This window comes from Centroberyx affinis, unplaced genomic scaffold (assembly GCF_046629955.1).
Source record: "Centroberyx affinis isolate AG114_WGS23_722 - 3 ecotype Tasmania unplaced genomic scaffold, CSIRO-AGI_Caff_v1 ptg006044l_1, whole genome shotgun sequence".
In the NCBI taxonomy this organism is placed as follows: Eukaryota; Metazoa; Chordata; class Actinopteri; order Beryciformes; family Berycidae; genus Centroberyx; species Centroberyx affinis.
Window position 1 is genome coordinate 1,252 of NW_027283071.1, and position 144,179 is coordinate 145,430.

General features: G+C 44.7%; 3 protein-coding genes across 4 annotated transcripts; 2 read left to right on the forward strand and 1 right to left on the reverse strand.

Moving 5' to 3' along the window:
• The first annotated feature begins 24,551 nt into the window (after window positions 1–24,551).
• Window positions 24,552–95,285, forward strand: col16a1 (collagen, type XVI, alpha 1). 2 transcript variants are annotated; one of them, XM_071512051.1, is made up of 71 exons: window positions 24,552–24,784; window positions 30,355–30,470; window positions 45,040–45,108; window positions 45,209–45,326; window positions 52,320–52,443; window positions 54,441–54,722; window positions 55,694–55,774; window positions 57,190–57,258; window positions 60,238–60,270; window positions 63,113–63,148; window positions 63,274–63,324; window positions 63,882–63,914; window positions 64,075–64,119; window positions 64,908–64,946; window positions 65,229–65,291; window positions 66,341–66,385; window positions 66,489–66,584; window positions 66,948–66,986; window positions 67,274–67,318; window positions 67,432–67,467; window positions 67,587–67,709; window positions 68,530–68,565; window positions 69,074–69,109; window positions 69,354–69,482; window positions 69,949–69,993; window positions 70,356–70,391; window positions 70,479–70,532; window positions 70,712–70,762; window positions 70,844–70,987; window positions 72,244–72,279; window positions 72,971–73,078; window positions 73,794–73,916; window positions 74,022–74,075; window positions 74,194–74,235; window positions 74,774–74,809; window positions 74,892–74,945; window positions 75,057–75,125; window positions 75,254–75,307; window positions 75,732–75,758; window positions 76,894–76,950; window positions 77,385–77,432; window positions 77,605–77,676; window positions 78,721–78,774; window positions 82,753–82,809; window positions 82,952–83,071; window positions 83,518–83,559; window positions 83,672–83,746; window positions 83,861–83,905; window positions 84,672–84,716; window positions 85,863–85,916; window positions 86,008–86,061; window positions 86,218–86,271; window positions 86,372–86,416; window positions 86,547–86,600; window positions 86,751–86,786; window positions 86,878–86,940; window positions 87,082–87,153; window positions 87,267–87,320; window positions 87,457–87,501; window positions 88,833–88,877; window positions 89,374–89,427; window positions 89,586–89,639; window positions 89,748–89,798; window positions 90,292–90,381; window positions 90,546–90,581; window positions 90,685–90,729; window positions 91,991–92,185; window positions 92,411–92,474; window positions 92,688–92,864; window positions 92,987–93,064; window positions 93,421–95,285. In XM_071512051.1, the coding sequence occupies exons 2-71, from the start codon at window positions 30,395–30,397 to the stop codon at window positions 93,612–93,614; spliced, it is 4,866 nt and encodes a 1,621-aa protein (XP_071368152.1). In that variant the 5' UTR covers window positions 24,552–24,784; window positions 30,355–30,394; the 3' UTR covers window positions 93,615–95,285. The 2 variants fall into 2 exon arrangements, with proteins under 2 accessions (XP_071368152.1, XP_071368153.1); XM_071512052.1 differs by lacking the exons at window positions 24,552–24,784; window positions 30,355–30,470; window positions 45,040–45,108; ... (2 more) ...; window positions 54,441–54,722; window positions 63,113–63,148 and having other exon boundaries at window positions 55,697–55,774.
• A 219-nt stretch (window positions 95,286–95,504) lies between these two features.
• Window positions 95,505–111,873, reverse strand: col9a2 (procollagen, type IX, alpha 2). Its single transcript, XM_071512050.1, has 32 exons — window positions 111,657–111,873; window positions 109,903–109,977; window positions 108,579–108,614; window positions 108,410–108,472; window positions 107,367–107,420; window positions 106,822–106,857; window positions 105,867–105,890; window positions 105,624–105,677; window positions 105,460–105,513; window positions 104,083–104,133; window positions 103,937–103,993; window positions 103,747–103,800; window positions 102,778–102,831; window positions 102,545–102,598; window positions 102,005–102,058; window positions 101,849–101,902; window positions 101,627–101,680; window positions 101,482–101,535; window positions 101,342–101,395; window positions 100,527–100,571; window positions 100,380–100,433; window positions 100,202–100,255; window positions 100,062–100,115; window positions 99,874–99,945; window positions 99,428–99,463; window positions 99,233–99,277; window positions 98,792–98,824; window positions 98,438–98,584; window positions 98,196–98,250; window positions 97,834–98,022; window positions 97,656–97,733; window positions 95,505–97,005 (listed from the first exon to the last, which is right to left on the reverse strand). Exons 1-32 carry the CDS (start codon window positions 111,726–111,728, stop codon window positions 96,800–96,802), a joined length of 2,076 nt encoding a protein of 691 aa, XP_071368151.1. The 5' UTR covers window positions 111,729–111,873; the 3' UTR covers window positions 95,505–96,799.
• A 22,147-nt stretch (window positions 111,874–134,020) lies between these two features.
• LOC139638031 (angiopoietin-2-like) lies at window positions 134,021–143,419 on the forward strand (the record flags this gene model as incomplete). Its single annotated transcript, XM_071512053.1, has 5 exons — window positions 134,021–134,341; window positions 138,738–138,893; window positions 139,544–139,665; window positions 142,411–142,643; window positions 143,295–143,419. Coding segments are annotated over exons 1-5 (957 nt in total), but the record flags the coding sequence as incomplete, so codon positions are not given.
• Between the last annotated feature and the right edge of the window lie 760 nt (window positions 143,420–144,179).

Below are 144,179 nucleotides of genomic sequence, written 5' to 3' on the forward strand. Positions count from 1 at the left end.
ACACAGGGGGTTAGCCCAATGAAGTGAGGTATGCATAAAAAAAAGGCCAGCCACTTTGATGTGTCCTGGCATGATAGAATGAGAAATCAATCTGTAAGCATCAATGTTCTGCATTAATCTGTAATGTTCATAATGTTACACATAAATGCACACGCTCTCTGTCTCTCTCTAGTTGTCACAAGTACAAGAATGTGAAATTGTGCAGTTCAGTTTTCAAATTTGCTTCATTTAGCTTCCGTTCGGTGTCATAGAGTTACATCACAACACACTAGAGAGTTACATATCACCATAAATATGCATTGTGATCTGTGCTGAAATAAATATGAGAACGCTCATGCACTTAACGGATGGACCATGCTGTGCATCATTAGTTTGCACCCTCTAAGAAAAGCCATCATCACAAAAACATGAGGTTATGAATGTTGTAACAAGTAAACACACATGCACACGGGCAAGCTCACACACACACACACAGACACAAACACATGCATGCACACAAGCATCCCACACAGAGCAGAAACACTGGAGCCTCCAGAAGGCTTTGCCCTGCAGAAACAGAAGATAAGAAAAAGAGAGGGATTCTGGGATTCCCTTTTCTCAATCATTTTCAACCCAGGCCTCATTTTCCTAGCTTTTGTCATCATGCCGATCAATTCTAATCAAAATTTTGTCAATTGCTTCACTGTGTAGCTCTATGTATCTCTCAGTTTGCAGGAAGCGCTGCTCTCCAATGCAATCAAACAGGGCAAAGGGAAACTCAAACAGTCAAATCCCAAAAGCGATTAAAACATGCCCTTTGAACACAAGAACACTTAGCCTGCAGTTCCACATCTTTAAATAGCTGTGATTGAACAATTATCATATGGCATTTCAGTTATAACAGTCTATTTGATACTTTTTGCCATTGCTCACACACTTCCTTGTTTACTCCTTGTTCACATCACATCAGAAGATGTTGTTGATGCACTTCCGCAATTTGGGCAAAAAATACACACTTGTAATTACTTGGGATGCACCGATATATCAGCAGACTATTGGTATCGGCCAATATCAACTTTAAAAAGCAATATTGGTATTGGCCAGTATTATTCAAAAAACCATATCGGTGCATCTCTAGTAATTACCACTCGGAGGTTGACATAGTGGACTAGTGGACTGTTTACGTTTATGGTAATTCTGACATGAACGTGGCATCAGAGTACTTGAAGTACTGCATTATACTGGAGTTTCAGGCCATGTATTATCACTGTTTGAGTTTCCCTTTGCCCTGTTGGACTGTATTGCAGAGCAGCACTCCCTGCAGACTGAGAGGTACAGTATGTACTGTAGCTCTACAGTGAAGTAATTGACAAAATTTTGATCACAATCGATTGGCACGATGGTAAAAAGCAGGATAAGGCCCAGGTTGAAGATAACCAGAATTATCCTTTAATTAAAGCCAAACTAAGTGGCAGTTGCCCTCTGGGTAGTGGTGTGTGTGTGTGTGTGTGTGTGTGTGTTTGTGGAAGGCTGGGGATGAGGTACTCTGATGAATAATGTATCAGTGTTCAAACTCTATGCCACATCCCCTAACCCACTCCCCACCGACACCACACACACACACACACACACACACACACACAGCCATAGACCAATCTCTCTTGCCCACTCTCCGTCTATCTCCCTCACCTCCTCTCTCCATCTTCGTTTAAGCCGCATGTCTCTTCCTGTCTTTCTGCTACAACACTGATTCCCCCTCCTCATCTTAGGCTCTCCCTCTCCCCTCCGCCTCTCCCTATCCGCTCCTCCCTTCCTCCCTCTATCCCTCTATCCCAATCTCCATCTCTCACCCTGCACTCTCTCCTCCCTGCCCCGCTCCCAGGACCGTTTCATCTCTCTCATCTCCAGTACTCTCCGCACTCATCTCAGCCGCTCACTCACGGCTATGCTCTGCCCGTGTCTCCCTTTCCCTTTCCATCCATCTTCCTCTCTGTCTCTCTTCCTGCTTTTTATTCACATTTTCATCGCTTGTGCTCTCTCTATCTCTTTCTCCTTCTCTCTGTCTCTCACACACGCTACTGTATAAATCTTTTTCTCTCTCTGTGTTCCCATTGTTGACTTTTTTTTGTGTCTTTTTTTATACTGCTATCCCAAAGGTAGGGTGCATTCACTGGTTTATTTCTTTTACTCTTTCTCCTTTATCTCTCTCTTTTGCTCTCTCTCTCTCTTCCATCTCTTTTGATTTTCGTCCTCCTTTGAAACCTTAGAACCCCGTTGAACCTTGCAGCTATGGGGGAAAACCGCACAAATTTGCATTTCTGTGTTTGTGTGTGTGTGTGTGTGTGGGTGTGCACGAGCCTATGAACTTACTCTATAAAATATGATCTTAGATTCGTCAATCATTTATGAGGCCAGATGTTTTTGAAGTTTGTCAAAACAAGGAAGGAATTCAGATACCACTTCCATGCCGGACTTCTAAAATATTCATTTGGCGTGTTCCTCATCAATTTTTTCCCCTATTAATTTTCAGGAATTTTTGTTTTGCTTTTCTTTTTTATTTGTTTCCGTTTTCTTTTTTTCTTGCTGTTGTGTCTCTAAACTTAGAACTTGATGCTTGATGCTGAGGTTCATTGAACAGTTGACTGGAAGGGCCTGAAGTTGATGAAAGAAAAAAAAAAGCTCAATTAAATAATTGAATGAATAACCAAATAGATATATAAATAAATACATAAAAATGACACATTGTGTGAAAGCCCAATTTGGAATGGATGAACATGCCATCTGACATATTACAGTGAGAGAAATTCTTTCCAAGGCCTGTAGCCAAAGTCGGATCACCTCTCATCATGAATAGATTTGCTCTGTGGGGTGAAATTCATCAACTCCCACAGTAACACCCAAATCCTTACTTTCAGTTTCTTGCAGAATCATTGTGGTATTGCAGGGTGCGTTGCCAAAAACAAAACTGTTGAAGTAGTCTTTCTCTTTATCCTGCTGGTTGTGTGGCGGAATGTTCCTAAAATGCTGCAGCTTTGTGCATCGAAACTTTGATGTTGAATTGCACACGATGATCCCTATTTTCGATGACGGATCCGAGCTAAAACTGTGATCGTCCCATTTGTTGCAACATATACTCTCAGTCTCTGTGGGCCTGACTGTGCATATAGATAACATGCCCACACTGGCCCAATGCGGGCCCAATCCAGGCAACAGAAATCGTGTAAATAGGGGAAAGAAATTGAGTGAGCTAGCATGATGGTCGGACTGAACCGCAATGGACTCCTGTTGGTTTTGTGCAGTCTGCCCTCACAATAGGTGTTAAGGAGGCAGGCCATTTGGGCCCAGAGCATGGCACACTGCGTTCTGCGCACGGTGGGTATTGAGCGGGCTGCCCTTTTGGGACCACTGCATAACAAACTGTGGCCCCAGCAGCCCACCCACAGCCAGCATGGGGCCAATAGTGTGCTGTTTGCTAGGTCAGCAGTGCATTGTGCTTTATACAAAAATGGCTGAAGTGTGCACCTTACTTGCCAACCCTCCCAGTTTTCCCAGGAGACTCCAGATTTTCATGCCCCTCTCCCGGTGTTCTCCTGTGGTGTCATTTCTCCCGTTTCTCCCATATCCCATAGTTTCAAAATCTGCCCAATCTGCCCATTTACTATATTTGTTGAAATAGTAACAAAATATTTAGGCCCTATACTATCACTGCTCTTTCGACAATGGTCAATAAAATATGTTACACCAAAAATTTAGTCTCTATGGTTATGTTACTAGCGCATGGGTGGTTGGAGCCAAACGCGTATTCCGCAAAAAAGAAATGGAGAGTTTGAAGATGCAGTTTTTGTACTGTAGTTTCATTGCTATTTTATACATATAAAGTCATGAGAATGCAGGTCTCTGAATCCTAAAATATTCTGGGGGAGGATCCCTGCATCTCCTGCTTTGTTTTGAAAATCTCTCAATTTCTGGACTCTCAAGGTTGGTAAGCGGCATATGCTGTGGACTGAAAATGCTGGTAACCCAATATGGTTTTGGACAGTGACATTCCTTGCTTCCATTTTGCTGCATTCCTGTTAGTGCTGACCGATAAATCGTATTTTCATCGTCATTGCGATATGAACATGCGCGAAAGACACTGAAACATGATGAATAAGAAAAATCATTTTATTTACACGCGCACATGCATTCACACTCAGCATGCGAACATTTGACCTATCAGATGGAGCCCTGGATACATGGGCCATGCATTCACACCATTTGGCCAATCAGATGAAGCCCCAGCTAGCCGTCAGCTACCCTCAGATTAATCGGTGTCAATTTGGTGGCGACTGCGATGGCTGAGGAAGGAGAGAAGAGCGAGGAAAATGTGGTTGACGAAGACCTTGTGGTGAAAAAGAACAGCACTTCTGCTATTTGGAATTATTTTGGATTCAGGAGAGCCGACGTGTTACAAACACACAATTCAACAATTCAAAACTAGCCAAACCACAAAACCACAAACGTCTTTAATTATTTAAGTTGTTTTCCCCCAGATATTTTTTATTTCAAGAAATGTTTTTGTTGAGTTTAGAAGAAAATATTTTAAAGGGAGCAGGGGAAATTAAACTTTAATTTCTTAGAGTTATAATGTCTTATTTAAATGTTCTGTTTGATTGGTTGGGTATTCATGTGCAATTTGTTCAATAAAAGCATGTTCAAAATCATTTATTTCATTTCTTTATTCAGTGGGCATATGCCATTCAATGTTTGGGGTCTATGTTAGCAGTGTACCTATTAAAGCAGAAAGACATAGGAACTGTATAGCTAATATCCACACTTCAATATTTGTTAATTTATCGCAAGTCATATCGTCATCGCAATATTGAACAATGTTATCACACATCACAGATTTTCCTCATATCGTGCAGGCCTAATTCCTGTAACAAAAAGGGCCCCTTGAGAGGGGGAAGGCATGGAGCCAAACACAAAGAGCCATCCCTTAAAAGTTGCAGTTTTCAAAATCACTGCACTAGGAATTATGACGCATTTTTGACATCGCAAATTCTGAAAACCAGGGGAAAACAAAAATATCCAAGCAGAGTTGGTATTTTCAATCGGAAGCGCAGACACTCCTCTTTTTGCCAATATGGACCGACACAATTAGATGTATGTTGATTTGCTGTGTTGCCTTCCTTTAAGCATCCCCTGACTGACAGACTAACTGACACAGATGGTCTGTGCCGAGTGACAACCACAACGTTGTCAGAATGGGAATACAATTTTGACACTCAATAGTGGATTAAATGACTTGCTAAAATGGATATTTTTGCAGTGCTCTTGTGACTGGTATTGCTACAAATGCTGGGTTAGGCTTAAATCCAACAATTGGCAGTTTAGGCTAAAACCTATACCCCCGTGGCATTTTCCGGTTTGAGGGAAATGGATCGGTGCCATTGGTCATCACGGTGAAAGCTATTCCAAGGCGCTCGGATGGAGCTCCAGGGTGAAACAACAGCACATATTTCCCCCCACCTGTCCCTGTTCTCTCTGAGAGACAGGCAATATGGTAATGAGGGGAATGAATAGTGAGTCTCTGGGTAGACTTTCCTCCTGCCTGTGTGTGTGTGCGTGTGTGTGTGTGTGTGTGTGTGTGTGTGTGTGTGTGTGTGTCCAGCTGCTCTCTTGGCCACCGTGGCCATTACTGAGCAGTACCAAGCAGCAGAGCATGACACACACCAGCTGGATCTGCACACACCTCCACTGAGAGAGGAAGGCTGTGCCAATGAGAAAAGGGAGAGAAAGAGAGACAGAGAGAGAGAGAGAGAGAGAGAGATAGGAGGGACAATGAGGGACAGAGGTGCCAGAGCCAAGGAGAGGAGAGGAGAGGAGAGATTCATCCTCAAGGTAAGATGTAACAGATTTACCAGTGTGCGAATGACACCGACAAAGTCACTTGCACTAGCAACCCCCTACTTGTCTCCCCCAACACACACACACACACACACACACACACACAAATATATTATCCTGACCTCAATGTCAGAGTGGGTGTGTGCATGCATGTGTGACAAATTGTGTGTGTGTGTATGTGTGTGTAGGAAAATCTCCACTATGTATCATATTGTCATGGTGGCCGTCAGAACAGTCATAAATACAACTCAGAACTGTGACATTAGTGAATGTCCAGCTGTGTGTGTGTGAGTGTGTGTGTGTGTGCGTGCATGTGTGAGTGCCATGGTATGCGTCTCCTGGACATATTGAGGCTGCCAACTCTATCTGCAAGGCATTTTCTCTCACTCACAACTCCCCTTTCTCTCTCTCTCTCTCTCCCTCCCTCTCCCTCTCTCTCTCTCACTCTCATTCCACCATTCACAGGCACCACTGCCAGTGATGAAGAAAAACATTATGCATGGATGGGGGGGGGGGGGGGCAAAAAGATTATTCATATACCACAAAATGAATGTATTTTCTCTGCTTCCTTCATTCCCTGCCCTCCTCTACGGCCCTCTTCCATCTCTCCCTGTTCCCTCATTTGGTATTCTTCGGTCCAGCCACATTATCCCTTCTCCCTCTCCATCCTTCTCTCTCCTCCTTGCCGCTGTCTGGCCGGCTGACATGGAACGATAGAGCATTCTGTCATGGTGTTTGGAACACACTGTGCATCACTTGTCAGCCGAGGGACGACAATGGCTGGCACGGAGCGGGGAGTGCACAGGCAGAGCGAGAGGTTCTACTTCAACCTACTTCCGTCGTCGCCTCAATCCCATTACAGGCAGACTAGACTGGACTTTTTGGCCGGAGGTCAATGAGAGTGCCTCGCAGTCTCAATGAACTCATCCTTGTGGTTTTGTTTTGTTTTGGAGAGGCCAGGGGTGTCGACTCACGACAGCCTAAGCTATTGCAAAGTCCTTGTATCTAATATCATTTGCCACCAAAACTTCCAAAATCCGCTTATACCGACTAATTCTGTGGAGGAGCGGAGCAGTGGCTCACAAGATATTGTTATTTGGTCAATGTGATAAATTATTAAACCTAGGTCACCAAGCTATTACAGCTAAGAGGGAACACTGATCCTGCACGCTCCCCCAATGCGAATTGTTTTCAGATATGGCTTCCAAATACAATTTCTGGGGATTTTCGTTTGATCTTTGTTCTGCTTTATAATAACTATTTTGATAGTTATGCTCTCCTCAAGTGCTGTTCGAAGTATCATAATTGCGAGTTGAGTGCACATGAACAACGCAACAAAGTTATAAATATGACAGGGAAATTCATAATTTTCCATCATACCAGAGTTGCTGCGACGTGATGTTTACATGGAAGCCGTGTTTTCTATTTTCACTCTTTCATTGACACACTGTTAATTAAACATAAATTACAATTTCTTGATGCACATTTTCTCATCTTCATGTTGCTGCTGCAGTGCTGTGTCACATGATCTGTAAAATAAAACGTCACCAAAAACTAATTTTGTTACAGGGTCCATTGTGTTATTGTTTACAACCAAAAGCACTTGAACTCAGAAGTTGGGTCTTATGAGGAGCACTTGAAGCATAAACTCCAGGATTGCGTGGAGCTAGCTCACGTGGCTAGTGGCTAAATTTAAGCCGCTGACTCTCCCCTGGCTCCACTCCTTCCCTTGTTTTAGCAAAACACATCTGCCCCTCCTTCTGTCTCCTCGCTCCCCTTTTTTAATTTATTTTCTCAGCTCCTATTCACCTATTTACCTCTTTCGATAAGTAGCGGCTAGTGGTGGCTAATGCTAGTGCCAGTCAGGAGTGGCCTATTTAGGGCAGCTAATTCATCATGGCCTGAGAGCTTACATACGGTAGGTATAATTACCCCCCAACGCAAACAAGACCCTCTCAGTCCCCGTGATTTATGGTCGTGTCAAGGGAGAGGAGACGTGGAAACAAGGAGATAGGCAGGAGGGGAGGAAGAGAAGGGAGTGAGGGAGGGAGGTGAACGTAGCACCGTAGGTGGAAATGAAGGAGAGGATTTGCTTCGAAGATAGGCGAGGGCACACTGGGGCACAGGGAAAACAAATGAAACAGCCATGTAGTGATGTGGATCAAGAAATCCTCGGGTTACACAATATTAATACTACCGCTGCATGTCAAAGTCAAGGATTTCTCCTGCTCACTACCTTTTTTCATTTGTTACCCTCCAAACGCCCCCTCACCTATTTACAAAGAAACCCCCTGTACCTCTCTTCAAGGCTTTCCGCCATTCATTTCAGAGGAATCCTCATATCCAGTTTGACTCAGAGACTCTGGGCTTGTACTGTTGCTGGTGGGTCGATGTAGCCCCATTGTTTTTCCAGACCCCCCCTCCTGTGGTGCTTATTTTAAAATGCATCACTGGCCTGTTTCCACTATGGTGGTTGTATTGTGTGTCTGAAGGCCGACGAGATGGCTATACAAGTGAGAATGGGGGGGAAAAAAAAAAAAGAGAGAGCGAGAGATGGAGGAGAGCAGAGTAACAATGAAAGATTTATGACAGGCATTGAGAACAGACGGCGGTTTTACCAGCCTATTATCAACCAAATCGCCCCAACTGAGATGCAGCATCTATTCTGTTCTGTAGCCTCACGCTCTCTCTCTCTTTCAAGATCAATGCCCACCAACACCACACACAACCTGTCTTTCTCCAACCTTGCCTATTACCATTCACTCCTCTGTCTCTCCTTTAGCCTTCCTTCACCTCTCACCACTCCTCCCGCCTTCCCTCTCATCTCTTTGACTTTGCATCCCTTGTTCAACTGACCTCCCTGCCTCACTCGCTCTTGCGTATTCTTGTCTCTCTGCTTTATTGCTCTCATTCCCTCCTCTCTCTCTCTCTCCTCGCCCTCTTTCCCTCCCTCCCTCCGTAGCCGCAAGAGTCTTTTCTGTCTACTTTGCTTACGCCGTCTGTTTTCCCCCCAGAGCCTGCCTGTATATCTGCCTGCTCTCCGCAACCCATGAGGGCTCTTAATCAATGGCAGTTCACCCTACCTCCCTCCCTTTCCTCCCTCGCTCCTCTGCCACCTCCTCCTCCGCTCCAGTCGTTCGCCCCACTTCACCCCCCCCCCCGCGCGCCTCCCTTCCCTTTTTTTTTTTTACCCCCCTCTCCCTGTGAGAAAAGCGAGGCACCTAGGGGTGAACAGGTTAATGTTCTGGCAGTTTGAGATACGCTTGTGACATTTCAATCCGGCATCTGTTTTTATCGCAGCTGATTTAAGAAGTGCGGGGGCCGGGTGGGGGTGGGGGTGGTGGGGTGACGGAGGGACGAAGGGAGGGATGGAGAGAGGGAGGAGGAGGGAGCCCACGGGACGGTGCAGCTACCCAGAGACTGTGGACTGTGTGTGTGTGTGTGTGAGTGTGAGAGACGCAGCAGGGGCTACAAACCTGCAGTTGCAGATTAGTTAATAAATGGATGCATATGGTCATGTCGCCCCCAAGTGGCGGGCAGTGGAACTTATGGAGCAGGGACAAAACTGCGGCAGTGCAACAGACAAAATGACAGCATGTGCATTTCTGTGGTTTAATAAGCCCTTCAAAGTGTGGACTTACGGAGTTTATCAAAATTGCTTTCACTCTACAAACACAATTGGAATAGCACATTAAATTTGAAATCATGTGGGCGGTGCAAGATGATCTGAGAGTTGGCCGTGACCTTTGGAAGAACAAAAGAAAAGCCGCAGCAGACGAGAAAGTTGGATGAAGAGAGATGATTACGGGAGAGAATGAAGTCGAGAATGTCAGGTGAAAACGAGGTGAGATAAATAGCAGGCGGCAGAGCGAGAGGCGAAGTGAGGACAGTGGTATACAGCTGAGACAGAGAGAGAGAGAGAGAGAGAGAGAGAGAGAGAGAAGGAGGGAATGCACACTAGAGACACAAGATAATACAGAGACCCCATGCAAGTTTTGAGAGAGCGAAGCAGACAGAGAACGTTTAAAACCCGATAAAGAAATTGAAACAGAACTCCAGAGGATTTGACTGAAAAGTAATAGACCAGGGAAGGAAAGGAGAGGGAGAGAGAGAGAGAGAGAGAGAGAGGATGACTGGTGCGATAAAGCCAGAAATGCAGACTTCCAATGAGCAAAAAGAGAGGAATAGGGGGGGGTTTGGGAGTGAGAAAATAAGAGAGAGGGGGGGAGCAGATATGACAGAATAAGTAAGTGAATTAGGAGACATTGGGCTCCTAGATGAGGCTGCGGGGGGTTGAGGGAGGAGGGAGGGAGGGGGAGAAGGGATGGATGGCGGGATTGCTACGCCACACTGCCAGCCGGCACTTTTTTTTTTCTCCCTGAGTTTTATTTGATATGAATTCAATAAGCGCCCGCCCGATCTCCGTGCCCCGGGTGTAATTACCGGCAGAACAGCGGGGGCATTGTGAGCTTCGCCACCGTCTAAACGCTCCCCTGCTCGCTTCCAGGTCAGCACTGATCTTGTCTGAGAATGTCAATTATCGTCTTAAACGCCGTCTGAGGAGCAAGAGAAGGAGAGAGAGTGAGAGAGACGGCGAGAGAGGAGAGAGAGAGAGAGAGAGAGAGAGGGGGGGGGGGGGGGGATTGTGGGTGAAAACTATGAAAAATGGTGAGTCAGGGGAGAAAAATTAGCCCAGACGGCGCAGCTTCAAGAAAGGAGGAGGAAGAGATTGAAGGAAGGGGGTGTATGCTGGAATACTAATGGGCTCCTCTTTATTGTTTAATGGCTGTGAGATAGAAGGCATTAGGACAAGGTATACCCTGTGCCACTTCACTTCACAGTGGTGTTAACGTCCCGCTGTCTTCGGCCTAGTGGAAGAGGCGCGGCAGAGTTCAGTCGAGGCCACAGAACTTCACTGTTTGTCATGGTAATTTTGCTAGTACAGCATAAAATGGTGACTATGGAATTTAAGGGTTAGTTGGGTGACAACGCCAGTCTGGGCATTAAGGTCGTAAAGTGTGTCACACTTGCTTGAGAACTGTGCAGATGTGTCTGTTAGCAAACTGTCAAAACTCAACTGAAAGCTGATATTAGCGACAAGGTTAACGTAGCACTTCTCTTGCTAGCTCTTCTACTCAAAATCAGCATATTAGCAAACCTAGCTGGTAAGCATCATCAATTTACCTTAATATAGCCCCTTAAATGCTATAAACTAATATAGCTTGAGTGGAGAAGAAAAGTTGCCATTCACTAACTTCAAACAGCTAGCGGACATCAGCTGAAACACCACTTCCATAACTGCACAGCTCAGTGACTTGCCGTAAGTCAGTTTATATGAAAGCTAGCCCAACGGCACACGTAAAAATGGCCGCCGCTCCGACCATCCAGGAATGTTGATTTGAATGAGAAAGACGGTTCTATCCATTCAAGTTCTGTAGTCAAGGTCCTCGACTGAGATGGGTGGAAACTTGAAAACTTCTTTTTGGGAGTTTTTCCGTGTGCAATAGGGTCTGAGGCTGGTGGTGTTACTAACGGATAGATTTCTGTCCATTGGGCTGTTTTGGAACGTCAACGCTATTTAAAAAAAAACGCCTCTGATTTGCGGTGACGAATCCGTCCGTCAGTGTGGCCGCAGCCTTAGACTATGTAGAATAGGTAGACTGTTTGTCTTGCTAAAATCTGCTCTTGTCTGTCTTGTGCCTTTCGCTATGAATGTCCTATATCATTTTGTTCACCACAGATTTTTGATGAGTTGGACCTAATTCGGCTCATTCTCTGTAAAGTCCTCTGAGACATGCTTGTGATAAAGGGCTATATAAATAAACAATCTTGAACTTGAACTTGAGTCTATATGCTGGGCATTCAACTCTGCACGAAGGAATGCTGAGTGGCCATGGATCCTTTGCAGTCCCTATTCTAGCTCCTTGTCCATTCGCATTGCTAAAGTCATTCAGAAGTCATCATTTGGACACTCATTCAGTCATTTTCTCCCACTGTGCCACAGCCCTGAAGAGGTAGATTCAGGTCAGTAAGTCAGATGTAAGACACTTCACTCCTGTGTGCTATCAAAGCAACCTTTTGTTTGCAGCAGGCAAGTTATGCCTGTTATTGAGCAGTATCTAATGAATAAAAGGAAGTAAAAGGTCTATTAATGTGAAAATGTAGCTTTCACTATGATTCTTCACGCTTTTTAGCCTGGGATTCTCAGAGAAGTCCCACAATGTCCCACAGTGTCTTCAAACATGAATGTACCGGGGGTTTGTACATAATCTGCACTTGTTCATTTCCATCCATCCATCTCCACTTCACCTTCAGCCATAGATTTTGCATTCAGACAGTGACCTTGATTTGTGAGTCTCCAACTATTTCTCTGTAATGAATTCCTGAATCCATCCATCCATCCATCCATCCATCCACTCTTTCCCACCCCACACTCAGTGATTTTCTTGTCCAGTCACTCAGTGATTTTCTTGTCCAGTCATACAAATTTCATAATTTGGCCATTCATTTTTGATCAATTAATCTTCTATTCGTCCAGGTTTACTACCCCATCATTTCCTAAAGGTTTTCATTCAGACAGCAATACCTGCCAAGCTTGATTTTCCAACTTTTTCCAACTATCTCTATCAAAGGCCAGGTTCACACTTAATGCATTGAATGAAGTTAATTGATTTCAAAAGACAGAATCCATTACCGCTCCATCAATCCATTGCAGATGCGTTGTGTTGTGATTATTCTACCTAAAACGCTGTTTTGTTCTGTATTTGGCTAGCTTATGATGAAAACATTTTGTCAGTCAATGGAAGACGTTCTGAAATCAGAGCTGCAATGTTATTATTATGTTGTTATTTCAACAACAGTTATTTCACTATGTTTGAGCGACAAGATCCTTGAGTAGCATTCTGCACATAGTTGGCAGCAATACAAATGCATTATGGATCCTGGTGTAATGTATCTCCATCCATCCGTCCATCTATCCGTCCATCAATCAGTGCATCCATCCATCTAGCCATGTATCCACTCATTCATCCTCCACTTCCTTCCCTCACCCCCTGAGCCCCCCCTCTCCCCTCGGTGGGTGCCGGAGGGAGTGGTCCGCCCTTGATCTGCTCTCAGAACAAACAGCCTGGTAAACATCATGAAACATTTAGAGGAGGCAGAGCAGCTCTCTCTCTAATTCACACTGGCAACCCGGAGATGCACAAAAACAGCTGCTCCCAAAGCACGCCCCTTCAGAGGGGGTTTAGTGAGCGTGTGCATGTATGCGTGTTGGCCTTTACACATGTGGGCGTTAGTGTGTTTTATCGGTGTGCACGATGTGTGTGGGTGTGAGTGGGTGTGTGTGTATGTGCATTTGTGTCTGTGGGAAAGAGCAATGGGTGGGTATGCGTGGGTATGATGAAGAGTGTGTGTATGTGTGTGAAAGCGCCTTTCCATTCTTCCTGGGGAAGTAATACGTCTAGTACATTGCCAAGGGCTTTTGCTCTGTGGAAATCTCCCAGCGTACTGTAGAATAAGTTGGCGTATCTGGGTAGATTAACATTTTTGGCAAGTGCCTCGTAGCGAGGGAGGGAGAACAAATGAACGGATTAGAGTCGCAACTCGCTCAGCTGGAGGTCTGAGTCACTGCCTCGTAGAACAGAACAAAACACTCTTCCCTGCGTCTTTCTACCCCTGGTACAGGAGATTGTCTTGTGCACAACATTTATGGTTATTTGTAAAGCTGGATTGCCTCAGCGGTTGGGTAGATGGAACAAAGCCGCCTTGAGATCTCACCTGGATGTAAACACGGCAACTCAAATTTGGGGTCTCCCCTCAGGACACAGACCTTTATGTCCTGTCAAAGTTTCCTGTCACAAGGGCCCGAGAAAACCATTTAAAGCCTGTAGTTGTATAATTTCAAACATGTGTGGCTGTCAGTCCAAAAATAAGTTTCTGTTGTTTTCTCCTCAAATCAATAAGCTGATTACCTGGAAATACAAGTCCTCTGTCTGACAGCAGTGGCCAAGTTTGCATCTTAGCCGACGGAGAGTTTCTCTGCTCTTTCCTATCCTTTCACTGTGAAATATCCATTGAAATCAATGAATAATGAATTAAGGCGTGCGGCCTCTTACTCCCTTTAATAAAATGTAGCAAGCGGAACAGATTATTCAGTAATGTCACGCATAATTAGCTGTGCAGCCTACAACACCTTCATGCAGTAATCTTTCGAGGCCTGACCTGCATTCTGTTTCTTTTCTACTCCCGATCTCTCGTGCCTCACTCATCTCTCTGTCTCTCTTTCTCTGTCACAGATCTTCCCTCTGTATTTCTCTCTCTTTCTCTGTCTCTCTTTCTGTCTTCTCTCCTGTTTAGGTTGTTTGGATTTCATGCTGAGATCATAAACCAAGAAAAGCCCTTCAAGTGCGTGGCCCCAGAAACACATACATACATTCTCACACACATACACAGACTCAGATGGAGACAACAAATAACTGTGAGTGGGTGTGTGCTTGCAATGATAATAGACCCCCCATGTGGCTCAGACTCCCATGTGGCAGGCAAATTATTTACTCTGTAAATTTGTGAAAGCATAGGCTACACATCAGGGCTGCTAAAATCTCTTTTCAAATCATTGGAAAATAGTGAAAACTCCTCATTGAAATAGGGCAAGTATGAAAAAGCGGACTCACATTTCGTATCGGTAGACTACCGCAGCACTGCTGTGTGGGCTCCAGTGTAAGCCACAGCAAGGGCAACTACTTACACTGCGATCAATGCTACTGGGCCCTGTTGGGAGGGAATCGATCAGCTTAGGATTTGATGTGGAACAAAGTATCTCTCTCTCTCTCTCTGGCTGTCTTTCTCTCTCCATTTCCTCTCTCTCTCTCTGTTCTCCGTCTCGCGCTGGCATTGATCTCGAGGCTGTGATAGCGAGCAGATCTTCTCCGTGGGGATGAAGAGGTTAACGCTAAGCCCCCTGAGATCCTTAATAATCAGGGCGATATGAGAGATGAACGGTGGCAGCGAATAACAGGTCTTTAAGTTAGCCGGATCTGGCCCGGCACACCCACACACACACAGACACAATTAGACATGCGGTCGCTTTGTCGAGAAAAAGCTTCTGTTTGCCACCGATGCTGTGAAGTGAAGGCTGAAAGTTGAAAATATTGCCTATACCGGCCTCGCTGCTTCAAGGGTTTGGACTGAGGCTGGCTTCCCCGCAGCGGAGCCTAACTAATCTAAACTAATTGCAAGGAGCACTCATGCATAAGGGAGAGAGAGAGAGAGAGAGACAGAGAGAGAGAGAGAGAGAGAGAGAGAATATGCAGTTCAGACAGGTGCTAAATGAAAGGCAACATCTCCTGCTCTTGCTGCCGCTTGGCTATGCTTGATAGAAGACAGAGAAGAATTTCATCCACTTTCTTCGATGCTCAGCGCAGATCAACCAAGTGATGCTTGACCCATACATTTTGATTAGAGTAAAATATACAAGAACTAAAGCATAACATGGAAAGGGGCTTTTGGCGTGGGAGAAATTAGGTGAAACTGACAGATTAGCGAAAGTTGAAGTCCTCACAGCCATCTGATGCTTTGCATGATAACATGCTAACAAGCTCCCAAACAAACCTGTAATGATCTATCAGTATGTTAGAAGTTTTAGAGTGCGCTGACGCCAATTAGCCATAGCTGCGGTGGATTGCTATTGAGATAACGAGCCTGGAAGGGACAGCGCGGGGCCACCGTCTGAGCCCTATGTTAATGAGCCAACTCTCTCATTAAACCTGCCACCATCGGCTGTCAGAAGTATCCCGAACTCCTGGCGTGCTTCGTTTACCTGGCGGACAGTTCGATTAGCCTAAAAGCCTCCAACTCGGGGCTGATTTACATTTGCGCTGCCTGGTTTTCGGGATATAGACCAGGATTAAACCACTCAGAGATATAGATACTCACGGTAAATCTAAATCTGCTCGACTCGAGGATGAGTGATACTTGTGAATTGACTTGCATATGTAGACGCTTATGGTCAATGGCAAAAAAAATCAATGGCATTTAAAAAAAAAAAAAAAGTTGCTAAAGGCATCTGCAGTGGAAAATACAAATTTTTGCAGGTATTCAGGAAGGCGTTTAGGTCCCTATTGGGTTTTAGTAGAGCAAATATAAAAGACAGACATATGGCAGACACAATACTGAGGTTACAGCTGAGACACACAACACTGATATTGCTTATATTGATTTGGTTATAAACACACGTTGTGAGCGCAGGCATGTGTGTGTGTGTGTGTGTGTGTGTGTATGGACGCAGACGGCATGCTGGTATTGATTCAATGAGACACTTGCTGCAGTATGTGTTTTATGTGCTTTATGACCTACAGTAATTGGCCACAGAGCCACTGGAGGACATGCAGGCGCCTTTATTTCCTCACTTTATTGTCTTATAAAGTTCATTTCATGGTAATCCAGTTTTGCTCGTGCGGGTGCGAGTGCGCTTTTGCTTGCCTAGGAGTTTACCTGCATTCCCTACTCTGTACATGTGTTTGTGTGTGTGTGTGTGTGTGTGTGTGTGTGTGTTCGTGTGTGTGTGTGTTTGTTTGGGACACGCGCGCACACGCAAAAATTCCTCAGACTTAACTATCTGGACTGATAAACAGAGGGTAAAGACTTGGGCGACGCTAAATGGCAGTATGTATTCCAGGTGCGTCTTTCTAATCTCTTAAAGTGCAGTTTTGCATTTGAAAGCAGATTGGACGCCCATGCAGCCCTTGGGCAATTAGGAGGTAAGCGTCAACAGCCGACCTTGGCCAAGTCTTAATGCTCCCTTGGCCGTCTCCAGCCCTTGAACTAACGACATCACTTCCTGAGTCCTCAGAGAGAGCAGAGTGAAGAGGACCTTCCTGTTTTTTTCCCCCCTCGCTGCTTGGCTCCCTCACACCTCTGCAATAATAAATCGATACACTTCAAGTCTCGATGGAAAGAGTGACGCCACTGAAGGACGTCTGTTTGCCTCTGTGGCAAGGCACCTGCAGAGGTATTAAACATACTGATCCAGAAAGTCACTCCTATGCTACTCTGTTTGTTTAAACCATTGCTTTCCTCTGTAACGACTAGTGTAACAAAGACTCAATTTCACTCATAATGTTACAGTTACCAATAAAAAAGTAATTTCTTTTGTTATCAGCCCCGTCTAAATAACAGATTAAAGCTGAATTATCCAAAAACTGATTATCTCCATCCTCCCATTCATTTTCCTCAGAATTAATTATCGTCCTCTCAGACTAAACTAGCTTCGATGAGAAATGGGAGAAAAGTTTACTTTCTGGATGGAAGTACTCTCAGTGCTTTGATTTTATGGAGCAAAAGGATCCAGATGGGCATCAACGCATAGGCGCCGATTTATGTTTCTGCCGGTGGGTGCTCAAAACAGTTGAATGCCCCACCCCCACGCCCAAGATAAACCTTCTGCAATAACCATAGCCTACATGACTTGCTACACACCATGAAATGCATGAAAAATAATAATCAATGCCACCGAAATGATTTAGTAAAAAGACACCACCGTGGCTGTGAGACACTGCTGCTATAGTACACCCATAAAGAACGCAACATAACAGTATAGGCTACAAGGGGCCTATTAACAAGCCAAACAAGTTATAATATCATTACACACGCAAAGAAAGCATACATGCGCACGCAGTAAAATACAGTCAATTAACTAACCATCAACACATAGGCCCACACAGCTACTAAATATTAAACATTGGATTTGTTTTTCACTCACAGTTGAAGTTATTTCTTTAAGAGGAAAGTGTTACTCCTTGCAGCCGTGCGCTTGATGAATTAATCTGCGATTACATCCAGGTTCCTATTTCGTGACACATTCTTGTGACAGACAGTTCAATACAGCAACATGGTTCAGTCTTGCTTGCCCCATCGTGGACCGCAGATAAGTTTTAAGACGCCGCATGCAGGCCTGAAAATGACCTTTCTGAACTGCAGGATGTTACAGGGACAGTCAGTGCGAGTTTCAGTAGTTTGGTGATCTCTGGCAGCATGGTTCTCAAGTGCTCTCACTGATCGCCTTTCAGGAAGTCCACTACATCTTGAAAAGTAGCTAGGCAAACTCCTCGTCGTTTTGCTACGTCCGTCGTTGTTACTAGTTGACTGGGCACTGGCGGCACTGGAAGTCGCACTGGTGGAAATTGTTGTTTTTGGTTTTTACCTCCGCCAAGAAGGTTATGTTTTCGGTGCCGTTTGTCTGTTTGTTTGTCTGTTCGCAGGATTACGGAAAAACTACTGGCCCGATTTTCATGAAACTTCGTGGAAGGGTGTAGCATGGGCCACGGAAGAACCCATTACATTTTGGAGCGGATCCGGATCCGACTCACGAATAAGCAATAATAGCACGAACCTTGACGGAGGTCTGCGCTCTCCGAGTGCCCTTCTAGTTTAATAAGAAATTTGTCCATTTTGTTGGGCTAGGTCATCAGCCTTGCTATACACACACGGTTAATCTGACATCACTTTCAATTAGACAGTGCGCACTGTGCCTAACGTTAGCCAATCACATTACAGCTATGACTTTTGGATCAACTTGTTTTGCAACGTGGGCTATGCCGCGCAGCGGCGCGCAGCGGCGCGCAGCGGGTGGAGTTTGCTATCAAATTGATGTAAATTTGGCCCCGGCCGCTGGCACATATACAGTAGGCGTATCAAGTGCATTTTCCCTGTGGGTGCTCGGCCTTCTGCGTGGGTGCTCGGGCCCGGAAGCACCCACGGAAACGGCGCCTATGCATCAACACTATTTTGGTTACTTATTATTCACACAGAGGTGCACAGGTGAGATAATTGAGTTATCCAGAGTTTTGAAGGGGGATGCAATCACCAATTTTGGGGGTGTAATAGAAAAGAAATATAACAAGTAGTCGTACTGCTGACATACTGCTCCTAGGGATTAATAAGTAAAGTAATATCTTTGAAATAAGTCATGAGTAATGAATAATAAATACGTTTTTTAAGTAACGAGCCCAACACTGCATCTGACCACTTTCTGCATTGGAATATTAATGAAAGACACCGAGGGAATGGGTATAAGAAGTATGAATGAGCCAATGGACACCGAGCCTATTCAGTGTGTATGAGTAGTGTGTGTTGGACAGCGCATAATGTTGACACAGCGTTGTTTGTGCTCAGGTAGAGGCTTGTCGACTTGGACCAGGCACCGCACAGGTGTGAACAGGTAAACTTTGGACACAGTGCCATAACTTCGACATCAGGAATGAGACAGATGTGTGTAGACGGATCTGCACACGCAAACACACACACACACACACACACACACACAGAAGTCGAGTGCAAAAGAAGAGTACAATAATGTGTCTATGAAAGAGAGGGAAAGTGAGGGGGTGGGGAAGGAGGGCAGCAGAGCAGAAGTCTTGAGTTAGAGAGGAAGAGAGACAGTGGGAGTAATGCGAACAAGAAAGTTGTCTGTTCTACACTTTCTGCGGAAAATACATTTGGCATTGGCCGACCGTGAGATTCATGTTTGAGCCTTTATGCCGCATGTTTGGAAAATCTGACAGAAAGAAAAAAAAAACCTTCTGGATCCAAAACGGCTGGAAGCAGTGAGTTGCCATAAGGTTCTGAAGAACGTGGCCTGGCCACCATGTGATCATTGAACACTTCCCGGTTCCAAGTGAGACGAGTACACTAAAGCGTTCCAGACTCCAATGGAAAACTACTGCTGCAGCTACTGTACTTCCTCCACCTCTCTCCACGACTCTCTCTTTTGTCTCTCTGTATCTCTCCAACCCTCTTTCTCATTAGCCTGCGTCAGCATATTCCATTGCCCCCCCCTCCCTCCATCCCCCTTCTCTGCTTCTCTGTCCTTTCTTCTGCATGGAAAGTATGAGACGAAGGCAAAGGAGAAAAAAAAAAAAAGTAGCGCCGCTGTTGGAATATGTGTCAGTTGGCCAAATAGGCTCCACATGCTTTTAGTCATGGCCTCGGATGTGGCAGGGATCTAATCTACTCACTCTCCATCTCACTTTTTTTTTTTTTTTTTTTTTGCTCTTCCCCATCTCGCTCTATCTGCTTCCCGTCGCCGTCTGCCACACTGTCCTTTTTTTCTTTATGGATCCCGTTCCTTCTCTTTATTGTGCTCTATTTTGTACTTCCCCGCGATGTCACGACAGGCAAATTAGACTTCGGTAACGTATCACCGCGCCGCACGTCGGCCTTAAATCCGACGTGCGCCCGCTGTGTGTGGTAACACTGTAACTTAAGGCTGAGTTGCTAGTCTACTGCAGCAGTGGGGAATGTATCAGCTCAGCGGCTGGCAGTTTGACTTTATTCCATAGCTTATTGCAGCAATAACGCAGACCAGCAAACTGAAGAGTTATACGCGCACACACACACACACACACACACACACACACACTCACTGTTTTATTCATGCTAGGCAGCAGTCTCTGGTTACAGTGTCAGTCAACCAGTATTGAGAACAAGTATTAAGCCAATTTACGGTGTACACCAGTATATCTAGGCTTTTAGTGATTGTCACACTGGAGTCCCTCACTCTAATTCAGTGGTGTGTGATAGTATGTGTTTTGTGCGACTGCCCATCTGTAAGTGTGGCTATCTCTTGCCTTATTGATTGACTGATTTATATCGGCGCTCATCCTTGAAATAGAATCCACTCCTCCGTCTGCATGGGAGATGCAGAGGCTCGCCGGGCGCACCGACTGTGTCCTCCTCAACTGTGTGTGTGTGTGTGTGTGTGTGTGTCAGTGAGTTTTCTACATGCATGCGCAAAGGTTCACTGACTGCGACTCCCGAGGTAAACACACATGAGGCGTGTGCGTAGAAGAAGAAAAAAGCACGCTTCTCTCTCTCTCTCTCTGTCTTTCTCCCCCCCCTCTATTTCTTCACCCCCCATCTACTCCTCTCCTTCTCAGCTCCCTCACTCCCCCCACCCACCACCCCACCCCCCCAATCCATCCCCGCAATCCCTCATCCCTCATCCTCTTAGGGGAGCACGGGAGCATGCAGTGGAAATAACTGAGCCAATAAAGACACTGCCAGGATCCATCCACTCCCTGCGCCTCACACAGTTACTGAGGGAGAGAGAGAGAGGAGAGAGGTTGGGGTGGAGGGTGGAGGGATGGGGGATGGGAAGGAGGGGGGGGGGGGGAGAGAAAAGTCCACTTCTCCCACGGATGAAGGAGGCGGCGGAGGACGGGAGGCAGGAGGCGTGGGCTGGGGGGGGGGGGAGGAGAGAAAAGTCCACTTCTCCCGCGGATGAAGGAGGCGGCGGAGGACGGGAGGCAGGAGGCGTGGGCTGGGGGGGGGGGGGGGGGGGGGGGGAAGATGAACGAGGAAGGAGGGAGAAGGAGGGCGGGACGCTATGAAGATGGAGAGAGCCGGGGAGCGGGGAGGGAGGTAAGGGAGGGAACATATGCCCGCATATGGACCCCCCTCCTCCTCTTCCTCCTCCTCCACCAACACTCCATCCCGGCCCCCGGGGGGTACCTGCGTGACGGAGAGTCTGGGCCTGTCCTGCGGCGCCCCCTGGAGGGCTTCGCAACATGTGCGACGCGTCCTCGCCCCCCCCCCCCCCCCGCGCGCCTTAAAGCGCAAAAAAAAACTCGCGCCTCTTATCGACGGCGGCGGGCGGGAACGCTGAAGAGTCCTCAGCCCTAATCAGACTGGATTGCCTTTTCGGCTCATTCAATCACAGGGATTGAGGAGAGCTCAGATCGAGGAGGCCCACTCGAATTTCGAAAACGAGCGCGTCGTCCTCGCCTGAAAACGAGAGCAGGTGCGTTAAAAGAGTTAAAGTTGAGCAGAAGGTGAGGCTAAAGTTAGAACGCTGACAGAATAAAGCCGGGTTGGAAGCGGGGGTCTCGCGTCTCGTAAATCACCGGGTGTTTTCAGACCACCATACGACGCCGGCTGACTAGCTCATTGATCCTGCTTTTCAGAGACGCTCCCCCCGCGGAGAGCTGGAGCCCGGCCAAACCCACCCACCACGCAGAGTAGCTGTGATGGTAATGGATCACACGTACACACGCGCGCACGTTACATACACACACATAGACACACACACACACACACACATGCATCGTTCTAACCAGGCCAAGCTCAGTCGCCTCGTCTTCCCTGTCAATTCATAATATAATATGTGATTTGAGATGAGGCCAATTCCGCTGCAGCCCGTTTCCAACCCCCGGGCCCTGGATTTTTTACGATGATATCTCCGCCGTCAATCCTTCCCGCCAATCCTTTATTTTGTGTTATTGTTTTTTTTTTGTTGTTGTTGTTGTTTTTGTTACGATGAAGCATTTATGATCGTGTCTCTCAGGGTTGTCATCACAATTTAGTCCCGCCGGGCAAAGAATGTGAAATGGCTCGTATGCGTGTGAAGCAAGCGGCGCGTTTACACGGATTCCTATTGAAGCACACAGCGGTTTGCGTGGCCTGATTCCCCCCTCGTACGCAGAGAGGAGCTGTGGAGAATCGGAAGAGAAGAGGAGCCGTTAACTTGCGCGCGGCTCTCAGGAGGCCCCTGAAACGGCTTCCTCTCATCTATAATACAGAGACCTTCAAAATAATTGCATCTTTGTTGTCAATCTTTTTTCCTCGCTCCTTCTCTCTCCCTCTCTTACGATGCACATGCACACACACACACACACACACACACACACACACAGCACCTTTGAAGAGCAGGTCTAGTGATTATTATACGCGATTTTCCTCCACTTTGGGGACTTTTGAACAGAACACTCTATAAAGCAGGAAAGTGTGGCAGATAGATTTATCTCGCCGCTTCTTGATCGATGACATTCATTGCCATGACAAAGTGGATCAGGCAAATAGGCAGCAGCCGAGTACGGTGAAAGACTGTTTGTAAAGCAGCAACACAGAGATGCGTGTGTGTGTCTGCGTGTGTGTGTATACTACTGTGCTATACACTACCAGTCAAAAGTTTGGACACACCTGATTGAATGTGCTATGTTTTTCATTATCTTAAAGCCATTTTTCCAAAGCCTTTGCTTTCCATCAAGGCAAAGGGCGGCTACTTTAAAGAATCTAAACTATAAGACACTTCTATAAGACTTATTCCCTATTTCTTATTCGCAGTTATTGGTTCCAGTACTTCTTATAGGTGGAAAACATCTCCTATTTACCATAGCATATGGAGAAAAGTGCACAGACATTGTGCACTTTTTTTGGTCACTGCATAATTCCATTTGTGTTATTTCATAGTTTTGATGTCTTTACTATTATTCTTAAATGTGAGAAATAGTAAAAATAAAGAAAAATGTGAGTGTCCAAACTTTTGACTGGTAGTGCATGTGCTACTGTTGTACGATGAGAACAGCAGCATGCTGTTAATAGGCCTAACAGCAGCATCCAAGACAATTACTCCAATGGGAACAATAAAGTTTATCTTATCTTACCTTCGCCTTCCTGCAAGTGGGCAAATGTGTTCAAGGGGCTGTTTTTGAGAAGGAAGGATGATGCATTTTATCCATACATGGTGCATCATGAAAACTCACTCAAACTCAATTGGAGCGGGTTAAGGCATGTGTTGTTAACACACGCACACACATACACACGTCCAGATGTCCCACAGACGGCGTCCACATGACCTTGTTTCCGCCAAGTTTGTCAGTTCTGAGGTCAGGGAGGTCACATCCGGGTGAACGTCCAGGTCAAAGGTTGTGACACTAGGCTACAGCTGAGAAAGTCATTGACGGACAGCGACTTTCTGTTGGTTCCACTCAAACACAAGTCAGAGGTGGCTTTGTTGGTATTCAGCAACTTGTTGTCAGGCTCGCTTGCTTATTTTCCCATTTTTCCACAAGGTTTTTGGAAGGCAGAGGGTGAAGCCTAATGAAAAAGTGAAAGATAGGGGCTTGGTAGAGGGACAAAGAAACACAAGTTCACTTCTGAACAGAGAAGAGAAATAAATCGCTTAAACAAGTGAACACTCCTTGGTACCTATTTCAGTCACGGCGATGGGGGAGGCCCACATAAATCAAATGCCAAAGTGATATTTATTTGCCTCCCGAATTATTTACTTACTGACAATAAAGGTGGAATTTATGTGGCTATTAAGATGAGTGTTTCTGAATGGACAGGGGCAGCAACTGAGGCCGCTTTATGGATTGGATGCAATAAAACCCAGTGATAAAACAATATGGAAGCTGCGGACCGGGCCGTCAATCAAAGGTAAGTATGATAAGCAAGTTCATTAATTTTAATGGAGTAAATTCTTCTCAATGCACCGCTGGCACCACCGGAATCCGTCTCTCTTTTCCTAATGCAGGACTTTAACCCAGACAACAGGATGGATGAAAGTCTTCTTTTGCCCTCCAGTAAGCCATGAATCAAACAGCGAGAGGTGAGAGAGGTAGAGATGGAGAGAGGGGGGTGGTGGGTGGGGAGAAAGAGGGAGAGGAGAAGGTAGAGAGGCCAGGGAGAGGTAGGGGGAGAGATGCCCCGGGCTCATTTTCCACCACTATGGACCAGGTGATGTCACTACACGTCTCACTGGAGGATTTCCCAAAAAGAGAGAGAGACTGAGAGACAGACAGGGAAAAAGTGGGAGAGAGAGAGAGAGAGAGAGAGAGAGAGAGAGAGAGAGAGACTACAGGGACTCGGGCTTAGATTTAGGAGCAGCGGGGAAGAGGGGAGGGGAAAAGTTGGACACGGACAATCTTGCAGAAACTTTTTTTTTCTTCTTCTTTTCTTTTTCCCTGGAAGAAGCCTCAAGAAAAAGAAGTCAAAGGGAAAAAAAGCCACCGTGGATTACATTTGAACAGCATTCGCTGCGCCCTAAACGGTTTCCATTCGGGTGCCTGGGATATACATACACACACGTTGACTTCGGATTAATGTGGTCGCAACTTTGTGGATTTATCAATAGCTGAAGGTATGGCTTTTTATGGACTGTGCTTAACTGCGTGCAAGTGGGTGAAAAAAACCCAAAAAAACAACAACGTGTTAGTGACGCTGGGAACTGATAACCCCGAGATACGTTTTGAAAGTTTATGTTTTGGCAAACGATATTGCTGTCGGCTATAAAGCGCGCTATGGGCAGGACTGCAGTGTGTAGAAATCGATAAAGTGATTTTAGAACTTTATGGCGAGACTTTTGCAACAGGCGAACACTGCAACAGGCTGGTGGGGCTATAACTGCAGTATGTCCCATAGGAATATTATAGGATTATTATGCCAGAGGAGATAAAAAAAAAAGAAGTAAGGTCACTATAAACTCACTATTGAGCACCACAGACACACTTAAAGTCCCTATAGGAATAACATAGGGATATTAAAGGAATATTATAATGATACCATAGGAGATAAAAATATCATAAAGTGTGATAAACTCACTTTCCCCCACGGGGATCATTAAAGTTTCATCTGTAGAGTATCCAGCCGCATTGTAAATCCCTATTGGGATACTGTAAGAATATGTACTGGCTTTTTGTTAGGGTTTTACAAGAGGCTTATAATAAAACTAGTGGGGTGACTGCTGGAAAAGTGATGCTGATTTTTGTTTCCCCCACATCCAAGCCAGGCCTCAATGCAACAGATTGTGGGCTGAGTAATCTTTTCTACAAAACTTTACATCCAACCTTTGCGGCATGGAAAAGTCTCTAAGCGGCACTGCTCCTGGATCTGTGTGCCAATCATTCTGACAAGGCAATGTCTGGGGTAAAACACTCCACTGACCCGAGATCAGCGTTGGCTACCAAGTGTAACTTCCATCCCCTATACCTGGGGGGCAGTGTGCTGAAGGAAGCAGAGTGAATGGCCAAAGTCCCATCTGCTTTTCGCATTAGTCAGCCATCCCATGTCTCCTGGCTTTTGCATTCTGCCTGGTGGAATGTGGCCAAAAAAGAAAAAGAAAAAAAAGCATCCGGAGGCTTGAGGGCTGTTGTGGTTTTGGAGGAGGACGCTTTGATGTGCTTTGGTATAGGCCAGGGGTTCCCATACTGGGGTTCGAGGACCCCCCAGGGGTCCTTGAGTGTTCCAGCAAAATAGGGAAGAGTACAATTTCACTGTTCTTTCATTCCTGTGTAAGACTGACTTTTCTGATCAGAGGTTTCACTCTCTCCACTGCTGCCTCCCCACCTACAGTGTAGGCAGACAACAAAAATCTCCTCAAATGGAACAAAGCTTTTATCAAATGGGGGTCAGTTGCCTAAAGTGTATTGATCTGGGCGTCTTTGACATGAAAATGCTTGGGAACCCTTGTGATAGCCTGCCAATGCCACCGGGTACAGTGACAGTTTCTACTCCCTCCTTAATCCCCGGGGAATATAAAACCCTATAACTTTACTAATTGATGTCCTAGATGTGTTTAGAGCGGCTCTCTTAACGCGCTGCAGGCTTCACACAGTGTTTAGCTGTGGGCCTTGTAGTGTCTCTTTTGCATACCGCTTCCAATTTTTAAGTCTGTGCTGTGGGCATGATGCAAAATTTATCACCCATTTTTCCCCCTTTTTTTTCTGCTTATCCAAGCCGACAGAGAAGCGAACATTAGCTGGCTATCAGAAATGTAAAGTCAAGCTGAGGAAAACCAACGGATCGTCTGCTTGCTGAAGGCTGACTCGACGATATACAAGCGTAGCGCGGGCCGGGGGCCAACCGGTTCACGTCATCAGTGTAGGCCTCAGTTCACATCACTGCTTAATGCAAGTGAGCCAAAAGTGTCCATGGAGTTGGAACTTCCAGGCAACCCTGAACAGATGCGGTCTTTTTTTTTTTTTTTTTTTTTAACATCCCTTACTTTTTTTGCACAGCTTTGCAGTTGCGCAGCTCTTTTCTCATTCACAAATATTCAAGTGAAGGCCTTGAACGCTGCCCAGACTGCAAGACTAGTAAAAACTTGCCTCAGTCTATTTTGAGTGCCATACCGTTTGGATATTGTCTCTGTTGGTTTGCAAGTTTCTATTGCTCCGGGTCAGTGGATAACTGGAGTGTCTATCGCCGCCTCGAGGCATCTTTAGTTACTTTTATTCGTTTCATGTTCCCTGTTGTAACAAGCCTGCAATGCACATTCAGTTTTGGCCTCGAGTACACAGGTTCCAAGTTCCTAGAATCGATGCTGAATGTGCGTGTGTGTGTGTGTGTGTGTGTGTTGCTGCGGTCATGTCATATCAGATTTACTGTAAATACCAGCTTCCGACTGAGAACAAACGTTCTACAAAAACACTCCGATATCTCCCACCTGGCATCAGCACAGGCAACGAATCCACTGATGTCAGCAGTCCTGAGTGATAAAAATCAAAATAATCAGTTATATTCTCACTAATAGAATCAGCTCTACTCATGAAATGAGGAAAATATCTGCTGCGGTTTGTTTACAGTTGATTTTAAAGCGACTAGTTAATGACAACAGTTGACCCTATGAACTCCATCTTGAATGTCGGCATTCCAATGAGTCAAATAGTGAACATTTCCAAGCTGTAACAACAAGATTTCATCCGGTTCTTCTTCGTCTTCATGACATGAGCACGGCACTGTGTGTGTGTGTGTGTGTGTGTGTGTGCATATGTGCATAAATACCTACCTGTCTTTCTACCTGTCTGACAGCCTCAGTCTATTAGCCTCCCTGCCCACGTCTAGTCACCATGCTGTCCTTCTGTGTCCCTGCGGTTGCATGTTTGTCAACTTTCACTGCACTTCCCCATACATTCTCTGCAGAGAGACCATTTCCCTCGAGGATTCATTAAGGGTCACAACCCCACAGACTGAGCGGGAGGTTGTTTTCATAGCCCAGCACCAAATCCACTCCCCCGCGTGTGTGTGTGACACAGGGAGGTGGAGCAAATATCCTAGAACTGAGCTGTCTATCAATCTCCTGGCTCCAGCTGGCTGAGAGAGACAGCTGGAAAAGCAGCGAACCCTCAAATATTACATGATTGACACTTTTACACTGGGTTCTCCCATTTTAGCGAATGCAAAGCACTCTAAACAGTGGGCTACTGGTCCGCTGTCATTTAATCATCCGTGTCTGGGTGGCTAATAAGCAATTCTCCCGTCTGGCCATAGAGAGGACATGTTTCAGTGAGCAATGTCATAGCCTGTTCCCCTCAACAGGCGTGTGGTGTGTTGGGGCTGCCTGCCGTTCCATCTGTAAGGGGAAGACAACGATGATGAAATGTTTAACAAATTGCAAAGCTCTGAGCACAAATTGCCTCCATTGCTGTATAGGACAATGTCTGTGCACTTTTATCAATATGCTATGGTAAATAGGAGATGTTTTCAACCTATAAGAAGTACTGGAACCAATAACTGTGAATAGGAAATGGGCAATAAGTCTGGTCCCAGAACCCAAATTGCTCCCAGAACCACTCTGTCTTCAAGGGAAACATAGAGTTGTCATTAAGAATGTCCAAGCTGACAATAAGAATGAGGGCTGCGCTGATTGTGGATGTTGGTCATCACTTGTGCACCAGTGCTTGTCTATTAGTGCTGGATTTTAGTGCTGGAAGACCTTCAAATCTGTCATTGTTTTTGTTCCTGTGTTGGCTCGGCAGCCAGTGACCCGGTCGCTCACAGGCCCGCACACCGGGCTGCGGGCCAGCCCCGCGGCCTAGCCCCACGCCGCCTTTATCTGCTGCAGCCAGCTGGGTGGCCGGGAAGCTGTGTACAAAGTGTAAAGAGAGAGAGAGGGAGAGAGGGAGAGACAGTGAGAGGGAGAGAGACATCCACCGCGACACATAATAGGAAGCCTATTAAATTGTTTTGGATTATGGCCAGATCATAATAACAATGAGCTGTAACTTTTCCTTTAGCCTGTGTTCTGTGGACTGTGATGCATTATGCGGCGTGGGCCATACTGTTTGAACTTTCTTATTATTGTGATCATGTGGCATGAAGCCTATAATAATGCCTGCGGCTTTAGAGTCCTCGAACACAGTCTTCGAAGGCTTTGATTAACCTCTCACCCTTTCCAACTTCAGGGGAAAACTTTGCTTGAACTTCTCTTCGGCTCGCGGCTGCTCTTACACAAATACAGAAAATGGACGCGTTGTCAACGGTTGCACGCACACGCAGGTACATTGTGACAAAGGATGATTATGGAGAATCGTTCTCATTGTTTGTTCGGTCACATCTCTAACCTCTTTTCGCTGTGACCTGGCCTTTTCACCCCATCACAAATGAAAGGAAACAAAGTAGGCAAGCAGACCTTAGTAAAAGATAAACTCGGCAATGGCTTCAAATATTCAGTCGTCAGCTGTGCGTGATGCAACAGGCTAGCGAGATACTTCAGCAGCCCCAAAATTGAATGCATCATTCATAATGCGGGACATGTCAAGCCTGTCCTTGTTTTCCGGTGTAATCTGAAACATTCTCCCCTCACTACACTGTCGGCCGGCAGAGCCCCGCAGGCAGGCGGGTCGGGCTAGATGGTATTCACACTGTGTCCTTGGCCCGGTGCAGGAGCGCCACATTGTGCGCCCCCAGGGGAGCATGGGGGGTCATTCCTCTTGCCAGACGGGACAGGTGTGTGTACGGAGACACAGTCTGCTCGCCCGCCCGCCTGCCTGCCTGCCCTGCCTGCCTTGCCTGGAGGGCCCCGCTGTACCTGTAAACACCGCAGAGTTATGGGGTCCGCACGCACGCCGAGGGCAAGTCGAGGTCAGCTGGGATGTGTTTATGCGAGCGAGAGCGGGGTGGGTGTGCATGCGTGTGTGTGTGTGTGTGTGTGTGTGTGTGTGAGACGGGGGGTTGTGATAAGGGAAAGGGGTTGTGGAGGCTGGATATAATGATTATATAGACGTGGCATGTACTTTTATTTATTTATTTGTGTGCATGAGTGTGTGTGTGTGCTTGCTGTTGGGCCACGTGGAAGCATCTGGTGCAACAGAGCCATGGCTCCAGGAGAATAGTCTCCAGATGTGTTTGTGTGTTTTGGCCTTGCTGTCTGTTTGACTTTATACCAACCAGCCTGCATGTAAATCATTGTACTTTTATGTGTGCGCCGTGCTTCGGTGTCTTTGTTTATGAGCAGCGGTGTGTGTACATTCTCTTTTTGTCTTTGAATGGCTTTGTTTGCTTGTCTGTGTGTGTGTGTGTGTGTGTTTGTGTGCACATATGCATGCACATGTTTGTATGTTTGTGTGTGTGTGTGTGTGTGTGTGTGTGTGTGTGTGTGTGTAGGGGGTGTGTACGTCACAGCTGCCCAGTCAAAAGGCCACCCAGATGGACAGGATAATGATTATGATCAGACTTTATAGACTTACACTCCTTAATGAGGGACGTTCCTGTTAATTCATATGCCACTAACAAAGCCCGCATCATACCTCATAATTAGCACATCAACTGCGACTGACTCATAAATATACATCAACGTCTAATCAGTAGTCAAGCATAATGTGCAGCTGTCGGCAGAGTTTGCGCAGTGGGTGGTGCGTTCAGAGAATGGAGGAAATATTTGACTTTTTAAAAAATCTTTTTCCCTTTTCTGTTTGTCTGTCTGTCCGTCAGCTGGTGGTCGAGGTGAGGCGTGTTTCGGAGGAGTGAAACCATGTGGCTGCTCTGCTCCTCTCTGACTCTGCTGGCCCTCAGCCTCGGATCATGTGACACGCTGGCGTCGGAGCAAGGTGAGAGCGTCCACTTCCCTGTTACAGTGATGTAAGCCACCACACTCATATTCAGTCTTCAAGTGAAAAGTGACTCCATTTGTTTCCAATGTAGTTTCACCAGTTCCAGGATTTTTTGTCAGTATCTTGAAACAAGATGGAGTTACTAAGCAGTTCGCTCCACTGTTAAGAAAATGACACTTGATTGAAGAAGAGAGTAGATTTGCATTGGAAAAAAGTTAAATTATCTCACCTACTTGGCAGATTTTTTCGCTTGTTTTAATGAAAAGATGATTTTAAGCCTCAATATTGGATTAAATGACTTGTCGAGATGAACCTCTCTTACAATGTATGTGTGTGGGGCTGAGCAAGCAGGCACAAGGAGTGCACAAAATATAAGGGTTTTATTTACCGAAAAAGACATTTTACAGACCAAGAAAGTGAAGAAAAGTGAAGAAGAAAGTGCAGGAACAACAAAAGCTGTTCTGGGCCCAATGCAAAAGGTCAAATAAACAGAACAGAACTCAAAAATAACTGCAGCTGAGCAGAACAAACTGCCCCCCAAACAAATGACACACATTTATACTGGCTGGCCAAACAAAGACAGACAGACGGGGGAAGACGCAAGGCATGACGATTCTGACATTTACATTTAACGCTTTACATCTCACATTTGTTAATCCTGGTACATTTGCATTATTGCATTATTGAACAGCAGCAGTAACTTAAATAAACAAAATTAGAACAATTCAAGTCAAGCTACGCGTCGAGTCATCATCTGATTAATGTTATGTATGTGCATTGTGACTGCAAACGTGCCAGAAAACAAAACAAGAGGGCGAAGAGGAGGTGTTTGTGTCGGTGTGAGTTATCGACATCAGAGTAGTTATTAATGCGTGGCCAACGGTGCGGCCATCACAGCTCGTTAATGAGCTGCTGTTGTCGCAAAGATTATACAGGGGTTCACATTAAAGACATGTTGAATGAGCTTCCTGTTCCAAATGGCCTCTCTATTAGTCAGATTTGATGTCCAGAATGAACAATTCATCCTCTTTTCATTACGTTAGACTGGTAATCACTGTGGAGCCCTATTATACTCCATTACATATCAATCCTGTATCTATCCAGCGCCGGTGCTGCCAGCCACTGCAGCTGATACTTCCACAGAAAGCCCTCTATAGTATCTTCTGTTTGATGGCTGAAAAGTGAGTGTTTCCCAAACAGTTCCTCTTGGGATAAGTAGTAGCAATAGTGCAGCGGGTTATATGCGGAAGAAAGTTAAGTCTTTTTCAATTCAGCTGTATGCTTGACCAACCCGTCACACCTTGGGTCCCATCTGAGTTTGATGGAACCGTGTCTGTCCCTTCGTCTAGCACCGAGGACGGATGTGTGCGTGTGTGTGTGTGTGTGTGTTTGTGTGTGCTGAGCCCAAGGCTACTATGGGAATGGAGTATAATTGCAGCCCATGCTTGTTTGATGCTGGTGGCTGTTGGTAACAGTGTGGTTGGGCTGTGGCAGCGAGGCGTGTGTGTTTACCAAGTGTGGTTGTGTTCCTCTTCGTAGCCCATCAATCAGTCTGAGCTTCTGCCTGTGTGTTTGGATATGAGAGAGAGATGTGTGTGTGTATGAGTGCCTGTGTGTGTGTGAGTCTGTGTGTGAGAGAGAGAGAGAGAGAGAGAGAGAGAAAGAGATAAAGTATAAGGAAGATGTGTGTGTGTGTGTGTGCATGTGTAGGTGCATGTTTGTGAGTGTGTAGGTACATGTTTCTGAGTTTGTGTGTGCATGGGTGAGTGTGCATGTGTGTGAGTGTGTGCATGTGTAGGGGCAGGTTTCTCTCTCTGTCGGTGTGTGTTTATGTGTGTGTGTGTGTGAGATAATGTGTGCGAGTGTGTGTGTGCATGAGAGAGTGACAGTTGCTGTGCATGTGCGTATCAGAGAGAGAGAGAGAGAGCGGCTCTGTGTGTGTGCCTGCGTTTCTATTTGGATCTAGGTGTTTGCGTGTGACAGAGACAGAATCAGACAGCTCAAAAAAATCACAGAGAGGTGAAGAGAAATCTCTTTTATTTTTTTTATTTTTTTTATTTTTTTTTGTTTTATTTCCTGAACTGTCATACTCCCTCATCGCGCTGTCAGTATGCTCTCAGGGACCGGCTCTCTTGTTTTCACTCGGGGGGCCGACCAACCCACCATATCTTGTGGAGCTCCAGCGGAGGGGTGTATGTGTGTGTGTGTGTGTGTGTGTGTGTGTGTGCATGTGTGTGTGTGTTCCTCCAGGGAGACCCCAGTCAGAGCGCTTCAGATGAGACTGAGTCAGCTTGCAGCTCCCTGGAGACCCCTCCCCCAGTGGTTGGTAGAAAAGAGCTTTCTCAAGTAGAGCTAAAACACTTTGTCACAGCAAGCACCCCACACACACACACGCACACACACACACACACGCACACACACACACACAGTCATTATTCCCCGACTCATCTGAATCTCTACTTGCTGGTAATTCGCTGACATTACAGCAGGAAAGCGGGTTTAAGTAAAACTACGGTTGAGGGTGATTGCACTGCAGTTCTGCAGTGTATCAGCCAAAGAGACCCGTCTCCATAGTGATGAACTAAATAGCTGAAATTCCCTGCTTTTGGTAAAGTGTTGTTGATATGGGTTTTGCACCACAGACCATACCTGATGTCTCATAATTGTACATAACCCCATGAAACAGTCTGAAATAATGCATTTACAGTATGTTTTGATTTATTATTTTTTATGTATTATCATTATTTTTCCCTCTGTCTGTATCTAAGCTATATAGCCATATGTTTTTGGTCTTAGCTGAAATAATAACATCATATGCACAGAAACAAGGTTACAGGGGAACAGAAGTAGACAGCAGCTAAAGCAGACATTGCCATAAGGGTCAACATATGTATTTATTTTTGATGCAGCCACTTTTATTTCCATACGTAGCTCCTATATGTGGATTGAAGGTGCATTGCATTTACACCCACAATGCATGCTAATACCAGGTGTAAGGTGGACCAATATGGTGGCATCAACAGAACAGTGACATCACTGTAAGTCATGGAGAGATGATAGCCATATAAAACATGAAAACAGGTTTTTTGTTTTTTTTTCTTTTTTCTGATAGCCTCATAAGGCCTCTATTAAGTGCAGAAAACACACGTGCACACACAAACACACACACTCACACACACACACACACACACACACACACACATTGTTGACACAGACATTATGTCAACACAACAATATCTCATTTGTATTTGTACAAAGAGTTCTGCAAGTTCTAAGTTTATTGCTACAAGGAAGTTGTAAATTTGTTTGTATCATGAGTCTAGTGTTTTTTGGAAGTGTGTCTGTCTGTGTCTGTGTCTGTGTCTGTGTCTGTGTCTGTGTCTGTGTCTGTGTCTGTGTGTGTGTGTGTGCGTGTTAAAAGTGGGCCAGAGGCCTACAAAGGGAAAACGAGTGAGCTCATCCCTCTAAAGTTGGGCTTTTCAAGTCTCTCTACTCCTCTGTACTGCAATTTTATCTCTGGAACACAACCAGGAATGTTCTCTCTCATCTGTCTCACTCACCCTCTGTCCCTCATTCCATTCTCTCCCTCTCTCTCTCTCTCTATCTCAATCCCTAGCTCTCGTTTTCTCTCCGTTAGTTTGTCCTTTTCCCTTCAGTCACATATGGTACGTCTGATCGTATCCCCTTTTTCGTTGCATAATCAACTACATTACCCAGCATGCCCTTCTCCTCCCACTGTGTTGCATGTGTCTATTTTATGCCTCCAGCGGAGCTACTGGAAGTGCCTCTTTCCTACTTATCCTTGGGAGTCCAACAGTGAGAGAGAGAAAGAGAGAAAGAGAGAGACCGAGACCCTTTCTGCTGATCAGCAGCCCAGTCCAATTATCTAGGAATGCCACATTGTAAAGCACATTCAATAACTACCATACCCCCTCTCATTACAAACATACACACACACACAGACTAATACTGCGAGCACACTCCTGACCTCTTCTCCCTAATGAAAGCACTCTGCCAAGTGTTTGCCGCTACAAAAACAGAATTAAATGTGAGAAGCGGTGGGTTTCAGTAGAGCCCAGCCACAGCAAGGCTGTGCTAGATAAGGCCATTGATTCCTAAAGCTTTTGAAGTTTGTTAAATATCACTCTCACACCCACCGAGAAGCAAGAAAGGTCACACATGGGACTTATTCTAGCTGGAATATTGCAGCGGATAGGCCACAGTCGAGCTGATGTTGTTTATAGACATGGTTCTGTGTTGTGATGGATGAGCCTCTGAATGCTAAGGGCTATGGATCTTGCTATCCGGTCATTGGCTTCATGACAAGGACTATTTGTGTTCAGATATTTCATGTCTTTTTGTCAATATGCGCTGCATAACTTAAAGTTACACAGAAAGTCTCTCAACCCTGTGGATGAGTATGGACATTTATATCTGAATGTAGTTATAGACCTAAGGTGTTAGTACTGTGATAATGTTTGTGATATAGATGGGTTACTTATAGGCTCTTCCTTGTCCTATACTTTTTACCTGTACACGCTCAAAGTTGAGTATATGTCAGTATTCATCAAAAAAGTAGCATTTCTCTTCCCAAATTCCCCTCTTTGGAAAGGTGGAGACATGAGGGAATGCTCTCAGCAGTCTGCTGCGCGATTGCCAGCGCAGTATCATTACCTGCTTTGGCAAGACTTAAACGCAACACCATCAAAGAGGAAATGAACCCAGCCAAGACCATCCAATCTCTTTAAGGCTACATGCAGCTACTAGCAGGATCCTGGAGCGGCACTCATACTTTGTGCTAATTACCCTGTCAACAAGCAAACGCTTTCCTTTGATCACAGCTTGAAGAAGAAATGGGGTTCAAATTCCACAGTGCGTCCTCTGCCAGACTGCCAAAGCATTTGAATATGCAGACTACCAAAATATCCGCCATCCTCTGAGATGGAGGCGGTTCATTTCCGCCTTGAATGAAGCAAAAGTCCCATGCTAAAACGTTTCATAAGCAAACACAGCCTGTAACTTGATTCACTCTTTCAAACGAGCCATTTAATTATTGAAAAATCTATATTACCCATATACTGTACAAGCAGGTGACATTATTGTAACCTATTCTTGTTGTAAATTGACATATTATTAAGGCTGCCAACGTGAACACGGTCGGAAAAAGCCTCTTTGCTCATCGGTAAACTTCATGCGAAAGTGTAGACAGGTCTTTAGAAGTGATAGGTCTTTTCATAACATCATATCTTTATCTCAGGTTACAGGCTGCAGAGCGTCAGCCGGACCTGACGTCCCCTCGGCACGCTAGAGGGGTGAGGGGTGGAAGTAACAAAAATGAAATGATAAAACTAGATGTGATGAAAATGCTTGTGAATTGAAAACAAGAGTGATGAAAATGCATGTGAATTGAAAAACTGAGTGATGTATTGTTAAGTGATTTGATGAAAATGCATGTGAATTGAAAAAATGAGTGATAAACTGGCAAGTGATTTGATTAAAATGGTGGTGATTTAATAAAAACAGAGCCATTTTCATCATTTATCACCACTTATATCATTCAACATTTCCATTTATCATGTAAGGCGAGCCCCAGAAGGGTGGAAATATCAAAAAATAACTGATAAATTTAGAGGTGATGAAAATGAATGTGAATTGAAAAACATTGTGATGAAATTGCATGTGAACTCAAAAAAACAGCGATAAATTGTCAAGTAACTTCAGAGGAGATTTGATTAAATAGCTCAGTGATTTATCATTTACCTGAGTAATTTTTGTTACTTCCGCCCAAAGTAAGTAATTTGTGTTACTTGTGTTACTACGCCCTCATACCTAAACGTCAATCAAAAAGTAATCAAAAAGTTTTGCAATTCACATGCATTTTCATCACTCGTTTTCAATTCACAAGCATTTTCATCACATCTAGTTTTATCATTTAATTTTTGTTACTTCCACCCCTCATAGACCGAGTGTTCGGAGAGAGTTGCTTTTCCTCAAGCGACACCTCTCCCATCTCCTCCTCTTTACTTCCCCCGTCTTTCCTGCATTCATTCTGCTCTTCCTGCTCCCTCTCTACCTTCTCCTCCCTTCTGCTGTTTAACTTTTTATTGTTCTGCCCGATTGCCTCCAGCCAGGATTGCTTTCCTCCTGACAAAGTCTTCATCTTAATTCTGCCTGATACAACGGGGCAGTGGTGTAAAATGAAAAAAAGAGAAAGAAGGAGAGGGAGAGACGAGAGGTGGAACTCACTGTCTCCTGACTTCAAAAAGGCCTGTGTAGAGAGAGAAGATAAGTGCTTTGTGTGTGCGTGTGGATGAGTGTGTGGGTGTGTGTGTGTGTGTGCGTCTTTTTTGAAAGGCAGCATGTTTGTGGGCCTTTTGTGAGCCTGCAGAGAGTGTACTTTGTGCTGAGTTAGTAGAAGAGGCTTCGGGATGGACCAGTCAAGTTATATACTGTGTGTGTGTGTGTGTGTGTGCGTGAAAGTGTGTGCAAAAGGAGAGGAACAGAGAGAGTGAGCGAGAGAGAGAGAGAGAGAGAGAGAGAGAATCACAAGGCTCAGTTCTCCTCTAAACTCGGAACTTCTTTTTGATACTTTCTGTATTCTCTACTGTATCTCTTGTCTGGTATGCTTTGTTCCAAAGTCACATTCAATTCACGCAATTTGTTCGACTTTTCATCTCAAGTTTCTCATGGCTCCTCAGAACTCCGCTCTTGACAAGTCTTTTTAATACCTTGATTTGCACCTGTAGACAGAAGCGACAGAATAACACAACAGACAGGCAGGCAGGCAGATTGAAATGTGCTGTGCTTTGAAACTTTGTCATTGTGTTTTGAAGCCAAGGGAAGCTGAACAACCAAGCTGCAGGGTGTCAAAGATGAACTTGATAATAGGTGTTGAAACGCTAAATGTGATTTAATTTCGTCTTTAGCCGGCCTCCGTGAAATTAAATTTCTAACTCTTAATTAAAATCAGTTGGATGATATTATTCCAGTAATTATATTATGGTTCTCTCACTTCGTTTTGATGTGACTTCCAGCCTGGATAAAGGTAAAATTTAGCTGGATACTTTGTCAGTGTGGTGGCGGGGGATGCTTCAAGGGAACACTGCACTCACTGTTCTATCCAAAAAAAAAAAAAAAGAAAAACTAAATATGCACATCGCTGAATCCCAAAAAAACCTTGGAAGAAAAAAGACTTATATGAGTTTATTGGAACATATTACAGTTTTTCTGAATTGTTTATGCACTAGCACTGGAACTTGAGACATAATGACCACAACCTGACACCCATGTCCCAAACCCTTAAACCAGTTCTGTACTTTTTCTGCTTTTCTGTCTGTTCATTTGACACAATCTCATAACTAAAATCTCAAAATGCTAAACTGAAAATCAGAGCAGAGGGCCAAATGTGACTCTCCTGTTTTGGAGATGAATGGCAACATTGCAGAGAGATGATGAGGGAGAGGAGGGGTGAGGGTAAGAGGAGGAGGAAGAAGAGCAAGGAGAGCAAACATTCTGGTAGTACGTTCCATTTGGCCATGACTCTGCTCAGGTGTATCTATCCTCAACGCAGAATTAATGAGCGAAGATAATTCATGTGCCTATATAGGCAAAGACCAGCTCCATACTAACAGAAATAGAAAGAATTACAGATAAAATCCACCGTTATAAGAAGCCTTGATGTGTTTCTCATTCTGCATTACTCTTTCTTGTGAATTGTGTGTGTGTGGGTTTATGGGTTTCCATGGAAATGGATAATAAATTCTTACTAAACCTCATTAACAGCCTTTCATTGTCTTTTTTGCACGTCATGTTTTAACAGCGAGATCTATGGTCATGTAGGGGTAAAAAAGGAATAAAAAGCACAGGTGTTCAACCTCCATGAGTCAGACGAGGCTCATTAGGGGTTGACAAAGGTGAATTACACATTCATCTGAACTTTGTGAAATGTTTCCATGTGGATAAAACCAGTGCTTAATTTGTAAATTATGAGGTTCCTGTGAGTCGGTGTGGAGGGAAAAGGTTCCGGAACATATCAAGACAACAAGTGCAGTGGAGGCACGGTGGTGCTCAGTGCAGCCATATAGCTTACTGTAGACCTAACAGCCTAAACATTACTAAATGACTGACTATATGACCTCAGAGCTCTGACTACTGCTGACCTATAACAATATTTGATTATGGCATACGCTACATAATGCTCATTTTGTCCAAAACGATGGGTTTTTACAAACCTGCCCTTCAAGTAGTGGACTAAAGATATAACTGCGCTGTGCACAACATAAAAATGCCCACATACTTGGCTGTGAGATATCCTAATCATACATAAACACATCAAGGAAACTGCAATGGCTTCAACCATTTACCAGACAAATTCTGGCTCGAGTAGTTACGCATTAATATTCAACACAAATCCTTTCATAGGATATCTACTTTGAACGTAGGAAACAATGTCAGCGAATAATGAAATGACAGCAATAAAACGTGTCATGGTCATGCCATGCAGCTAGCAGTAGACCTTAATGCGACACTCAGCTGGACTGCGCTGGTTTTGAAATGCCCACAGTGATGTGGGGCTTACAGCCCTTCACTCAACAAATTATATTACCAATTATTTCTGGACACTCAACATAACATGTGCAATGCCCCACATATTTAACTGTGGGACTTACAGGTCTGCACTCCAAATAATTTATGTTTTAATCTATGCAAATATAATAATAATACAAACTTTATTTGTATAGCACCTTTCATACAAGAAATGCAGGTCAAAGTGCTTTACAACAAAGAAATGACATGCATGAAAATAGACACAGAATGAGCATAACATAAGATGGAAAATAAAACCCACTGAATAATAATAAAAATAAAGTTAAGAAATAGAGTACATAGAATGCATAAAATCAAGTAAAATACAACATTTTAAAAGAAGTGCAGCATTGCATAAGTGCGAAGCGAGTGCAAAAAAAAAAGAAAAAAAGTTTAAGCCTGTATCAGGAAAGTCGTAGCTAGTTAAAGGCTAAAGTGAAGAGATACGTTTTTAGCTTTCTTTTAAAAATATTTAGCGAGCTGGCTTCTCTGATATCTATAGGCAGTGTGTTCCATATCTTTGGGGCGTAATTGACAAAGACTGCATCCCCGATTTTCTTTCGGCTGTTGCTGGGAACCTCCAATAAACCAGCAGCTGATGATCGCAGTGTTCTTGAAGTCAAGTAGTTAACAAGGGAGTTAGCAGTGTAGCTTGGTCCTAGCCCATTAAGGGCTTTGTATATAAGGAGGAGGACCTTAAAATCAATTCTAAATGTTACAGGAAGCCAGTGTAGAGCAGCTAAAACTGGACTAATGTGCTCTCTCCTCTTGGTTCTGGTTAATAGCCGAGCTGCAGAGTTTTGAATGAGCTGAAGTCTCTCAGTGTTTTTTTTTGGGAGACCAGTAAAAAGTGCGTTACAGTAATCGAGTCGGCTTGAAATAAAGGCATGAATCAGTTTTTCAGCATCTTTTTGATTTATAAATGGTCGTACTTTAGCTATGTTTCTCAGGTGGAAAAATTATGTTTTTGTCACCTTGTTAATGTGGGACTTGAAGCTTTGATCTGAATCTAGGATAACACCAAGACTTGTAACCTCAGATTTAATCCAGGGAGTCAATGTTCCCAGATTATTAAACAGCATTTCCCTTTTTGTTTTAGGGCCGACTAGTAGGATTTCAGTTTTGTCCTCGTTTAACTTTAAAACATTTTTGCTCATCCATTTATTTATTGCCAAAAGACAGGTAGTAATGGAGTTTATAGCTGCAGCATCATTTGGTTCAGCAGAGATGTACAGTTGCGTGTCATCCGCATAACTATGGAAACATACATTGTGCTCTCTAATAATGTCACCAAGTGGCAGCATGTACAGTGAGAATAATAATGGACCAAGGCAGCTCCCTTGTGCAACCCCAAAACAGATGTCATGTTTCTCAGACACATGATCTCCAAGACTGATATAAAACTTTCTCCCTTTGATGTATGTTTTGAACCAGTTTAACACACAGTCAGAAAGACCAACCAACTTTTCAAGACGATTGATTAAGATATCATGGTCAATCGTATCAAACGCTACACTTAGGTCTAAGAGGACAAGAATTGAGACCTTATTTTCAGTTTAGTCTGAGGTCGCTGATTATTTTAGTAAGAGCAGTTTCAGTGCTGTGATTCCTCCAGGATATTATTTTCTTTAAGAAAGGAGTTTATTTGCACTGAAACTACCTTTTCAAGTATCTTATGAATGGAAGGTTGGATATCGGCCTATAGTTGGTCAGTGTATTACCATCTAGGTTGGGTTTCTTTAGTAAGGGTTTTACAACAGCTGTTTTGAAGGCATCTGGGAAGATGCCTGTTTGAAGGGATGTATTTATAATCTTCAGGACATGACTTGAAACACTGTCGAACACCCGCTTCAAAAATGCTGTAGGTACAGGGTCAATACATGAGGTGGAGGAGTTACACTTGGTGACAGTCTTGCAAAGCTCAGTTAATGTAATACAAGTGAATTTTCCCATGGTTACATCTTTTTTACAGGGTTTGCTGAGGTCATCTGTGTTTACATCAGCAGCAATGCTGGTTCTAATTGAAGTTATTTTGTTATTGAAGAACAATGCAAGTTCTTCACAATTTGATGCAGAGAACTGCAGACGGGTGGGGGCAGTGTTGAGTAGCTGGTCAATAGTGGAGAATAATATTCTAGAGTTTCCAGCATTCTCTGTAATAATCTTGGAAAAGTAATCTTTTCTTGCTAGACGTATTGCTTTGTTATAGACAGTCATGGCTTCTTTGTATATATTACAGTGAACTGTGAGCCTGGTTTTCCTCCATTTCCTTTCAGCTGCTCGACAGATTCTCTTAATCTCATTAACACTGTTATTGTTTAACCATGGGGAGATTCTGTCAGTCGACCTCTTTTTAACCTTTAGTGGATCAACAGTATTTAAAGCAGATGACAAGGTATTGTTGAAATGTTCAACCATGTCATTTAAAGAGCAGTCAGTGCTGTATGACTCAAATGATTTCATAATATTAGAGAACTTTGCTTCAGCCTTGCTATCTAGGAATCTCTTTTAAACCAAAAATTCCCTTTTAGTCTTTGTTAAAATTAGGCTGGCATCAAAAAACACACAGTGATGGTCAGAAATAGTAATTCTAATACTGAAACCAATGTCAATGTTTAACCCTGTTGTTATTACCAAGTCTAGAATGTTACCATGCTGATGAGTGGCTTCATTTACATGTTGGGTAAGTTCAAAGCTGTCCAGTAAATTCACAAGTTCCATCGCTTTGGAGTCATTCTTTTTGTTGATATGAATATTCAGGTATTCATGCAGGATTAATCTATCATATCTAGTGATACTAAGTGAGATCAGCTCTGAGAATTCCTGCAGAAACGGCGATGAATATCTTGGTGGCCGATACAATGTAATGATGAGCACTGATAATTCTGCTTTGAGCTCAAGAGAAGATATTCAAATTATGTAAATTCACCCAGGTCAATGTCATTACACACAAACTGTGTAGAAAAAATGCAATCCCTCCTCCTTTCCTGTTCTGTCTGACTGTCTGATAAAAATTATAGTTTGGAGGACAAGCGTCTATCAGTGTTGCTACACCAGTAGTGCTGTTTAGCCAGGTCTCAACTATGAAATATGAATTTAGATGTTATTATCCCAGCACAGAACAGTTTACAAACAAAAAAAAAGACGCTTAACTTGTCTAATTTTCCAAAAATAGTCCACACAGCGGACATATGGACAGCAAATTCAACTTTTAGCCATGACGCTGTCTGAAGTTTAACATAACACACTCTGCAGAGCAGCTCACTCGTGTGACGTGATAACTATGAGCTTGTTGTTACTTTCTAATAGGGTAATCACCTGTCTTCATATGGAAATGAGACAGGTTTTTGGAAGGGAGGGGAAAGGAAGAGTCTTACATAGCAGACAAAAAAAAACAACATTTCATGCCACCAGAGGTGCCGGAATGCAAGTAGTTCAAAACTGTGAGGTGCCGGATCCTGTTCCGGCAGGAACCGGATCAAATTAACAAATTAAGCACTGGATAAATCTAGACAGCTGTCATTTGTGGAGGGGAAACGTGCGTGAGGCGCCTCAAACGCCACACGTCAAACGTCACTTCAATGTGGCGCATGCAAGAATGTTTCCACTGACAGGACACGGTTCACTCGCTTCCTCTCCTCCTCGCATCTTCTCCTCATTTCCCCCGTGGCCTTTCACAGAGGAGTCAAGGAGGAGATACGAGATGAGGAGAAATCGTTATGTAATGGAATGCACCCTGGATGAGATCTGGGCCACTTTGGTCGACCATGTGGTCCATGACCGTGGTTTGACAGAGGGAGGCTGGGCCCAACCTGAGTCAAGTATACCTCACTGCAGCTTCCATTGTCCATACATTCAAAATGAGAATAGGCAAGTAAGCTACTCTCTACACTCTGCCACTGTTTTTATTGTATTAGGTACTACATATACATACAGTATTCAGTGATTACTGCATTATAGAATGCACAATTGCAAGTGGACCCTAGTATTGTATACATCAAGTATGGTATGAAATTAGGAAGCTGGATATTCTTATGTTGTCAATAGAAATGTATGTTTACTACACAGTATCTGTTTCTGGTACTGTAGTATTTGAAGCATTTTACTGCATTTGTACATTTTACAGAACTGAAAGACTACCAGGTCTTGGTGGTAGGGACCAGAGCAGGAGACTTTAGTGAACATGGTACTGGAAAACAATGACATTAGACTGAGGGAAGTCCAAACATTACAGACCAAGCCACGTTTCACAGTGTTGGAAGTACGAGCTTGTGTCTTACATCCAAACCCCACTGTGTTTGCTAAGATGTATACAGTATTTTGTCATTGTATTCCTGTGTTAGTGTTATATTTGAGTAGGCAAGTAATATAATCTTTTTCAACAGGCCATGTTTCAAGTGCACTATCCTTTATTAGGTCTGAGTAAGAAGGCAGTTTTTCAGGCTCTGATCGGTCTTCTGATCTGAAAAAGCACAATCAAAAGTGCTGGAAAAAAAGCTTCAGATGAACTCTGCTGCTGAAGTAGCAGCTAATCCTGTATCTTTATTGGTGTGCCCCTGTATACACAATGTACTTTTGATGATTTTAAAGAGCTTAACCAATGCAGCGACTTTCTTGGTTCACTTCCCGCAAGGCTCCATGTGGATTTTACATGAATTCAGGATGATTCATTTAGGTCCACAATGGAACAATAGAGTAGAAATGGAACGGTAGGGAACTAGTCAGCCTGTTTTCCCTCTTATTAAAATGACTCAGACCCTACACTCACTACACTTATTTATTCACACACACACACGCACAGCACATGCAAATACACACGTGGACGTCCTTCAGAGGGCAGTTGGTTGCTTGATTCATTGTGTAATTGGATCCATTCATTAGCTGCACAATTAATCCTCCTCCGACTTGAAATTAGTTTTAAACCAACAAACTAGCCGGGCCGCGGTTCAAATGCTTTGTTCATGTGTGTGAATGTGTGGCCTTGGTGGCAGCCATACAATATGTCATTCTCCATCAGTGTACCTTTATTATGCCCATTGACTGTACCACAAATGGCTGAAACCATGAAGCACGTCAACCAATTCCACGTCTAAGAGATTCAATGTCTTAAAAGCCTGCGTTGTTTGACCTTGAATATTGCATGAGTTTAAATTATATTACTGTATCACGCCTTTCAGCTGTGTTGCTGGACATATAATAGTGATTCAGACCGTTCCTGACAGCAGCACAACTCAAAGAGAATTATTAGCTTTCGCTTTTACACCACCTGCTTCCAAACTGTCCGCAGTCACTGTAGAGAAAAAAAACAACTTTCAGAAGCGAGCGGTGCCCTGCAGAACGGCCTGCTCGGGGCCTCGGCCCTTGGCCCCAAAGAGATCAATTAACCGTGGATCACAGTGATTCGCAGGGGCCGTGTCTACCTGCGCTAGCCTGGCTCTCCACATGTCTCACATACACCCACCCCCCCACCCCCCCCAGGCCGCGCTGACAGGCAACACTTTTCTTCTGTAACCTCCCCTGACAGGGTGAGAACGTATCCATCAAACGGAGGCTACCGCGACAGACAAGCCCGGCGCTAGACTAGCTGTCAGACCAGCCCGTGTTCCTCTCTGCACAGTTTTGCCCCTTATTTTATCAAGCTCTCTCTCTGTTTTACACTCTCTCTCTCTCTCTCTCTCTTGCCCCCTTTCCCCCCTCATCCCTCTCTCCCTCACGTCGATATTTCTGTTAGTCTCAAATGTATGAAATGTTTGAAGTTACTGGTTCTCTCTCGCGCGCGTGCGCGCACACTCTCTCCATTTCACACAGCAGTAGGTGTGAAAGGATGTTACATTTCAGATTCAGGTAACTTCACCTATTGATGTACTCAACCTGACGTCTCATGAATGCCTGAATCATATTGGAAGGGGGTTTTGCAGTCCACTCTCTGTCCTTGTATAACCCTCTCTCTCTCTCTCTCTCTCTCTCGCTCTTTTCCCAGGTGTGCAATGCCCGTCCTTGCAGGTGGATGACTGGAAGTTTCCTCAGACGGCCCGGCACAACATCACCGGTGAAAACGCACACAAACACATACACAAACACACACACACACACGTATCCTCTCAGGAACTTCTTTCGCGTGGGTGCTGACGAGTGCTATTTGTTGTCAGGTTTCAATCTGGTGCGGCGCTTCTCCCTGCTCAAGAGTTCAGATGTCAAGAAGATCCGCAACCCTCGCGGACCCGTCATCCTCCGCCTGGGCAAGACCGCACTCCTACGCCCCACCGAGTGAGTCTACTGTACATCTCTCTGACTCTGCCCTGCTCTCTCTCTCTCTCAACCCATGCGGGCACACAAGCAAACGCAGTGTGTACACTTATAGCCGGTAGAGAATGTCTTAAAAGAAGTGACACAAAGTGAAGTTTCTGCTCGCTACTACTTGTACTCCTGGCGCGAACACATCCTCGCTATTCCAAGCTTCCTATAGGCCTGGGTCAGCGGGCTCTCTCTTTGCATGCCATGTCTGGAAAAAGAAAAAAGCAGAAACATCTGAACACCCTACGGCTAATCTGCCTCTGACCCTCAGTCAATGTGTCAGCGCTGTCCAATAGCTGTTATGTAAAAAGCAGACAATTGGCAAAGCACACACTGCTGGTCAATCTCTGATTGCTTTTCCAGAAACACCGCTTCGTTTCCCTCACCGCTGACTACGGCTTGTAAAAGCTAACTGTAATGACCTTTTGGTTTTCCGGCTCCGACCGCCGATGCTTATTGTTACCGTTTTTCATATGAGAAGTCAGACTTTTAACACATTATCTCGCTTGTACATAAACGACAGGATTGATGCCTTAATTAACAGGCATGAAGCAGTTGCCAGTAAAAATGTTCACGAGGCTTTAAAATTAATAGCCTGCAGCCATGAAACCCAACAGAACATGGCTTCTTTGGATGACATGGTTTTTGCAGCTTGACACGGTGTAATTATGCGCTCGCGGAGTTTCACTTTGTTATTACACAATAGATAAGTGTTGCTTGTGTTTGGAGATGTGTGACGAGTGCTTATTAGGGTTATGGGCTGGCTGTGTTTTGTGCCTCATTTCTTTTTTTTTTTTTTGTCTTTTTTTGTTCGTTTTAGAGTTCTGTAGTTGGTTTTCAGTCCAGCCCAGCTTCTCTCTCCCCCACTGATAAAACAGTTTTTCAGAACTTGCCAATTGGGTCAGCCTGCAGTATTTTATCACTCTGTCCAGCACTGTGGGCTCCGCTCGCTTGAAGCCCCAATAAATCTGTCTACAAAACACTCTTTCTTTTTTTTTTTTTTCCAGGGTAGACATTTTGTGCTAAAAGTGTCACATATATTGTTTGTCACGGGCTTAGAGGGTAGTCATTCTCATGAAAAGCGGGGGGAAAAATCCAAAAAAAACAAAATGTCACTTCTCGGGAAATCAGTGTCTTCGGAAAGCAAAGAGGGAAAATCCTCAAGATGTTTTTTTGCTGACGTGCTTCCAAATATGGAGAGAGAGAGAGGGACGGAGAGAGAGAGAGAGGGAGGGAACACCATTTTCTATCTCTTCTCTGTTGTTGGTTTGGGGGTTTTGTTATGCTACAGCGTTTATTGAAATGTGATGCCATTGAGAGCCTTGCTGTCATTTTTATCAGGGAAGAATGCAACCTGGGTGACTCCTTTCAACTCAGATAGAGAATAATCAATGTTAACATATCTAGCTTGCCTGTTGCCTGCCTTTCATTCTGTCTCTTTTTGTCTCTCACTTTATATAGAAATCACTGTCTTTTCTCCATTTCTAAACAGAGGGGATGCTTGTTTTTGTTTTTTTTTGTTTTTTGACTATTTCCTTCTTGCTCCCTTGCCTCCTCGCCTCACCCAAAAGTAGATCAAATCAGAGAGAAGTGCCTGTCGGCATCAGTCAGAGTCAGCATGCTTTTTTTACATTTTTTTTTTACCTGTGCCGTTTAAATCACCGTGTAAGAAAAGAGTTTCAGGCATTTAGAAAAGAGGAGTGGAGGCGGAGAACAGATGGGCGATTAAGGGATGTAGGGGCGAGGAAACAAGGGGCTAAAGGTTCAAACCCAGGTGACTCTGACTCCATCAGAACAAACCCTCAGGCATGTTCTATGTATTTTTTTGTGTGTTTGTGCCTCTCCCTGCCTTTATGCCTGCGTGTGAAGGTTTGTCCATGTCTTTCTGTATCTCTGTGTGTGTGTGTGTAGTTGCATTCTTCCGTCAGATTTCCTCCACAACACGTCTCTCCCTCTGTCTCTCTGAGTATATATTTCTGAAGCTATATAGTACATGGCACCCGTCCAACAGCAGGCTCCCTGTCAGTCGAGCGGCTTTTTAATTCATCGGCAGCGAGACTTTGACTGAAGTGTGAGACGTGTGTTACAGTAATTGGAAAGCGGCGTTTTTCTTTGTATCGGAGGCTAATCCATTTAGCTAATCCAAGCTAACACAGATGAGTGACAGCGAGATGAAGCTACTTGTCTATCACCTCCTTCAGCGGCAGGGGGAGAAAAAAAAAAAAAAAGAAGCTTGTCGCACATTCAAATTCAGGGAAGATGCCGCTTGTCTGAGGAAGATGCGGCAGGCAGTGAAATGGGCACCAGTCATGGCTCAGATGAATTTTAATTGCAATAAAATAGGTTTTGATTGCTTTGGAGTTATTTCCTTTAGGCAATAATAGTGTGTAGGAGACGGAGAGCCGTACTGTGAGGTTCTGGCATGAAGCCGAGTGCAGATCACAACTATCCAAGACAGAGCTGAAATCGGAGGACTTTTTTGTTGCTATTATCTGACAGCACTGCCGTGAAAGTGGTGAAATGCAATTCACAATAAGCTCAACAGGACAATAATCACAAACATTACAAGCAGTCAGAAATAAGGAGCGCAAAGGTCAGCGGCCTTATCCCTGTCAGCATGGAGGGATCATGTAAGATCAAAGTTCTAGGAAGGGAACTGAATAAGAGCGAAGGAGAGAGGTAGGGGTTTTATTTTTAGAGAGAGAGTAGATTAGGTAGAGAGGAGATATGATTCAGTGGGGAGGGAGGGAGGGAGGGAGTTTTCAGCCTACAGCAGAAGATGGGGAGTGATTTTGTGTAATTTTTTATAATGACCCTTGATCAACCCAGGCAACATTGGCTGAGCATACATGCTCTTTTTCAGCCTTGCGTCACTCTCATATGTAGTCACACTAATGCCTGCCTGGGAGCTGCCGCGGCCACAGTCAGCTCCACTGCAGTTGTGCAGTCGGAGACTAAAGCACAATCTTTTGGTTTTATTTAATGTCTCAGCTTCCATGTAGTATTTGCATAATAGAGTGGTCCAGCGATGACGTTTTTTTGGTAGACCAACGCAGCCCCACTATGGGTTTTTGAATGTGGTTTTGGACCGATGCCGAAAATAAGCTCTATGTTTAACGCAGTCCAGTATCTTGTCCTACATTTTGTTATATGAGATCATTTTCACTGCTTTCATGACTTTTAAAGCATAATAGACCCTTTTCACAGCAGCCAATTTGACGTGTCATAGCAGGGTAAACACAGGTGTATCTGATAACATTAATGATGGTTCCATTCCATTTAGGTGTTCCAGTATCCATTAATGTGATTAGTTACACCTGTGTTTACCCTGCTATGATGCATCAACATGGCTGCTGTGAAAAGGGTCCATTGTCATCTATATTAGTAAAAAGCTAATGCTAGGCTAACCAGTGAAAAAAATGAACAGTAGAAGAGCGTTCCTCCAACATCACAAACGCTCAAAGCTTCAGCTTCAGGCAAGCTAGCAAATTCAAAAACCTTCAAACGACAATTGGAAAAAAATATAAATCGGTAAATCTACAATCTAAATTGAAAAGAGTGCGAGGACTACAGTTCAGAGGCTTTATGGCGGATTCCTCTGCATTATGACTTGTTATTGCACAACAAAGCCATTGTAGTTCAATTTCTAAGACAGTTAGCCATTTGTTAGCAACTTAACTTATATGGGTGCACAAAACCTTCAGAATTCTCGAATGGGATGTTTAATGGTTTATTTTATCTCACAGAATGAAACATTAAAACTGTCTTATGCTTGTCTTAACCACAGACCTTATTGTCAGGCTTTTAACCAAAACCCCATTCAAATCGGAATCACTTTTCAGCCGAGGGAACCCACGGCTCAAAAGTGCTAATTCACTTCTGGTTTTCGTTTTTTTTTTAAACTGGACCGGTCTGTTCATTCAGGGATAGACACCAGTATGAGGTATCCTGTCCCCAGGTGTTATTCCCATCTAAAACCAGACATTCTGCTTTTTTAGATTTCCTCTCCCCCTCTTCCTCCTGTGCCTCTCTGGCTCTTCCTTCTCTCCTACCTCTCAATCCTATGTCCAGGAGTTTTTTTGTTTTGTTTTCCACACAAGAGAAACAGCAGTGAGTAACTTTCCTCTGAATTGGAGAAGGTAGGTCTGAATCTGTCTGGCCCATACCAAGTGATTTATCTTCCAAGTGTGTGTGTCTGCGTGTGAGTGTGTGTGTGTGTGTGTTCAGAACCCTGAAAGTTTGTGAGTGGTTTTGTGTCCTGCAGCCCATGTTGTTAATCCATGCCTAAACAACTCTATTCTCAATAATGGTTGCCTCTCTCTCTCTCTCTCTCTCTCTCTCTCTCTCTCTCTCTCTCTCTCTCTCTCTCTCTCTCTCTCTCTCTCTCTGTCTCTCTCTGTCTCTTTCTCGATTAATCACAAAAGCATGTCTCAAAGGGCTTTACACAGAATGAGCCTACTAAGATCTAACTAATCAGCAATCAGTCACATTTCAGTATGAACTCTGAAGTATATACAGTAGAAAAAAAGCATCATAAGTAAATATTGCTACAACTATATACAATACTATTATCATTGTAATACTACATACAGAGAACAAAGTCGCTTACAAGCATGAAATTATGTGAACGGAGGAAATAGTGCAAACACTCAACACAGCAAAGTTAACCATTGTATAACACGCAACAGTGTGATATATTTGTCAATTCAAAGCACCTCTCAAGCCAGCTGGCAAGCAGACACAAATTTAGCAACAAGCCCAGCAGATTCCTCCTCCTCTCCAAATGGGCTGGGTGGTTTTTGTTCCGGAGAGAAAGCAAAGAAATCTGGTATCAAAACCTGCAATTTATTGAAATCTGTTTTTCTTATGTTGTCATATTTAGGACATTCAAATAAGGAACGCGTCTCTGTTTCCTGTCTCGTTTAAATCACACTGCATCTCCAGATTCTGATCAGACAGGCTGAGTTTGGTCAGAAGTTTGCCTTTCCTTCAAATTCCTTGTTTTAAGGTAACTTGCCAGTTGAAACTTTCGATTTAGTCGTGAGACGCACTTCAGCCTGTTTTGATTTTCTGTTTCATATCTCCAATTTTCACTCTCTCTCTTTTTCAATATGGTGTCAAGCTGTTTTATTTTTGAAGGTGGAGTTTTTTTTGTGGATGGGGATAGAGGCTGCATCACAACTTTCTGAACAAGTTGACCAAGGGGGTCTTTGTCTTTCTTGATATGATTTTATATTCATGGGGTTTTGTCTAGTCTGGTTCAGTTGATGCCATTATTTCATGGCTCTCTGTTGGATCTGAATGTGCATTGGGGAAGAGTCCTAGCTCTGCTTTGCATGCGTTGCTGGTTGAGTTTCAGTGGATTCCCAGGATACGCTTTGAGAATTAATTCCTCTCTCTCTCTCTCTCTCTCTCTCTCTCTCTCTCTCTCTCTCTCTCTCTCTCTCTCTCTCTCTCTCTCTCTCTCTCTCTCTCTCTGTCTCTCTCTCTCTTTCCATCTTTATAATCTCCGTCTGTATACTCTGCCTTGGTTTTGGTTAAATCAATTATTCTCTCTCATGCACTCTCATAGCTATAACTTCTTGCTGCCTCAGTATCTCTCTTTTCCCCCTCTCTATCTTTCTCTTTCTCTCTCTCTCTCTCTCTGTCTCTCGCTCTCTCTCCAGGTCTCCAGGATCAACATCTCCATAATTTTTCTCTCTCACCTTTTCTCTCCTAGCCTCTCTTTGTTTTGACGTCCTGTAGTTGGCTGTTTTTCCCTTGGATCGTCCCTCCGTCATAAATCACTGTCACCCCACTTCTAGGACTGGGAAACCAGCTGCCAGCATCAACAATACTCTGTATCTGTGTGTGTGCTTGTGTGTGTGTGTGTGGAGAAAGAGAGGGAGAGAGAGAGGGAGAGAGGGAGAGAATATTTCAAAGTGTCCACCGTCTCAGTGAGCATAAATTTCACTGGGCTTGTTTGTGAACCCCTCATCTCTCGATACATCTACACACCACTGTGCAGTGTTTCTGTGTGTGTGTGTGTGTGTGTGTGTGTGTGTGTGTGTGTGTATGTGTGTGTATGTGTTTAGATGCCCTTGACCGAAACAGAGGGATGAGGCTTGCCGGACTGTATCTGCTATGAAAATTAATGCCAGGGGGTTACGCACTGCAGGCATTTCATTGTGCTACTGGCTGCAGTCACACAAAATGGAAAAATGAAAAAAAAAAATGGGAAAATGTACAAAATGCACACACACACACAAACACACACAGACAACCTTGTGTTATTATACTCGCGAGGACATTTTGTTGGCCTAACCTGATGATGTATGGAAATATATATTCTGCAGAAATAACCACCTTTGTTGGATTTTCTTAACAAATGAGGACATTTGGATCCAACATTTGTTAAAACAAGCACAGATTCTGCACAGTGGCACATGACAATGGCGTATAGATCAAATTCATTATCCGTTTATTTGAATGTGATCTCAGCACTCTGACTCCCTAGTTGATCAGCTGCCTTCATCTCATCTATGGAGAATACAGTAATGTTAGCAAACATAGCCTATAGCGTATTACAAGTGTACACAGAAGCACTGCTTATGCACCAGTGTGATTTATTATGAAGTGACATGCGTTGTCTTGCGATAGTAAAAGAAACGATCCAGCAGTCTGTCTGTCACCCTGCATCACTGTTCATGCAGACTAATAGATGAAGAACCCAGAAGTATGTTCTCCCATTGTGTGACATGATCCAAATTTATATAAATAAGAACAGGATTATGGGAGTGTAGTCACTGCAGATTTATAGTTTAAATTCCCACTAATAATGCAACTTCTTTTTGTCCTTTTGTTATTTAGATGCTATAAAGAACAGATTAGATTTGTAAAAAAAAACAACAACAGTATTTTAGCTGTGGCAGTTTGATAGCTCCCAGGTACAGAGCAGTGAAGTGTCCCTGGCTCTGTGTGTTCCAGTCAGGTGTTCCCTCATGGCTTACCTGAGGAGTTCACCTTGGTCTTCACTCTGGTCTTGAAGAAAGCCACCCTGAGGGACACCATCTACCTCCTCCAGATCTCTGACCAGCAAGGATACCCGCAGGTAACAGCTCTCTCTTTTTTCCTATCTTTGTTTGAAATATACCAGCCTCTCTCCTTCTCTCTCCTCTTTTGCTCTTTACCTATGTTTTATTGACAGTTCACCCATAGACGCACTTCTTTCCTCCCTGTGTTCTTTCCTTGTCAGCTTCCCTCCTTCCTTAGCTTTCACGTTCCTTCTTTCCTTCCTTCTTTCCCTCCTTCATTCGTTCATTCCTTTCTGCCTTCCATTCTTACTACCGTCCTTCCTTCTTTCCTTCCATCCTTCTTGGCTTCCCTCTTCCCTTCCCTCTCACTTTCTTTCCTTCCTTGCTTCCACCCTTTGTTTCCGTCTCAATTTCCGTCCTTCTCTCCTTCCTTCCTTCCTTTCCTTTTTTCCTTCATTGCTCCTTGTCCCGTCCCTCCCTCTCTCCCTCCTTTCCTTCCTTCATTCTTTCCTGCCTTCCCAACTTCCCTCTATCCTTAGCTCTCACTTTCTTTCCTTCCTTCCTTCCTTCCTTCCTTCCTTCCTTCCTTCCTTCCTTCATTGCCCCTTCCTCCATCCCTCCCTCTCTCCCCCTCTCTGTCCCTCCCTCCCCTCCTTCATTCTTTCCCGCCTTCCCAGCTTCCCTCTATCCTTAGCTCTCACTTTCCTTCCTTCCTTCCTTCCTTTGTTTCTGTCTCAATTTCCATCCCTCTCTCTTCCCCTCTTTCCTTCCTTGGGCCTTCCTCCCTCCCTCCGTCCCTCCCTCCTTTCCTTCCTTCCTTGCCCCTTCCTTCCTCCCTTCCTTCCCTCCTAAGCTCACTTTCCTTGCATGCCTCTTTCTTTCTTTCCTTGACTCATCTTCCTTCCCTCCCTCCTTTCTTTCCTCCTTCCGCTCTCTTATCCCGCAGTCTCTCTCCCTCGCTCTTTCACCTCTTATTCATCACTCCCTTTGTCTAGCCATTCTTCTTGCCTCTGATCTCTCCTTTGCATAGTCATCCACTTTCCTTCTTGATTTCTTTTCTCTCCTGACACCTTTTCAATTCCCCCCCCCCCCTTTTCATTCCACAATCCCTTTGTCCTCTCTTATTCTTCATCTGATCCCCCTCTCTCTATCTCTCTGTCTCTCTTCCCTTCATCATTTTCGGCTCCCCTCTTTCATTCACCTTCATTGTTATTCATGTGTGTTCCATGATGAAGCGCTGGAGTCCCTCAGAGTCCCCATAATCACTCGGAGTCTGAGGCCAGATTTAAATACTCAATGTGTATGATGGATGGAGGCCAAGGCGCCTCATTAGGAGTGATTGATCGGCTGTACCGCACGCGTGTGTAATTAATATGTCTTCCCCCTTACCTCATCTCTGCTCTAAGTGCTTACTGTGTTCTACAGCTGTGTTTGATGCTAGTCGTGTGTATGTCTTGAAGCCACTGCCACTCACTCAACTCGAGATACAGTCAATGTTTCTTATCAACATGCCTGGGCTAAGTGAGCTGGCATGATGGGCACATTGTATCGTGTTAAATGAACACATGCACACAGCTGTTGTAATGTCCTTTTAGTGCCAAAGGTGTGTTTTTGAAGATTTGATGTGCTGAAATTCCTGAAATGTTCCATGGGCTCCCAGCAGCCGCCATTCCAGAGGGGGTTGGAATAGCAAGAAAGGTGGAAGTGTGGTTTCTGAGGAATGAATGGAACTTCTGCCTTGAAGAATTGATGTCTCTGTGCTGTCTTTGATTATATCTCCTCTTTGTCTCCACCCTATTCCCCTCCTTCCCTCCATACCTTTACTGTTTCACCTGGTTTTTATGGATTTTGGTTTTTAGATGGTTTTTAGATGGTCTCTTTTTATTTGTTATAAATTTGTCTTACTACATCTCATTTCACTGTGTACACTCTATGTATACTTGGATGTATATATATATGTAGCTGAGATGAAAATAAAGCAGAACTTACACTTGAACTGCTCACTCTTTCTCGGCATCCCATCCTCCTCCTCTCCATCTCCTCCCCTCTACGTCCCGCTCCCTCTGACCCCCAGCTCTCCCTGGACCTGAACGGCCCCGACGGCACCCTGTCCCTGCGAGCCCGGGGCGCGGACCCCGCGGCCGACCCGGCGGGCTGCGTCTTCAGCGGGGAGGGCGTGGAGTCTCTCATGGACCTGCGCTGGCACAAGGTGGCCCTCAGCGTGCAGCGCGGGGCCGCCGCCCTCCACGTGGACTGCGGCTCCATAGAGACCAAGCCCCTGGAGCCCCGCGGAGAGCTGCCCACCGACGGACACACTCTGCTGGGCGTCCGGGCGTCTGACGCCGGGCCTGCACAGGTACAGCAGCATGGAGAAATGGGGAAGAAAATACTGAAGGGAAATGGTTAGAACCTTGTGTGAGCTTTTGATGAAATATATCACAGTAACAGACCACAATCTCTTGACTATTAAAGAGCTTTTGCTCAAGGTGAAGGTTGCAGTGTAAATGTCATCTGAATTTCATTCTCTCTTAAAGACTACAGTATATCTTGACCTATATGCCTGTATAAGGAAGAAACTGCTCCTCGTCTGCAGCAGAACTGAACCATCGTTTACTCTCCACCAAATCTCCTATATTGTGGTGCTTTATGCCTTAATTCCATGCATAGCCTATAGATAGACATATTATTCTATCCTCCAATATAGAACCATGCTTCCTGCAGGAGGGAACAGAGCGATATGTTCCATGTGAGCCAGCCTTGCCTAAGTCCCTGCTCACAGTCCTGGGGTGCAAAAAAGCCTTTTGTAATGAAATGGTCCATGCTGTGTGTGTATGCATGTGCGTTTGTGTGTATATACATGCCCATGCGTGTGTGTTGGCCCGCAGGCTGTGCCCCTGAGGTGCTGTTCCCTTTGAGGCAATCTCATTCAGTTCTGATTAAAAAGAGAGTGGGCTACCTGGGAGAATGAGCCTGTAGTGAGCTGGGCCCATTAGCAGTGAATAGATCCAGTAATCCAGGCACTTAGCTTGACGATCAATTAACTGGCCTAGTTAGAAAGCAGCCAGGCTCTTTTGTTAGAGGCATAGCGCAGGGAGGGACTATTCATACATGCGCACACGTGCACACACACACACACACGCACACACACACACGCACACAAACCTCCCGATGAGAAGCTTTCCCAGTAGCTTGTGTAGATGAGAAATTAAATGGCCCTCAACCTTGTTTACTGCTTCGTTTAAACTTTGTTTACGCTATTGAACCGATGAAACTAAGGGAAAATTGTGGAGTGAAATGTATCACAGTCTCTCTCTCTTTCTCTCTCAGATGGACATTCAGCAGGTGATGCTGTACTGCGATCCCTCTCTCGCCATTCAGGAGGCCTGCTGTGAGATACCTGGAGCTCGGGTAAGGACAACAACCCCCACTAACTAACTAAGTAACTGATAAACAACCTCACACATACTGAATTTGTATGGGGCATAGACTATTCTCCTGCATCATGAGTAGAGGTGGAGCTGGTAGAGGATTCTGCTCAAGCCGCCCCAGATCATCGGTCCACTCTGTACCGCTCTATCTATTATTTGCTACCACAAATATGAAAAAAAAAAAAACACCTGACTTATTATGTAGGCTAACAGCTGCAGTCTTCAGAGGCTTTGTTAAACATAGAGCTTTATGTCAACAAATTGACTGGGGCTTAATTCCATCGTGTGCAATTATGTCACATCAACTGCGGTTTACCAACATTGTTTGTTCACTTAAAGTGTGACTAAAAGCCTAAATGAAAGGATCACTTGCATTCCCACAGAGCTTCAAAAATGGTCTTCTTGTTCATCTTCATTTTCTCTCTCTCTCTCTCTCTCTCTCTCTCTCTCTCTCTCTCTCTCTCTCTCTCTCTCTCTCTCTCTCTCTCTCTCTCTCTCTCTCTCTCTCTCTCCTTCTCTCTCAATCTATATTTTTGTGTGCGTTATTTTTGCTTGCACTATTTGTCTGTAGGCATCAGACAAAAGGCTGATCAAATGAAAGCAGATTTACTGAAGTAGAATGCAACACAGTATGTTTCTGCTAGACAGACAAAAAAGAGAGCAAGCGATTGTTCAGGTATGGGAAGAATAGCGTACAGCCAGTACTTGGGTTTATTTTTAAGCTGAAGGTATTTTTGTGCTCAGCCAACTTTTTGTCAGAATTCTCCAGGGTGTCTGTGCTTGTGTGTGTGTGTACGCTTGCCCGTGCGTGTGTGTGCGTGTGTGTGTGTGTGTACGCGCGTGTGTCTTTTTCGAAAACTAAATGAATTTATGAGAGGCATACAAATGGAGTGAGAAGTTCCTTCAGAAGTTTGGAAGTGGAGAGCCCTCTTGAGGAAGGATGGAACTCTCAGAAATTGATTAGAGGATTTGAAGGAGACCTCTTCTCCTTTGCTGTGGGCATGTGTGCTGCGGGGCTCCCTCCAAGCTGCGTTTAAATTTGAAACAAGCAGCGGAGGTGCACGCGCTCACGCACACACACACACACACACACACACACACACACACACACACACACACACTCATACACTTGCCCCGTTCTGACAACAAGGCTCCTTGAAAATACAAAGGAAAAGAGACAGAACAGCTAGTTGTGGATAGATTTGTTGTTATGGTTTGAATGCCACAGTGCATAGTAATGGTGTTCATTTACATCTGCTGTACTCCCAGAGATAGGATATTAGAGAGGTTTGTTTTGTTTTGTTTTCAATTTGATGGTGTGACATCTTTGGCGAAGATTGTCTGTTGTCTGTTTATTTGCTAATTTAGTGTTTTCTGTCTGTCGCACGGCTGCAGTGCCCGCCTGACGCCCCCAAGAGCCGCCGCGCTGCTGAGAATGACCTGGTGGACAACACGTATAACCAGGTAAAACACACCTGCAAGTGTACACACACACACACACGCAAAGAAAGACCTAGTGTACACACCCATACACTTAGATGCACGTGCCTGCTAAGCATACCCACAAGTGCAAAAAAAATAGACAGCACGCATATGATCACACACTAGAAGTACACCTAATCCTCACACAGTCATAACACACACTTTGTCCTCTAGTCACTCGCATAATCGCTGGCAAGTGCTTCGGCCAAATAACGAACGGAGGGGGAAGGTTTCCCAGGGTCTTCCACAAACGACGTCACCGCCATGAATTTTCACGCCACATGGTTCTCATCACACACACACACACACACACTTGGCTGGAAACCGCTTTGTTCTCGGGCATCTCACACAATTTGACTAGTAGCAAAGACTTGCTAGTTGGAGGGAGAAGAGGGGGGGGAGGGGGGTTAGACATATGCCAAATGGTGCGCTCCTCTCCCTTGATACTCCGCCTCGGAAAACATGCTTCCTCGTCTGCCGCAGCCTTTTGTACTTCTGAGTTTCGTATGACTTCACTCCAGCAAGTCCGCTGGTAGCGATCGTTCAAAGCCCCCGCAGGCGGTGTCGGCTGCATGACAAATAGAGCCTTACGTAACACGCGGGAGCCGCTTTTTCCACAGATTTCCATGCCGTCTTATGGCTGCCTCAACGCTGCCTGGTACATAAAGTCCTTTCATTACAACCTAAAGGCAATTTATTCTTTTTTTTCTTCCACGCCCGCTCCTTTCATCATTCATATTAATAGGATCTATATCCAATTATCTATTCATTAGGCCCTGGTGTTTGTCTTGTGGAGTAGTGGTGTTAACTTAGGGCTCTGGCAGACATCAGGACAGAGTAATCAATCCCAGAGATGATTCCAGCAAGATACAGTTACAATAACTCAAGCATGCCTTCTCTCTATCTCTCCGTCTGTCTCTCTCTCTCTTGTCTGTCTCTCTCTCTGTCTCTCTCTCCCTCTCCCCCCCACCACCAGTTGCAGCAGACAGGCTGTTTTAATATGGATGTAATGATGATAGCCTTATATGGTGCGATCGGGTAGGCCTGTTATTGTTACCAGCATCCTTCTTATTGCGCCACAGATGTATAACTGCCACGACTGCAGCCTTGTTTACAGACACACACACACTTTAACTGGAGTGCACAGGCAGATTTTGCTATTTCTGTCTCTCTTTTGCTCTCTTTCAAACACATGCGCATACACACACACACCTTTCACAAACACACACATGCACACATTAACTTGAGTATATTGCCTTTGTGTACAGTAAAATGTGCTGTGAAGTCCATGACCCCAGTGGCCAGATGTTACTGAGCCACAGCATTGCTTTCATTAAACTAAGCCTTGCTGACTGACAGCTTTGTGAGCTCAGCATTAATGGAATGCCATGTGCTGTGTATGTAGGAGTATTGTGCAGTTGTGCAGTATCCAGCACTGGGACTGGAAATATCAAATATCAAATACTCAAATATGGGTCAAATGCATTACTTGGCTGCTAAATGGGTGGGGCTTTGTCAAGAAAGACAAAAAGATTAGTGTCAGAATGTGGAAATAATCACAGTTTCGAGAGTCAATTAAGTGTACATTTCTGTGATTAATAACTTACCTGACGCAGTGAACCCCACCCTTCTGGTATTCAGCGCCATGTCAAACAAACGCTATGAATTATTTGCAACTAATAGCGGACCCAGGTGTGTTGCAGATGTGTCTGTAATCTTGTCCATGTCTGTGTTTACTGCCTTGCTGCGGTTTGACAAATAGCAAATGGTTTCACCCACTTCCGACACACTATACCTTTTTCCTCTTGCCTGCAACTCAGCTCACAGCCGAAAGGTCATCCAGTCCTGAGAAAGCCTGCGAGCCTCCGTTCTTGCGCCTTGTTTTCCCAGTCCCACCGTGTTTCTACTTGACTTTTTCACATAGGAGTCCCAGACCAGTTGTAAAAACCTCTTCCCCCTCCCTCCTTCTTTCTCTCCTTCTAACTTGCTCCCCTTGCACAGATTGTTTCCACTCAGCTTTCCAGACCTTCTCGTTTACAGTCCTACTCTCTTCTCATTGTTGACCCTTTTTTTTTTTGTCTGATTTGTAACTCTGTGCTCAGCAGGGTGTATTCATCAGTCTTTCTATTTTTCTCTCTCTCTCTCTCCATCTTCATCTCTTCCTTTGCTCCGGGGCTCATGAGGTACAGTACTTCTCTCCCACATCCTCCTCTTTCATCTCTCTCTCTCTCTCTCTTTTTCCACTGAAAATAAAGAACAACTGTTAATGACCTGTGTGTGAAGCCAAGATGGCCCTTATTTCTCCTCTCTTTGTTGTGAAGCTGATGCAATGGATTGTAACGGCAACAAGGTTCAATGGGACACATGCAACTGGAAATCACCAGTTTGGCTATGGTAAAGATGCAATATAACGTTGATATTATGGAGACTTTCGGATGCAATTCCTGCTATTCCTGGGGACGCTTTTCAAGGGATTCAACTTGAATATAACTTTGAACTATATTTGCCGCAAACCTGTCAGCGCCTGCGAATGTAAACCGTGTGCCAAAGGTTTGAGAGCGATGCTGAAACTGTAGATTCATTTGAATTGAGCAAGAAGTGGGGCTGAAGCAAGAATTAGGGTGCAGTGTCAGTAAATATGGAGGCTACCAGACTAAATAATATTTCTGTGAATGGCCTTCAAACGGATTGGATTCAGCGTGTTTGAATACGAACTGGGCCAGCCTTGGCCATGAAACTGTCAGCAATTACAGTCTAAACATAGACAGAAGTCTTGAGCGTAGTGTGAAGCCAAAAATGGCAGCAATATTGAGGTCACTTCCAGATATGATGTGGAAGAGAAGCAGGCCTGACATTCTCTAAACTTTGTCTTTCTTTCCTTCTTTCCTTCTTTCTTTCTTTCTTTCTTTCTTTCTTTCTTTCTTTCTTACTCTGTCCTTTTGTCTCTTCCTCTGCCAACAGGACATTTTCGCATCTAAGGATCTGGCAGAGAAAGTAAGTCTCACAGTTCCCGTGCACCAATACACACACACACACACGCACGCGCGCGCGCACACATTCGATCTCGCATTAATGAAATGCTAAGGAGACTGTCACCACATGTGTCAGCTGCTGGAATCCAAACAGGAAGACCATATGCGGGGCAAGTGGAACCAAATCTGTGAGCCGCATTTGTTTTTACCCTTTATAGATCGATGGGGTGCCCAAATATCATGCCTTGCTAATTTAATTGAAACTGAGAGTGGGGTTTTAGGGTAGAGAGGGACATAAAGACTCACTCACCCACAATCTCTATCTCTTCCTCCCTCACACTCACACACACACACGCACACGCATACACTTAGATTGCTGACTGACTGAGGACTGATTTACACCTCATTATGCGGGGGGGGGGCGTTCTGCCTATTAATTTTGTCATTCACCTGCAATAGGCATGTTCTGTTCACAAATAGCATACAAAACTCCAGACGCTTCATTATGTTGTTCCTGTGTGTGCTTACTAATGCAGCTGGCCGCCTCTCCTGACTTCCTCAATGTAGGTTATTACCTGGGTTGAGGCACACAGCTCGCCTTGCCATGGGGGGCACACACACACACACACACACACACACACTTGCTTGCATAGGAACTAAAGTGACTCTTTCCTCAGTGCTATGAATCGAATTAGATCGAATTAAAGCGCCGACAATCTTTCAGGGTAAAAGTAGGCGTGGTGCCCATAGGAATCCGCTCATGTTACAACCTGATGTCACACAACGCGACGTCGATATCAAAAAATGTGCCAAATGCGCCCATGTATAAAGCATTATTAATCACTGATATGAGTAAGGGAATGATTTGGCTTGTTGTTCAGGTTTAAAGCTCAGCCAGAAGACAATTTTCATCACTGCTTCCATGTTGCAGCAAGTATTCTGCTGCAGCTTGCTCCTGCTACGTCAGTGACTTTTCAGGTATGTGAGTCAAAAATGGCTCGACCAATCAGAAGATATTAATTAACACAGGAGGCCATCCCAGAATTACATCTACATCCTGGTAATCGAGACAGTGGCATATAAACCCCAATTAGGATCAATTCGATGTACTATTTTTGAAAATTTGCTCAGTCAAGATCTGGCTGGAAAGAGATGCCCCCTGGTATCAATGCCAAAAAGTGAGCCTTGGTATTGGGATGGAGATGTTCAATGTCAGAAACTGAGCCTATTTGGATCTTTAATCCAGACTGAGAGCTTGTTTATTGGGATGTTTAATGCCAATAATTGAGCCTATGTATTGAGATGTTTAATGCCTAAAAGTGAGTCTACTTATTGGGCTGCTAATGTCAATAGGTCAGCATCCTGTACACGGATGCTAATGCCAAAAAGTGAGCTCACTTATTGTGATACTAATGTCAAAAAAGAGCATATGTATTGAGATATTAAATCTATAAAGTGAGCCTTTGTATTGGGATGTTATCAATACCAAAACAAGAGCCTATGTATTGGGATGTTTAATACCAAGAAGTGAGCTTATTTATTGGGATGTTTAATGTCAAAAAAGTGAGCCCACTTATCGGGATGAGAATGCCGCAGAGTGAGTCTACATAATGGGATGTTTACTGTCAGAAGAGAGAGCCTTTATACGGGGATGCTAATGCCAAAAACCGAGCCCACGTATAGGGATACAAACACCAAAAAGAAAGCCGTGCAGAAACCAACCTGCCATAACACTTACAGTGAGTACACTGCTCCTGTCAAAATGCCCCAAAAAAGTGAGCCTATTCATTGGGATCCTAATCCCAAACAGTGAGCCTACATATTGGGATGTTTAATGACAAAAAGTGAGGCTAAGTCCTGGGATGTTTCAATGCCAAGCTGCCATAACACATACAGTGAGTGCATTGGTCCTGTACAGCAGTCTGTCTCAGAGCCGGCGTCATGAGCCTTGGAGAGAAGACAAGGCCACAGAGGTTTATAGTGGAACTATATGAGGACTGGACTAAGCCCACGGTCAGAGACTAGAGCTGGGAAAGAGTGACTCGCCACTGCAGCTGTTTGAGCCAGCCATTGATAGATTTCCAGTCCAGGGGAGGGCTAAATAAAAGAGAGAGAATTACACATCGCTTCTCTGCTTTTTCTCCCCCCCCCCCCCCCCCCCCTTCCATTGTCTCGGTAAGCTCATAGTCACAGCATCAATATATGCAAACTTCCCGGTGTGTGAATGCAAGGCTCCCAGAAACACCGGGTGGTGGATTCAGCTTTAATTACTCGCTTCCGCTAAAAGTGCCTCAGTTATTTATAATGGTTATCTTGATTTGGTGTATATGTGTGTTTGTATGTGTGTGTGTGTGTCAGTGTGTGTGTGTGTGTGTGTGTGAGCATGTGTGTGTGCCCTCCTGCGAGGAGCGGCAGCTGGTCTGCTCACTCCTGTGCTGCGGGGATTCAGACATTCCTATTGATCTCCGTCTCCCATGGGAGTGTGTGTGTGTGTGTGTGTGTGTGTGTTTGTGTCTGTGTGTGTGTGTGTGTGTGTGTGTGTGTGTGTGTCCACTTGTGTGTGGCTGTTTGTGAATGTGCAAGCCCTTGCCCACCTCTCATCTTCTTAACTGCATACTGTAGCAGCACAGAGGTACAGTTCAGTTTGTGTAACAGCGCCACCCCCTGGTGACTGCAGGAACTACAACCATCACACAACATATAGTTCCTTCTCAAACTGCCTTTTACTTAGACACATAATAGGTTTAGTGAAGTAAATATAATGTTAATAATCTCTCTCTCTCTCTCTCTCTCTCTCTCTCTCTGTCTCTCTTTGTACCTCTATCTCTCTCTATCTCTCTCTCCCTCCCTCTCTCTCTCTGTAGTGTGCTGGTTGTGTTCTTCTCAGTGGGGAACAAAATGTAAGCTCTGATGGTTACTCCCACTTCTTTTTCCATTAGATCATGTCAAAAGCAGTGTTGCTGAATGTACAACTGTGTGTGTGTGTGTGTGTGTGTGTGTGTGTGTGTGTGTGTGTGTGTTGCAGCTAGTAAATCTCGGTGGACACGCTGGATTGAAAGGGGAAAAAGGAGACCGGGTGAGTAGCGAACACACATATAGACGAACTCATGATCAAATGTGTGTCAAGCAGAAATTCTGTGTGTGTGTGTGTGTGTGCGTGTGCATAGCCAGACTAATACTGGTGGAATGTGGGACATCATCATACGCGCCCAGACATGCCTAGTGCTGAACAGCGTAACTGAGAATTAGTCACTTAGCCACACACACACACACACACACACACACACACAGTCTTACTTATGTCACTTACATTCATTTCCTGGAGACTTACCCTAACCATAACCACTACTTGCCTAAACCTGACCCTTACCCTAACCTTAACCACCGACCCAAAAATCAGCTTTTTACCAATTGGGGACAATTCCCCATCCGTCCCCAATCAACTGGTCATACCCACACACACACACACACATACATACACACACACACACACACACTGGTGCAGTTCTGGTCTAATATCATGCTGGCTGTGGACCAATCTCCCAGCTAGCTAATATACAGTCTTTAGTGCTCATTGATTCTATACCTCCCCTACAAGCAATCATTCTTCTTCTCTGCCTCTATCCATCTTAGGGCTCTGACTGTTCTGGCTCCCATTCAGGTCCAGTAAGTAGCTTTTTCCATTGCATCTCACTCTCGCAAACATGCCATGTTTTATAGAAATGCGATGTTTTGTTATTTGGCGTGCAGCGCGATATGAGCCTGAAAATTTGGTTATGAGCGGTCTGTCACAGTACGTGCCAACCGAGTGTCTCTCTAACCTCAGTGCACAGAGGGACCCAAGGGCCAGAAGGGAGAGAAAGGCGAGTCGGTGAGTGCCAATTTTTAGCTACAGGTTACGGCTGCTGCACTCAACCCCCCCCCCCACCCCCCAACCCTCTCCTCTCCTTTAGCTGTTTAGTTATTTAGTTTGATCTTTCTCCAAAATTTCATTTGCAAACATGCAATCCCAATACTACTGATGCACTGGGAGTGAGTGTGTGCTTGTATGTTTGTTTGCCTGTGAGTGTGTGTGTGTGTGTGTGTGTGTGTGTGTGTGTGTGTGTGTGTGTCCGTGCCTGCTCGTCTGCATGTGTGGTGGCGTGTGTGTGTGTGTGTGTGCGTGTGTGTGTGTCTGTCTGCATGCGTCTTGTGTTTGTGTATATATATGTTTCTATTTATATCTTTGTGTCTGTGCTCAATATGCACTGTGTTGCTCTGTTTGTGTGTGTGTGTGTGTGTGTGTGTTTGTTTGTCTGCATGTTCCTGAGACTGTATGCATGTGTATGTGTTTATGTGTGTCTATATTTACGCCCTATATATATTTTCGATGCAAGTGATTCTCATAAGTACATGTTTATTAGAGCTTTTGTGTGTGTGACTTGTATATCTGCGTTGCTCAGGCTGTGTGTGTGTGTGTGTGTGTGTGTGTGCGTGTGTGTGTGTGTGTGTGTGGGTGTGTGTGTGTGTGTGTGTGGGAACAGATGGGTCCTGATGGCAGTCCATACGGGTTGCTGGCTGGTCAATGTGTTGTTTGGTATGCTCCAGTGATGGGGAGGTGATGTCTCTTTAGAGCCAGGTCATTGATCTGGGCCTTGTCTCCATTCCTTCTCTCCACAGGCACTGCCTGCCAACTGGGGTGAAGCGGTGGGGTACAAGGTAAAAGGTTTAATGACGTTTGTGTGTGTGTGTGTGTGTGTGTGTGTGAGAGAGAGAGAGAGACAGAGAGGGAGAGAGCTGTCCAAGGAATAATAATATAAACTTCTGTCAATTTCCGACCTCCAATTATTTCTCTCTCTCTCTCTCTCTCTCTCTCTCTCTCTCTCTCTCTCTCTCTCTCTCTCTCTCTCTCTCTCTCTCTCTCTCTCTCTCTCTCTCTCTCTCTCTCTCTCTCTCTCTCTCTCTCTCTCTCTCTCTCTCTCTCTCTCTCTCTCTCTCTAGGGAGAAAAGGGACAGAAGGGAGAGATCGGTGCACAGGGTCTCTCCGGAACCCCGGGGAAGGACGTGAGTTACTTTTTTTTCTCTTTGCGTCTCTTGCTCTGTTTCTCTTTAACTTTTTCGGACAGAGTTTCTGTAATTAGACGGTGAAAGCGTCCATGAAAGGCCCTTCTGGCATGAATAACAAAACTCTGCTTTGAGGTTGCATCGAACATTTAACTTGGAATGTGTTTTGGTTTTTTTTCTTAATACTACCAACACTTAAATGAACAAGCGCTCACAAACACACTAGCAGACAGACACGCGCGTACACACACTTGCATACCCACTTTTATCAGGCTAAGAGAGGGTATTCAGTAAACTTATACGGTATTACTCTTTAAGCCCAGACGCCCATTTATATCTATTCTCCTCGGCCTCCCCTCTCTCTCTCCTTGGGTGTTAAGTCGGCCTGTTAATGCCTGTTAGATTAGGCTAGAGCAACAAAGCCTACACAATCAATGCTGCCTCATTGACTGTGCTGTTCGTCTCTCACACAGGCAGGGGCCCATTCAGGACGACTTAAACCTTTTAATCTTCCCTGTTCAGCTTAGTGATCCTGTCGACGCATGAAAAGTTTTGAGGGACGAATTACAACGTGTGTGTGCTCTGAGATATTCCCCGGGTTTCGGCATCATCCGCACACACACACACACACACACACACACGCCACATTTAGCTGTTCGCCAGGCTAAGTGCTTGTCGTGGACAGATGGATTTGGTGGAGGATAGATTTTCTTAAAGCCTCGCAGCCATCTGACATTGTGAATATGAATGTGCTTGTGGATGTGACTCGAATCAGGCAGGCAGAAAATATTGCATATGCACCCGCTGAAGACAATACATCTTGCCGACTCTACAATTCCCCCTCTTACAGATTGTTTGACATTATTATGGATTTTACTGTATATACTTTTTCCAATCGCAGAGCGTCCACACAAACGGGGGAATTCAACAAGTTTCTTTCGCAACGCCTGGAAACTTTTCGGGGGAGATGGCTTTCTGCGGAACTTTTGATAACTCATGCTGATGTTGTCACTTCCCTTTCTGTCTGTCTGTCTGTCACCATTCCCCAGGGTCGAGCAGGGTCCATCTGTGTGGTCGGCCCCAAGGGACAGAAGGTCTGTCTGCATTAAGTCTGGGAAGTCTACCAACAACCTGTCTGTCACATATATTCAGTTCGCTGTGGATTTAAACGGAGCCGTGTTGCACTCGTTTTCCCAGGGTACTTCTGGTTCGGTGGGTCCAGAAGGGCTGGCCGGGGAACCGGGGAAGCCGGGACTTCCGGGATTGCCCGGAGTCGGGAAACCGGGCCTACCAGTGAGTATATTTTCCAATTAGGGAAGTCTGGAGGGAGAAAAAGGAGCGTGCTGGATGCAGTTATTTTCCGATGTCATTTTATCGACTGTCTCAGTGTCCTCTTGTTGAACTCCTCTTAGAGATGGTCTCAGTTTGACCGGAGAGTACACTTAGTAGATGATGCTTTCAAGCGCAGGGCAAGACCTGGCAAGCACAGCAGCCTTTTTTAGACGCCGCTTTCGTTACCCTCCGCCGAAGCCAAAAAGCATCTTAATGTAGGCACTTTCCTCGCGTGAAAGAGAGGGTGAGAGAGTTGACTTGTTGTGATGTGGCGGCGCTGGCATACTGAAAGGATTCCTGTATGTTTTTTTTCCCCCCTCTCAGGGCCCTCCTGGTGGACCGGGCGGTGCGAAGGGGGACAAGGTAGGATTACCCTTGGGATCATGATTGATGGTTCAGATAAGTGTGGAATGACCCCCATTTCCACTGGTATAGGACAGTGATGCCAGCAAGCACACTGCAGTCGTCATGTGAAAACCTTGGAACTGTAAAACTCTAAAAAAAAAAAAAACAATGTACCGTCCTTGGGCTTGTAACCCTCTCGAACTCAAAAATTCATGGTGGACAAGCTAAAAACTGCTGCTTTTCTTAATATTCTGACATATTTTGTGTAGTCTTCCATAGTTGCTCTTATTTGTCACATGCCACAGGGGGACTCAGGACTTCCTGGGACAGATGGATTGCCAGGAGATCCAGTGAGTGACTCTTTTAAACATTGGATGCTGTTCAGTAATGTATGCGCGAGCTTCCGAGAGACAAACGAGTAGAAACGGTAAACTGATGCATCAGGATTCTACTGTTTTTCTAGGGACCAAGAGGAGCAGGAGGGCCTAAAGGAGAGAAGGTACATTTAACCCTTAAGTCTCTCTATGTATCCATTCCTATGTCTCTTCATTCGTCCACTTTCTTGTGTATCCGCCTGCCTTACAGTATATGCGCTGTACGTTTGTGTCCATTCTCCAGGGCGACCCGTGCGAAGTGTGTCCCGTCCTGCCCGCAGACCTGGGCAACACAGTGGCTCTGCAAGGGAAGCCCGGGCCTAAAGGAGAGCCTGGAGTACCGGGGCTAGGAGAGAGAGGACAGCCTGTAAGTACAACAGCACCCGATTGGCTACCATGATCTACTTGGACCATAATGTCAAACAGTATTGTATTCTGGAGCCGGTCTGAATCCTCAGTTCAACGTTTTTACGGTCTTGCTAAATGTTTTATCGCGGAGTAGTGGACGTGGTCTGAATTGCAGCCTGCGAATGAACCTTGAGCACTGGTTTGATAGTGTATATATTTTATTTTGCCTTATCACTCCAAGGCATGGCGTTTATTTCTACCTTGGGGTTACGCTTCACCTTGTAACTCTCGGAGCGGCGCGGCAGCATCAAGGAGGCGAGAGCGTGAGACAGCATCGACGAGTGTTTATTTTCCAAGGCGAAGGTCGTTTTACTCTGTCAATATCATCGAAATGCGCCTCCCTCCCTCCCTCTCTCTCTCTCTCTCTCTCCCGCGTGCGAGAGCTCTACCAAAAAACCGAAATGTGTGCAAAGTTGTTTGTTTTTTTTGTTTTTTTTTTCTTTTCTCATTTTGTGTCTTCCCAGTTACCGCGGCGGGTGAAATGGGAAATGATTTGTGGGGAGGGGGGAAAAAAAAAAAAGGAATATAAATCTAGAGCCTTATGAGATTCTCTCCGCAACGATTTCCAATAGCGCCGGCATCCATCTGTCATACCTGGTTAGGGCAGGAGGGGAAGAAGGGAGCGCGGAAGAAAGAGAGGGAGAGTGAGATATGACCTCACTCTAACAAAGTTGAACGAACAACACTCTCGCGACTAGCTCATCCCCGTTTTCCTCTTCTCTCCTCTTTTCTACCCCAACCCCCCCACCCGCCCCCTCGCTCTCCTATCTATTCACCAGGGGCTTCAAGGCACAGATGGCGAGGCGGGACAGAAGGTATGGCGCTCCACCTGTTAATTTACAGCTCACGGTTCATTCATATTCCCCCCGGAAGCATGACCCACACGCACTCACCTGCACGCTCGCACATTCAAATACGGAAACATTAGCATTGCAAAAGTTCACTCCTAAAGCGAATAGACAGACAAACTAGTCGAAGTGAACTCCCCGAGACACAAAAGAGACCAGAGTGCACACACACACACACACACACACACACACACACACATACAGCACACCTACACCTACGCCACCTCGCCAGACCTCCACGCCAACCCCCTCCCACACACACCTACACCTACACACGCATGCCTGCCAGCCTGAACAACTTCAACACACACACACACACACATTGCTGGCTCACTCCCACGTCTGCCTAATTACAATGACCGATATGTTTGCGACGCCATGTCGAGACGCGACACCTCAAAGCAAACGCACTCATCAGGGTGTGCTGGGACTAATTTGCCTCCTTGGGCGTCTGTGTTTCTGTGTGTTTTGGCAGGGAGAAGCAGGATCAGATGGTGCCAAAGGCGAAAAGGTCAGCTTGGCGTCTTTATTAGACCCGGGGCTCAGCAATTTCTCGTACAGTGTAAACTGTCTGTCTGTCAACAAGATTCAAAGCCTAATTAATGTGTCTTGGCATGTGTGTGTTTGTGTCCGACCTGTGCGAAAAAGTGTTTACACGTCATTCTCAGCGTTTGGTTTACCCCGTCTTTGGAGCGCCAGAGAGCTTCGGCTATTCGTATAATTTCCCTTATCCGACTGGATGTGTCCCGATGTAGGGAGAGCCCTGCGCTGTGTGCCCCACCCTCGGAGAGTTCCCCCCCAACCTGATCCCCGGCAACATGGCCCAGAGCCTGCAGCAGAAGGGCGAGAAGGGCGAGGCCGGGGTGGGACAGAAAGGAGAGCAGGTCAGTCCGTCTGCGCTTTTACTGCAAAAAGGGCAAGGAGAAGATACTGCTCAGCTGAATGTAACCACACTGATACCGACCTGCTGTGAGAAGAGCGACAATGAAATGGATATTTCCTATGATATAGGCCTATTTATTCAACTTAAAATTAAAGTATTGAACATTGACACAGAATGTCTTAGCATTTTTCCGTGCTCTGTAGTATTGATGCAATTTTGTTGGTAAATAAAAAGCACCGAAATTTCAACCAAGGTGAAAACAATGATAAAAGCAGTCTTATCTTGTTGCCGTTAAAGGAATCTCTCGCAAAGGAAAGAATGAGATATAACGCAAGTGGTGGAACAGGAGCTGATGGTGGGATGGTTTTGTTTGATGATATGCCTACCACTGATTTTGTTTGTGTCCGTTGTGCGATGATAAGCGGCATCATTAAGATGATGGATCTTTCACGTTTTCTCCTCCGCAGGGGGAGCCAGGACATGTAGGATTAGCCGGCCTCAAAGGAGAGAAGGTAAGTAGCTTAACAGTAAACAGCGCCGCGAGTCGGGGACCTCAACAGGAGACTAAGTTAAGGGCTCGCATTGGGGGGGGAACTCACTCAGTGGGATGCTGAATGAGATTCTCAATAGACTTCACTTGGGAGATAATCACAGTGGTGCACTAATTTCAGGGCCCCAAAAGTATCTGCTATAGGGATTTTATTCAGCAGGGAACTTATTAGTAAAAAGCTTAGGTAGTGAAAAAGCAAAACCCTTTGAGACAGCTGCCTGTAGGGTTCACCTTACTATGGAATGTGAATTACCAATTAAAATTACCCATCGATTTTTATCAATCTGTGAAATTCAGATGGTGATATTTATGCTTGTTTCCCAGGGTAATGCAGGAAGCAAAGGAGCCGATGGTAGAACGGTAAGTTTGGCTCCAATTCTTCGGCACAGATCGCCATATCTTGCCTGGGAGAGGTTGTGAAATAAAACATATGTGTGTGTGCGACAGGGAAAAGCCGGACAGAGGGGACCCAGTGGCAAGGATGGACAGAAGGGCTCAAAGGTGAGACGATAAGAGTGCGATGATGGATTTTTGCTGTGAAGTGAGGAGCTGGATGCATTCTAAAAAAGCTTTCTGGATTCTAGCCATGCTCATCACGATCGTCTGAGGCCCATCTGAAAGAACAGATTCACTATATTACTGTACTTCAAATTAATCAACAGCTGTTTGTCTTTTGACAGGGAGATCAGGGGCTGCCTGGTCTCGGGCTGCCTGGCCTTAAGGGTGAGAAGGTGAGTGCGTGTATTCCTTTGTGTGTCTTTTAGCTTGTTTGTCACGCAGACCAACCCTCCTGACCCTTCGCCCTTCCCCAGGGCGTGTGCGGTGTGTGCCAGCCGTCCGAGGTTGGCAGCGGACCCGCCACTATCAAAGTGCCTGAGGGAACAAGTGGCAAGCCAGGCGAACCGGGCCCTCCGGGGCCTCCCGGACCTCCAGGGCTCGGGGCCGACGGCAAACGGGTGAGATTGCTCTTTCAGGTTTCACGGTAGGAAATATAGTCGTCACAGGAATATCCGCGAACACTATACACCCCGTGGAAAGTGCACTTTTAATGTTGAACTTGTTTTTATATCAGTTTTATTAAATCCGTTTTTTTTATTGTAGTCTTGTTTGCAATGAAAACAGACTGGGGAGCTCGGTCAAAGCGGTTACTAGTGTGAGGCTGGCACAACCATCCGCAAACTTTGAGAGGCATGTGGCTAGGAAGACCAAAGCTCCACTTAACTGCCTGGTGTCTCCTCACTGGGCAGTAGAGAGGACGCTCAGTGCCGCTTTAGAGCGCCTGAGCAGCTACAACCAGGGACTCATTCATCCCGCCGCAGTTAGATTGCTTCATTTGTACATGAAATGATTTAGCATCTTAGGCCTGTATAAGTACTCCGCATTTTGCACTGATGAATGACTTTATATTGGACTTTATTAAGCTATTGACTCCCTGTCTGGTCTTATCGACCTATTTTAATGTGTATGGTATATGTTGCAGCAATTCGTCATGTATTTTATTGCTTTTATGTTATTATGTATTATGTTATTGTGCTTTTATTGTGTTTTCATTGTTTTTATTATGTTTTTTTATTGTGTTTTCACTGTAAAGCCACTTTGCAAACAAAACGATAAAGCTTGAATGAATGAATCTTGAACAGCTAACTTACATCCAACCCCTTCCAGAGCCAACTGTTTGATGGCGTCCCTTAAAACATAGAGATATACGCCGTGCATTAAATGTGGCAGATTTATGTCAGTCTGAGATATTAAAAGAAATCAAAATAAAACATATTCCACTAAGTATCTGGGAGAAATGCCACACAGCATCTTCTAGCTATCCTATTTGGTGAAACAGATTATTCAGCATGTGACTGAAGTTTGGGGCGATGCTGTTGGATTTGACCCCCAAGGGCAAATCAACCCAGAATGCTTATTATACAATTAGGATATGCAGAATCACACCGCAGAATTCTGTTACTGAAAGCAATAAATCTCTGTGAAGCTCTGTCACCCCTCCCAATTACATGGTGTGTGCCTCTGTGGTTAGCATTGTGTCAACAGTGGTTTTTACCTGAATGGATAGAAGCTTGCACGCTACTTGCAGACGACTGTGTGTGTGTGTGTTTGAGTACGCGTGCTTGCATGTATCTGCATGCATTTGTGTGTGTTTTTATTCCACTTTATCATCCATGTTCCCCTCACCTGCATCATCTTCTGTTTACTTATGCAGGGCTCGCCGGGTCTTGCTGGTGCAAAAGGAGATAAAGTAAGTTCCTTACCAAAGTTTTCTATAGTTCTCCCCTCAGAGCTGCTCTATGTATATACTCTGGAACACAGTATATGCAATGGCCCACAACAAATTCAGACCGCCTTAAACAGTCTCAGCTAAGAAATTACATCCAACTGATCAATGTCTCTGGGGCATTCTGTGCACCTTAAATAACCTAGTGTCCAGACGAGAAACCAGTCTACCTTAAATAACCTTTCAGCTAACCTGGAAAAATGAGACCACATAGAATCAGGAGTGGCCTTCAGAGACACTCCGGGCTCCTTAAATAATCTGACATCTACTGGGACCGAGGATGTCTGCGGGAAAATGATTCCACATCAGATTAAATAATATTTCACGGGAGCCCAGACACTCCACCTTAATTCAGGTCATCAAGCATGTCTTTTGAAAAAAACAAACCCCAAAATATCCACATCACTTAACCCAAAGTCTATTGGGAAATAAATCTCTAACTCCTTAAAAAAACTGTATATCCTCAAAGGAGCCAGGTTGCCTTAAATTACCTTGAAGCTCTTACACAATTATTTAGCTTGGGCTTCAAAGTAATGCTTCAGTCGGACACCCACAGCGTCTGCAGAACAGCTTCAGACAAGCATGCAGGGGGATTGCGAGAACCACATTGAGGTGAATGCCAGGGTCCATTATGATCATATTTCACCGTCGCCAGGGAGACCAAGGTGAGCAAGGAGACCAGGGATTGGACGGAGCTGCTGGAGCCCCAGGACTGCCCGGAGAGGCTGGACGGGACGGACTTACGGGCTTGAAGGGAGAGAAGGTACAGAGTGCTTGAACTGTCAGTCAGTGATTCAGATCAACTTATCTGTGCCTTATTGTGCATCTGCTGACTCCTTTTGTTGCAACACCTGTAAAAGGCCTAAACTAGAGCCATTATAGAAAAGTCATTTGTCAATGACAGACATTTTGTGCTATATAATCCTGGACCTTGTGTGATGTTTGATCTCAACATGGAGATCTAATGTGGTCTATTTGTGAAATGGGGGACTATGGATCGGCCTGTCCGTCCATGAAACATGACTCAGCTGATATCTCAGACACCACTGCTTTGATTTTTGGAGCAATGATGCATCTTCGTTTTCCAGCGTTTGAAAATTTACACTGATTGGCCTGATGGGAAGGCTAAAATTAAAGGTCAAAATTTCAAACTTTGAAAGGCCATAATAGTTTCACCACCGGACCGATTAGGATGAAATTTGGATACTGTTTAATTGGTGATTCTGAGTACAACTGTATACGCGCCTCATCGACCAATCAGATTCCTTTGCTGGAACTACCTGTTGTATACAAGTGTATTCAACACTTTCTGAGCTCTGGCAAAAGGTCAGTAACCTGCTGCACACATGACTGGCCAAACTCTCCTGTCACTGTCTCTGGTCTAAACAGCGTGCAGTGCGGTGACTCCGTTAGCCCGCATGCACACAAACAGATGGAGCTCCTGCTGATTATGGTGTGGATGTGCTGTGTTTTGCCAGGGTGACGCTTGCACCAGCTGTCCGTCTCTGAGCACCGCAGTGGGTGACGGTGTAGCCGTGCCAGGACCCAAAGGAGAGAGAGGAGACCCCGGTCCCCCGGGACAGGAGAAGGCTGGCAAGAATGTGAGAGAATCATGTGCTTTGTGTTTTTTTTTTTTTTTTTTTTATGACCGTCTGTCTTTTTCCAAATGATTCACCGATGATCATCTCACATGCTCTCTCTTTCAGGGAAAACCGGGCTTACCAGGTGTGCAGGGGCCTCCGGGTCCAAAAGGAAGCCAGGTATGCATGTCCGCTGATGCTGGTGTATAATTATGTTTGTAAATACACGCTGAAGGGTGTGTGTCTGTTGATTTATGAGAGACAGATTGTAATCTATTCTGTCCTGCGCCCCCTGTAGGGAGAACCTGGAGCTGCGGCAGTCGGCTCACCAGGACCGCAGGTGAGGCTGATGTGACCTGGGGAAAAAAAGTCTTTATTGGTCCAGATGGCCAATAAAGACTTTTTTTTTCAGGTTTTATGGCAACAGTTGATATAGTCTGTCATACAAAGCATTCAGCACCTAGATAGACGTGGTCCTGCTGGGGTCCTAGTAATGTACACCATATCCGCCTGTGATAACAAAGGGTTTTGAGTTTCCAATCCCCTGCAGATCTAAGGATCATGGCATGAGGTTGTAAATTTCCAGCCTCAAAATTAATCTTGGATCTCTTGAATCCTTGGACTCACTGTGGGATTCTCACTTGACTCTTCTGTTGACGTTGCAGAGTCACAGAAATGATAGCCATGAATCAACCCATTCATCAATCCCTTTCACTGTAAAACATCTCTTCCATTGAGCCACTGTTGACCTCTTCACCCCATGCTCTACTCTTTGTTCCCCCCCTCTTTCTCTCTCTTTCCATATTATTTTTGAATAACTCTCACTCTTTCTCATATATCCCTGCCTTTATTTTGTGTCTTTTCCACCCGTCTCACAGGGTGAAGAGGGACCAAGAGGGCTCCCAGGAGTTGCAGTGAGTTTCTCCTCATACTTACAAAGCTCTACAATTTCGACACTGTATATTTTTGGCTGAATCTAATGTGGTTTCTCTCCAGGGGCCTGCAGGAGACAGAGGGTTACCTGGACCCGTCGGCCCCGCAGGGGGAAAGGTAATGCAAAGTCATGATTTGGAAGCCCAACTTCTAGCTGCAATACGCAATCAAGTGAAATCCATTCTGTATAAAGCGATGAGTTTTTTACAGACTGTTTCCTGTTCACAGGGCCCCACAGGAGAAGCTGGGCCTCCAGGGCCACAGGGGCCAATGGGCTTTGGAGCAACAGGGCCCGCAGTAAGACGTTAATGTCTCTTTTTGTGTGTCCATGTGTGCGTATCGCGTCCCAATTAATATTTATCTATACTGGATGTGGACTTCTATTGTTGCAAACTAATGTTTCCTATTTCCTCGCTCATCTCCAGGGTAAAGATGGCACCCCCGGCTCTCAAGGATTGCCAGGAGGTGACGGTAGACCCGTGAGTGCGCTTGTTCACTGTCTAAAGTGTGTGTGTTCTTTTTGCGTGGCTGTGTTTGTGTCTTTTTGTGCGCGTGTGTCTGTAAGTGGAAGAGATGTAAGATCAATTTAAGAGACAAGTTTGAGTTGTTGCCTCTGCTGAGTCTGTTGAGAATTTTTAATTTTCTTTGAGCTTCTTTGGGAATTGTCCTTGATTTAGGCATCATTTATAATCAAGGATGTCTGCCTCGATCCATAACAGAGGCAACGTCTGCTCCCATCTCATCCTCTGTCCCCCTGATCTACACTCAACTCGCTGCCCTGTGAGCTTTCTTCTGGAACAACAAAGCCAAACTAACTCTGTGTGTGTGTGTGTGTGTGTGTGTGTGTGTGTGTGTGTGTGTGTGTGTGTGTGTGTGCACGCGTGCTGTCCCCCTATCTTGCAGGGAGTTGACGGAGCCAAGGGGGACAAGGTAAGTCTACCGTTTTGTTTGGATGAAGGTGTCTGGAGGGGTTTGGAGATAAGGGGGTGGAACAGATGGTAATCGCAAGAGATGGTTCAACAGCCCACACACACACACACACACGCATGTGCACTTAACGCACACATGCGCACACGGGCCTCGGGGCACGGATAGAGTAGCAGCGGAGGTGACAAGTGTACTGTTGCTGGCAGACAAGAGGAGTTTAGGGGCCTTAAGAGGGAGCGTCTGCGAGACTATTAATTACCGTATTCATCAGAGCCACCCATCCAGACTGTCACTGAGAGGGGAGGGGGAGAGCGGGGAAGTGGCGGAGGAGGTGGTCGAGCGGTGGGAGGGGGGCGGAGATGTAGGACGGGAACGTTTGAGAAGGTTGAAGGGAAGGATAGAGTGAAGACACAAAGTGGGAAAAGTCTAGAAAGCTAAGAGAGCAAGAGAAAAATAGCCTTATTCCAGTGTGTTTGCCAGTACACAGGACATGATGTAACTATGCTTTGTGCTATTTTGGGAGAGCGCCTATGTAGTGACCTGGCTCGGATGCTAGAGGAAAAAGGGTGAGAGCAGGTGCGTCATCGGGGCTATTAAGTGTGCTTCTCCTCCCATTACGGCTGAATTAGACCTACAACACCTCCAGAAGGAACACCATGAAGTTCTGCCATCCCAGAATAAACTATATTCAGTTACACTCCACCTACAGTGAGGCTTATTCTCGGTTCACAACATTATGGAGCAAGTATTGTGAGTGCAAAATGGTACTGTGATAGTTTAATGTAGTGAACATTGTACTGTACAGTCATTGTGTTACAGCCTTCTAAGGACATTATGTATTTGGGAGAATTTTAGTACAACACTCGAAGTTCATGAAGTGTTACCTAAAAAGAGGAAATGGTGGAGCATTTTATCTCCTGCTGCCATTAGTGATGAATAAGATTATTTCAGTCTAAAGAAAAGCCGAACAAAAGAGTCCTGACAGCACAAAGGGTTCCTGTGATGTCTGCTGTCTCGCAGTAATTAGAGTAGGTTTAATGTTGGATGAGGACTCGGTTTTGCAACATGTGCGTAAAAATTGTGCAAAGAGTTTCACTTGAACTTTTTTCCGTGCTTCATTTTTTGATGTATATTTTAGGGCGAACCTGGAGAGTGCAACTGCATAACGCAGCCGTACATGGGCACAGGCGGACCTGTGAGTACGCGTGTGCACGCGCACACACGCACACACGCACACACACACACACACACACACTCACTCACTCACAGAAATGAACATACACGGTATAGACAGATAGAGTCCCTCTGGTCTTGTTTTGAGTTCATCTTCAGAATCGTTATTTCACAACAGGGGTCTGAAAACACACAGGTTTGATGTTGGCTGTAGTTATGAACACACACACACACACACACACACACACACACCCAGAGAGGGTTTGTTATTTCTCTATGGGGGACACATGGAGAAAAACGCGCATACATGCTCAGTCATCCCCCCTTCCCTGCCTCCCCGGCTCTCTGTGCTTTGGGGTTTGTCGTATTATCCTTACTTCACACTTACTGCTTTGTGTATATGCTGTTTGTGCAAGCACCAGCACTGCTCTGATTTTGACTACTCTTGCCTTCCAGGGAGCTCCAGGAACTATCGGAGGAAACATGTGGCAGCCTGGGCCGCAGGTCTGATCTGTCAGCCACCAGTCTGATAACTTGTTTAAAAGCTGTGTTTCTGGGTAGCGTTACCTTGGAAAGTTTATTTGCAATGTATCACAGTACTCTCTGTGTGTGTTTGTGTGTCTCTATGTGTGTGTGTGAATGTGGACATGTATGGCTGTGTCTTTGTATGTTCTAGGGCCCCCCGGGACCCCCAGGCCCCCCTGGTCCCCCAGGGCCTCAGGGCGTCATTGGAATCCAAGGACCCCAGGTAAGACAGAGAGGCAGCAGGTGAAGGGGGTTCAATTCAGTAGCTGCTCTATCTGCCTGAATTGAACTACATGCTACTCATGATGTAGGCTTTCGGCTTGGGCAACTGGGATACTTAGATAGAGCAATGCTTTGAGCACTCACAAAATGCGAATTGCTGTGAATGGAATTCACACAGTAAACATGCTTTGCAACTTGATGGGTAAATGAAGTAAATAATGATTATGTATGTAGGCAATGCAGTGATATATGTGTGCAATAGCTTGGTAATGAAAGAGATAGTCAAAAGCTACAGAAATGCACTAACCCATGTGGTGCTTCAGGCACTAACTGATGTGGGAAGCAAGCTTTGGGAAATGTCAGTCAAGACATGAATAATTATTTGAAGGTCCACTTGTAAAACATGAAAGTAACAAAACTTTTAATGAGGTACATATTCAAAGAAGCGGTCTTTATTCTTTCTCATTTGAGCAGACCTTCAAATAACGTGCTGCTGTGCTCTGTGTTGCAAGAGTCAAAGGTGTAAGAAAAAGAAATAACACCACAAGTGGTGATGGTGAATGGAAGGAGGTCATGTCCTTGACGAGGGTTCACTAGCAAAACATATTAATCACTGAAGTCAAGGTAGTAATGCAAGTATTGGATTGATTCATTCAGATTACCAAATTTCATTTTTCATTCATTCGTTTAAGGTCTCTGTGGAACAATTACATATTTTTACCACAAGTCTTTCTGTTTGAATTGGCATGTCAAAATGAATGAGGAATTGACATTGACCTCTCAAACAGAAATTCCTGGTTGTTCTGTTGCCTGGTCATGTGTTGCTCATGTTAGGTAACACAGGGTCAGAGCTGCTTGTGATAAAAGGTTTAAAACCAAACTAACAAAACCACAAGTGTCATAACACATGGCAGGAGAGGGAACAGGTTTGATCTGCCTTTGTTTTGTCCCTAACCCTTTGACTCTGCCTTGACCGCTGGTGGAGATGGGAGTGGCTAGCCTTTAATTAGAAACAAACCAGTTCAACCTCAGTTCCTTTTTTCAGGGTATCCCTGGAAACGACGGGATACCGGGGAGACCGGGTTTGCCCGGATACATCGTAAGTAAAACGAGAGAGGAAAGGGGGAGAGGTTGCTCTTAACCGCTGATTCAAGATCAGGTCTGCTTGTAACCCCAGAAGGTTTTTAGCGTGCCTGGGGGCAGAGCTGTCTGATCTAGTTACAGTAACCGTAAGGGCAACTTCGAAGTGGAGAGTGAGGAGAGACGAGGTGGAGTAAGGTGAAGTTGCCCATGGATTCTGATATGGGGTCAGTTTTGAGTTCCCCCCCAACCCTCCCACTGATGGCTTCATTTTGGAATGGGGAACTTCAAAGCTGATCCCTAGCCAGCGCTCAAGGGGAACTTCACCTCGATGCGAGAAGGGGTTGAGCTAGAGGAGAGCGGCGCATCCTTTTGATTCGCCAATACAGGGATTAAAGGAGAAGTTTGGTGGGAGAAAGGGAGGTCCTTGCACTCAGTGGAGCACTCTGGAAATTTGGAAATGTGAGTGATCTTCTAGAAATTCTGCAGAGAGAGACATTTTGTGATCAACCGGCACCTCCATTTGGAAAATCAGTACATTACACTGTACTTACAAACATAGCCACAATCCACACACACTGAGATGTAGATGCACACACACATACATAGAGGGAGAAAGAGAGAAACAGCTGTTATATGAGTCTGGGTCATAGCAACTCAGACTATGGCTGAACCATAAAGAACTTTCCTCTACTTTGCTGCTCTGGGTGTATGTTTACAATCAGAGCCTCCTCTCTCTCTGTGGCTGAGTTCTTATTTTCCACACAGCTGGCAATCGCCCCAGACCTTCCTCCCTTATAGTACACACTGACTCCCCTCACCCACTATAAGGAGTTTGACCGCAGTGGAAAATTTGGCATCCTCTGCCTCCCATACACACACACACACACACGCACATGTGCTCCAGACTTGCTCTGAACCTAACGTTGGCAGACAAACCCACCAACGCCTCCTTTGTTCCATGGATCTGCATGTTATATGTCAATGGATTCAAAATGGCAGTATAGCTCTCACGATGCTCAACAAAAATGCTTTGGTTATTCGAAACTAAGAAAGTCATGAAAGAGAAATCACAAAGTTAACAAATAGCAAATCGTTTCAGCTGGAGTGCGGCATAAGTGAATATTGCACATTGACATATAATTATAGAGAGCCTTCTCTGTGAGAGTGTCTGCTAATGCACAAAGCCTTGTTCTAGCCTGTATAATAGCCAATAGCATGCTGCGTAAAATAGCCTTTCTAGCTAATGGCCCCAGTTTGAACAATGTCAAATGGGTTTGTAATGGCTTTGAAACCAGGCCAGGTGCTATTGACAGACTCTCTCAGTGTAAAGGGTCCCACTGCTTCGATGGGGAGCAGACTCCATTTTAGTGTAAATGTGAGTGGGCTCGTTGGGGGCGTGGTAACAACTATAAATGGCCAATGTGACTCCATTGTGTGTGTTTGTATATGTGTGTGTGTGTGTTGGGGGCAATGTATGCACGTACAGAGTGTGTATGTGAGTGGGGTCAGTTATGTGTGTCTTTTCTGCTTCCTTATTGCCACATTCCACTCTCTGAAAATTTTCCAGTGGTGCAGGAGTGAGGTCTCTACAGAACTTTAATTACAGTTGCATGGGCTTCAGCCCGAAAGGGAACTGTGGTTTTGTGTCTCTACAATGTTTACCTTCTATTCTTTTATTGAACCAATGTACCTTTGTCATGCTCTAGCTAATCAGAATCAAGTGAATCTCCCAGTAGTGTCTTGCAGCTGTCTGGGGAGTAGGGAACTGTTGACTTTGTAGGTTTTCTAAAGGCTACAATGCTTTGTTGTCTGCAAAACCTTTTTACTTCCATGAGTGAAATCTCAGACACTGTCACATAACACCAACATTGTTAGAGTGTGGTAATACACCAGCTAACTAAAGGGAATTAATATAATCTGTGTTTTAATGAAAGCCCATTCAGTCAATTTGGGCTGGGTTTAGCTACTGTAGCTTTTAGCTTTTGACAAATAAAAATCTAATTTGAAAGAATACTCAGACAGAATTTATTCTCTTTCACCAGCTAGTTTGTGTACTACTACTGCAATCAAACAGTAAAGCTGTTATTTGATAGTCTTGGAGATTTCAGTTAAATTTTTATAAGGAGTAAACAAGAAGTGGGAATCAGACCTTAACAGAGGGTTGTATGTGGTGCAATGAGGCAGTAATAAGCATTTGCCACTGCATAATGTTTTCTTTGTTGGATTGTTATAGAATAATATGGGTTATTATTGGTTATTGGTTTGTGGGAACATTTGCAAAGATAATTATGTAAACACTTAGATATTGAGATACCATGGTCATATGCCATAAAATACAAAGGTTTGTTCATTGTTGTTTGATTACTGCTATACATGTTTTAAATCTTGTGGGAAAGTGTGTTGAATGTGTCTTGAATGCCTACCCAATATTCCTCTGATTAGGCATTCAAGACACATAGTCATATTTTAGCCCCCTGGTGTGCACAAAAAGGAGTCCTAACCTTTTTCTGAATACCACATGAATTCTTCCCTTTAGCCTTTGTTCTCATAGACAAGTTTGTTTTGGCAAATGCAAGCCCACTTGCATTGCATCTTCCATTTGCCTATCCATTTGCAGTATGTCAGTGTCTATGTTTACATGCACAAAAATCAAATTATTGTTCTTACTGTGATTATAGAATAATTTGATGAAATAGATTAAATAAAAAACATAATTTCCTCTTCTATTTGCAATCATGGCAGAAAAAGGTTTTGTTAATATTCCTGTTTTCATCCAATTGCATATTGTAATCATTGGTTGAATACATTTCCATTTGCGTCCTGCCATATAGGCGGCAAACATCATCATGCATTTCCCTGCTGTCATAGCAGTAGTAATTACTAGCATAGTAATTACTTTCTTGATACTGCATTTCTGATGCCCCCATATAACTCTCCCACGTCTCCCAAGTTACCCAGTGCTGAGACTGAAGCATGAGGATGCAAACAAAATAGATTGTAAAAACAACAACTCAAGGTTGGATTGGGTGTGTTGCTAACTGCTTACACATGTAAACAACCCTCCAATAGTGTGACTAATATCACAGCACTCCACATGTTTTAATTAATACACCAAATATGACCTCAATTGACGTAACATAACTATATTAAGATGTTCACATCGCCCATGTGTTACTTGCATTATTCTCATAATCACATTAAGATCAAGGTGTTGAAGTGCATGTAAATGTAACCTTTGATTACAGAGAATGGAGGGCCAAAGGGAGGGAAACGTTTCCATTATTCAGTCGAGGTTAGATTAATAATCAAATCCTGAAACCACAAACCATTTCCCAGTGCTAATCTTGGGAAGTTATGTGACTTTACTGCACTTGTTGCCATTATGGAAATTAAGTTATTAAGATATCTGATCTATTGCATGGATAGGTAGCAGCAGTTTGCACCATGTTGTTAATGCTTATTAATGGGTGCGAGATCAGTGATAATGTGGTGGTGTCACATCCAGTGGGTCAACAACACTGTGGCCATGGACTGAGCTAAATACAAACATGCTGCACCAGGACCCGTGTGCCAGCATTGTTGGAGTAAAATACAGTAACTCTAAAGTCAAAAACATCACTTGACTAAATGAGATTCCTTTCAATTAGCCGAGTGGCTAAGAACTTGGTGCTGGCAAGTGGAGTGTTTGCAGTCTGAGCCAGAGCGATTGGTAGACTGTCTCTCTACAGGTCTGGCTCTGGTTCATGTCAGGTCACTCACATGTACAGAACTTGCATGTTAGTGTCAGTGACTGTTACAATTCCTGATCTGGTATGATGAGGTTGCGAAATTCTGAAATCTCCCTGGAGAAAACACATTCAATGCAATACTGTACTTGAATTGAGAAGCACATTGGGAAACATAGTTCTGGTTTGTGCAATGTGTGCAATGTCTTTAACGTCATTAATGTCTGCCTACTATTAATTGAATGTCCATTTCCCTGCCCCCTTTGTAGAACCCTATTGGGCAGCACCAGCAGCTGCCTCAAGACGCCACTGGAGGGGATGATGATGTAAGTTAAATCAGCAAAGGAGTGCATTATGGGGAATGGAGTTTCATGGTGTTCAGGTACTGTGCATGCCTTGCTTTGCTCAGTCCTTAACATGACAACTCTTGATGAATGTGTGTGTGTGTGTGTGTGTTCTGTGCCACAGGAGAGCTGTGTTGATGGCTGCTCCCAGGGCTTGCCAGGTGTGCCAGGCATGGCTGGTGCCAAGGGAGAGAAAGGAGACCAGGGCAAGCCTGGCGTAAGCCCCGTGGAAGGCTGTGAGGGGGTGAGACTGGGATGGAGGAGGGTTTCCCGTTGAAACATTTAGTTTCACATTCAGCATGACTAGATTTGGAGAATCATGCTGTAAATGCTGCTAGTAGTACTGTCTTTGTGTTTGTTGTACTACTTTGATAAATGCAAAATGAGACTCCCACATTTTGCATTGTATTTGAGGTGGTGTGGCTTAATGCAGTAGTTCTCAGTTCTGGTCCTTGGGGTGCAGAGTACTGTTGGTTTTCTATCCTACCAGCTAGTTAATTGCATTCACCTGGCATCCCAGGTGTAAATCAGTTCCTGATTTGATGGCTGGAATGAAAACCAGCAGGGCTCTGGGCCCCGAGGACCTGGACTGAGAACCTCTGGCTTAATGTGAGCAGGTATCAGTCTGACACAGCATTGCGTCAGCATGATGGTGTCACTCCGGTAACTTGTTCTCTTGTCCGCCTGCAGTGCTTGGAGAAACTGGAGAGGGAGCAGGCGACACAAGCACAGGTCAGTTGCAGTCACAGTCACATACTGTAGACACACACACTCATACACACACACACACACACACACACCTACACACATGCACATACACTGACATTTCTTCCTTCTCTGACAGGCCAATGACCGATCCTGCACAGGAACACCAGGACATCCAGGAATGCCTGGATCACCAGGAATAAAGGGAGAGCCGGTGAGCGTCTGTGTGTCCATGTGTCCATATATTTATTTTGAGTGTGTGTGTGTGTGTGTGTGTGTGTGTGTGCGCATATCTAAAATGCTATACCTTTCTGTATCTTGGTTGCAGGGTACACAAGGCCAGAGAGGTCAAGCAGGACAACCAGGAATCATGGTGAGGCTTTACCAAACCTCATTATGAGGCTTCAGCTAGTAGAGTAGCTCCTCTATATAGTGTGATACATGGTAGAGAAACCAGGTTATGTCCGCTGTGCATACAATTGGAGACACATTTCCCGTTTATGATGAGACAAAGATGCTGCAATGGCAGAAGCTTATTCCAACATACACATCCATGGATGTGCACCCAGTATGCATATGCTGAGTTCTGGCTGTTAGTAACCAAGAAGTTTTTTTCCAGTACTTTGATTACATCCTTTTTTCCCCAACTCATCGCTCTGAAACATCAATCATTGATCAAAAAATGTTTGAAGGCTATGAAGTGCATTGTAGTCCCTGCCTTACAATAGTTAGTCATTACTTCTGTGAGTGAAAAGATGTTTTATTTTCCAAGATTTTAGGACAGCACCATTGGGTTTTTGTCTTTCAAAGCTTCAGAGATCAAGCGACTTGAATGGAGCTGTACTTTCCATGAGTTCACAGAGCCCCCTAGTGTTCTTAATGAGAACTTGTTCCAGCGTGGCCTCGGACAGGAGAACGCTGCACTACACCCACACTAACCTTTTAAATACTGATTCACAACGCATACCGGCTTTCCTGCTGTGCTAGTTAATGGCGACGCAGTATTCACTTCGCAGGAACAAGATCAAAATGAAACCTGCTTCAGATGGAGGTCTAAACGGACATTATTTCTGGCTGTTTAGTTCATCTTGCCCCAGGTGTTTTGGGGTGTCCCTCTCATTGCCTGTTTCTGTCCACAGGGTCCTCCTGGTTTCCCCGGTCCACAAGGCTCATCTGGTTTACCTGTGAGTTACACAACCCTTTCTCTCTCATATTAATGGTACTTTTTTTTCTCCTCTCTCTCTCTCTCTCTCGCTCCCTTTTAATGTCTTTGTCTGATTCTTTCTCACTCTAATCTTTTTTCTGTTTTTTTCTTTTCCTCTCAAATATGGATCATCTCGCTTTTTAAATCAAGCCGCTCCCCACAGAGTTGATTATGCCGTCTCTGCCTTCTCCATCTCCATGTCTTTCTCTGTGGCTCTTTAATGAAAGTTATTTCAGATGAGGAAACGATTTTGTTGTCTCTTCCTCCAGTTGTTCAATTATTCCCCCTGTCTAAGTGATGGAGAGTGGGACTGCTGTGCAGACAGAACCCCCTACCCCCAACACCCCCTCCCCCCCTCCTCCTCGTACAAATGTATTGTTTTAGCAGAATAGAGACGCTAAACGGATGAGCTGTGCGAACGCTGCATGGAATCCATTTGCAGCGTAGCAGCGCTTAATACCAGGTGTTAGCTCGCTGCTGTGTGTGTGTGTGTGTGTGTGTTTGCATGTCTGTGTGTCGGTGTTTGTGTGTGAGAGAGAGCGGGAGAGAGAGGTAGAGTGAGGGCATGTTTGTCCCTGCTGCTGCTCAATCTATTACTCATACTCTTCTTTGTTATTTCCCCCCCCCCCCCAATTAAAGAGCAGAGTCTTGCAGAGATGAGTTCTTAATGAAAGTCTGCAGCTTTGTTAAGCCGCCGCACCTGAATCTACAACAGAGCGAGGGAGGGGAGGAGGAGGAGGAGGGGAGGGGGACGGGGCGCGTAGCAACGTTTGAAGATCAATATCTTTTGGAAAATATAAAAAAAAAAAACATCTATGAATTCAGCACTTGGGTTTGGGGAGAGATGGACTGAGCAGGCAGTGATCAGCCTCGTCACGGACCCAAATCAGCCGCCTGAAGCCCCCATAGAGGTGCAGAGCAGAGGACACAAACGCAGGCAGCCCCGATGGGAGACTAGAAAGGCCAGTTAGCAGTTTCCCCCATTTGATATTGACTTACCTTGTCCTTGGTGCGGTTTAAGAGGAAGAGGAGGGTTCATTTGTGCCGGGGGAGCCTTTATTCCACACATTCACATTACACCCTCTCCTCTTCTCCTTCTGCTAATCGTTCTTCTACTCAACCTCAGGGTCAGCAGGGCGAGCGAGGGTCACCTGGACTCTCTGGAGCAAAGGGCGAACAGGTAAGTATCAACCAACCCATTTGCTTATGAAATATAACGTGGAATACTAATTGGGTTCCCTATTTGATTGATTGCATCTTCTTTACCTCAGGGACCTCCGGGGACCCCCGGGTATCCAGGATCCATGGGATCGCCCGGGCTGCCTGTAAGTTACTCTCACTGCCTCATTATGAAGGAGCTATGGAACTGACAGCAATCTGACAGCTGTAATGGATGGATGGTTGGTTATATGGATGGATGGATAGATGGTTACATTGATATTTGAATTGACATTGATTAACTGCCCATTTGTATTTGTCAGGGACTGAAGGGCGAGCGCGGGAGCCCAGGAAGCAGCGGTCTGAAGGGAGAATCAGTAAGCCACTGCACCAGGACCATCATGACTAATATGCTGAGCACAAAACAACTGCAACTGTATTGTATATTCTTGGCTAACCTTTCTTTCCGTACTGCAGGGTCCCCCCGGTAGCCCAGGGTACCAAGGACAGGCTGGCACACCGGTGAGTGTTTCATCATTGTTATTTTTGTTAGACAGTGTCAGAACATGTTGCCACAACCTGACTTCTAGATTTATCCATTCAAAGTTCAATGACTTTGTTGCTTGACAAATGAGCTGTTCTTTGTCTTCAGGGAGCTAAAGGAGACACAGGACCAGCAGGGCCTGCTGGACCCAAAGGGGAACAGGTAAGAACATGGCATACATACACATAAAGGAAAACACTGACTATTTTACCATCATATTAGAGATGGTAAGATAGTCACACAGCCACCATAAATGTCTCCTTTCTTTCTTTCTTTCTTTCTTTCTTTCTGTCTTTCTTTCTTTCTTTCTAGGGTTTCCAAGGACAGCCAGGTTTCCCAGGACTGCAGGTGTGTAATCGCTCAGCTCCTCTGTTGTAGATTGTTGTTTTTGGAAAAGGTGCAGTAACTTTGCTCTGTGTATTATTGTGTCTATTTTCAGGGTCAACCAGGTCCCCCTGGCAAAGCTGGAAGAGAAGGGCCCCCAGGGCCCAAAGCTGAAAAGGCAAGAGCAAATAATCACACTTTGAGCTGTTTCTGATTATCTTCTAAAATTATCATTTGTTGTAGTCGTGGAAATGATTTAGTACGAAGCACATAAGGGCATAAGTGTGTGTGTTGATGCCCTACTTTTTCTCTCTCTTAGGGGAATGATGGGTCCCAGGGCCCTCAGGGACCAACCGGGCCACGAGGTTCTCCCGGCTCCCCAGGGCTGATGGTACGTGCATCTTATATCATTTGTTTGAGTTTGTCACTTTCCAGAATTTGTGAATACTGTATACAATTATGAGGATCCTTATCAGACCTTTCTGTCTGTGTTTGCGATGACAGGGGCCTCCAGGCATCGAGGGAAATGATGGCAAGGATGGGAAACCAGGGTTGCGGGTAAGAATTTTCTCACACATGCACCACATGCATACACACGCATGGCCAAACAGAATGGCCAAACAAACATTGTAGTGGTACAGTTAATGGCAGGTAGTTGACTGTTGACTGTATGTCTGTCTTTTCTCTCTATCAGGGAGAGCCAGGCATTCCAGGGCCAGCAGGACCAAGGGGAATCCCAGTGAGTATGCCTTTCGACCTCTACATGACCCAGTTTAGTCCTACTAGCCAATGATTTTTTTTTATTTATCAGCACCGTTGGAGAAAAACAAGAACCAGGCACAAGAACTAGGCAGAAATCTATCAGCTATCATTATGTCAACACATCTGCCCTTTATTTATTAAGCAAACATGTCTTGCTATCCAAATCTGATCCTAACACAACGTGCATTTACTTCTGTCAAGTCAGCTGTATTTATCTATTTGAACTTGGCTATTTCGGTAAGGTCAATCTCATATCTAGTCAGAAAGCATGTATGCTCAGTTACACAGATGGTTTTCCGTGTGTTTATGGAAAGTACCAAATAACAAAATAAGTGTTTAATGCATTGTCTATCTCAGTCTCTTTCATACTTACATTTTAAAATCATCAAATCAGCGAAATCATTCAGAAATTAAGCTAAAGAAGCTGCCGTGATGTTTTGCCCCTCGAAACATTAACAGCACTGATGCATCATTATCTTTCCCACAGTTTGTCTTCGAGGATATAATTTGGTTGGCATACTTCTAACTGCATTGTCCTGAGAAATGAGACTTGCACTCAGTTCCACAAACAGCACACTAGTATTCAAATCAGCCTGCATGACTCAATCTGTTCCATTGGTAGCTTACCCGAAACCTGTTTGTGGAGAGCATTGGCAAACATTGGTAAATTGTTTGTGCTCTTGAGAGTGTGTTGGATTTTTTGCACTCAGACAAATGTGTAGGAAAGTTTACAGTCAAGTCAAGACAAGTATGATCACCCTAACGGCATTGTATACAAGTTGGCATTACGTGTGACTCATATTATTCCGCTCACCTCACCCATGTTATAGCTCATTACCTCGCTGCATTAGTATGTGCAATCATCGCTGACCTGACCCCATTTGAAACTCTTCTGTTGCTCTAACTCGGTTCCTAGCCTCCTATCTTTTTCTAAGATCTCCATCCCATCTGCCTCATACACCGACATGGAGCAGAGATAGTGATACTCACACACGGTAGTCGGCTTCAAGGAAGAAAGGAATTGATCTGTCTCTCTCCCTCCCTCTCTTTCTGCCCCCACCCCCCCCCACTCTCTCTCTCTCTCTCTCTCTCTCTCTCTCTCTCTCTCTCTCTCTCTCTCTCTCTCTCTCTCTCTCTCTCTCTCTCTCTCTCTATGCCCCTCTCTCTCTCCCTGTGTATCTCAGTGTGTGGTCTCCCCAAGAGCAGGTGTTCGAGATTTCAAAGACATGCGTGCCTGTTCTTTGGCAGTCTGTACTTTGTGAATTTTGATACAGTACCAATCTCATTCTCTTTGATGTCTCTCCTCAGGGATTCAAAGGGAAGACTGGCCATGTTGGCTTCCCTGGACAGAAGGTTAGCCAGCAACTCTTGATGCTTTACCATCACCGCCATGTCTGTCTGTCTGTTTGTCTACGTGCAGTATCTGTCTGCTTGCTGCTAGGCCAGGCTGTCTCATTGAATTCATACATATGAAAACTGCTTGTAAAAAAAGGTGAATTCTCACTTCTTTTATCATAAAAAACCCATGAAATGGCATCTTTACTTCCTTGATTTGATGCATTTCCTTTTGAAACAGGATGTTGGGGCGGAACATAATGCAGTGAAGGATCATTCAAAAGTCTAAACCAATGGAATATGAGTCAGAGAGAGAAAGGCAATATTTGATGGGAGAGGTGCGGAGGGGCGGGGTTGTTCAAAAAATCTGATGGTGTTATTGGTTAGAAATGTATATTTACGCCTACTAGTGCAGCATGAGGTCACCATGAAAGATACTCTGTTTTCCAGGAAGAAAAAGTAATGGGACTTAATGTCATGGAGATCTTTAATCTGTATTGTCTCATCCACCCAGGGTGAAGTTGGACCTTCGGGTCCACCTGGAGCGGCAGGCAGACCAGGACTGGAGGTGAGTACATCTTGTTTTCTATCGTTACGCCAGGTGAATTTGGATGGACAGTAGACCACACATCTGTAATATCTGCAGATGAAGCCCAATGCTTTATATATCACAGTCAGTGTAACCCCGGTGATCTCTAAGATTGATTTACTCTGTGACCTTTCCAGGGCGACCCCGGCACCCCAGGAGCTCTGGGACGACCTGGACCCTCCGGCCACGTTGTGAGTTCACGGCCCTCTGACCCTAGCTCTTTCCATCCCTGCTCTGTCGATATTGTGATGCGTTTGTATGTTAGGCAGTAGTAACCGCTGTGTGTTTTCCCCCAACAGGGTCCAACAGGGCCAGCCGGACCCCCAGGACCTCCTGGCCCAGCAGGAATGGTGAGAGAGATGTTCTGAAACGTGTCGCAATCATATTTTAAACGAACATGGATTAGATGATTAGATTAGATTAGCCGAATCGTTAATGCTCCCCGTGGGGAAATTGGGTTGTTGCAGCAGCAGAAAATGTGATATAGATAAGAATACGATAAATAGTGAGCACTGAAGATGAAAAAAACAAAACCCTCAGATAATTACAGTAAATGATTACAACAACCAAACACATTGAAAATAATACAGCAAATGAATGAACAGAGATAAGGTTATCTGGCATCTGGCTTTACAGATTGAAATGGATGTGCAAGTGTGCATCGCTAGCTATTCACATCATCATTATCAGGTGTGCAGATAGGAGAAAGTGTCCGGTCGTGGAAATATGCCTTGTAAGCTGTACATTGTTTGTGGAGCAGGACACAATGGCTATGCTTCTCTGCTGCCAAAAGAGGAAACAATAGTAAGGAATCTGTATACTCCATCTTCTCTCTCCCTCTAGGGTATAAAGGGAGATAAGGGCCAGGCAGGAGAGAGGGGTCTCCCAGGGATGGGAGGATCCCCGGGACCGCCCGGGCACCCAGGCCCCATGGTCAGTACCCAGAACTTCCCACAATGCACTTGTGTCTATTTCCAAATTTGACACCCAAAGCAAGCGAATTTAATTAACTATCCTCCGCACTGCATGCCAGCCAATATATCTCTCTCTCTCTCTCTCTCAGCCTGTTCCTCCCACTCTTCTCTTGTGTCTTTTAGGGAGAGCCAGGCAGTGACGGCGCCACTGGTAAAGATGTGAGTAATGTCTGGGCGTGCCGCTTGTCTCCATTAAAGTGCAATGGAGTTAGTGATGCATTTATTTATTTCCTTTGATGAGTCTTTGGCTTTGTTTTGACAGGGAACAGCAGGCCTACCAGGCGACAACGGGCAGGCAGGTCAAAAGGTAAGAGAAGTCCCAGTGCGGTGTGGATATGTGTGTGTGTGTGTGTGTGTGTGTGTGTGTGTGTGTGTGTGTGTCGTCAGGCAGAGCGCCACGCCTCAGCCATCCGTTACCCCAACAGACCATCTTAGCGCGGTGAGACGCAACCTTTTCCAGTCTGTTTCTGCTCAGGGAGCTCCTGGGCCCAGCGCACCGCGGTGCTGAACACGCTCGCTCTCTCCATTTCTGCCCACTCAGCGCACTCACTTAACACAGTCATCAGTTCACTAGCCCTCCGACCCTCCCGCTGGCCCCCTCCTTCCTCCTCACCTCACATCACCCCCGCGCCAAACTGCCTGCCAGCCTCTCGCTAGCCCACTGTAGCCAGAGCCTGTAGCATCTCTCGTCAGACACACAAGCTTTACAGTAGGTGGATACAGTGATAGAGTTATTCTCCGGCTCTGGGATAATGCTATTAAGCATGAGGAGAGATGCTAGATGAGGCTATTTGTCACGCTGACAGCATGGCATTGTCAGGGTTTTAGCTACACAGAAGAGGAGAACAGAGGAGAGAGACAAGAACGGACTCCCCTATTCTTCTCCCTCCTCTCTATTTCGAGAGCGGGTTGTCCGTCGGTGACGTGTAAACATTAGACGTCCATTATGGTCCGCTTTGTCCTCGATAAATCACTGTCGCTAATGTAGAGGGGCTGTTTTTTGAGTGTATTTACACAGAGCGAATGGAGGGTGCTGCTGTGTGGGAAGTGATACAGATGTAGCCCAAGGCTGTCTTAAAGGGCCCGCTCCCATTCTGGGTTAATAATAATCTTTATTTATATAGCACTTCTCCAAACACAGTTGCAAAGGAGTAAGAAAAAAAACAAATAACCCCCCCCCCCCAGATGAAATCAGCAGCAAAAGCAATGAGAGCGAGGTAAGGAATGTTAAATCAAGTCAAGAACGTAAAAGTAAACCATAAAAAAACCACAGGACAGGCTGAATAATACATGGAAAGAGATATGCATCTGCAGAGGATATGTTGCTGTAGCCTTGAAACCGCAGAATTATGTACTTCAAAAAACCATAAAAAGGTCAACGAGAATCAATAACAGATCATTACATAAAAGCAAGTCTATAAAAGTGAGTTTTAAGAGGTGATTTAATAGATGATGCAGATTTAGCCAGCCAGAGCTCCTAAGGCAGGTCATTCCAAAGTAAAGGAACCCTGATGGTAAAGATCTGATCACATCTTGTTTTCTCATCTCTCGCTCTCTCTCTCTGTCAGGGTGAGCCAGGATCCCCAGGTCAAAGGGGGCCTCCAGGGGAGAGAGGCAGGCCGGGGCCCCCTGGTGGTGGAGGCTACCACTCCAAGGACGCACAGCCCATGATTGGCCCAGCCGGACCCAGAGGGGAGAGGGGCAACCCAGGCTCACCTGGCCTCGCCGGGGCCAACGGACTTCCAGGGTCACCTGGACATGATGTGAGATACTGTTACACTTGCTGCACAGCTGCCTGTTTATTTTTTAATTTCTACATCATATGCAAATCATACAATATGTGACTTTATTGTGAGAAGTGAATGATGTATAGTGTCCAGAGGCAACCACTAGCTCCATCTGCTCATGTAAATAATGCATTTTCTAATTATCTGCCTTGATTAACGTTTCCCATCTGTTTTTTTTTTTCTTCTTCTCTCCCTCTATAGGCTGTCGTCAATTATGATGAAATCAAGAGCTTCATCCGCCAGCAAGTCATCAAGATCTTTGATGGTGAGAGCGTGTGTTCGTCTCCAGCATGACTCATCACTGTGTGAATGCTTACTGTACATAATGCTGCGGTTTCCAGGCTACAGCGACATATCCTCTGCAGATGCATATCTCTTTCCATGTATTATTCAGCCTGTCCTGTGGGACAGCGCTGTGTTTGTTACTGTGTGTCCTCTGTGCAGCGATTGCTTGTCACTGTATATTCTCCCTCCCCAGAGAGAATGGCCTACTACATGTCCCGCATGCAGATGCCGGTAGAGATGGTGGCATCCCCCGGTCGGCCCGGGCCCCCAGGGAAAGACGGAGTTCCAGGTAGACAGGGGGCCCCAGGTGCGCCCGGTCTCCCGGGACAGATCGGCCGAGAGGGCCGGCCAGGATCCCTAGGACCCCCCGGTGAGCCAATTCTTTCAGTCTCAGTGAAAGAAGTGATATCTTTTTCAGATCTGTGATACCAGGACAGTGACATAAGTGGACATCATTAACAACCGTTGACATTTGTGATTCTCTGTCTGCAGGACCACGAGGACCCCAGGGAGAGAAAGGAGATAAGGGTGTCGGAGAGATGGGAGATTCAGGACCTCCAGGAGCGCCAGGTAACACCTTTTCTGCTAGTCTGATGATCAGTGAAGCTGATCTTTCTGTAATAACTGCTGATACAGTGGCAGCCAACAGAAAAGTCCCCCAGCTTGTATCTATACTGCATCAGTGCTGCAGTGATCACTGTAGACAGTTCACTGTTGGAAGCTGTAGAGTAGATGTGTCAAAATGTACATAGAAACATGTGTGTAATATAGAATTTAACTTTGAAGCCTTAAAAGAAAGCAAAATTTGACATTTTTAAACAATTCCTCCTGAGGGTAGAGTACCGGAACAGCTGTAGCGCAGCACAGATGTAGTAAAAAAAAGTGTGATTTTTCACCATGGCTACATCTTTAATTTCTTCCACCAGGTGTCCCCGGCCCCCAGGGCTATGGCAAGATGGGACCCCCAGGCCCCGTCGGCCAGCAGGGCGTTCCCGGGATCCCGGGCCCACCTGGACCGTCCGGCTCGAAGGGGAACGATGGCCGGTGTAATCCCGGAGACTGTATGAGCCACCCAGTAGAGTACAGCCCCAAGGGCCCGCAGGTCAAGGGCCCCTGGTAGAGGGACGGAGGGCTGGAGGAGGATTGGAGAGGGGAGTGAAGCAAAGAGACTACGGAGAAGACAGACGGCCAAACACCACGACCCAAAGATGAAATACAGGAGCTCCATTCATTATTGAATTGTATAGATCTTCCCACACAGCTGTCTACTGCAGTTCCTGAGCAAATCTTCAAGTTTTATAGCAAGGGCCCCGCTGGGACTGAGGCCTACACAGAAACACCTGCAGCAGCTTTTTATCGCACTGTTTTATTTCCCCGTGAACTGCCAAATCACTGCCATATCACATGTTCTCATTTTGGCTTTTGCCACCTATCCTCCTCAGCTTTCACCACTCACTGTTTTTCACTGCCTATGTACATTTTTGAACAGCCCAAGGAAGGTGACAAGAATCTCACGATCTGTATCTTCCTCTTCTTGATTAATTCTGGCCTCTTCTGCTTTTTTTTTTCTCCCCATTTTCTCCGCCTTGATTTGTAGGAAGGGAATGCACACAATTATTGTAGCACTTTGCTTCCACCGCTCATCTTTGTTCTTGTCACACAAAATCACATTCTGAGCACATCCCATGCATCTGTAATATTCTGTCTCTCTGCTTGAGGTGCAACACACATTTTGGATTTGATTTGTAAGAGAATACCCCTTGAAAAGGTTTTTTTTTTTTTTGTACTGTAGAAACAGACATCAAAAACCTGCATTCATTCACCCTCTTCAATGGAGTGCCTGTTTTGTACATATTTATATTTATATATAGTGGCTTTTTTATACTTTTTTAAAAAAAAAAAGGATTTGGAAAAGGCAAAAGCATGGCTCGCCACATTTGTTATGGTCAGTGGTTATACAGCAACCAAACTGCCAAAGGGATATTTTTCTAAGGTCTATAAGCTTTCAAAGTGGAATAATGTGTTCAGTAAAAGACAAATTATTTATAAGAGAAAATTGCTTTTACGTGTGAAAGCATATTGGTTTTTGTAATTATGTCGCTGAAGTTCATTATCGAGTGTCATTTTAACTCCGGTCTTCACTGTAAATGCAGCCATTTTAAAACATCTCATCTCATTTTGTATTCCAAAGTAGCTGTTCTAGCCATCTGTCTGCATCACCATGCACTTGATTAGCAAAATATAAACTAGAATTGAGCTCATTCACCACTTGTACTGTAATGCAGCGCACTATGCATGACCACTAAGCCCTCCCAATCCCATTTACTGATGAAAGAACGCATCCAGAGCCCATAGAAACCATCAGAAACATCGTCTTTTGTCATGTTATGTCATGTTTTGTCGGTATATGCTCGAGTTTACATTTTCATTTTCATTTTTCTGTCTGGAGTCTTAAAACTTTACCATCTGTCACCATCTCTGTAGTTTTATCAGCACTAAAGGACCTCTAGTTAAGAACTATGTGCCGCAATCGCACTCTGTTTCTCACAAGCTTGCCCATGGGAAATGTTAAACTTTACCCCAATTGAATTATATCACTTTACAAAGAGGCTGTGTCATGGGGCTATTGTTTTCATTGCTTGTTGCAGGAAACATATTTGGCCATCAACTCTCTAACCTGTGTATATGTTGCTGTGTGTCTTACTGTCACTTTTGTCCAATCCATCATGTGCCAACATATGTTGTTTTATGAAACATTTGAGTAAAAAAAAAGATGCATTTTGAAAGCAGAAGTGTACAATAAGTGTGGTGGTCTTTCTTTGCAAGAAGTGTGTGTATGCGTGTGTGTGCATACATTGGTACAATTATTTATCCCTGTATATCATGGGAACTCTTGGCCTTGGTGGTGCAAGAATGTGGACAAAAGCTGAGCGTCCGCAGCTTCGGGAGCAGGAGATTTTATTACACGCAGCAATAGATAATTGAACTGATACTGCCAAAGATTCAGGATAGGAGAAATGAAATGATAGGGAGCCAAAGGAGGTGAGCTGAGACTTGTTTTTTTTTTTCCATTCCCCACATGATACAGAAGAACATTGGATTTTACAAAAGGTTCCTCTTTATTTGTTCGGGATAACCTGAACAGCCAGGAAAAAAAGAAAAAAACTCTTTCTTTACAGATGATTCATATAAAGAACAATAAATAGCTTCTGTTAATGAAAAAAATCAGTTATCTTAGAAAAGCGTTGACACCCTGTGGAAAGTTGACAGTGGCATAGGAAGCACATTCTGACTGTGACTGATTAGCTTTGGAAAAAGCGGTTATTTCTGTAGGAACTTTTTATTACTGATTGAATTCATTAACACAGGATTTTTGTCGGTGCATATCGTAACCCATTCGTTTTTCTCTACATAATAATCAACACACATTTACAAAGATTTACAGCACTGCATTGTGGGAGATGGGAGTGCCCATCGGGATATGCTGTTGCCAGGCAACAAGAGGAAGAGATAAAGCTAGTCGTTAGTTTCTAAAATGAGACTTGGGTAGAAAAGGGGGGTGGGGGGTGGGGGGGCAATGTACACATGAGGTAAAAACAGGGATTTTCACTCAAGCTTACAGATGAAAGGGTTCAACACCACATCTTACAAAGGTACAGTACAGTACTGAGTGTAGATTCAGATAGCAATCATTTATTGGTCCTTTTTGTACATTTTTAAGGCATCAGGTGTGATGTGGCGGGGTAGGCAAGGGCATTTTAACTTCAAAAAACATATCTCAAACATAATATTGCATACATAAAACCATACCATTTAAAGTGACCACGGTATGTAAGACAGACACCTTTCACCGGGCTCAGAGCGGGTGTTCTGCTCCTCTCAGCTCATACATACTGCTGGTGTGGTGGGTGACAGGGAAATGCAATAGAAATCTGTCCCTCTCTCACTGCTGGAGGAGGGGGTGGGATATTTGGATGTGACTGACGCTGACATCATCCAGTCCACTAGAGAATTCAGGAGGATGTGGGTGGCTGTGAGCTGCTGTTGTCATGGCGATGCGGGGGGGGCTTAAGATCGGAGTACGGCCCACCCGTCAGAACTTAAGGTTGTCAGTTTCAGGAAGGGGGGGCAACGCCCAGTCATCGTGATATTGCCCTCCAACCCCCCACCCCTCGCTCTTGATGTTGTCCAACTGAGAAGAGTGGTCTCTCTCTCTCTCCCTCGATTTCTCTCTTTTCCTCTCTTTCTCTCTCTCTCTCTCTCTTTCTCCCAGGTGTTGTGAGCTGCTGATGGAGAGAAAGGTCTCTAGACGTTGGGTCCTTTGATCCTTCCGGCCTCCTGTAGTCGGGGGGAAGTGTACGCCGACGCGGCCAGGCACATCGCCGCCTCGCAGTACCCCGGGAGACCCGAAGGGCCCGCCTTGCCGGGGCGACCGGCTTCTCCGGCTGATCCCTGAGGTCCTCTCTCACCGGGCCTGCCGTCCCGAGCCACGCCGTCGATACCGGGAGGTCCTGAGGAGGGAAAGGGTTCCGGTTTGTTTGATTTTAACTAGGATGATTGTCTGTTTTTGTGTGTATTGGCGTGTGTGTGCATGTGATTGATTTCCATTTATTTTTTTGGAAATAAAAAAAACATTACCTGATGATGCACAGATCATTATATCCTCTAACATGTTACTTGCTATTCTGTAAGTAACATGCTCTAAATAACTAACAGCTTCATTACTATTCAACACCGAGTTTCATGTTGGCAATCAGAGTGGGTGTCACAGTTTTCAAATAGTGCATATCTCTCTGGAATGCAATTACACACACATATGTATACATATATTTTTGTTTGTGTGTGTGTGTGGGTGTTTGCCACTGTTTGAATATGTGTGTACTGTTGCATTCCTATTACATTCACATTCAAGAGCATCTGTTAAATGACTGAAGTTAATGATGCTTTTAAAATGCCTTTGAGCAGGCTCCCCTGTGGCACTACCATGGTGGTTTATAACAACAGCTGTAATGCCAAGTTTCTCAGCTTCTTATTGTCCTCTTCTCAACCTTTGGTCAGTTGTATCTGCCATTGTTTTTTTTTAACACTTAATGGACCATATCTGAGAATAAAACCTCATAGAATCCCGTGGTTGGCAGCTGTGGGAGTCTTCTGCTCTTACCTGGTATTCCTGGAGGTCCGGGTGCCCCTGGGTGGGGTTTGCCAGGATCTCCTCTTTCTCCCTTCAGCCCTCTCTTTCCTGGGGAAGACATTAGACTACGGGTTAACATCCAACTGTGAATTCCTAATATGATTATGTAAAATGTCCCGATACTTCAGTCTGTGCCCTTTGTCTCTACCTTTGAGTCCTGTGTTTCCAATCTGACCGGGCCCTCCGATTATGCCGGGGATGCCGCGGGCCCCGGTGAGGCCGTGTGGCCCCTGAGGGCCGGGGGCCCCCGGAGGTCCGGGTGGGCCAGGAGGTCCCATTACACCAGCTCCGCCGAGCACAGCCCTCTTAGCGCTCACCGCCACTGCTGCTAGCCTCTCTGAGAAAGGAGAGATAGCAGACACATTATTTTACTGCGGAAAATGATTTAGATTAAATTACCTCTGGTGATGGCCAACTGATTGCTCAGGAGATGAAAGTGGGATCGGGAAATGAGCTCATCTAATCTCCCCTGTGGACATCAAAGGTGGATATTCAGGGCCAGTCGCTCACCCTGCAACATCTTTAACACCACTTCGATGATATGCTGGTCAGACGCATCCCGTCCCTGGAGAGAGAAAGGACAAGTTGAGCATCTTAAACAGACCGATCAACGTCTCAGGCTGTGCTCTCGCCCAATAAACAGTCATGTCATGTCTTCACAAACTCATCGAACGCATCAATCAATACGCAGTATGTTCATATATGTTCCATTATGAGGCAATTTCATGTGATCGGGAGTCAGCGGAGCTCACCGTCGGCCCCTGAATGCCCGGCATGCCTGGTACTCCTCGCTCTCCGTTGAGTCCCCTAGGGCCGGGCAGGCCTGGCGGTCCCAGGTCTCCCGGTTTACCCGGGTCTCCCGTGGGGCCGTTGTGTCCGGGGTCACCCCTCACTCCTTGCTGTGAAGAGAGGGGGAGAAAGGAAGAGTGGATTTTATGGAGAGTTCTACCTCAGAAAGACGGCAGAGGAAAAAGATGAATAGGTGGAAGGTAAAAATAAGATACAAGTTAAAGCGATGAAGATGCAGGAAGGAAGGGTGTAGGAAGGAAGGAAGGACGGAAGGAAAGAAGGGTGTGGGAAGCTGAAGTGTGTTTTTTGTTGCTCACCTGTCCTTTGGGTCCGGGTTCACCAGACAAACCCTGTCAATGGAGGGAGAGAATCAGTCACTTTTGCATTCATCACAACCATCTATCATTTCTGCCTCAGAGAGACAATTGAAGAGTGAATATTGCAAATGAATGCCAAAAAATGCTGCTTCAAAGATCCAACTTGCATCATTGCTTCACTGTCATGTAAATAGCTCATTTGCCATCTGGATTATTATGAGGATTTGAATGCAAATTCAAAAAACAGACTTCCTTTTGGTCTTTTACGGGTGTGATTATAGAATTTTCTCCTATATGCCACTATGCTTTGATGCCTTCAGAAGCAAGTTTTTAAACCTCCTTATCTAAAGCCTGCAAGTTAAAGTGCTTTGTAAATTCCTACACTTTTACGGTTCTTGAAAATGGTTTTAGGTTGTGCAGTAACCCTTTTTTTTTTTTTACCTTTTCGCCTTTCTCACCAGCCAATCCCTCGACACCAGGGTCACCCTAAAAAAGAGTCAGAGGGAGATTGATAAAGATGGGGAGAGAGAAGGTTGACTGACGAAGGAATTTGTTGGCACGGAGCCGAGGTACAACATGGTGTGTGAGATAAGTCTCGCACAATCTAAAGTTTAAAAGTGCAGATTTGCTACTCACAAAGTCTCCCTTTGCCCCAACTTTTCCTTGGAATCCCTGGAAAGAGAGACGGGCTGAGTCATACATGTAAATGTGCTAAAATCTCTAATATAAAATGCTTAAAAAAAACAAAAACAAGGACAAAATATTGACTCAAGCCAGTGACACCAGAGATCACAAAGTAAGAAAGATGTGGTTTCATCTCTAAAACAAGTGAGATGAGGACGCTAAGATTATCATTTATATTGCTTAGACTCCATGTAAATTCAGTAATTTGCTGTGGATTTATGTGGAATGTATTCACGGGTAAACACTGCCCCCAATGGATAAATCTGTGTAACTGAATCAGTATGAAGTATGCTCAGATACAGGGAACAATTTACACACACATGTACACACACAAATACATGATACAACAAAGCAATGTATGCATTTGCCCATGTACACACACACACGCGCAGACACACCTTGTCTCCCTTGGTTCCAGTAAGGCCCTGAGCCCCTGGGACACCAATGGGTCCTCTCTCTCCTTTTCCTCCCTGTTAGCAGATATCGGAAATGGTTACTGAAGGCAGAGATGCGTAATATTGGAAAGTGCAGTTCCAGATACCAGAATGTGTTTGTGAAGACGCAGAAACGAAGAGAAATAACTCACGGGCTTGCCGACGACTCCCTGTGGGCCGACCGCTCCCCTCTGGCCCCTGTCACCCTGGAGAAGTCAGGTGAGATTAGTATCACTGGTTTACAGCAGCAGTTGTTAGTGTGGGTTTTCATGAAATAATTCTGGATCCTTACCTTGGGTCCAGGAACTCCTTCCATACCAGCCTCACCAGGAAGACCAGGCTCACCCTAGCAGAAAGCAAGGAAAGTGCAGTCATACAACCACAATAAGTGTATAATATACACAGGCACACTTTTAATGCATGGGAATATACATATTTTGTATATACTGTATGTACAGTATGTGTGTTACCTGAGGTCCAGGAGCGCCTTGCATGCCAACATGACCCCTGGCTCCAGGCTCCCCCTGAAGACAGAGAGAGAAAAATATAAATGTGAAAAAAAAGAACAATAAAGGATCAATGTCACAGGGAGGATTATGAGTTGGTCAAAGGCTTACCTTTGCTCCGGCTCCACCCTTTGTCCCAGGGCTGCCAGGCAATCCCTAATGACAGAATGAAGAAGAGTAAAAGTACTGAGGACCACAGTTATCTTGTAGTCTGTCAGTATGGCGAGCACAAATTATTTAATATGTTTGAAATGCATGTCTGAAAATATTAGTGGTAAAGAAAGTGGATAGTAGTATGTGTGTGCTGGTTTGTGAGCATTTGCCATATAGCTTGCAGCAGGTTGCCTTGCAGTGATATGTGTGTGTGTGTGTGTGTGTGTGTGTGTGTGTGTGTGTGTATCTTGGTACAAGACATAAAGCAGGCTAAGTTATGGTGTTTGAGTTTGCAGCAGTGTTAGTGTCACTGCTATGACCACACAGCAAAGTGTGCATCTCATGCTCCATTACCCCTTAGTCAGGATAACGCACACAGAGGTGCACACACACACACACAAACATACACACACACACACAGTGGTTTGATTGTGATAAATCACTCGCAGTGGGAGGGAGAGTGCCATTTCAAGGTGGTTTAAATTCTAAAACAGCTTGGGTCAGGGGGTCACTGTTAACCTGGATGACTGCCCAGAAAACAAACATACCAAAATTTACAGGCTGCTTCGCCCTGTTTCCCTGCCTCTGCTGTGGCTGTGTTGGATTGGGGAGGAGAACAGATTGACCCCCTACGTGGTCTGAGTGACAATAAGCATTTACAGACGGGCTTATTTGCATGTGCCTTTAGTAGCATCGCTAAACATCCTCACGCAGACACACACTCACACTCCCTCCTCCCCACACACACACACACACATACACGGATTACTCACTGCTGCTCCCTGATGACCGGGAGGACCAGGCATCCCAGCCTGCCCTGGGCCGCCCTGCAGACAGAGAGGAAGAATAAATTCCCAGTTTTGCTGAAATTGAAGTTATTATCGTCCCCGTCATCGCGGCTGGCAGCCCTTACCTTGATCCCAGGAATGCCAGGTGTGCCATCTTTTCCATCAATACCAGGCAGGCCCTGAAAAAGCAGGCAGATGAGTCAGTGGCTTTCATTTGGCAAACAGAAGAAAAACACCACAATAACGGTTGACAACAGTGTGTTCACTCACATTCTCTCCCTTTTTGCCAACTGCACCCTGCGGGCCCTGGATGCCTCGGCCGCCCTGCGGAAGAAAACCAAATCATCATCACTGCCTTCATAATCTATATCAGGGTCATCGTCCCCATTCAAGTATTGAGAGAAGCTGTAGTTTCATCTCTCTTTCTACCCCACAGCTGTCAGAATAACCTTGAAGGAAATAAACTAGAGGGATTTTTTTGGAGTCGCTTACTGTGTCTCCCTTGTCTCCCGCTTCTCCAGGTGGTCCCTGAGGTCCCTCCTCACCCTGTAAACAACAGAGAGAGTCGAAGGTGTTTGTGTGCGTATCTGCTTTTCTGTGAGTAAGTGAGGCTCTGAGTGTGTGTGTGTGTGTGTGTGTAGCACTTACTGGGGGCCCAGGAATGCCGGCGGGTCCCGTGATGCCCTTGTAACCACGAGGCCCCTAAGGAAAAACAAAAAGCGCTATCAATCACTTTAGATCAGGGAGGATGCTAAGTCACGGTAGCCAACTATTCATTGTGATAAAGGGGTAATTAGCGCTTAACTCACTTCGCTAATGGGAGCTACACGGAGAGCCAGCCACTGTTGCTTTGGCACTAAGCCTGGGCGCTAACTTGGCTAACGCGGCTAATGTTAACAGTAAGACGGATGGCTACAGCGGATCATTAACTACAGATGGAGGCACCGTGGACCCAGACAACCCCAACTCATTAGAGGAGGGGAGAGATTTGTGTTAGCATCATTTCCATATGTCCCCATTGCTGGTAATGGATGGTGTTTGTATAGCGGGGGCAGGTCTAGCTGTGCCTCCTTGGCGCTCATCTAGGAATGAGAATGGGGTTGTTCCAAAAGAGGACGAGGACAAAAGAAAATGCGATATGCGAATGTGAAAGAAAAAACTATGAAGCAAAGAAAGGGTGGTACTCACTGCCTCCCCCTTGGGGCCCATCATTCCTGGATAGCCCCTCAGACCCATTGGACCCTGAGAAGAAGGTAGGGAAAAACAAGGATGAGAGAGACCCTTGACCCTGACCGGCCTAACACTAGGTTCTGTTGATGATAGTGTACCAAAGCTTCAGTCAGAACAGCAGAATATTAGCCACTGTTTCAAAATGTTCCAGTTGTAAACAAAAAGTGAAAGCTAGACAATTATCTGTGTACCGGCGGTCCTGGGATGCCCTGTTCCCCGGAGATGCCCAATTCTCCCTTGGGGCCCTGGTGGAGGAAGGAAAAGAACAGGTTGATCAGTCATTCTCATTCTGTGCCGCTCTGTGCAGAACAGGTGCCTGCTATCAGCAACATTCTGCACATTTGCATTAGGTAGAGGAAGTCTCCTTGTTGTTGTGTAAATGTCTACACAGTTTGGCCCGAGAAACTTTGCGATAATCTGTTTGAGGGTACAACACAAATTCTCAGTAGGTTCAGTGGAGTCCTAAAGATAAACCTGATAGTGGCACTGCTGTTGAATCTTTGGCATCACATTATCATCGGTGATACAGTTATCTGTGCTTTAGTTTGAACAGCTAGTGCGAATGTAAACAGCCTGAACAAGCCGTCTATAAGAAAGAGAAAAGAGAGCTGCTGTACAGAGTGCAACCTTGAATCCAGCCAGGTCTTCTAAAATGCCGGCCTGCCTGGAGGAGTGGTGCGTTTAACTTCATGCGTTGAGTGTTTTCTGAGTGTCTAAGCACTGCCAGAAGGCTCCTAGTGTGGGAAGATCAGAGGCTAATTCCTGGGGCTCGGCTAGCCGCTCTCTCGGAGCCCACTGCATGCTCATTAGCTCTGCTTAATACATACGAGGTGAGAGGGCTGTGCTAACCCTGACTCTCTCATCCTCCCCTTCATGTACCTGGCTCTTCACCACCGCTTTCATCTGGCTCGCTGCATGCTGACTGCAGGGCCAGGGCCAGGCCTGACTAATCGCAGCCAGATTAGTGCCAGTCATGTGCCTCGGGGGGCTTCATTAGAGCTAATCCCTGCCTCTGCTGGTCCTGAATGGTGGGTGAGTGTGCAAGACCGTGTGCAAGTGTATGTGTGTGTGTGTGTGTGTGTTTGTGTGTGTGTGTGTGTGTCCGTTCCTAGGGCCGGCACAGGCAGACACAAAAAATTGATCGAGACTGTGCAGCTCACCGTTATTCCTATGCTACCAGGCTCTCCGAGAACACCGCCACGTCCTTTGTGTCCCTGGAGGACAAACACTCAGTCAATATGGTGACATCACAATTTCATAATGCAACATAATCAATCAATGATGCTGAATAAAACAATACTGTTCATACGCTAATTCCTTCAAGGTGACAAAGACAGACAGACTCCTCACCTTGACTCCCTGCAGTCCCTGGGGGCCCTTAGGTCCTGCTGGACAGTTAAGTGGACACTGTTGTCGGGGGAAAGGAAACACACGGATTATCAAAGGTGAAGCAGTGCAAATAGACGGACAGGAAAAGAGAAATCGGCTTATCTTACCTGGAAGTCTGCACTGCCCTCTTCTCCACCAAGGAACTTCCCTGGAGGACCCTAGACAGTTTAGATAGATAGATGGATAGATAGATAGACAGATAGACAGACAGACAGATGGAGAAAGTCACACGGTCAGAGCAGGCAGACAGGTTGGCTCAGCACTCCCAAGCTGAGCCAGCACTCTCTCTCTCTGTCTCTATCTCTCCCTCCATCTTTCTCTCTATCTGTTTATAGATTGAGTTAGAAAGTAAAGTATCTCTACAGGGGCTGATGTATTCCAGCTACAGTCAGATGAGACAGCCCACTGATCTAATGGGAGTTTATTTACCCTAGGACAGCACTAAAGCTAAACAAATACACTCCCCTGGGCCGGGAACATCACTCTCAATGAAGCCGCCCCCCTTCCTGGAACCACTCAGAGATGCACACTGGAGAGTACATACACCACCAAAAAATAGGCTAGAAAGTGTACCACTCAGAGTTGTTTGTGGTATTTCACCACTCACTGCCTGTGGGGACCCACACAAGAGAGAGTGAGCTTTGGCTGTAGGGGTTTTGCTATCATACAGCACATTTTGAAAACATGTTAGTGGCTCTTGGTTCTATTGAGCGCACTTTTACATGCCATGGATAAGTGTTGCAATGGCAGTTGAGGACGTGGGTTTACTGTTACAGAGAGTAGGTACACTGTCATCCTCTTCGCCAATATACAGTGAGTCAGTTTCAAATAGATTGACGGGTAAGTATGCTTTATTAAGCCCAGTGAACTCCTGGTAACTCACTAATCTCTCACTCTTCTCGCGGCTAATCTCGCCAATCTCTCCCTAAAGACTATCATCACTCATCTGAAATAGATTTATCCACGGGATTTGTGTGTCTTTGATTTTGGCAACATCTTCGGTGCTGAACGGCCATTGCTGTGGTGTTTCTGCACTGCTCCTCCCAGAGATCGCCTGTCAATCAAACAGTGTGTCCAGTACCCCTCTTCCTCTTCCTTGGATTTTCTGTTGATGAAGTTTGAGTTTGTGTAGGTGGCGCTCTTTTCTTTGTCTGTTCAGAGGAGGATTTTTCTCGGGAAAGACACCGGCCGTTTAGAGCAGCAAATGTAAAAGCTATGACCTGGGTATAGCTTGAATCGCTGTTGTGTTACTGTATATCAGTCGTCAATATACTGTAGCAAAATTGACTTTTATTTACATGAAAATGTCATGAATTACTACTTTAATTTACCCTTTAAAAGTTTGGATGAGCTTATATCCCTCAAGGCCAGGTTTTCCCAAGGCATTTTAGCACCAAGTACATTTTCATTATATAAGAAACAGGAGACAGATGACCTTACTGCTGAGATAGTTCCAGGACACCCAGACTTGAGTGGACACTTACTGCCTTGCCAGGAGGCCCGGGAAGTCCTGGAGGTCCAGGTGGTCCCATGATACCCTGGGAGAAGCAGAGGAAGGAAAGAAGTTAGGAAGAAGCTGAATAAGTTGATGGAGTCTGGCAGTGTATAACATGTTCATAATACACTGGTAGTGTAATAAACTGCCCACCTTTAGTCCAGTTGGTCCAATCTCACCAGGAAGACCAATTGGCCCAGGAGCACCCTATAGAAACGGAGAGAGTGAGAGAGAGAGAGAGTGAGAGAGAGAACATGGGAGACGCTGGCATCCAACATTGGGAAAAAAAATAATCTGTAAGTGGACTTTCCACAAGCCCCAAAATTATTTTCGTATCTTAAAGCAAAGCCATTAAATGATAAGGCATAAATGTATTAGACCATACAAGCTACTTACAGCCAGTCCTGGAAGGCCAGGTCCCTGTGTGGGCAGAGGGGACAAGGGGTTAAATCACTGTATAACAAGTGGAACCAATCCATCAAAGTATCAATTAACATTTGGTAAGGCAAATTAATAATCGCAGCAGTAATTCAATAATGCGTGCGTACAGTGTCGGAGTGCGAGGCAAACGGTGCTCCAGTCGAGCAGAGACACAGACAGCAATCAGTTTGTGTTTGCTGTGTCTTTTGCTTGAAATGAATTCTAAACAAAGTAATTAAGTAAGTAAGCCTTCTTGGAGGCAGAGCAGCCCACAGCGCAGGAGCCTATCTTCAGCCTGTGTAGCATGAGGCAGCTTGATGTACAAGTACACCCCCCGGACAGAACGGCTGCTAATGCTAAACAAAGGATTTAACTAATAGTGTTGCATTCAACCGTGACATTGGGTGACTCCAGTCTTAATGTTTGAACATATTGGCTGGTATCTCATACATGGACACACAGCACCGCCTAGTGGTGATAGTCTGTGGTGCAGGCGATGTGTGGGGATGCTTATTGTGTGGTAGTGAATCTATTGGACATCCATTTGTTGGTGTGCATGAAGGCAGTGGTCCCATTTAATGCCATTTTAAATGATAATATGCACAAAAAAGAGGTTGATGATAACACTTCTTCTTTTTCAAGAATTATCAATGGGATACAGCCTATGCCAGCCGTTAGAAACCAAACGCCACAACCGGGTGAACTCAAACCAATAAGGGGCACAGCTGGTCAGGCATTCAGGCAGAAAGAAACTGGAACTTGGGAGGTTGCCTTATGAGACCAGCTGGGTTTACAACATGTAAACAACATAAAACTGACAACAATGTTAAAGTCAGCCTGTAGCATTGGGTACTGTATTGTCTAATAAATCATCATACTTTGGATTTATACAGTGGCAAAGTGGTCATATAGTATAAAATGTTTTACTTACAGGAGGGCCAGGCTCACCACTTGGTCCAGGCTGACCCTATAGAACACAACACACAACAATATGAGTATGGTAGTGACCTGTTACATTCGCAGATAACAGATAATATTTATCTGGAGCATATCATTCAGGGATGGAATTCATTGATATGAGCTTCAATGTTTTATGCTAATAGTGGTAAGCGAACAATGTATTGTTTTGGATGAAAATCTCTAGAATTTCAGCAATTAACCACCACCAATTAGCCTTATTGTCTGATGTTTTTTGCAATGAGGTTTTGCATTTTTGGGTATTCAGTTGATTCTCTGATCCAGAGTGACTTACAATGAGTGAGCAGGTAGGGGTTCAGTGTCATGCTCAAGGACACCTTGTAGGATATATAGCGTTTGCAGGGAGTGAACCTGAGACCTTTCTGTTACGGGAGAGATGCTCTAACCACTGGGTCCCTGATGATAAACACTAATGTTGAAGTTGCAGGGTTTCCACATGATAGCAGCACTACGGTCCATTTGTGATAATTATCCTATGAGGTAAAAGCAGACGCTTGCCTTAGGCCCAGGACTCCCGATAGCACCCCGATCGCCCTTTGCTCCGATCAAACCCTGTAGGCAGAGAGGGGAAGATGCAGGCAGGCAGAGAGGTAGATGTCAAGGGAGAGGAGGGAAAAAATATTGGAGAGGATGAAAAGGAAGATATCAGTTACTACTGTGCTTTCCACAGGCTACGTGTGACCTGAATTCACATTACAATAGCGCTAATAATACACTTGATCGAAGTTGACACCGTTCTTGTAAGTAATTAGGAAGTAAAGTAGCGATTGAGATTCCAGGACGGATTACTGGCTAAATCCCTGAGGAATGCATGTGTGTGTGTGTGTGTGTTTCTGTTAGCATGTGACCACAGGGCTTTGAGACTCAATTCCCCCCTGATTAAGACTGAGGCAGCAACATACAATGGTACAATTGCCCTCAAAACAGGTGCACCGGCATCATTTGAATGTAAATCACCTAAACAGGATAGTGTTTCACTGATACACTGGCATTTACACTGAATGAACAAAATATTATATATCTTCCTGATATTGAGTTGCAGCCCTTTTTGCATAATTCACATCTCAATTATCTTCAAAGCTTCAAAATCCTTCTCTAACTCGTCTGCTTCTCTTTATCTCCATCTCCTCCTTTGTGATTGATATAGATTAAGGGGAATCAATAAGGGATAATGGCTTCTACCTGGATTCACTTCATCAATGTTTTTCATGAGAAGAGTAAGTCTCCCTAATATTTTATACATTCAGTGTACATTTTAGCCATTTAGCTTACAATGAGTGTAAGAAAGAAGTGATAGGAAAAGAATTATAGAGCTAAGGAGAGAGATAGAGGGGATTTTTTTCTTCAAACTCATTTGCATGCACTCACATCACCATCTCTCTCTCTCTCTCTCTCTCTCACACACACACACACACACATACACACACACACACACACACACACACACACACACACACACACACACACACACACACACACACACGTACACACACACACACACACACACACACCACACACACTCAAACACTCTGTGGACTTACATCAATGCCATTCTCTCCTGGCGTTCCATCAGGACCTGCCTCACCTGGCTCTCCCTTCTGTCCCTGCAGGCAGACACGCACTATTGTCATAAACAAAAACCTTGGACAAGTATCGGAAACATAAATTCTTACCGAATAAAAATTTATAAACAGTGCAGAGAGAACTTACTAGTGGACCAGGAGGGCCAGGGGGTCCTTTGTCTCCCTGAGGAGAGAGACAGAGTGGAGATGTTAACCCTTTTTCTTTGGTGATCAGTAATTTTACACAATGTAGGAATGGGACAGATGACATAACAAATCAAAAGATAACATGACAAATTCATAACACTCATTTGTATTCCCTTTGTCCATGTGCTCTCTGCTGATGTAACCACTGGATATCACTTGAAATGTCTTCCATTGCTACTATTTTTTTCAGCAGACAGAAGTCAATATGCAGTTTCCTTCACCGTGTTCTCCCCACAGAAAACCATTGTGTAGCTCTAACTGAAACACATCAGGTTTATTATAAGCCTCCACGTACAACTGCTCTTTTCAGATCTCAAACATTAACAGGACAATGTTGTGCTGCTATTCAGATGGTAGCTCTGCATAAATGCATAATACAACAATATATCCATGTTCTTCCTGTAAAAGCCCAGCCATCAAGGGCAGAGAGACACGCGTTTCCAGTGAATATCGTGACACCAAACTTTAGGTGGCGTTTAGGTTTTCATTACAAAGGCTGGATTCCAGTTCAGGTTGACACCCCACCCCCACTCCCCTTCTCCTGCCTTCTCATGGCAATGAGATGATAGAAACTGGAGGGCAGGCTCTGCCTCCATGCATCAAGCAGCATTATTTGTTGCCATGGGAGTTGGTAAGTGAGGAGTTAAGAATATCTGAGTTGAAAGGGTCAGTAATGAACTGCATTATCCCAGCTGCACTCTGGTGGCATCACACTCAGCCTGGAGGCTGCCTGCAGCTCAGCACTTACCTCTGATAAGCACTTGATCAGTCACAAGTCAAAATGCACAACATTCATATATATGGGAAATGCACTGTATGTGTTTCAGGCATAATTTTTTCTAAAATCTAAGATAATCTAAGCATCTAGCATCAAATCCGATTTTGAATTGGGCAACAGAACATGAGGAACGTGAGTCAGAAAATCCCCCCTTTGGCAAACAGTTTGTTTCCTGCTCCACTAGCCCAGCAGCCTGGATTCTCAGCATGTTTATAAAACCTGTCTCCAGTTAACCCTAAGAATATCTCAAATGTATCAGATTTCTGCGACACTAGCCCAAACCCACTCCCAGGACGGAGCCACAGGCCCCTTCTCAAAGACCCCTCTCTCTGCTGGGAACAGAGCTCTTTTGTGCCAGTGTGTTTTCATTTGCAGCGCCCTCTGGTGCTAAGACTGCGGTACTGCAGAGTAGCACCCGGTTGGTATTTCTCTTGCACAATGACGGTCTTTGTGACAACCTGTTGGGCAGACCGGTGTAGATACTCACATCAATGCCGTCGGACCCGGGGGTGCCAGAAGGGCCTGGCGGGCCGGCCTGGCCCTGAGGTCCAGGTGGACCCCTCTGAAAGAAAGGAAGAATAAGATGCTGAAACACATGCATAATGAAATAATTTTTTGACTGTCAAGTATCATTACGAAAAATAACTATAGTAATCCATTAATAAATTGTACACATATCACAACAAGACAATAAGCTATGTATAATATCCCATAGCAATTACAGAAATATTTCAGTGATACCATAGGAAATAATACCATAAGGTACGATAAGGTTAGTACATACTCAGTATTTAGTGCCACAGACACACTATATGTCCCTATAGGAATATTAGGGTTAATGTTAAAGGTTAGTTTATTTTAAAAGTGTGTGTTATAAATCCCAACATAACAATAAATCCATGAAGCAGGTGTTTCTGAGGAACAATGTAATATTGTTTAAGTATTCAAATGGTCTTAGATTTCCTGGACACACTGTAGGGATTTCTGGATACCAATCAATTAGTTGATAGTATATATTTAGGAATATTCTGAATAAATTTTTCATCTGATCAAGGGCAAACCTAAATCAAATGTCATTATCGTCAAAGACCTACAGCACGGAGGGAAATCCACTGCATTGTGTTACATTTCAGAAGCATTGACTACAACTTTCCCGAAATGATCACAACAAACATGAAAATGAAGCTGAAATAGGGAAAATCTTGCGGTCTTGCAGAATTGACAGGTTTGGAAATTGCTGGAAACAATGGGCACAATATCAAATAAACTGTGGGGAGGAAGGGGGTAAAGGGGGAGGACTGAGGAGGAATGTCGGAGGGAGGGGTCATGAGACTGGCTGTGTTTACCAGCACTGCTCCACATATCCCCCCCCCCCCCCCCCATCCCACCGTCCCATCAGCCTCTTGGAATAATGGCTCATCTCACTGGATCAGTCAGTCCATCAGGTGATAACAGGCAATCCTCAATCCAACCTTGAATTCTTGAAAAAATTCTTGAATTCTTGAAAAAAATGTATCCTTGACACAGTGAAAAGTGGTGGAAGCCCAGTAGAGAGCATGTAGGTGTGAATCTTCAGGTTAGACATTCTCTGTGTGTTTCTGTTTGAACAGGGGCTTTCACACTCAGGAGAAAAAGTGTGTGTGTGTGTGTGTGTGTGTGTATGTGCAGTGTGTGTGTGTACGTGTGTGTCTGTGTGGCTCCCTGACTGATTTTCATCTCTGCCATGGCTGCTGTCTTGATTTTGCCCATGAAAAAGTGAAAAATCCTAAACTTTTCATTCATTCGTCAAGAAAAAACAGTATTCCAGGTAAAAAAAAAATTAACCCAGGTATTGATAAATCCATGCTTCCTCTGCGCTCCTCCGTCAAACCCTCAAAAGAGATATGAGGGTAGTCCACATGCGATGCGGATGATAGTCCACAGGTGATAGTCATGTTTCATTTTGTATCCATTGCAGAAATGCTATTTCAGGCTCATCTTTCTTCTACATGCATGCAATAAAGACAGGAGGCCACCACACAGATTTCTATGTGTAGCCAATAGTCCAAGTCAACCTCCTGCATTTTGATCATTTCAACCAACATCAAGAGATCATGCACTTGCAACCCATAACATTACCCCCACTAACAGGACATCCAGTGCCTGCTGGCCCTCTCCAGGGGCCTGATCTCCCCCTGAACCCCAGAAAAGAACAGCTAAGCCTGAGGAGAGCAGGTCTCAACCTCCCCCCTGTCCACTCACCACTTGGGCCAGAGCCAGGCACAGGGTCTGCAGTATCACCCAGCTCTTCAGCAAGGCAGAGAGAGCGGCCATGGTCCCTGTCTGCTGTCCCTCTCTCCTCGGTACGCCGAATCCTCTCTTCTCTCTCCTCTTTCCGCTCCCTCACTCCTTTCCAGGCCGGCACGGCACGGAACTGGTGGGGCGAGAGCTCTTCCGAAAAAGGAGGGGGATGGGGGCTATGTGCACAGCCCTGAAGAAATCCACTCAGGAGCAGAGTGCTGAGTGGGGAGGGATGGATGGAGGGATGAGGGGGGGTGGGGATGGAATGAAAGAGAGAGGAAGAGAGAGAGAGAGAGGTGTAACCCAGCCCTACAGCCTGCCCCTGAGAACACAGGAGCTCCTGAAAAGCCCAATGCACCTATCCACACCCACACACACACACACACATACACACACACTCATAGATACATACACACAAAGTCTCTCACAAAAAGACCTCTGACTCTCTCCTTAGCCAGGGGGGTGGGAGCAAGCACCACTGCATCATGAATATGCACTCAATAGGCCGTTTCTTCCAGTGCGATTGGATGCTCCTACCTACTGCCTTATGAATAATGCACCCTTTCTTACAAAGTTCCCACAAGCCAATTGGGCACAGCGGCTATCAAGCTCCTCCCACAGGTGTGGGAGTGGCACAGTGAATGAAACCTGAGTGTGAAGCCAAATTTGTCAAACAGCTAAATGCAGGCCTTTGGGGTGGCTCTGACTGAAAGGCCTGACTTGCTGTCTCTCTCTCTCTGTGTTGTGTTTGCTCACACCCTGAGGCAGCTATTTGAATGGTGGTGTAAATATCTCCAAACATTTCCCATGTGAGTTTTCTACTACAAGACTGAGAGGAACTGGACTGCTACTTGAAGGATAGCGTATAACCAGAGGGGGATGTGATGGGGGACGGAGGGGGGAACAGTATCCACCTTGTCAACAAAAAATTGTGAATTGCATCCACCTAATTGTAGACTTCAGATAAGTGAGGCAGAGCAACTGATGTACCTTCTTACATTTGAGCAAGATCCAACTGCAAACACAGTTGGGTACAGTGCAACTGTATGTGCAACTAGTGACATCTAGTGGCCACTTTGGTAATAACAGTTTAGTTCCCACAGTAATTGAAAGTGGCCTTTCAAGGATGAATAAACAAAACTCATGGAAATGTGAAAAGTGACCCTACAGTGACCCCTATAGTACAGAAATTACATTACACCAAATTGAGCAATTACTCTCCTGTCCACTAGATGGCAGCAAATACACATTAGCAGATCCAAGTTTGCACAGCAGCTTGGTTCCTGCAACAATTGGAGGTGACGCATTTGTCCTCCTCAGGGATGATGAAGACATTACTGAGGACGCTGTGAGGAGAAGGCATTTACCAGCGAATGAAGATTTATTGTACACAATAGGGAATCTCATCGCACAAGTGAATAGACCCCTATAAACATCAGGTTAGGAAACAATCTCAGGAATTGGTTTGGTATATTTGGTGCACATTCAAGCTTATTGGATTTATCATATTCTAACACAAAATTATGAATATCAATCTTTTCCAAACTTCTCCTCCATGGACAGAATATTGCCTTTTTGTCTGGTGAACACTTCTTGCCCTATGGTAAAATATTGATAAAAAAAGAAAAAGATAATGAATAGAGGCAATAATGAATGTTAAAAACAATTAGATATGCAGAAATACAATTACAAGTGTCGTTTTAAAACAGCTGTTTTATGAGTTGTATGTACATCCATTATAATAATTGCAAATTGCAATTAATGAACAATGAAGTCATTACAATAAAGGAATATTATTTTTTAATTATTTTTATTATTTAAACTTCAGAATCAGAATTAGAATCAGTTTTTCACATTAAACATACACAAACACAAAATTATAAAACAAGTAGTATATAAAAAATAAAATGGAAATTAGGGAATTGGTCTCTTACTGATGTAGCATATAAAGAAGTAGTATACAAGTATAAGTAAGTAGTAGGCCTATAAGTATAAGTAGTATACAAAACTAAAAATAGAAATTTAAGAATTGGGACTCTTATCTCTACAGTATACACATGGTCCTCTGTTTGAACCTGACTAATTGCACTGATGGAAAGCTATGGAAGTCAGTTGTAGGGAAATATAGTAATAAAAATAAAACAGGAGTATTAACTGGTCTAGGGAATATTGCACTGGGATCTGAAGTATATAACTGTGCAGCCAGAACAGAGTTGAGTATTTAAGAACTGACTATAAGACAGGAGGTGGAACTTGTCTGTAACAGTATTTCATTGCTGTCTGTTGAATTTATGACTCTGTGAAGTACCATGACTGTATGAATTTATGTTGACATGAAAAGAGATTTATTATGTACGCTGAGAGCAGCGCCATGGGTTGTTGTGTCCGAAAGAGTGCACAGAATTTGCATTTTGCGGTGACCACAAGTAGACCTCCTTAACGGCCTTATAACTCATTATGCTCTAGTGAACTGTGAAGTGTCTGCCTCAATGCCACTTCTCCAACAAAAATGTTTCAAAAGTGACAATGTCAGCAAAAGGCTGCAAATCTAACTGACAAAATAGCTTTTTCTTGTAATCCCTATGAGTCACCGCCTTCAAGCAGTTGAAGAATTGCAACACCCAGGAAGAGCTTAGTTTAGATTGCATTAACCCTTTGATGCAGTAACATAATTAATTAAAGTAGTATAAAAAAGTACTTAAAGCAAAGCAGTTAATAAACTGATTAAAGTGCTTAAAGTTAGTTCTGACAGCATGCTCCTTGCAGCATAAAGCAATTAAACCCTGTCTTTTCCATAAATACAGTGTGAATCATTTTTAGTAAATGCATCATTTCATGATGACAATAATCCCATATTATAACCTACATACCATTCTTTTTTTTATGTGACTACTTTGTGTATTTCCATACTGTGTTCAGTATATTGTAAACATTATGCACACTAGGTACTGTATACATTAGTTTATTTTTGAAAACAGTATTTATTTAATTTCACAAAGAGACAGTGGCTGGCATATCTGGTAAGAAAATGCACATACACTTAACTGATTTAACACCAGTTTTTCAGAAACTACATCAGCAAAAGGGTGCAACTCTCAAATTAGCTTGTGACTTGTAAATCTCATTAGTAGCAACCTCAAACAGTTGAAGGATTGCAACACCTAGGAACATATGTTGAGAATGTGTTGATAAAATTAATAATCAACACAAACTCATAAACAAGTGCTCCTTCAGGCACATGGTAAGAAATCTTCTCATGCGCTTGATCACAAGTCACCTTGGCTATCAACTGGGCTGCACATGGAGCAGCCAAGACCCCGTCCCCCCAAGGAGCCACCTGCTCCACATTTAATTAAACTGTCCAACCAGTGCTGCTTTGCTGATATGTGAGAATCCGCCACAGTGCACACCGCTTGTTTTTTTTTTCTTTTCTTTTCTTTTATTGAATTTACACATCAAAACCACCAACTCAAAAAACTGTATAAAACACCGAACTCCAGAGAAATCGAGGGATCAAATGCACGGGAATGTCTCTACACCCAAAAAACCTGCTGCGTGGATTTTCTCACGGGTTGAAATATGAAAGAGTCATCATCCAGTTGTTGTCTCTCTCGTTACAAACGCTTTCCCAGCCTCCTCCAACTTAGAAAACAGACAACGAAAACATTGGCCTCTCCCCGTTCTCCCAGTCTCTCGGTCTGTGTATCGCTCTCTCTCCCTGCTCATGTTTAAAAGCTCGGGGGAATATGACTTAACCCTTCTGTGTGACATCATATCTTGGCCCATGAGTGGATAGCATGTTCGCGATAGCATACTGAGAGATGCATGAAAAAAAACATACCTATGCACACACACACACACACACACACACACACACACACACAACCACATATAAACCACCCAATAAGGGATCCTATCACCTCTTCACCTCATAAAAGCTATGCACATAACAGTGCAAGCAAGCATGCACAAGTGCACACGCACACATACACACACACACACACACACACACATGCTCAGGCATTTAAGTAGCGCCTAATTGAAATCTTATGAGTGACCAGGGAGTTTTTGCTTCTGCGCTGGTATTCGGCTCTCGGCTCTCGCTTTTCCTGAGAAAGACCTCGTTCACACAGACAGGCCGCGTCCGTTCCCTCTGCAATAACCCGCCAGAGAGAAGGGGAGAATGGAAGTCGTCACAGAAAGACAGAAAGACGTGTACACACATACAAACACGCACAGCAGTGTGACGATGACGGACAGGGTAAATATTATTCCTGCGCACAGGTGTGAGGAGTAGCGGCGGATTGATAACAGAGCAGGTCATTAAGAAGCCAGCTGGGTTTGGAGCCGAGCCCGCGGCCCGCCGTACTGTGGCGAGCCTTCCATCGAGAGGCACAGTCGGAGCGGAGGGAGGAGAGGTGCTCACTGACAGGCTGATGATATACAGGCTGAGGATATTAGTCTGTCGAGTATGAAATGTGTTCATTAGGGTGTTTCGCATGGTTATTCTCTCGGTGTGAAAATCGCTACAGCCAGACAGAGGTTAAAGTTTCGGAGACGTCGAAAATTGTCGGGGAATTCTGACGCTGACATTTTGCGGTGTGATTTGGCTGTCTATCAGGAAGCTCATAGTACAGTACATTTGTGTGTGTGTGTGTGTGTGTGTGAGCGCATGTATACGTGAGAGATAACTGTTTCACTGATCACACATGCCTGCAGTTCACATTCGATCAAGCCTTCAGACTATGACCCATTTCCTCTTTGCTTGATGGATTAACATCCCAAATTCGCCTCATCTGATAACAATTATGATACAATTTACTTACTTATACTTGTATATTTATTTATTTCCCTCCCCTCCCTTCTCAAAAACACCAATCTTGAAGTGCATTTACCGAAGACCACTATCAGTGGGATAGGCCTCTTACCAAAGCCCACGTCTGCTACCTGAGTTGAACATGCTGTCGTGGCGAGACGCAGCTTTCTAGTGGGAACTGGCCCAGAGTCACAGGCTGACAGGGCGATGGCTGCTGCGGAGATTAAGAAAACCCAACCGCTTAGCAGCCAGTGACCCCAGCCTGTGCTAGGTGAGGTGTTGCTAAGCACAAGCAACAAAGAGCGACGCAGCACGAGAACTGCGCTCCACCACCACCGAAAGATAAGGCGGGAGGAGGGAGATCAAAGATAGTCCCACGCAGCAGATTGTTATTATTGTTGTTCTAATGTGTTTGTGTTGGCTGACACGTACAAGTATTTTATGATATGACATTATTATGGTAGCTAGATATTATGGTTGTATCCTCCACAAGTTTTCCCAGCCTCCTCTGCATTTGATTTACTTATGTTTCGGGGCGATGAAATTGCGTTTTCAGTGACCTAATTGGAGGGATATATTGGCCATCGGAGGTGGTCTGGCAAGAACTTGCGGTCTTTAAATCCTGCTTCAGCCCTTAGTGAGAGATTTCCAAACTTCAAACATCGTAAATAACAAACAGTAAATCCACTTTATCTCCATCAATGCGTTGCAGATGTAAATTGGAAACAGGCAGATTATGACTGAGTAAAGATTTTAGGCTTTTTCAGTCTTTTAAGGGGATTGCGCTGCCACATGTGTTCCATATTTGGGACTGGCGCTCTCTTCTGTGGCACTAGGCATTATGTATGTGTGTATTCCTACAGTTCTATCAAAATAATATTTTTTTTTATTCAGCATTCATGCAAACCTCTTTTATGTGAGGTGGAGTTCATTGGGAAGAGTCACTTAATCAGCTGTTTGAAAAAGACATCCTTGTACATCTGTGTAATATCTATTGAAGTGGGCAAGACGATTCTTCCTATTCCCCCGGGACTCGGGATTCAGAATGGACAATGTGAAATGAAGTAATAGGACACTTTTTGGAGATGGAAGTTCTTGTTATGGGTGTGTCTGTTTGTGTCTCATAAATGTGTACTATCATTTGCTTTTGGAGCAGCCAAGTTCAGCGACAGCAAGCCAGACTTCACTCCCTTCAGCCCTGCTCCAGAATAGCAGACACCCCACTGATTTCTGTCTTCACCATTTCTTATGGCCCAGCCAAGAACAAGCCAGGGGACGGTGGCTGGGGGTCTTTTGGACTAACCCCCCTGTCCAAAAAACATGAAAAATATGGTGTTAGGTTGACAACTGTGCAGCACCGAAACTGTCAGTGCACTGATGGAAAGCAAAATAAATCGTACAAAGAGACGCTGGCCAATACTGTCTCAAACAGCCCTGCACCCAAAACAAACCAAGACAGGCAGACATGGTCATATATTTCAAGCAGTCCAGCCCATTGCCCCGTTGGATGATCCCAAACAATGACAGGGATGCAACATGATTCAAAATGCAGTCCAAAATGCAACAGAATTGTGGGACTTATTTGTACGTGTTTATGTGTAACACTTAAAAGTTAAGAATACATTATTAGTATAAGAATTATAATTATTATAATTATAATAATTATTATTATTACTATCTTTATTCTGTAAAGCTAATAGGCTTGGTTAAATGGTGCAAAGAACACTTGACAGTGAAGAGACATTTTATTATGATGTCATAATTGATGTCTATGAAGTGTACTGGTCAAACTGGCACAGGATTCCTGCGAGGAGACACATTTCCATCCTGAACTTCAACATAACTGGACTGACATTTGACAGCGAGTAACTTTGACAATTCACATCCTGGACTGAATTACACTTGACAATGAGTAACTTTAAGAATTCACGTCCTGATCTTACATCTCGTGGTGACAGTAAGGACATTTTTTTCTAAATCAATTAGTTTAAAATCAAACTTTATTCCTGATGAATTTACAACAAGTATGAGTACAGTATGTGTCTCCATATATTCTGATACTGTACTAATGTATATTATCTTTTTCCTACAGCGTGTGACATTAAGAAGGCTTGTGGAGACCAGAGGGTTTTGGCCTTTCCAGCCAGCAGCGGTGATGGTGGTGATGCCGGTCTCTCAGACTATGATCTGCTGGTCTTCCTCTCTGTACCTGGCTTTGAGCATCTCGAGGCTGACTTCCTGCTGTGCGTCACCAAGCACTATGCGGCCGGAGACCGATGCTACATGTGCCGGCTACCTTTCGCCTGTGTTGCTGACCTCCAGAGGCACCTGTTGTTGGCCACCTGGGAACCTGAGAACAAGTGCATCTTCTTTTACCAGTATGCCTACAAAGAGATGATGCGTGTGGCTACCAAGGCCAAAGAAGAGGCCCAGTGCTCCAGTCCCCAGCCAGGCTGCAGCGGCCTGCACCTGAAAAGGACCAGAGAGATGGCAGACCTGAGCTCCAGTAGCTCCTCAGAGGATGATTTGACCTCTGACTCCTCAGACTCCTCAGACTACTCAGACTACTCAGATGACCTGCGCTTCAGCGACTCATCCACGAATGGGTCCTCAGATAAAGGTGACATCGATGTTGTCATGCCTGGACGTAAAAGGCAGAGGAAGACCAAACACCTGGAGCCTGAGCTGATCCGCCGGGAACTAAAGCGAAAACGCAGGAACGCCGAGTCTGCCTCTGAGATGAGGAGGAGGAGGAGGAGGAGGAAGAAGGCGAAGGTGAACCGGCGCAATGACAAGCTGGCCCTGAGGCTGGCTGAGCAGTTTGACAACTAGGGTTGTCACTATAAAAACATTACTTTTAACAATGCACTGTGTTGAAAAAAAACCCAAAAAATAAATACTGTATGTGCATTTTCTTTAAAAAGATGTATTTCATTTTGTTCACTTTGAAATCATATCTTGCAATTTCAGTGTAGAAAATGTGGCTGTTCAGTAATTGATGCCAGTGTGGTTTGCAATCAGGTTTATGAATTTGCTAAGAAATCTTGTGGTCATCCACTCATGGTGTAAATAGAGACCTTATACCTTCAAGTGTAAGTAGTTTGGAGCCACGATCTTTTGGACTAAAATGTGATATTAGTAAAGAGAAATGGTGCCATGACATTACAGGAGGCAGGCCAATTTCACACAGGTATGCTGTAATCGCACTGATTGCCTGCATTTAGGCTTTGAGGAGGCCTTCATAGGTTGACATGCTTGCACAAGGATACATTCTCTCACTCATACACACACACACACACACACACACACACACACACACACACACTAGAAATCCTAAACATCATGTCTCAGGGAATCATCTCTCTATCTGGCAGTGGACGCCAGTATTGGCTCTAGCTGGCCGGAGTCCCATCTTTCTGCTTCATCATATTTCTCTTTGTCTTATTTGCTTTCTTATCTCATTGGCATTGTCCAGTTTATTGCTTTGTCCTGGTACTTATTGCACACTCAGCTCTCCTGGTGGCAGATCACTCTTTGAATTGACCTGCCCAAGGTTTCTTCTTCCTCATACATTTTTTGGGGGGGAGTAATTCCTTGTCTTCATTGAGGGTCTAAGGTTGAGTGTGGCCTATTATGTCTTTTCAACATGTTATTGTTTACTTGTGTTCTATTCTTTTGCATACTGGCTATTCTTTTATATCAATTTGTGTTATGACTGTTGATTAGTTAGATCTTGGTAGGCTCATTCTGTGTAAAGCACTTTCAGACATAACTTTGCGGTGAGAAGACAGAGAGAGAGTGAGAGAGAGAGATCAGATCCAAACTCATGTCAGTGCGGTAAGAGGTTTTCAATAAAACAGCACCATCTGTTTCTATAGTCTCTTTTGTCTAGACCTATTCGCAGGGTCAGAGATGCGCTGCTGTCAGTATACATTTGTGCCGTGCTGAAGGAGTGATTGTCTTCGGTTGTAAAGCAGAGGTCAGCGTACTGACATGATGTAGCAAAGCTTCACACACAGTTATGCACAGGGAATAAATATCTGCATTTTAATTGAGATGGAGAAAGTGACTGTGACTTAAAAGTAATAGCAAAAGTTTGTTTTTTTCTAGCAGAGAAGTAGAATTACTGAATTGCATCCCCTAAGATTAATTTTTCTAATTTTATCAACACATTGTCAGACCATCTGTCTCACGCAAAACACCCCGATGTTCATTGAGCGGTAAAATAGGCTCTTACATTAAACGTATACATTCGATTTCTAAAATATAAAGATGTTTATAAAATGAAAACATCTCATTAATTCCATCTGGATGGCGCACACAAATGGACTTTTAAACTGTTAGGAAACTGTAATTATGCCTGCTGTGACATCCCATAGGTGCATTCCAGCATCAGCTCTGAATTGGATTAACCAGAGAATAAAGCAGAGCATGATTCATTTTACAAGCAGTAGGTACAAGCTGTTACACACATTATAACATTTTCCTCTCTGCTTCTTATTCGTATGCAAGTACAAAACAGTCCAGGAAATGACTCCAAGACCGACTCCAACAGAAATACCTCCAAGCGGCTGTCGGAGCCTACAGTGATAGATACACATACCTCATGAGAATAAATAAATATAAGAGCACATACACTTATCACAAGCCAAGAAATATACACATGCACAAGCACATGCACCCCAAAGCGTGTGTGTACAGACATGGGCTGACTTACTGTCCCGGGACTTCAGGTACTCTTCTTTGAGTGGACTCTACATGGTTTACAGTAAAAAAAAACACAAAAAAAAAGTAGTAGAAGCTTCCTAGCATTTGGTTATATGCTGGCTATATTTGGATCATAGCTATGACACTGAACATGTCAGCGTTGTTTTTTCAGTGTGAAGTTGAAACCTTTTTCTATTCATCCAAGTTCAATTAGTAGGAAAAGATCATGAGACAAGCCAAGTGTACCAATAGTTCTGGTCTAATCATTTGACAAATAGCTCTGGCATGTTTGTTCCAACTCGTGAATTAAAGATTACTTTGTAATATATATAAAGCAATCTGGAAAAATAGAGCACAGTTGGACAGCATCATACTCAAATATACTGTAAAATATAGCACCATATCCCTTCCTCCCTTGATTAAACACACACATAAACTCACCTTCAGATTGATCCCATGCTGACAGTGTCTGACATGTAATTTCTACGTAGAAGCATTAAAACTGGCCTCACAACAACACACACACACACACACACACACACACACATGCCCACACGTTTAACGTGTGACGTTTAAAAAAACAAAAAGGGGGGGGGGGGGGATTATAATGGCAGCATAGGGGTTCAGGGCCATAGCAATGTGAAGCATATTCAATGTGTTAGGGAATACAAATAAATTGCAAATAAAAGGGCTGTTATCTGATTGTGAAAGGTTTCAAGGGCCTTTAATGTGACTAAGGTATCTGTTCCATTTCAGACTATATCTATCAGAGTTTGTGCTCATTTCACGTATTTGTGTGAGATTATGTTGCTGCTGGTGTTAACATGTTAAAGAGTCATTAGCCCAGTCACAGGCTACCGCATGATGTTGGGTGATGGGAGAGAAGGTTAACATTCTACTGTAAATGAGAGAGAAAAGAAGCCCAAGGTCAAGTTAACCACATTGAACAGGAATAAATTCACCACAGCCAGAGTTTTGGTAACAAAATTAGTGTTGCATAACTAGGTAATGCTATTTAGTTAGCCAGCACTGCTAGCATGTTTGTATAGCTAACATTAACCACACATACTGAAAACATGGACTAATGTTCCAAAATGTAAAATGTCCACAATAACATGAATGATAAAGTTTATAATTTGAAGATAACTAAATGTCACTTACGGGATAAGCTAATGTAGCCCTGGCTAAAATTCATTTAGACATCAAGATGTAAATAGTTTAAGAAAAATAAAAAAACACACTCAAAGTTTAAAATGTATAAATATGGTTAAAAATATATATGGATGGATAAAATGGATAAAAATGTAAGAGTCATAATCTTTACAGTTTAAAAGGTCAAAGGTGGGAGTTCATGCACATGAGAATAGTTTGTTTGATATGTATATGAGCCAGCACGTGTAGTCAGCCTAACAGCCTAACTTGGTTTGCAGAATATGTCAATCTTTGTTTTTCTTTACTTTAATTGGAACGTCCTGAAACTAACAGCCAACCCAAGTCCATTCTTAGGTAGAGGGGTGGGGCTTAGTCGTAAGCTGCTAGTCCCGGGGTTTGGAGAAATGCAGAAGCGAATTATCACCGTCGAGTGAGCATTGGATAGTGTACGAGAGCAATAACGTTCATAACTTAGGGGTTGACGACCAGTTATCCTATGGTTTGGACTTTTGTGATCTACAAGAGGTAAATACGAGTTGTGTATTATTTTCTATACTGTGACTAAATGTTATAGTGTAAAAATGAGTTGTGTTGCTAATCGCGAGTAGCCGTTAGCATTAGCATAATAGCCATTAGCTTTGCTTTCATACTGTTAGCTTTGCATTTGAAGCAATTGGTTAAGACAAGCTATTGCTAGATCGCCATGAAATAGTGTATGGACTTGTTGCTTAGCTGATATATCTGATTCAGGAGACGGACACTTGTGACTGTAAGAGAGAGGATCGGGAAAGCTCCTTTGGACCACTATGGAGAACTGTTTCCCTCCTGCTGGTGTGCTACTGTAGATTGTTGCTGCTGTTTCTTCTGCGCTCTGCCGGCCGTCCATGACCCAGCTTCCCCTCATCTACCCCTCTGAATATTCCCTGGATTCGTGAGTACTGATAAACTTGCACGTGCCTTTTTCTTTTGATTGCTTGTGTGAACAACTGAAGCGGCCATTACAGTTTTTAGGCCTCCACGCTCCCAAGCCACGACTCAGGCCTGCAACAGGGGTTTTGGTTTCCATTTTTGGTTTATGTTACAGAGTGAGAGTGTGTGTGAGAGTGTGGGCCCACAGTATATTGTTGATGTTCACCTGTTAAAGTTGCTATGCACTTGTGATATTAGAGCCTAATCAGGGGTAACAGATGAAGATTTAAAAGAGACTGGAAGGTAATAAGAGAAACTAATTATTATTTTGTGTTTATTGATATTGGGTATTATTTCTATTTGCATCTATTTTATAAGAGACCTAAAGTAACTTTGTTTTGTGTACCTGGAGTAATAAATACCTAAATTTGGTTTTATTGTATTTAAAGTATACTTGTAGTGTCATAGTTCATCATAGGTAATTCATGGTTTGGGTAATATTTGTTTAAAAAGGTAGGTACAATTAAGACACCAGATAAACAACTTAATAGGAGGCATATATACCTTTATTATACTTCCTCAATCTTATTGGAGGCACCGCCAGTTATTTTTAGTTTCTGAATAAGGAAGAAAAAGGTTGTAAGAGTTGTAATAATTTATAAGTACATGTAAGAGCGCCATTAAATTCGAAACCGTAACCCAGGCCCCGCCCATAGTACTATTCCCATAGCAGATTCACATAATATTATATAGCTACATGGGACGGGTGCTACACTAATAAAAAAAAAAAATACATTCGCCGACAACCAGATGTTGTGTTATTGTTTGTTGATGTTTGTCTGACAGGAGATGGAATACAGAATGCCTTATCTGGGCAGGAAAAATGACACTCAACTGATCTATTACACGAATGTCTCTTTCAACGGGTGTGGCCACAAAATCGGTCTGGCCTGTGAACCGAGGAAACTGAGAAAACTCAGCAGCACCGTACACACACATGCACACACACAGTTCACACGTGCATACACGCACGCACACGCTCAAACACACAGTGAGCAGCTGCTGCTATGGACTGGAGCCACGTTTTAACACTTGGATTAGTGAAGAACTAAACTGCGTCACTAGGTATCACTCACTTCTCTCACGCCACACAACCGCAGCACACTAAGTGACAAACACTAGAGTTCCTCGAGTACAACGTGGGATGTTTTCCTATAAGTGGTTGGAGAGAAACACATCGAGCCAGGATGAGCATATGGCTTGCTGCATCTTCTCTGTTTCACATCTCTCTCCTCACACACAGGTTTCTCTGAGACAGACCGGCTGTAACGCTCCCATCTTCTCCTCCTCCTGCTCTCCCTGTCCAATCCACCGTGGAGGATTCTCATCCCTCAGGCTGCTCTTGCGTGATAAGACTGTTTCAAACTTTACCCCCCAATCTTTGGCTTTGGGTCCTTTTATCCCCCTCTTCCTGCTCTGCCTCTTCCTTCTTTGCACTCTGGTGAACTCTCTCTCTCTCTCTCTCTCGCCATCCCTACTTGTCTTCATTTGCGTTATCTCTGACTGTTCTCCTTTCTGTCTCCTGTCCGACTTCATCCATCTCTTTATCGCCCACTCTCTCGCTCCCCGCCATTCCTCCAGTCTTCTCCCAATAACACACAACCGTCATACCTCTCACACCGTGTGTTTGTCAGTGACATGTTGTACCTTTCCCTTTCCCATTGCAGGGTGATTGAACCCCTCTGTGGCCAGTGATCCATATTGCTGACAGCGTTTTACATTAACACCTCCATCTGACTTGATCCTTCCTCCATACAAAGAGCTGGGTGGCCCGACCTGCACCACACAGGATGAACTCCAGAAAAGTAGTGGCTCCTCTACTTTCCATCTCTTCTTTCCTTTCATTATCATCATTGAATTGAAGTCTTTCGAAAGCGGGAATAGTTGGGGCACCCTGGTGTATAACATGTTCTTATGATGATGTGGATTTGAAGGCTCTCTCTCATTACCTCTGTCACTCTCTGCTGTATACTATATAATAAAGTAGAAATGGCATAAAAAAGTAAACTTTCTAAATCAAACAGTAAAGTACTTTGTATCCACGTAAAAGACAGCCGGTACAAAAGTAAAATTGAGATAGCAGTGACAGCTGCCATGGAAGTACAACTGTCTTGCGCACTTCATTGCAAGGCAAACAAAGACAGAACTATGAGTTTGATTTTGATTTAAACGAGAAAATTACAAGGTCTAACTGCCAGGGCTGTTTTGAATTTATAGCTGTTTCCTGAAATAAAGCACATGTCAATTGGTATTCACTGCAGCAATTTCATTTGTCCCCGATCTGTAGAAAAAGAGAATTGGTCATGGAACAAAAACAGTTTTGGATGATGGAGACATGCAATTTAAGCAATTTAAGGCTTATGCAAATCAATATTCAATCTACTCTGATAAGCCACAAGAGGCTTAATAGCATGTTTGATAGAGAAGCCAGGAACAATTTCATGGCACAACGTGTCATTCTAAATCAGTTTGCATTATGGGGCACATTTATGAGTGTGTGTGTCTGTGTGTGTCTGTGTTGCGTGTGTATATAATTGTGCGTGTTTGAGACCCGATGAATGTGATTACTTGCATTCACAGGACATTGTGCCCTCACCACACCTCCCTCCCTCCCTTTTTATATCGCTTCTTCACGAACATTGGAAATGCAAAATGACTCAAAAAAAACAGCCTGGGACCTAGATTTGAAGTAAAAAGACAAGGCTGCATGCTGAAATTGATGTTTTAATTCATGCGAGTCTAAACAGTCTCATGTGTATTAACATTGTTCATATTGTACCTGATGGCAAGGGAAGTATGGTCACTAAACAAGAACCACCCATGGTATCAAGGATTATAATGAGTAAAGGAGAAAATACAAACTCTCTCTCTCTCTCTCTCTCTCTCTCTCTCTCTCTCCCTCTCTCTCTCTCTTACACACACACACACACACGACCCATTTTCTCAGTTGGAGCAATCTTGAGTAGTTATCAGTATTGGAGGGATCTCAAGCCCTCCCTCATCACCATCAATCTGTCTAAATGACTTCTCTCTCCCCTCTCTCTCTCTCCACCTCCGCTCTTGCTCTCCCATTTTATCCGCACATTTTATCTCCCTCCAGCTCATATCACCATCTCGCTATCTCTCTCTCTCTTTAATTCCTCCGTTTACAACCCCCTTATCTTCTCGCTTTCCCCATTTTCCGTCCCGTTTCGCCATTTTTTTCACTCTTCTCTCAACTCTTTGTCTCTCTCTCTCTCTCTCTCTCTCTCTCTCTCCCCCCTACTCATTCATGCGCATGTCCCTCAATCTCCCCTCATCCTTCCCCCCCTTGATGAAACTGCTCCATGACTAAGCGAGCCCGGTGTGATGGATGGCCTAATGGGAACGGACGGAGCATTAAAACCATAATTCACAGAGACGTAATGTTCCGAAGCTTTCACTGGGATCCACTCGAGATGGTCCTGTCTGTGTCTGTGTGTGTGTGTGTGTGTGTCTGTTTGTCTGTGAGATCGTCTGTGTGAGTGCATGTGTCATGTCTCTGGATGAGACTGTCTGTGTGTGTGTGTTGTGTGGCCATGAACACATAATGTCTCAATGCTTTCCTGAAATCTTGTTGAGATGAGTCTACTTTGTGAGTTTTGGTTCAGTATGCCGTTGAAAAATGACGATCATATTGAGGACCATCATTTTCTATTAGTCTCACTGTGAGCCAGACAGTGTTAAATATAGCATAGCTGTAAATGCTTCGTCTCGGCAAGGCAGAATTCGCCATCCTCCACTTCCCACCGTGTCTCGCTGCATTTAGATACGTAAATGATAAAGTGTGATATATGTGTTGTTTTCGTATACTGATAATTTCCAGCACTTCTCATCATTCTAGTGTGAAGGATATGGGGAAACTGCATGAAACACACACAGAAACACGCAAACTCACCCACACACACACACACACACGCGCACCTCTGTATCAATTCACTTAAGTCTTGTGAAAGGCTGGACTATAATGAGCTCCAATCAGAGACCATGTCGCCACCTCCAGAACCGGACGCCAGCGGCCTAAAACGCACATGTGCACATTCACACACACACACACACACACACACACACACGCACAAAAGATACCCCCCGGGGTGTGAAAGTGCAAAGTGGAAAACTGCACCCAGGTGCTGGTGTCAGGAAGGGGAAACTGACTACTGAGTGTTTGAGGGGGTCAGAGGTCATGCTACATGTGTTCCACATGTAACCTAATGTAAGTACAGACACATGCACAGCCATATGCAGGGGTTGTTAGAGTGTTTACATGTTTCTGCGGTTCTCCTTCTCTTTTTTGGTCTCCCTGTCTCTCTCTCTCTCTCTCTCTCACTCTTTTTTCTCTCCAACACTCAAAGACACTAATAGCCCTATCATTTTACAGCGCAGTGACACATGTGGTTTCACGCAGGTTTAATCTTGGTACTGCAACCCATCTTGACACTGCAGCCACCCTGCTAGAAACTCACTTTCAGTGACATGCAAACAGTGTCATTAGGCTGGAAGGTGCCGACTGCGGGGTTATTGGGAACCAGGGCGGATTTCCTGGTTCTCAACACACAACAAAGGGAACATGAGAGCAGCTGGGGGAGAGCAGCTGGCTCCAATATGGGCTTCACCCGTAAAATGCTTTGTATTACCTAATCCCACCGCACAACACGAGGGGTGCCTCCTAACCATGCACACACACTCATATGAATGCAAGAACACAATTTGACAACCTTCAGCAACAACGCATGCATCACATATGAAGCACATTACAGCTCTTTACAGATGAATCAGCCACTGAAAACCTTTTGCCTGGAGGGGGGGGACCAGGATGGAAGACAGGCACAGTAAAGGAGCAAGGGTGACGTGAACTGTGATTGCATGAAACAGACCATTTCCCTCGCGGCTCACACGGCTCATGGCCGCAGCTTCGCATCTGAATGACTAGTGGCAAGCACAGCGAATCTGTTTTGACGCGATCGTTTAAAAATATGCACACCAACATTAGCATATTGGTTGACAGGTTGCAAACCCTCATTGCCATCATCGCAGTCGCTACCCACTCCAGCAGCACCACTGCAGTGTGTGAAAATCCTACATAACTCGCTATAAAAAAGTCAATTGGGCAGGTATAAACACATAACCATTACGCTGTTCATCTGCTCATTGCTCTAATTGATTGCACCCACCTTACAACGGTTCCTTGTGCTGTTTTACAAGAGACAGCTTGCTATGAATAATGGTCTCTGGGCGGTATAACAGGCAGCTCTCACATAGCAGACTGTATGTGTCACAGACTGATAGGACTAGCGTTTTAGATGGTGAGATTTATAAAAGGGAGAGAGAGCGGCGAGAGAGGGGGAAGCCAGGACGTTTTTCCAAGAGAGAGCAGGATCGAAGGGGGGGGGATGAGAAAGGTCGATAAGAGAGAGAGATGGATCTGGATCTGCTTTGCTTAATGTCCCCTTCTTTTTATGAGGGCTGTTAAATTGTCTATTTAGAGCAGTTGGCAGGCCTCAACACACACTGAGTGCTACATTCTCACAATCATTCAACTCTCTACCTGTCTACTAACATGTGCAATTGAGGGCTTCAGCTGGGTCTGAAAATAGCTATTTCTGACGTGTCTGCCTTCTATCTGCTTTTCAGTCTCTCTCTTTTGCTCGCTACATGACTTTATTTATTGCAGTGAGGTTAGATTTTATAGTCGATAATGGATCGTTCTTGCCAGTGTAGGTATTTCCTCTTTGGAAAAGCATGGCTGCTTTGATAGGAGGGTCAGCAGAGGTAAAACGAGCCTGTATCGGGAAAGAGAGACCCCAACTGTTTTATTTGCTTCGTTTCCATGGAAATAAATGTGTATCATGGTGTACACAATCAAAAGAGGCCAGGGGTGAATCACTCTCCGACATTTCAGTAACATTTCAGTGACACTCTTCACTTCTGAATGCTGAGTTCTGTTTGTTCTGGACCCGTCACTTTGTGATTATGTCATCTTCAAGCATCTTCGCCCAAGCGGTTTGACCCACAAGCGAGGGAACGCATCAGGAGTTTGATTTCTGTTGCCCTGCGAGTGTTTAACAAGCTCCGACTAACAAGACCTTTTTCACTCTTGTGTTTGTCAGATGCGGTTCATCCAAGTTCATCTCAATTCCAGTTCAAATGAGTGGAACTAATCTTTGTTTTCTCTGCTAAGCAGCTCCCCGGGGTCTTGGTTGCCTGGTTGCCTTATTCTCTCAGAAACAGCATAAGTGGAGGCAGAAAAGCTACGTTCATCATCATTATTATTATTATTATGATTATTATTATTACCCCAGCGCAGACAGACACAGGCCAGCATGGGCTTGGCAGCTCTCGCATTTTGTCTCATTCGCTAATCTGACAGATAACGAACCAGCGAACACGTAGATCTTAAACAGACGGCCGTTTGCCAGCAGCAGCCTATATGAGAGCGGATGAGGGTGTTAAGTGTTTCGGACCGGCCCTTTCGGGGGTGTTCACATGGCTTTTAAGGGGGATCTGGAGCAGTTCTGTTCTCTCTCTCTCTCTCTCTCCAGTCTCCCCACCCTGCCCAGGAGGAAGGTTGAGATTGCTGTGTGGAGTGATGGGTCCCACTGCGTGAAGCTGTACCACAGGGTGGATACTCTCCACCACCGGTTTTACCACTTCACTAGAACAACAGAGCCGCTGCGGGAGGGTTCAACAAAGTGAAAACTTTCAGAAAGTTGGGCTATGTTCAGAAAAAAAAAAAAATCTCTGACACTAGGATTGCTATTTCTGATCACACATAAAAAAACAACATCAAAAAGATGACTTCTTTTTCTACAGCACACACTGTCAGTCTGTGGAAAGCTGACACGCTCCCTGTCGCTTTCACAGCACATTTCTCAGGGGACGGGGTTGGGTGACAAGAGGAAACCCAGCTGCTTTACCCAGACCAGAGGGAGGGGAGGCTGGATGTCACCTTCAAATCTAGCAGGCGGATTGATTCAGGGCCTTCAGGGAGCAGTGGGAAATACCTTGGCCTGACAGGAGACACTAAACCAAACAACCAGCGTTCCCCTGAGACAGTGTTGAGCTGCAGCGCACTATGAATTATGGGCCCTAGGTATTTTTTTTTTTTTTTTTTTTACATGAATCACACTTTGTTTTCAATGCTATAAAATGTGTTTATGTTTGAAATGTACATTTCAATAAACAAAGCACTTCAACTAAATATAAGATGTTTCCTATAAATTTATAAGACAGAAATAAAACTAGTGCAGACCTCTGGCATGAAAATAAATCATATCAACACAGGTTTATATTGTAACAAAGAATTCATCACTAAAGGATATTTCAAGGGGTCGTATTACTGTTCATGGTATTATTTGAGGACTTTGCAGCTTCCTATTTAAGTATTAAGCTAAGTATGTAACAGTAACAGTTAAAGGTGGTGCAATATCACCTCAATTGATTGTTCGTCTCCTCCACCATCTGTGCAGAGTTTATGAGGCTTGACCACACTGGCCATGAAATCACCAAACCTCTTTTGCTCTGTGTGTGTGTGTGTGTGTGTGTGTGTGTGTGTGTGTGTGTGTGTGTGTGAGGGAAAGATGAAACAAATCGAAAAAGACAGAAAGACAGAGTGAGAGCCTTTTTGAGTGTTTGTGGCATATTGTATCCCACAGAACTTGTCGGCATGCACTTTGCATGGATACATCATGGGATTTTCGAGCGGGATGTATTTTATGTGCAGATATTATTTTTATGGAGCAACACTGGACAGCAGTCAAACTCCTCTCAGCACATACAACAATGAGCACTTCTCACTTTCCTTTGTGTCCCGTTGCGTAATTGCATGCGAGTCTGAGTTTTATATTAAATATTTACTCCCACATTGTGATTGAACGCTGGAAACGGTATGATACAGGGCGCATCCCTGGACACTGAAGAAACATGAAACAGTTTGGTTGTTTAAGCCGTCTCCATAAATAAGCAGAGATGACTCTCCAACGTGACTTGCTCAGATTGCCACTTGGTTTATTTCTGCTCAGTCTTGTCCTCCGCCAAAAAGATCTAATCCCATCTTCCTCTCCAGCCTGTCTTCTTTTATGAAAAACTAAGTGCAATAAAAAAGTGAATGTGCTCCTTTTATGCTCCAGATAGAGGCCATGTGGGGGAACAAAATTCAAACCTCTCCCTCTGGATATTGCAGTGTCAGAGAGTTTGCACGAGATCATTACTCTGCTGCATATACAGTTACCCAATACACTTGCTACATTCGTGTTACATTTCACCTCGTATACAAACCGAGAGACTCTTCAAAATGCTTGAAAATATGTTTTGCATATAAAAACAGCAGTGTGCATGTGTATGCACGTAGATCATTTCGGTGAGAATGCTTGATTTCACACGTCGTTTCAATGTTCCTGCGCGTTTCCAGAATTTCACAACTCCAGGACGGCGGTGAACACAAATAAAGTGTCATTTGACTATTATCCATGGCGAGACGCCATACTAAAGGGAATTCACGCTGCTGTGAACAGTAGTTGGAGGTCAGTTCATCAACATACAAGTCAGTTTGATGTCTAGCCCATGTCTAGTGGGAGGCGCTGCGCTGAATTAAACAAACCGCACCACATCGCACGCACTGCATTAAAACATTCTCTGTATCTCTCACTTTCCACACATTTGTCTAAGGACAATATCATGCATCGTTGCGCCAACAGCCCTGCTTGTTAAATCAGCACAATCATCCATGCACTGAGTGTCATTTTACAGGTGTTTTCTAATGGAGATCAGTCATGCTACGCGTGTTCACCAGGAGTCACTGTGGGTTACTGTGTATACATGCATGACCATGATAGCTATGTGGTTATGAGTTGCTGCATACCACTATAGATCGGAGTCATTAGCATGCACGCTGAGTGATGTGGCCACACACTGGGTTTAAAGCCGCCGGGTCATTAAGCATCCACACCACAGTGGCACTGTGGTATGCTCATCATGGCTGGGAGATAAGGGCTGAGATGGAGGGAGGAAGAAAGGAGAGAGAGAGAGAAAGACAGACAGACACAAATAGTGATAAGCGAGAATTACACTGAAGAGTGCATTAAAGGTATAAACAAGAGAGAGTGTGAGAGAAAGACAGGGTTGAAGGTTCTTCTGGCAAGCTATGGAGTCATAGTGAAACTGGCAACTTGATCCTGAGTAAACCCTGAGGATCGGGACTCCATTCACTCCTCTCCTCAAGCAACGATAGCCCTTGAAATAAAGGTCCCACTTCACATAGGAAAAAGCAAAGAGAGAGAGAAAGGAGGAGAAGGGTTGAGAAAGAGATAAATGCTGAATTTGTGAGTCTAAAATCGGTCCGTTTCTCAGCGGGCGTATTGATCACGGGAAGCAAACAAATAAACAGTCACCGTGTCAAATGTGTGACGGGGCAACTTCCCGTCTTGTTATCCTTCGAGAGTTTTGTTGTGCTTGTTTGAGCAAGTGGTACTTGATCACTGCCACGGGAGATTATTGAAAGGAAGTTGGATATTGTAAGCAGGTTTGGTGCCCCCGCTGTGAGCAATGTGTGCTGAGTTCAATCAGAGTGTGATTGACTGGACCAGCTCTGTTGTAGTGTGGGTTAGATCATTCCTAGCACAGCAGGGGATAAGACTGGGAGGGTATTTAAGGTGCAGAATCAGAGAAAGCAGTGATATGAATGAAAAGATAATTGTGTAGAGGGAAGAAATCAAAGTGATAGAAAGGCAGGTTAGGGTGAAAGATTGGGACAGAAATAGAGAGAGAGAGAGAGTGAGAGAGAGAGAGGAAGAGAAAGGGAGGGGGTGAAAAAAAAGAGAGTATGTTCCTGGTTCTTGCTGTTGTGGTGAGCTGTGTGCATTTCTATAGCTTCCTCCTCTAACTCCTGCAAACAGGAGGGAGAGCGAGAGAGGGAGGGAGAGAGAGAGAGTGAAAGAGGGAAGGGTTGGTTGAGTAATTATGTGCTGAAGGAGGGTGTGTGTGTGTGTGTGTGTGTGCGTGTGTGTATGTGGAGAGGTACACCGTTCTCACTACTTTAAGAGCTTTACCACTTCAGCCAACATCCTGCGACGGGCCACTCTCTACTCCACCCCGCCTCCCCACTCCTCCAACCCCAACGCATGGACTCCAGCAGTCTGAAAAGAAGGGGGTGAGGAAAGCAACTCTTCAGAAGAGAGATAAATGGTGGGAGGGAAGTTTGCTGTTGGGTTTCCTGGACGGAGCTGCACTGGCTGAACACTGGAGTTACAATAGGAAGCAATCCCCTTTTTCCTGTGTGTGTGTGTGTGCGTGTGTGTGTGTGTTTTCTGTCCTCCCTCGCGAGGAACAGCGGGCGAGCAGGAACTGCGTTGAGGAAGACCGCTGGATGCCCCTGTTGCAGCAGAGTTACAGCAAGCGAGGAGCGCCAGCCAAAAGAGGAGAGGAGAAAGCGATAAAACAGAGACCGGAGCAGCGGGAGTTGGACTGAGAAGAAGTGGAAAAAGAAAAGGAAGGAAGATCAGAGTCTTGTGGGACAATTTAGCGAGAGGCAGGAAAAAAGAGAGAGAAAAGGAGGGACACGAAAGCAGAAACTTACCTGACGCACACTCGTCGGCGCTGCCAGGTGGAGCGGCCTCCTCCTTCCCCCCTCTCCTCCCTCTCCTTTCCCTCCCCTCTCCTCCCCCCTGCCATGGGCCGCCTGCTGGCCCTGAGCCTCACCCACCTGGCCTACCTGCTGGCCGCCGCCATCGGCTCGGAGCGGCAGCGGCACCACGTGCAGCACGGCCCCTGCAGCTACACCTTCGTCCTGCCCGAGGTGGAGCACTGCCGCCCCCTCAAGAGCTTCCAGGTCACCGACACCCTGCAGGGGGACTCGCCGCCGCGGCAGGCCGAACCCGGGGTGAGCCGCCCGGAGCAGGCCAAGGCCCAGACGGCGAGGCCTTCCTGGCAGGAGCGGAAGCTGGAGAGTCTGGAGAGCGCCACGGAGAATAACACCCTGTGGCTGCAGAAGGTAAGGCGCTGAACCGTGTCGACCTAACCTGGACTGTGAGACTGAAAGCGACTTGGACTGAAGAGTTGATGCAAACATGTGACGACTCCAATATTGTGATGACTACCCTGTTCCCTGTTTTGTTATATCTCCACTTTCTCCTCTGGCATCTAGCCATTCTGTGTCTCCCTCTTGGCATCACGCTGTCCTTTCTCCCTGTCCTTTTCACTCTCATCAGTCACATTTTAGCCGGTACAGACCATCAAGTGCAGTGTTGAAAAAAGCATGGTATGTTCACAAACTACGCTATTGACACCATCTGTTGACAAGCCTTCATTATTGATAGTTCAGTGCTCAGCTGGGATTTCCTGGATGCTCGGTGTATGCATATCTGGCTCCATGACAGCATGTGGTGTATGTGTGTGTGTGTGTGTGTGTGTGTGTGCATCTCTGTGTTTGTGTGTCTGTATTTAAGACCATTGGGATGCCAGAAATCCTGTTGCATGAGAGGGGAGAGAGACAAGATGAAAAAAGTTTGCTAATGTCAGACAGTGCCAAATGTGTCTCAGACCGTTAAACCTCCTAAAGTAGTGTTCCCCCCACTGGCAACAAGTACACATGCACACACACACACACACACACACATATAAAGAAACTTCCCTCTTGCCACATGTTTTAGTCCATTTATAAGCTAAAGTCTGCAGAAACCCCTTGTGCTAAACTCCACTAGCATAAACAGATAACATGTTTCCTCAACGGAACATTTGTTTATCTGCCGGAGACACATTTAACATGTCTCGTCTCTGGGCCATTGGCCTTTGCAGTGCCATTTAGCCCCGATTATGAATGACTAAACTGAAGTGATGCGATTAAGAGTGCCTTCACAATAGTGTTTTCATTGCAAGGTCATGCTGGGTACAGAATCGGTGTTGTGCTATTGTCTGGGCCAGACTGACTGAAACGCCACCCTTCTCCACCCTCCTCTCCATTCTTGTCTGCATCTCTTTCAGACAGAGTATTTATGTTATACACTAATCCTCAGGCTGGTTACAAGCATGTGTGTTTAGATTGGCCAACTAAGGGCGTACAAGTCGATTTCAGGATTTGAAAATGGGGTATTTTGAGTGCTCTTCCTGTCCTTCTGTCACTTCCCTCTCTCGCTTGCTCTCTCTCACGCGCTCTCATCACAAAAAATGTCTGCCTCTTTTCCTTTCCTTTCCTTTCCACCCCTGACTAGTCTACCATCAGAGCCCAAACGCTTTGTCTATATTGCTCACTCTCTCTTGACACGCGCTCACAAACACACACATGAAAACACACACTGAAATCCCTTGTGTACTGTCTGTCTGACGCTCAGAGTATGAACTGGCTCCCATTTGAAGCTCCCTTGAGACTACACCGTGTGTGTGTGTGTGTGTGTGAGAGAGGGAGAGAGAGGGAGAGAGAGAGACTGCACACCTTCCTGATGTGTACAGCACATTATCCATGCATACACTCTCTAAAGCATGGCCTAAAGCTTAATGCACCAGCAGATTACAATAGCATCAGACATGGCACTCATCTTAAGCACGTTCTCTACAGCCAGTAGTCTCTCTGCCTCTCTCTCTCTCTCTCTCTCTCCCTCTCTCTCTCTCTCTCTCTCTCGTGATATGAGCTGTCAGGGAGGTTGACGAGAGGCAGTTTAATTCCTTCCATCTACAGAAAAAGCTCAGCTGACACGCACATCCAGCTCTGTTGCTGCACTTTCTCTCCGTAATGTCTGGACACGGAGATCAAGCCTTTCAACACCTTACACCCACCAGGCCAAAGCGATGCATAAATGATCGCAGTGTTGGTGGGATTTCCCCACAAACATAGCATGACCCTGGAGAGCCAGTTTCCGATATGCACGAGAGAATACCGACCTTTGACCCCGTATGGAAAGCCTTTTCAACACCTCGCGAGGCTCATTATGGATATCTGCATAACGTTCAGGGAAGAACTTGGTTATGTGCATGAGGGACAGCTCGAGGCATATCTCTGTGTGTGTATGTTGTGTGTGTTTATGAGAAGCTTTGTTCAAACCCACTCGAAGCTCCCCTGCGATGCTTTGACCCTTACTGTGAGCCTTCCACCCAAACCCCTTTGAAAGAAAACACACACACACACCCACACACACAAACTTCTGCGTACACACACTAATCCACCCTGTTCCTCAAAGGAATCTCCAAGTGGACGAGGGCTACAGGATTGTATTTAATGTTCCAGATTCCTTCTCTGGTGTTTCCGAGAAGAAACCAGTGTTTGTTTTCTTTAGTTCAAATCCCCATGCAACCTCCGTCTAGTCCCCCTCCACTCTCTGCTGCCCTGAGGGGTTGGCAGAGGGGAAGTGAGTGTGTTTTCGTTACTGCTTTTAGGAGCCTGTGCGGATTATGCTAATACGGTAATATTGCAAAGAGATCAAGGTGGCTAGGCTACTCTTGACGACCTGATTCCCTGGCCCAGTTATGTTTCATAAAGCCACTAAAGCACATTACCCCCCACCAGATTATCTGATTAATCTCCATTTCCGTCCATTCCTCCTTCTCCCACTCCAACATGCACCCCCTCTCTCCCTCTTGAACATTCTTGAACTACCCGTTCGTTTGACTTTGACGCATCTTAAGGTCATGACCCCATTCATTTGCAGTGATAAGTGGATTTGCATGGTGTTGCTGTGACACATCAATCAGGTCCGCAGTGTCACAGAAACCTATTCATTGCCCGTTCCTCCCATCGCCGTCATCCTGATGTGCCTCAGCCCATTGTAGTCTTTTGCCAGGAACACCCAGCACATATGCTTTTCCCATTCCCTGTAATTGGAACTGAGAACAAAAGCGTCTATTGGCTCGACAATTAAGATATGAAGTGATACAAATCCAATGATTTCCTCAGCACTGATCCCCCTTCTGTCCCTCTCAGACACAATGAGACAGAATGATGCTACATCCCAAATGTGATTTATCTGGCAGCATAGTGCAGCTTCTGACAGAGCTGCAATAAAATCTTCTGTTTGGCCCATGCGTTGGCAGTTGGAGATGGGGTGTATCAAGACCTCTGGACTGAGCTCTATCATAGAAGGCTGTAATAGGAACACTTTGGACAGGCGGCTGATAGCAGCTTCAATAAGGGAGGCTGATTATGATGCATGGATCTTTGCTTCGTCCTTTGGAGCTGGCTCTAATCCGCTGGTAATCTCTTCACAACCTTCGTTATGGAGGGATTTTTTCCGCCGTCTCAAGCGTCCTAAAGTAGCAAAATGTGCGAGATGGGTTTATGGAGCGAGAGAGATGGAGAGGGAGAGTTTGAAAGAAAGAAAGAGGGAGTTAGTGAGGGGGAGAGAAAGAGAGAGAGAGGGAGAGACAGAGAGATCAAGAGGGAGTAAGAGACAAAGAGAGAGAGATTACCACCAAGCAAACGATTTAATTGCTGATTCATCTCTATTTGACCACTCGGATCAGTATTTTTATACTTCATAGAAGATAGAAAAAAAGCCTTCTCTTGTGGTCATGCATTATCATAATCCCATTCTTCTCTGAAATGGACATTTTTATTGAGAAAACAAACAATCCTAGTCTCATTTGAATCCCCTTCGATTTTTGTGGATAGCCACTCATTAGCTGGATAATTTTGAATATTTTCTCCTCAGAGACTCCATTTCCCAGTCATGGGATTTAACGAGTAAAGTCTGATCTTTTCTCCCCAGAAAAGGCATAAATATTAATGTGTTCCTTTCAATATTCTGCTTTGCTTTATTGCAAGGCGCAGGCCTAAACGTCGAACAAAATTCCATCGCTCATGACAGGGAAACGTTTTAACTAAGATGCCTGAGCGCCAGCTGAATTTGTCTTCCATATGCCGTTAGCTCAAAACGGCCACATTAATAAGAAAATCTGTTTATTGAAGCAAGATAGATAGCATTCTATTTTTACCCCTGCTGTAAGATACAATGAGTTTTCTACATGCTTCTGTCTCTGAGTGATTGATTAGAGCGTATAGGCGACCCTAACTCACCTAAGTCCAGTGCACAAATATCATGTTTTCTCTCCATGCGCTTTCTGAAATGCCATTAAACTTACAGCATTATGAGAGATTATTAATGTGAGGTTGATATTTGCCTGAAGCAAAGCCGCTAGATGGAGGAATGGATCAATGGATGGATGGTGAGACATTACCAGTGCCTTAGGGATACCGGGACGCATGGGGTCCATCTGAGCACCTGAGAGTAGTGAGGTGACAAAGAGACGAATGGCTAGCGCAGCTTCGCTTTTAAGTTGCTGCTTTACACACTGCATCAAGCTGTCATTGAACATAAGGACATTATCTCCCTCAATATGAATGAATTCAGTAAATCTGACATCCTGAGTAATATTCTGTGCGTTTGATCATTCTCCTGCAGCTGGAGAACTACATCCAGGAAAACGTGCGCTCCGGGATGGACGAGATGAAGAGGAACGCCGTCCACACCCAGACGGCGGCCATGTTGGAGATGGGGACCAACCTCCTCAGCCAATCGGCGGAGCAGACCCGCAAACTGACGGACGTCGAGACCCAGGTGAGCCGGCCGGTCGGCAGCTGAGTGAACCTGAGAGAGAGAGAAGGCGTTTGAAGCCAATCCAAATCAACAAACGCGGGGTCGCGACCGCGCGCCGAGACACATGATGTCACCGGCAAACAAATTGATGAGTAGGCAGTTAGATACACATCAGATGTAACTGACTGACTCAGATCCAAAGGTGGTGACCACTGCTTTGAAACAGCTGGTATTTGGTTCCACAAAGTCTGATTGACACAATGAGTTGAGCTAGGTGACTGACAACAAGCCAATTAAAACATAAAAGGCGAGTACCACAACACAGATGTGTCTTCAATCATGCCATTGACCTGTTTTTACAGATTGGGGTGTTATGATCCCAGTGCTTTCTTTCCCTCTCTACAAAGTCATTATGATGCGTGAAATCACAACCTGTACAAATATCGGAGCTGCTTTGTTCAAGTTTTTGTTTTATCTCATACTTCAAAACATGGCACAGGTGTATATGAGATAATTACTGCTTAAGTTTTTTTATTGTGAGATCAAAGGCTGCACATTATGAGTCTCATGCGTCTTTTATCCCCATGCATCTGTCTAGCCATACACCCTTCATCCATGCTTCTACCCATACATAATGCATCTATTCCACTGTTCTTACCTATCACCTATAGGTGTTGAACCAGACAAGTCGCCTGGAGATCCAGCTGCTTGAGTACTCGTTGTTCACCAACCGGCTGGAGAAACATATTCTCCAGCAGACTCAGGAGATCTCAAGCCTCAATGACAAAAACAGGTGAATACACACACACTTAACATTATGTTTTAAGGCAGGAGTCGGCAATGCAAGACATCTACTCAGAGTGGGTTTCCTGGCAGCTTTTTATTGGCTACAGATGGGTTACAGATATTGAAAGCACTAAGACGTTTTCCAGAAATTCATCTCAGAAGTAAAGTGCAATCCCTGGTGGAATTCAAAGTTCAGATCCACTATTGTTTATTTTCATTATGAAAGTGAAAGTGGGGATCTGTGAAATCATTTTTTAACAACTTTGGTGACATCTCATTGCTGTGGTATTTTTTCACTGCACTTCTTTTGTTTTTCTTTTTCTTTTCTGTTGATGAAGTTTGAACTGCTCTTTTCTTTGTCTGTTCAGCCATGGTGGCTATCTCTACTCATGCTAACTACCCAGTTCTTCTTGTACTTATTCTAAGCAAACCATAGTTGCTCCTGCTGGAAACATAAAACACATCGTTTCCTGTGTACCAGAGGATTTTTCCCAGGAAAAACCTACCAGACACAAAACCGCAGTAAACGCTTGAATATTATTGCATAATATATATATATATGTTTCCCACTCTCTGTCGCCAATTGATATAAAAACATCATACATTGTTGCAGATTATTATTAAAGGGGTTCTTTCCATAGTAGTGGAAGCTTAGTAGTAATAATTTCAACACCGACTATAAAAGGATATCTTGCATTGCTCAAAATAGATGTGAATCAGTGAGGTGCACTTTATGATCATGAGCTGTGTGTTTGTGTATGTGAGTGTGTGTATGTGTTTGTGTGTGTGGATGGATGGATGGATGGATGGATGGATGGGCAGGGCGCACGAGGAGGAGTTTCCCATTCTTCTCTCTAGGAACACAAGGTCAGATTAGGGCCAGCAACAGACGCAGGGGTTAAGGACAGGTCGCTGGGCGGGCGCGAAGGGAGAGCGTGTTTTCTCTCTTTGTATCTGGCTGTTTATCATTCCATCCATCTGTAGCGAATGTGACTGGGAGAACACAGCGCCCCAGCCCCACCACCTGTTACACATCTGGCCCCGCTCGGCCCCTTTGGCCCTCGTCCTTCATGTTCGTGACACGGCCCTGACATGTAAATAAATGAATACATCTTTGCAAGGGCAAACGCCATGACGGGACACAGGAGATTATGAGGGTCAGAGTAGATTCGCAAGCCAAGGCAGCTGCAGAGTAGAGGAGAAACAAGCACTCGAGCGGTGGTGAGGGGCTACTGCTGCTGATCCTCCGGGGCATGGAGCCAGCTTTGAACCGCTGCCAGCTGAAGAGAGGAGAGAGAAATGTTTGTTTTCATAGGAATTACATGCAAAACACTAGTTGGAAGAGTGGCAGGAAGTGTAGTACATTGCGGTGACAGAGAGGATAATCTAATAGCAATATATCTTCATAGCAATAAATATTATGTGGTCATAAGCATAACAGTTTGAATGCCCGTAATGCAACGCGATCCAAATTGCTGTATTTGCTCTGTCAAACCCCTAACTGTTTAAACATTGGCAAGCTGGATCACGGCACTGCTCTAAACTTTCATTGCACCTCAAAGTAAAAACGACGCAAAGGAGAACAATTTGTAAGCCTCGCCTTGCACTTTTATCGAGTACGCTCCCACGAAGCGAAATTCGAAAATAGAAGTTGCCGTTAAAATTTATTTGAATTGATCCTGCTTTCCTTCCAGGGCACCATCAGAGTTCGTGCTTAAAAGCGGGAGACCAAGGATACGTGTTTAGTCTAGCGTGTGTGTATGTGAGCACGGGGCTGAAAAGTAGCTTGTTCAATTTGGGTGGTGGGATTGTTTCAATAAATAACTGCTGCAGAGTCGTTAGTCAGAGCCATAAAGATCAGGCTGCAGGGATTTATGATGTTCATTTGGAGCTGGGGGTGTGGAGCCTGTGTGCACAAATACACACACACACACACGCAGACAAACACACACGTGCACACGCCCTTTGTCAGATTGGTGCATCGTGGCTATGATCGAGAGGCCTAGCATGCGGGCCCATCTGTGAGCGTTGCTGCTGTACAGGTGTTTCTATGGCGTTAGCCCAATGAGACTGTCATGCCGAGATCTATAAGTCATCCCCACCTCAGCCAGTGTGTGACTAAATGTGCATTTGTTTGTGCAACCTCCACTGTGGAAGGTAAATTCTGAATGGATGGATGGTCAGCAGTTCTGCTCTCCCCCCGTGCCTTCGATCTTCTCTCTTCACATCTCCTCCCTCCTACAGTGCAAACAATATCCATCTGAACAATTCATAATATTGTTGAAATAGGTAACACTTTATTTGGATAGTCCAATCAACTGACAAAAAGTAGATATTCAACAAAGTGTCACTTGCATATTTGATGCATCTCCACAGACTATGTAACCCTAACCTGACCTTAGCCTAACCCTAACCCTAATATTAACCCTAGCCCATACATATATAAATATAATATGTATAGACTACTGTTCACACAATTATGAGTATCATTTGAAACTCAGTAGACTTTTTTGTTAATTGCTGAGTATCAGCATTGGAATATCCAAATAAACTATGACCTAAAATTTCTGGCACAAGAATATTGTTGAAAACTATCTTGGAATAAAGGAGCTCACTCTCCTTGTTTCAAGATTTTGTCTAAATGCGCTGGAAAGAAGTGAAATTATCACACCTCATCGGCTTGTTTTCAGGGATATAACTCGATACTTGACTAAATGAATTTTTTGCCATGTAAATCTTTTGTATTTGACAGTTTTCTGGAAGAGAGGTTCTTAGCGCTGGAGGCCCGGTACGGGAGGGAGCTGCAGGGCTTGCAGAGCGAAAAGCAGCAGCTTCAGGAGCTTCTGGAGCGGCAGAGTGGACTGGTCAGCCAGCTCCAGGGAGAGCTGGGCAGCTCCACATACAACAGCACCGTACTACAGAGACAGCAGGCCGTGCTCACAGACACTGTGCAACAGCTGCTGGCTATGGTCAATCATTGCAATGGTAAGGCATGATGAGCAAATCATTTCATCGTGATACAAAGTAAGGAAAGACACAAACTGGTGTTGTGGCTATTATGTACTGACAGAAGTGTTTTTGAGGGTTTAAAGCTGCACTAGGCGATTTTGCATGTCGGCAGCTCCAAATGGCAGCGAGAGGTAACTGTTTGAAAACTGATTGAACTCCAATACACAGAAATCATGTAATGTGTCATCGGTAAACTGCACACAGCATGCTTATGTTTACCAACCTGGCCGGTCTGTGATTGCTTTATACCAGCGGATACCAGAGGGATGAGAGAGGCAAAAGAGCTAACATCAGTGAGTCCAGTTTTCTGTGGACAGAGCGCTGCTCACTGCTGTTTAGGAGACAGTTTGTATTTCGCTCATTTTGATTTGGGCAAATAGGACGCATTTCAGTTAGGCGGGATGGGACGCTCTTCTCTATTGTAGCCCCACGTTGTGATTTAGGTTGTATAAACAAGCGTATTTTTACATAAAAATATTGCCTACAGTGCAGCTTTAAATTCAAATCTCAGACACATTACACACACAAAGGCCTTTCATTAACCCAGGGAACTCAGATGTGGTTGGGACTTGTGTGCAAAATCCATAAGGTTGCCATCCGTCACGTTGCGCCTGCATGTTTTTACAGAAATCTCCACTGTGCCCAAGGAGGAGCCGCTTAGTTTCAGGGACTGTGCGGAGATCCTGCGATCTGGAGTGACAGAGAATGGGATATACAGCTTACGTCTCCCCAACTCCACCCAGACTGTCAAGGTACTAAGGCTCTAAAGGTCATTGGCCTTTTCTTCTAAATATCACCTAATTGAGTCTGGCATGGTATCAAACATTGTGAAACCTTTGCTGTAAGACATTTCATCCCATTGTCTTATTTAGCAATAGGATAATTTTCAGTTTTTATTGATTATACTGGCTATTTCCAGCCTAGGTAATGTGAAGCTAACACACACTTCTGTACATATTGACATTCAGAGCTGTTATCATGTTTTCTGGACCACAGTAAACTCTGGAAGGACAAACTGTTCCGGTGTAATGGTATTCTACTGGGATTTTTTGGCATAGAGATTGATGGAAATGTCATGCTGGGTTACAGAGAGCTAAAATAATAAGCAACAGGAGCATTGTGCCCTGCAGGCTCCAGGGTGAGCGAGTGTGTGCAGTCGAATGCTAAGTCAGAATAGCTTAAGAGGCACCTCCGCTGACCTGAAGTGGCTGGCCCTTGCTAACTCAGCCATGGCATACACCAGCAGGCTATCCTTTCCCTGAATCAAAACTACCATTCTTGGCTGGGATCTTCACTGTCAGAGCTTACCAGAGAAAAACAAAAGATACCAGTGAAATTGTTTTGTTGTTATTCATTACTTTCACTCTAGTTTGCTGGCTGGCACCATCTCCTACCGCCTCTGTTTTCCCCCCCTGTTCTTCCTCTTCATTTCCTGTGGGCAATGCAGCCAGGTGTTTGGCATTGGTGCCATGTGTTTCCTGCCAGCTGGGGCCAATGCACGTTTCCATAGAT

Coding starts and splice junctions, on each gene's coding strand:
- col16a1 (XM_071512051.1), top strand. CDS start 30,395: ATGTGGCTGCTCTGCTCCTCTCTGACTCTGCTGGCCCTCAGCCTCGGA. Junction 74,236..74,773: donor TCGGCTCACCAGGACCGCAG/GTGAGGCTGATG, acceptor CCCGTCTCACAG/GGTGAAGAGGGACCAAGAGG. Junction 75,759..76,893: donor ACGGAGCCAAGGGGGACAAG/GTAAGTCTACCG, acceptor TGTATATTTTAG/GGCGAACCTGGAGAGTGCAA.
- col9a2 (XM_071512050.1), bottom strand. CDS start 111,728: ATGGCCGCTCTCTCTGCCTTGCTGAAGAGCTGGGTGATACTGCAGACC. Junction 108,615..109,902: donor CCGGGTCCGACGGCATTGAT/GTGAGTATCTAC, acceptor CTCTCTCCTCAG/GGAGACAAAGGACCCCCTGG. Junction 101,903..102,004: donor CCGGCATTCCTGGGCCCCCA/GTAAGTGCTACA, acceptor TGTTGTTTACAG/GGTGAGGAGGGACCTCAGGG.